Source organism: Leptosomus discolor, chromosome 1, assembly GCF_034619465.1.
Source record: "Leptosomus discolor isolate bLepDis1 chromosome 1, bLepDis1.hap2, whole genome shotgun sequence".
Classification (NCBI taxonomy): Eukaryota; Metazoa; Chordata; class Aves; order Leptosomiformes; family Leptosomidae; genus Leptosomus; species Leptosomus discolor.
The window spans coordinates 50,942,088-51,086,266 of record NC_141391.1 but is presented as its reverse complement, the minus strand read 5'-3'; the positions used below and the strand labels follow the sequence as shown (position 1 = coordinate 51,086,266).

General features: G+C 39.0%; 1 protein-coding gene and 1 pseudogene across 1 annotated transcript; one reads left to right on the top strand and one right to left on the bottom strand.

The window, feature by feature from the left end:
- Positions 1 to 82,178: 82,178 nt before the first annotated feature.
- On the bottom strand, positions 82,179 to 121,573 carry LOC147416218 (uncharacterized; annotated as a pseudogene).
- A 1,634-nt stretch (positions 121,574 to 123,207) lies between these two features.
- Positions 123,208 to 125,286, top strand: SLITRK1 (SLIT and NTRK like family member 1). Its single transcript, XM_009952143.2, has one exon. The coding sequence runs from the start codon at positions 123,208 to 123,210 to the stop codon at positions 125,284 to 125,286; it is 2,079 nt and encodes a 692-aa protein (XP_009950445.2).
- The last annotated feature ends 18,893 nt before the right edge of the window (positions 125,287 to 144,179 follow it).

Below are 144,179 nucleotides of genomic sequence, written 5' to 3'. Positions count from 1 at the left end.
TCTGGAAAAGAAAGAATCTGTTAAAATTGCAAGGCAGTATCAACTAAATGTGTAAGGAAGGAAAGGGCAAAGGAAATGAAAGAAGGAATGAAACTCAAATTAAGGACCAAGACAGAAGTCTATCAGATTTTAGGGAAGTTAATATTACATGACAAATGATCAGACCAGGATCAATACAAACTACATGGAAAAAGAAACCAAAACTTCAGAGTGAGTAGAGGTAGAATTTTAGACAGTTTACACTGAAAAAAATCCTACAGTTACAGAAATGAGAGAAAAAAATTGCAGCTACATTTCAAGATGCCTATACAGAATCTGTATGTATGTGGGAACATAAGGGAAAAAGTACACTGGAAAAAATCAGTGGTCCTACGTTGCTGTTAAGCTGAATTATGACTAAACTTCATCTGGTGCTATGCATCGAACATTGTTCCTCAACACTCATACAGCTCATTTTACAATTTAGATGAACTCAGATTTGCTGTTTCTCATAGTCATTTATCGGTTTATCTCATCTTCCAGTTGCCTAAAGAATAGGAAAACAGTTATAATATATGGCTTAAATATTCCTTCTGGTATGTGTCTGTTTTATATTGTAGACCCGAATCCAACCCGAATTTTGACTATGACCGTATCTATACTGTTCTTGTTTTTCATTTCACCTTAATATTGCAATACATAGAGGAGTGCATTTTTGTTATTTTTTTTTCAAGTATGAATCTAACTCTTCTCTTTTAAGTCATTACACTATCTATACCAGTTGTATTTTAATTAGATGATGTCTAGGATTCGTTTTATTACAGAAAAGCAACAGCTGAGAAAAATTAAAACTGAAAGGGGATTTTAATAGTTTACTGGTGGGAATTTGAGGATGAAGAAAACAATTCAGGGTGGTAATAGCTAAACTTCTAAATATTAATTTCTTTGGAAAATTCTATTAAATGGACTTCAGTTAGACAGGAACAGTATGTGAAGGTGGTGACCTTCTTTTCCTTTAGCTCAGATTGTTATCTTTGTTTTATTTTAGTTTTTCTTTTGGATAAAAAAAGCATTTAGCACCCAAACAGAACATTATGGTGCAAATGTTTAATTCTGAAATATTTAAAATTCCCCAAGAGTTTTAAGTTAAAATGAGATATGTTAATATTTTATGTTCATAATTTTAAAAGGAACAGAAATGAGAAGAAAGCAGATTTCTTTACCAATTAAACATGTCTGTATAGAAATGTTTCTTGGATTATTGCCTTAATCACAAACTTTTCCTCCTGTTTTCCAATAAACTTATTTCATCTTGATTCTGATCATATTATGTTTTAGTATTGGTGTAGATAGAGCTGGGTTTTCAAAAGTATTCTCTGAAAAATAAATATTCCATTTCCATCGAGTTTTAATTCTTGGCTTTTAGCAGTTTGCAGTTAAAAAGCATTGTTACTCATTGATTTCTATTTTGTAACAACTCACAAATTATTCCCTGAGGCATGTTTAGCCTGTTTTCAATGACCATGTTCTTGAAGTTCTTGCACTGACCTTTCACAAGTGAATTAATCTTATTTTCAGTTACATAGTCCTTTTTAAGATCAGACAGGCTTACAAATTCTTAATGTGCACATATAAATCATACATGTATTTCTGACTGTCCATTTCTTGGTAATATTTGTTGACCATTTTTTCCTTTGACATGAAACTTAAGCATTTTGTTAAGGATATTTCAGTGCCTCTTTTATAGGTTGCTCAGTGGAAAATAGAAAGCACAGCAAAAAAAAAAAACCAAGACAATTTAGCAAAAAGGGAGAAAGGAAGCAAAAGAAAAAGTAATAGAAGAATTATCTATTGCAATAGAGTTTGAAAGACTCAGGGTAGCCCTAACTGTGTATTGCAAATGAGAGCTCAATTTCAATACACACATTTCAAATATAGATAAAATACAGTCTAGGCTTGATTTGTTACTCAAGCTGGAACACAAATTTTCATAAAATACTGAACTTTAAACATTACTGTTTAGTATAAAACTGCATACTTGAAATTCAAAACATTAGATAGTCCCTAAACAGTGCAAGAAGAACAGGATGAAAAAGAAAGAAAAAAACAAAGAGGATAAGTAGGTGAAAGACAGAAAACAGGAAGAGGAAAATAAGGAAAAATAAATGCTCTGTTAAACAAAGCTTTAGAAAAATGTATGGAAACAGAGGGCAGGGTAGTTTCCTATACATAGTCAAAACACATTACTGTGCTGTCCTTCTGCCTTTAGGATGCCAGACTGGTTAAGGGATGAGGAATTTAGGCAGCTCTGGAAGCTGTCTTTGTATAATGAAAAACCTGGTGAAACCCTTTGAAAAGGGATTTCTGCCAGAGGGGATAAACAACACTGGGGGTGGGGCTAGAGCAGTGTGTGGGAATCCTTTTCAGAAATTTTATGTCACCTTGGAATACAAAGAATGAAATTTTATCTGTCCCTTTCTGAAAGATATTGTTTAAATAGAATATATTTCAGCAGTGAAAGAAAAATCAGACTTCCTGTGGATCTCCCAGTTTTCACTAGTTTGCTAGAATGATAGAGCTCTCTGCTCCAGCCAGTTATGGAGTGAAATGACAGCACTATCACATTACAAGGAGTGCTTTCTATACTAGTGGGACAGTAACGGAAGGACATAGTAATAAATCTGACTTATTTTACCAAATAATTTATTTGTGTAACTATATACTTGCATAATAATATGAAGGAGAAATGAAAATATGAGAGCAGAGCTCTGAAGTGTGAGAACAGTCCAAGACACTAACCAATTTATATCTGTATATTAAATTATCTAAATGGAAGTTGGCCAAAGCAGCTACTAGGACTTAATCATAGGGTGTTTTTTTTCATTTGGTTTGTTTTGATTTTTTAATCTTAAGTTTTAGTGGAAGTTGATGAAACCTGCTAGTGGATGTTTTTTAGTTCCTCAGCAGCACAACTTTGAGTTATTTTTCTATGAATTACTCTACCTTGAAATAAAACACCTGGTCTCATAGGAATTGCAACATGATTTAGTTTTTCAATCAGTACAAAACACATTCACCACTGTAGCACTGTTGGGCTTTTGTGCGTCAGCCTCTTAGAAGAATTCACTCTGTGTCTCCATGAGGCCTAAAATGCAGAGCTCATCTGGGAGGCAAATATGGTTTATTTCACCTTTATCTCCCACAGCTGTGAAAGCTGTCAGTTTCTAAAGCATTCAAATTGAGAATTCAGAATATCCTCAGAATAGTTCAGTTGTCTCACAGCAGTGTTTCTTTCACTTGTTCCTGCCTTTCTCCTGGATCTCCCCATTTCATTAATGATAGTAAGATCACCCTTCTCCCTGTGTATACTAATTGGATATATCCTCTGTATTTACTACACTGATTGTTTGTGTGGGCATAAAAATATATATAAATATATATATAATGTATATATAAAATATATATAAATATATATGTTTATATATAATATATATTATATATACACTAATTTATATATAATATATATAAATACTCAGTTTTATATAAGTGACTGAGTCCTGAAACATCTTAAGAAACGTTCTAGTAGCCGGTAATCATGAATAAGCCTTTAAAGACTGGAATAGTTTCAAATGCTACTTGCACTACTGCCAAAAATCACACATTAAAATGTCTACACTTAGCCTTTTTCTCACACACAGATATCACTGGAGCTGTGCAAGATGTTACTTATTTAACTGAAAACTGGCATTTCAAAATTTGTTCTTGTTCCAAATCAAATAAGACTTATTTTTCTCATCATGAAACAGATTTTTTAAAAACCCAGCAAATTATCAAATTGTAATTTTGTGCTAGAAAGACAATTTTTTTTCTTATTTTGATTGTATAATTTGACGGTATTTCATGGCATATTAGGTTCCTATTATGCATTATTAATGCTTGCTATCAACATATGTCACATAATTCATAGAATCTTAGAATATCCTGAATTGGAAGGGACCCATGAGGATCATTAAGTTCAATTCCTGACTTCACACAGGGCAACCTAAAAGTGAAACCATATATCTAAAAGCATTGTCCAAATGCTTCTTGAACACCAACAAGCTTACAGACATGACTACTTCCTTGGAGAGCTTGTTCCAGTGCTTGGCCACCTTCTCAGTGAAGAACTTTTTCCTAATATCCAATCTGAACTTTCCCTGACATAGCTCTAAGCTATTCCCTTGTGTGGTGATAGATAGACAGAAGAGATCAGCACCTCCCTCTCTGCTTCCCCTCCTGAGAAAGTTGTAGACAGCAATGTCTCAGAATCACAGAATGGTAGGGTTTGAAAGGGACCTCTGGAGATCATCTATTCCAATCCCCCCACTGCTAAAGCAGGATCACCAACAACAGGTTGCACAGGATTATGTCCAGGTGGGTTTTGAATATCTCCAGAGAAAGAGTCTCCACAACCTCTCTGGGCAGCCTGTTCCAGTGCTGTCACCCTCAACATAAAGAAATTTTTCCTCATGTTCTGATGAAAATTCCTGTGTTCCAGTTTGTGCCCATTGCCCCTTGTCCTGTCACTGGGCACCACTGAAACAGAAGAAGAAAGGTAATATTTGCACAGATTTTTGCATACATCATCATTCATGTATAAATGATGAAAATTGTACCAAATGGACCTGAAGAATTTGCATATGAATAGATTATTTCGATTTTTGTTTTGTAACCCATAGACACATCAATATGAAAAAGATTCACTTAATTGACAATATACAAATGCTATTGGCAATATTCTTTGCAAATTATGTCTTCCCATTCATGCTTGTTTAAGAAACAATTTGCTTCCAGACTTTTATATCTCACAAGAAATTATCTTATAATTCACAAATGTGATATAAAAATGTTAAAATGCAAGTAGAAATGAATTTGCATTTTTACTCAGAAACACGGAGCATTTAAAACTGCTTAGAAATATTGCTTCAAAAAAGCATTGTAGATTGTATCAATTACAAGGAACAAGGCCTTCAGAAAACTGTGACCATGACTCTTAAAATGTTTTACAGTAACACATCAAACATGGCTTGTCATATAAGTTCCAAAACTTTAATTAGCCTGTAACATATTGTTTTCTTTTAAAATGTCCCTCTTAATTATTCATGGCAGTGAAGCAGGCCTAATTATCCTTCTTGGATAAGAGCACATTGGCTTATTAATCTTTCTTTTCCAGTTATATATAAACATCATCTATAATGAACACAAAAGCATTTTTTTAAATTATTATTTTTTTGCCTATATTATACAGAAAAATTTTGGGAACTTGTAAGAGTCAGTCCGAAACCAGCATTGTCTCAACCTTGTCATCAGGGATATGGACAGTAAGGTACCCCGAAAGTTAGGCTAACATCTTGACATGAGTCTGCAGCGGCCTGCCTGAGGTGCAGTTGCTGATCCTGGGAATGGAATGCTAAGCTTGTAAGGTCGTTATGCCCTGGACAGAGCAAGGATGGGAGCAGAGCAACTTGTTCATCCGGCAGAAAACAGCAAAAGGATAAGAGTGCTGGTATCTGCTTCTGCCTTCTAGAAATCTTGAGAGGGGAGATATTAGACGAAAGAGGGAGCCTTGCGAAGGCAAGACAGCCCTGTTTTGGCTAAAGAGTGCCGTGCCATTCTCCAGTGCCAGGGACGAGCCTGAGAACTGTTATCAAAAAAGATTGTTCAGCACCAGTGGAGCCAAGAAGAGATGGAGATACAGAGGAGGAGCAAGATGTGTTACTTGGCATAAAAAAGGGCTCCCCAGCAGAACTTTGGAAGCTTTCTCCACCAAGGATTATGATGATCATTAGGACCGGCGGGACGCTGCCTGGACCTGGGACTATAGGGATGCCTTGGACCCACGGTGGTAGCTATCGAACTCTTTCCTCTTTTCACTTTACTTTTCACCTTCTTTTCACCCTTTTTACCTATTGCAAACCGCTTTATGGGCAAACAGTAAAGTTTCACTGTTTGATTGAAGCAAACCCCTTTGGCGTGGTCACATTAACTTTGCACTTCAAGATCACAGCAAATGAACCATCACAAGTCCACTGAGTGGACCATGACAGAACCTAAGGGAATGTAAATGTTATTTAAAGATTATAGTTGTGATTGTAACATTCATATGAAATAATGGAAAAAAAAAATGAAATTAACCATATGCAATCACTTACTGATTCTGAATTTCATACTCAGTTAATTCCTGCTATTAGCATTTTTCATGGTGCTATCTATTACCCTAAGACATATTTGTTTAGCTTTTCCCAAAACAGTGATAATAGATGCAACTATCCAATATTAATTAACAAACTTTTAAGACACATAAGAAAAAATTTACTTTCTTACCGTTTCTTCATTTTAAAAATGAATGAGAACAACTGAATTATTTATTCAGAAGAGTATATGTTTAAAAGTTTCCTCCTTCTCTCTCATTTAGTCTTGAAACCACAATAGCCACCACGTGTCACATTGCCATTGCATTCTGTCTTACAGTTCCTATTTCTGTAAATCCTTGTTGTGATATATTATTACACTGGTTAGCAAGTCTAGTCCATTGCTCTGCTCTTCATTATAAGGTTAAAGGGCACAGAAATGAATTATCTGGAAACCTGCTTTTAGCCAACTGGCAATGCCAAGACTGTACTGGAGCATGAGATTATTCCATCCCAAGCACAAAATTTTGCAAATTTTGTCAAACTTTAGGAGATTTGGCTGCAAAGATACTATGGCTGGCTATGAGAATATTGCTAAAATCAAAGTAATTTACATACATGGCTTTCCCCTCACCCACACAGCCAGACATCTCACCAGTGAAGACCATCAGGCTGCTAAAGCATCTTTGGTAAATACATGTTAGCTCTTCCCGACCTCCTTCTTTACCTAGATGTAAATGACTTACAGCAGGATTTGCTTCAGAATCTTCCAGGGTAATGAGGTGAAGCTGATCATAATTTCATTTCCCAGATCTTCCTTCCTTTTTTCTTGAAAATAGATGTGAAATTTCCATTTTTCCATTTTAAGTGTAGCTTCACAATGTTGTCAGCTGTTGTGGGTTAGCCCTGGTAGGCAGCTAAGCCTCACACAGTTGCTCATTCATCCCTCCCTGCTGGAATGGGAAAGAGAATCAGAAGGGCAAAAGTGAGGAAACTTGTAGGTTGAGATAAAGACAGTTTCACAGGTAAAGCAAAAGCAAAGAAAAACAAAGAATTCATTCACTGCTTCCCATCGACAGGCAGGTGTTCCATCATCTCCAGGAAAGCAGGGCTCTATCACACATGATGGATACTTGGGAAGACAAATGCCATCACTCCAAATGTCCCCTGCTTCCTTCTTCTTCCTCCAGCTTTATATGCTGAGCATGACATCATATGGTATGAGATATCCCTTTGGTCAGTTTGGGTCAGCTATCCCAGCTGTGTCCCCTCCCAGTTTCTTGTGCATCCCCAGCCTACTTGCTAGTGGTGTGGTGTGAGAAGCAGAAAAGGCTTTGACACTGTGTAAGCACTGTGCAGCAGTAACTAAAACATGTGTGTGTTATCAACACTGATCACAAATCCAAAACATAGGCTCATATAAGCTACTATGAAGAAAATGAAACCTATCCCAGCCAAAATCAGTACATCAGCACCCTATCTCATCTTGTGAAGTTCTGTATGTCCAAGTTTGCTTAGGTGCTCTCGAACTCTACCTTAATCTACCATGAGTAGCACTTCACTTCCCCATACTATCAGGTACAGGGCACTTGAGAAACCAGACAGCACTGCTAGACATTAAAGACTGGTAGGAAGGCCATTTCTTCCCTTTTGCATGTTCTCTTATTGGTGCTAGAGAAACCATCACAGGTCTTCATAGACTGTGGAAGTAAGTCAGACACATACTTAGAACAAAGGATTCATTGTCTATACTGTGAAGGTAGTCAAACACTGGAGCAGGTTGCCCATAGATGTTATGAAGTCTCCATCCTTGGAGTAGTTCAAGCGTCAACTGGATAATGCCCTGAGCAGCCTCACATGATTAGATCTGCTTTGAGCAGGGGATTGAACTAAAGATCTCTGGAGGCCCCTACCAATCTAAATTGTTCTGTGTTTTTTGCTTCTCCATGTTGATAAGATGCAGGGCTGTTCAATACATACTCCAGAACAGCCCAAATCCCATGATTTGCTTCCCTTTAAATTCACTTCACCCTTCCTCCATCCCAAATAGTTCTTGTCTTTCACCATACAACCTTCACTTCAATACATAGCTGGCTGTTTGCTCTTTCACAATGAGCCCTGATTTTGTTGCCTTCATACCCTTATCTATTATTTGTGAAATTGATAGTAAATTCTAAATCGCTATTTGCAACACCTTAGTTTCTTAAGTTATCTTGCTACTATAGCTGCAAGTCAGGATTGGGTATCAATGCTCAGACCCTAAAAGTGATGAAGAAGGCATCAAGTATCTTACAATTTCAGTATTCCTTGTCATTAAATTACCCACCCCAGCGAAGAGCAGAATCACACAATCACACAAACACAGAATGCTAGGCGTTGGAAAGGACCTCCGGAGATCATCTAGTCGAACCCCCTCCTGCTAAAGTAGGTTTGCCTAGAGCAGGTTGCACAGGACTGTGTCCAGACAGGCTTTTAATATCACCAGAGAAGGAGACTCCACAACCTCCCTGGGCACCCTGTTCCAATGCTCTGTCACTCTCAATGTAAAGAAGTTTTTCCTCATGATGACGCAGAACCTCCTGTGCTCCAGTTTGTGCCTGTTGTGTCTTGTCCTGTCACTGGGCACCACTGAAAAGAATCTGTCCGCATCTTCTTGACACCCACCCTTTAGATATTTATAAGCATTAATAAGATCCACTCTCAGTCTTCTCTTCTCCAGGCTAAACAGACCCAGGTCTCTCAGCCTTTCCTCGTAAGAGAGATGCTCCAGTCCCCTAATTATCTTCATAGCCCTCTGCTGGACTCTTTCTAGTAGTCCTTGTCCTTCTCGAACTGAGGGGCTGTCACGGGTTGAGGCTGGGCCGGCCACTAATAAATGACAGACGCTCTCTATTAACACCTCTCCCCTCCCAAAAGGGAAAAGGAGAGTGAACAAGAGAAAGAGACTTCATGGTTTGGAAAAGAAAACTAAAACAGCTTTAATGAAACAAGCACAATAAAAGAAAAGATACTAATAAGAGTAAGGCAATAATGAAATATATACAATATGTACAAATATATACAAATCCAATACTGAATCCAACTCCCCCCACCCTGATGATGATACGTCACCACCACACTGCAGGCCTGGCACCGAGGCAGTCCCAGGCTGGACTCAGCAGCAGACAGGAACGGGATGCAGGAGCTGGACTCAGGCACTGGATTCAGGGATGCACGGACCGGGATTGACAACAGAACAGACAGAGTCCTCCTCAGACGTCGGCCATCGAAGAAGAGAAAATGACCCTCGTGATCTCTCAGCTTTATACTGAATATGACGTCTATGGGATGGAATAATCTGTTGGTCAGTTTTGGGCCACCTGTCCAGTTCACTCCTCCCTGCAGGTGCGACCTTTTACGTGCTTGCGACCCTTTTCACTTACAGCACCCCAACATGGAGTACAAGATTTAGCAGTGACCTTGGTCGCTATAAGAACAAGTATAAGCAAGGGCCTCTCTGCATACCATTCCTCGGTACCGACTATAAACATCAGGACTTATCATTGCTAGAAGCAGTCACTGTCTGGAAAAACATGCTGCTGTTTCAGAAAGTGCATTTAGTTAGAGGAGACTTAACTGAAAAGTTAAAGCACTAACACAGAATTAGTTCTGGTTTAGCCCAAACCAGGACAGGGGCCTAGAACTGGACACAGTACTCCAGACGTGACCTCACCAGGGCAGAGTAGAGTAGGAGGATAACCTCCCTCAACCTGCTGGCCACACTCTTCTTCATGCACCCCAGGATACCATTGACCTTCTTGGCCACAAGGGCACATTGCTGGCTCATGGTCAACTTGCTATTCACCAGGACCCCCAGGTCCTTCTCCGCAGAGCTGCTCTCCAGCAGGTCAACCCAAACCTGTACTGGTGCATTGGGTTATTCCTCCCCAAGTGCAGGACCCTACACTTGCCCCCATTGAATCTCATTAGGTTCCTCTCTGCCCAGCTCTCCAGCCTGTCCAGGTTTCGCTGAATGGCAGCACAGCCTTCTGGCATGTCAGCCACTCCTTACAGTTTTGTATCATTGGCAAACTTGCTGAGGGTACACTCCATCCCTTCATCCAAGTCATTGATGAATATTTTGAATAATCATTCACTGTAGCCCCATGTTTTCCTTGGTTTTTCTTTTGCTATCGATATACCTCTGGGAGTCCTTGTTGCCCTTCTGATTCCTCAGTAATTTCAGCTCCAGATGAGTTTGGTGAGGAGGAACAAGGGGAGAAGGTATGGAAACAGTTAACAGGATTCAGGCAGTTCCTGCCTTGAGCCTCAAACAAGAGTAAAGGAAGATAATAGGGAAGTAAACAGGTGCCAACCCTTAGGTATGAGAGGAATGCAAGCCTGCAAAATAGCAGCCAATGGGGTTATTGGTAGTGGCGCGTGAACGATGCTTGTACAATGTTTGTACACCAATCATAGCTTACTTAGTGGCGCATGTGCTGATACAGAAAAGTACATAATGATGCTGTAACAAATAATAAAGGTCTTGGATCTTTGGTTCACCCTCAATCGGAGTCTGTGCATTCAGTCTCCACAGTTTGGTGTTTCCTAATTCCCTGCATGCCTTGGCAGTGTTTGCACAATCTTCCAGGATATCTAGATACCTTCCTGGATAGCCTCTATGTTTTTGCATTTTGGCTTAGTCAGGAGGTCCTTTTCAATCATTCTGGCCATGCTTGCTCAACATTCTCTAAATGAAAATGGACCATTTTTGAGCTTTGAGAAGATTAACAAGTCACTTAAGTTCAACAAACTTGCCTCAGCTCCTCTGTTTTCAGAGCAGCCTCTCTTACTAGTTCCCTGAACATGACAAAGTCTGCTCTCCTGAATCTAGAGCTGTTATTCTGCTACTTGTTTTTCTTGCTTCCTGCAGGATTGTAAATTCCGCCATGTCATGGTTGCTTCAGTGAAGTTTGGTGTCAGCTTTCCCATCTCTAACCAATTCTTCCTTTTAAGTGAGTAAAATCCAGTAACACTTGCTAGTAGCAGGCCACAGGCTTTCTATTGTCATTAATATATTCTTTTGACACATTTTGTCTTGGATAGACATTAGCTTGTTCTGGCCTAGGCTTTGGCTTGTTCTGGCTGTGAGTAACAACTGTCTTAACCATCAGGTGATTGTTGCTTATCTTACTGTTAGCTGAGCTTGCTGAATAGCATGTGTGGTACAAAAACTTCGGTAGTCACTGAATCATATCAGCCCTTTATGTTAAGAGTGGCTGGGGGGATGTTATTGGGTGACTACCTCATAGCTAACCCGAAAAATGTAACAAAATTTTATTTGTGGACTAATAAGGAAAGAGCAAATAAGCAAGCTATACAACTAACCAAGGCAGATCCAAGAAAAGGAACAAACTTCCACAGTTAAACTCACATCCCCCCAAAAAAAGGAACTGGAATACTAGTAACTTCTCATAACTTTCTTCCTGGGATACTGGTAATAATCACCATAGGTTATACAGGAGCTCTGAAAGGCATAGTACACTTATAGCAGAAAAGGTTTAAATGTTAAAAAGTTTATGTCAAACAATTTTTGTTGTTATTAATGAGGGTTTTTTCTGAATTAGTCAATTTGGACTATAAATGCTATCATTTCAACTGGATTGATAATAACTTTGTTGTATTTTTATTAGGCACGTAAAACATTAATTAGTTCAACAAGAAATAACTGATCTGTATGTACAGTGTGTTCTCTTTTTGCCAGTAAGCAAATTTTTAATACATTGGCCCAAAAGAGTATATCCCTAGTTGGCTACCCAGCACAGTCAAAAAATTGTCCCCAGTGCAATTCAGAAATCTCTTACATTGCTTATGTTATGCCAAATTGCCCTTCTAGAAGATAACAGGGTGGTTAAAGTAACCCATGAGAACCAGAGCTTATAAGAACAAGAACTTGTGACTGTGTATCTTCTCCCTATTATTTAAGAAAGATTTTGCCCACTTATTCTTCTCGATTTGGCTGTTCATAGCAGATACTCACCATATTTTCCTTGCTAGCCTCCTCTCTGGTCCTGCCTGATAAATTCTTCTAATGGGTTTGCGTAGCAAGGTTTTGGTAGTGAGAGCTTACAGGGGTGGCTTCTGTGAGAAGCCGCTAGAAGTTTCCCCTATGTTCGATACAGCCAATGACAGACGGCTCTAAGAAGGACCCACTGCTGGTCAAGGCCAAGCCAATCAGCGACAGTGATTGCACCTCTGTGATAACATGTTTAAGAAAGGGAAAAAAGTTATTGCAAAGCAGTAATTGCAGTGAGAGAGGAGTCAGAATATGTGAGAGAAACATTTCTGCAGACACCAAGGTCAGTGAAGAAGGAGGGAAAGGAGATGCTCCAGGCACTGGAGCAGCAATTCCCCTGCAGCCTGTGCTGAAGATCATGGTGAAGCAGGCTGTCCCTCTGCAGCCCACGGGCGGTGGAGCAGATGACTGCCTATACCACGTGGAGGATCCCATGTTGGAGTAGGTGGATGCCTGAAGGAGGATGTGTACCTGCGGGAAGCCTGCATCGGAGCAGGCTCCTGGCAGGACCTGTGGCCTGTAGAGAAAGAGAAGCCCACGCTGGAGCAAGTTTGCTGCTAGTGACCCCATTGGGGGGGGGGGGGGGGGGGGGGGGGGGCACGCTGGAGCAGTTGCTTCCTGAAGGACTGCATCCCATGAAGGAGACCCATGCTGGAGCAGTTCATGAAGAACTGTAGCCCATGGGAAGGACTCACACTGGAGAAGTCATGGAGGACTGTCTCCTGTGAGAGGAACCCACATTGGAGCAGGGGAAGTGTGTGAGGAGTCCTTCCCCTGAGGAGGAAGGAGCAGCAGAAATAACAATGTGATGAACTGACCACAACTCCCATTCCCTGTCTACTGTGCCATTCAGGGGAAGAGGAGAGAGAAATCGGGAATAAAGTTAAGCCCGGGAAAGAAGGGAGGGGTGGGGTGAAAGTGTTTTAAGATTTGTTTTTATTTCTCACTACTCTTCTCTCAGTTGATTGATAATAAATTACATTTTTCCCAAGTTGTGTCTGTTTTGCCCCTGCTGGTAAATGCTAAGTGATCTCCCTGTCCTTACCTCAACCCCACAAGCCTGCTGTTATATTTTCTCTCACCTGTCCAGCTGAGTAGGAGGAGAGTGACAGAGCAGCTTTGGTGGGCACCTGGCATCCAGCCAGGGTCAAACCACCACAAGTCTCAAACAGCCATCATCCATTCAATAGCAAAGCTTTGTGCATTTTTGCCGCTCCTTTGCATACAACACCATCTTCCCACCTTTGTTTTCCTTGACAGTTCTTCCCAAAAACTTACATCCATCCAGAACTCCTGTCATATTTCTCATGTTGTATGCACTCATGTACTGGCACTTGAGATGGACCCCAGGTGTGCCACTTCCTGAGGGGAAGTGTGCGAGCCTCCCGTACCATGTTCTTCATAGATGTTTCCACCCTGCCCCCTATACTTCCACTTTTCTGCAGTTTGGTCTCCATTCACCGGTGAGCCTACTATAAATTCCTGCTTTAAATACTTTTCTTAATGAAAAAGATTTTCCCTCAAAAAAAAAAAAAAAATTTTTATATCTGTATAAACTGGCACTAATGTATACAGAGCCATGACAATTTATACTATCCACATGCTGGCACCCAGGTGTATTTAAGCTTTTAAATATAATTTGAATCTAGACAAGAAAATACAGATCTCCTTCGATATAACAAGAGTTGGAGGTTCAATATTCTTAAAAATATGTTTTAAAATGGATTTAGGAGCCTTACTTTGCATAAAATTTAAAAATCTTGGTTATAAATAACTCTTCATCCTTGTCTTTTAGCATTTACAGATAAAACCATTCACAGATTTCAACCTGGAAATGTGTCTTCTGTAGGTTAAACCATTCAAACTATGTTGTAAATTACTAATTGCTCAGAGAAAAATCTTATACTATGTCTGGAAAATAACTACACAGACACTGCTTCTTCTTTGATTTTGGGAATAGCACTTTTACTGTCATCATTGGCTGCCAGATGAAACTTACAAATGACTCTTTCACCAGTCTTAAGCAATTAGTAACACTAGTTTTAAAAGAACTTTTGAACACATAAGAAAAACCTTCATTTTAAAAAAAAAATTACTGAGTAGACCATGCAGTCCTTGTTTTTCATAATCTTCAGGTTGTTTCCTTTTATATAACTTTCTTCACCATACAAATCTGTCTATACAGTGAAATCAAAATGGCAAGCTCAAAATTTGAAACTCTATACATTTCTTGTATTATGACAGATTGATTATAGATTAAAAGTAAGAACAATGAGGGTGTTCATCTCAGCCAGCTTTAGAATTCTGTGTTCCAGAAAAAAATCTACATTTGAACTATTTGTCTGGATGCTCTTTATCATTAACAAAATAATTCTCTTGAATAATTAATTTGACCTATATTAGGTAATTTTTTTTTTTTTAGAAAAACCCAAATAATTCCTTGAAGATACTATAGACTATAAAGGGAATTAAAGGATGAAAAAATGTAGACCAGTTGCAGATAGTGCAGATGACTAGTCTGACCAAGTCACTTTAGTTTTTCTTTCCGATTAAGGAAGAAAAAGAGGCAGTGGTATGCTAAAAGAAGTTTGAAGAGAGCGAAAACAGCCCTCTGGGTCAAACAGACATAGAGGACACTATCATCATTTCCACAACCACCGCAGAGAAAATGTCTGAAACAATCAGCTTGGTTCCTGGCCTCTGGGGTACTTTCTGAGAAATAAAGCCGTATCAGGTACTTGCTATGTATAGGCTTATATATGCTAGGATTAGAAAGGGTCTTCTTCTAGAATCCTTGCAAGGAAACTAAAGATCTTTGCCAATGTGTGCCTGTGTGTAAGTGTCTCTTGCCTTACCTGCCCTAGGCTGAGATATCTCCTTGGGGCATCTCCTATATCTCTAGTTCTTTGTGTTCAGGCAATTGAATTATGTTGTGGGGGTAAGATTCAATTAAAGAGAAAATACTGGAAATTTTGTGACTACACATAGTCTAGATGATGAAACATTTATTTTATTTTTTTTTGAATGAAGAGTGATTTAAAGAATATAGTCAATGAGCTTCTAGAGCTGTGCAATTTAGTAGCCTCAGGCATCAGGAGCCATTTAAGATGCACAAAACCATCCAGTCTGACTTCCAGATGCTTGTCTGAGAGGACATAGGTCTACCATGCATCTTCACCATAACTTCTAGCTTCATGCATATTTCTCATATACCAGAAGGCATCTCAAAAGACCTTAGAAGCCCATGTTTGGTGAAACAAGCCCCTAATCTCTATTGACGAATTAGTACGAATTCTCTGTAGTACAAGTTTAGATACTTAGCTCACAATTTTAGTTCTCTATTAAATGTGTCTTAACTGTAGACTGATTCTCATACTAAAACTACTATGGAATCTGCACACTTCTAAACTATGCCAGCGTTCACTTCTGTACTGACACAGTCACCATGTTCCTTTGCTTCATAGATTTGAAAGCTGTTGTGAAAAATTTGGCAGAATTCAACATTTTCAATCTTTATTTGAGATAGTATCTCTGAATGGACTACAGCCATAAGCTATAGCAGGCTGAGGCAAAAGAATACAAGTAACATTCCACAAGCCATGATCACAAATCATAGACAAAAAATTGCTATTAGATATTGCTCATCAGTACATTAACTAGCCTTTTTCCATAATCCTCGCCTAGATGCTTCTCATGATTCTTCTTACTAAATCCTGTGACAACTTAAAGTGATCTTTTTGGCCTGCTTAAGTATGCTAGGGGAGATGTCACAGAAACAGAAATGTACGTTTCCCAATTTCCTCTATTGCATCAAAGAAGAAATGGAACCTTTGTCTATGTCAGACCTGAAAAAGACAAGAACAATATTTCTATATCTGTTGCAGTTTTATGATGACAAATTCACAAATGAAGTGAAATAAAATAAACTACCAAAAACCTAGGTTATACATCTCATGTCACAGGAGAAGCACTTCCATTCTGTTTCTAGGGGGTCTACAGAATATATTATATACTTACAGTCGGACTGGCCATGACCGGGACTATGTTATTAGACTCTGTATGGCACAGAAAGTATTAACCAAGGTCACCAATCTTTTGCATTTCAGAAAGAAAATATTTCCTTTTATTGACAGATGATTTGCAATCAGAAGCAGAATGCAGACCAGAAAAAAGCTCTATGTCAAGCCATGTGCCTGTTCTCATAAGGCTTTTGTAATGAGTTTGCATGGCAAGGTTTTGGTAGCACAGGGGGTTACAGGGGTGGCTTCTCTGAGAAGCCGCTAGAAGTTTCCCCTATGTCTGATACAGTAAATGACAGCCGGCTTTAAGAAGGACCAGCCGCTGGCCAAGGCCGAGCCAATCAGCAACAGTGATTGTGCCTCTGTGATAACTTATTCAAGAGAGCAAAAAAAGAGTTATTGGGCAGCAGTAATTGCAGCAAGAAAGAGGAGTGAGAATATATGAGAGAAACACTCTACAGACACCAACGTCAGTGAAGAAGGAGGGAAAGGAGATGCTCCAGGCACTGGCGCAGCAATTCCCCTGCAGCCTGTGGTGAAGACCATGGTGAAGCAGGCTGTCCCTCTGCAGCCCATGAGCGGTGGAGCAGATGACTGCCTACACCACTTGGAGGATCCCATGTTGGAGTAGGTAGATGCTTGAAGGAAGCTGTGAACCTGTGGGAAGCCTGCACTGGAGCAGGCTCCTGGCAGGACCTGTGGCCTGTGGAGAGAGAGAAGCCCACGCTGGAGCAAGTTTGCTGCTAGAGACCCCATGAGGGGGGCTCACGCTGGAGCAGTTGGTTCCTGAAGGACTGCATCCCATGAAGGAGACCCATGCTGGAGCAGTTCATGAAGAACTGTAGCCCGTGGGAAGGACTCACACTGGGGAAGTCATGGAGGACTGTCTCCTGTGAGAGGAACCCCACATTGGAGCAGGGGAAGTGTGTGAGGAGTCCTTCCCCTGAGGAGGAAGGAGCAGCAGAATTAACAATGTGATGAACTGACCACAACCCCCATTCCCTGTACCCCTGTGCTGTTCAGGGGAAGGAGGGAGAGATATCAGGAAGAAAATTAAGCCCAGGAAAGAAGGGAGGGGTGGAGGGAAGGTGTTTTAAGATTTGTTTTTATTTCTCATTACTCCTCTCTCAGTTAATTGGTAATAAATTACATTTTTCCCAAGTTGAGTCTGTTTCGCCCATGCTGGTAAATGCTGAGTGATCTCCCTGTCTTTACCTCAACCTCACAAGCCTGTTGTTATATTTTTCTCTCCCCTGTCCAGTTGAGGAGGGGGAGATGACAGAGCGCCTTTGGTGGGCACCTGGCATCCACCCAGGGTCAAACCACCACAGCTCTTGATAACATATTTCAAAAGTGTGTCTCTACATGATCTGCAGCTTCACCTGGAAGTCTTTAAACAAAGAGCAAATTTTTTTTTTTCTTCTAGCATTCATCTAGTAAGAAATGTCTAGGTAACAGTGTAATAAGCTTAGTCTCGTAAGCTTTGTAAGGCGAATATTGGCAGACTGTTTGTTAGCATTTCCAATATATTAGTAAGTATATTGAACATATGGATATATACAGTAAATCAAAATATTTTAGGTTGAGATATTAATTTATTTTACACAAACTTGAATTCTAGGAATAATGTTCCAAGATGCAGAAGTCTTGATGGTTCTTCACTTCTTTTGAGGTTAACAGGTTTCTGTGCAGAAACACAGAGCCATGTCCCTCCAGGACCTCCAAAGTAAGTCTGTAATCAGTTTTTCCATATGCTTACTGCAACTAAATTTGTTTCTCTTGCCCCTCTACCCAAAAAAAAAAAAACCCAAACAAAATCCCTAAACTCAAAAAAACCCACCAAAGACATTCCTATCAATAGAATTTTCATTTATATTTCAAGGAAAGGTCAAGGAAAAAAAAAAAAATAAGAACATCAGAGTCCTAAAGCCAGAAAACAGAAGTGCCTAAAACAAAATCTGAAATGGAGCAGCTACTTCAATTATGTAATAATTATGCAGAATGTTCATGAAGAGGCTTGTTTCACATAAATAAAAAGTTAGACTCCTTCTAGACAAAGACTGATAAGAAGTTCCAGAGAGTGAGTTAATTTTTCTTAAACTGAGGATACAAAGTGTCTGGTAAAGCTAGACATGTAGGAAACCTCTTTTATTCAGGAAAGGGAAAGATTAGGTAATATGAGATTATTCTTTTTCCATTAATGGCCTATTTGAGTTAGAGAAAAATTGTCTTTTGGAAGAATCTCTCAATTAGTTATTCAGAAAGCCTAAATACTAAGGCCTTAGGACTCGGTGCTTTGCTCTTCAATGTACAGCTATTAGACAGCTATTGTATTGTCTGAAAAGGTAGCGCTTATCCTAGAGATCAACATAGAATCACAGAATCACAGAATGGTAGGGGTTGGAAGGGACCTCTGGATAGCATCTAGTCCAACCCCCCTGATCAAGCAGGTTCGTCTACAGCAGGTTGCACAGGACTGTGTCCAGGCAAGTTTTTAATATCTCCAGGGCAGGAGACTCCACAATCTCCCTGGGCAGCCTGTTCCAGTTCTCTGTCACCCTCAATGTAAAGAAGTATTTCCTCATGTTCAGGCAGATCTTCCTGTGCTTCAGTTTGTGGCCATTGCCTCTTGTCCTGTCACTGGGCACCACTGAAAAGAGCCTGGCCCCACCCTCGTGACACACACCTTCTACATAGATAAATGTTGATAAGATCCCCTCTCAGTCTTCTCTTCTCCAGGCTAAAGAACCCCAGGTCTCTCAGCCTTTCCTTGTAGGAGAGATGCTCCAGTCCCCTAACCATCTTCGTAGCCCTGACATGCTAGTTATCATAGAGAAAAGAAAATGAACGATTCAGGAATTACTTCAACACTAAGCCACACGTAAAGTAATAATTACCTACCATGCTTTTAAAAAATGTTAATGAGGAAAATGTGTTTGTAAGCAAATTCTTCTTTGTGTGCAGAAACCTCAGTTACTCTTAGTTTGTTTCTAATATCCTGTTTAGAAATATCTGGCTCTGGAGACTTTTAAGACACTCTGTAGAAAAGAAAAAACACAATGGAAACTGGTATCTATGCTTGTTAGAACAAAGCTTTAGTAAAACTTTCAACTATGCTTTGTGACTCAGTTTGGACTGTTGTGTTTCTAAGATGCCTATGAAATAAATTCATTAACAAGAGCTCTGTTGTACTTTGTTAATTTTATCTGCCTCTTCTCAAGAGTACTGAAAACTAGGACACAGAATAATAGATCATTCCTAATAGTGGTTATATATTCCAGGACTTGGATTGTCTCCAATACTGAAGAATATTTTATAACATGTTTTTATGTATTTTTTGAATAAGCAAAATTCTTAAGCCAACTCAGGATAAAAACTGTCAGCTACCGCTCTTGACTGTTAATGGTGGCACATATTAGCACTGGCTCTTTCGTTTGAGATGTTATTCAGCTATCAGGGTCAGCAAATTTTTGATTCAAATTAAAAATTTATTGAGCCAGATTTTACTTTCTTCTACCCCTATAATTCCCAAATGCACCTAGTTCCTCTAGGATAGCCTAAGGCAAAATTTATTCTTCTCATTTAAGCAACACTAGAATAAAGGGGAAAAAATATCCATATAAACGTGTCTGAAAAAACAGTGACAGTGCAAAATCCTAACAGTGCAGAGCAACTGTATCATTGAATGAATACATTCATATGTTATAAAAAAAATATATTTTTATATTGTGTTTATGAAAAAATCCCAACTGTTTTTTGCAATTAGGAAAATGATCATTTGAAATTTCTCTTAGGGGATCAATTATTCACCGTGTTTCATAACTAAGAAATACCTTGCAGGTGAGTTACTTGCACATGCAGCTGCATCAAAACTCATCATCTTCTTATGCAGAACCTCCTTTGTGGTAGAAGAAATGCATTTTTACAGACAGATATAAATAAGTAGCACTTTGAGTTGAAAACGATGAATTTAAAATTTGTGAACATCCTTGGAAAGCAAGACAAAATATAACTTCTTAGGATACAATTATATTATTTCTGTGAAAAAATGTTTTGTTATCTCATTGTCACGATCTGATCTAATGGTGGAACAATTTGGCAGAAGTTAAACTCCTTTGCTTTCTAACGAACTTCAGGTAATCCTGGGTGGCTAGGAGTGGCTGAGCTTAACTCCTGAGTGATGCTCAATTAGATGTTTTATCGTGACTCAGGTTCATGATTCTTGGAAGCAGAACAAAGAATCAAACTGAGTCAACTGCTCACTTGATTTATTGAACTACCAATGTTCACGTGAAGAAAAGAGAAAGAGAGAGAAAGAAAAAGAAAGGGAGAGAAGAGAGAGAGAAAGACAGTTACCAGATAGCTACCACGGATCTTTGCTGTCCCGTCGATCCAATGAGTCTTTAGGGTCTTCGTGCTTTGATGTCTACGATGAAAGAGTCTGTCCACAGCGACAGATGAGAGAGAGGGCCAGTCCCTGTTCTTCACAGATTCTGCCTTTTTATAGTGGTGTCTTGCTCCATATTTGGAGTTAGTTTACCTGTCCACACCTTGCATCTGCTGGTGGGGAGCATGCCCAATACTGTCCTGGAGTTTTCCAGAGGGTCTGAGCCTCTTATCCAGGGCCTGGGGCATGCTCAGTGGGTCGTGGACTATGTGCTTGGAGTCAGGCATGGTGTGCACCTGTTGTTGTCTGTTCTTCTTGGGGCAGGGAGGGGCCTGTTGCCATGGTAGCAAAGTCTTGCAGTTAGAAGGGGTTGTCACCAATGTTGAGGCATACACATGTATATATTGATTTTTCCTTTTGGTCTCTTACACTCATTTACAACTCAGTCTTACTTGCCTTATTCCTTATTAATATTTTAACACTTATTCATGGATTGACATAAACTTTATATATGTACTCATATGATGTAGTTGTCCTGTATATCGACCACTAGGACCACTGTACAGCCTACTGAGTTTCATGAAAGTGGCTAGCTCTCTCTACCAGCTATAGACAAGACTCTGGGTGTTACTACTTTAGAAATTTCTGTTAGTTGCCCTTAATTTGGTATTTAGTCCAAAACCAATACAAGACATAAAATTCTGTCCCTGCTTTTTCACTTCTGTAATTCTTAGACCAATGAGGACAAACCTGTAGCACATCTAACAATAAATGTATCCTACTTAATCTGAACAAAAATTGAAACAATTTAGCGCAAAAACTTTTACAAGACTGTTTTTACGGATGCGTAAGTTTTGGATATCTTTCTACCACAAAACGGACCATTGACTAGAGATGTCTTAAGAGCTCAAATTAGTTGGTAGGTTTGCATGACAGTACAGAACTATTTAAGAATACTAACCCATGGTGTATAAACAGTATAGTCAGGTCAACAGGGCACTGTTTAGCCCAGAGCTAATACAGTTTCAACTCATAACTAGCTCCTTCATAACTAGCTAAGACATTTCTGCACAAGACACCACACTGTGGACTGGACATACCTGCAGGCTGTTAAACCCATGGTAAATCACATTTACTGAGTAACTGGCCTGGTTTTCAGAGTGACTGAATCTCTTTAAATAACACTGTAGATTTCAAAGAAAATTCTAGGAATTTCAGGCATAAATGTAGTTAGTTATGAATGAAAAATTCCCTATATTATCCCTCAGACAATTCTGGAGTAAATTTGGGGTGGGGTGTGTGTGGGGGGGGTGGTGTTGTTTTTCTTAATTTCAAATGTAGCATAAAATAGTTAGCTCTATTCAGAAATTCAGTATCAGTATGCCACATATGTTAAAATACGGGTATATTAACTTTGGCGAAAAAAAGGCTGACACGTCAGACCCACAGAAGTATAAGGCTTTGGTAGACACAGGTGCACTGGTGCACAGTGTACACTGGTGCCATCAGGGTATAGTGGCAAAGAACCCATCTGGATCTCAGCAGTGACAGGAGGATGCCAAGAATAGTCTGTATTGGAGGCTGAGGTGAGCCTAACAGGGGACAAGTGAGAAAAGCACCCCATTGTGACTGGCCCCTTGTACCCTTGGCATAGACTGCCTCAGCACAGGGTATTTCAAGGAACCAAAGGGCTACTGATGCACTTTTGGTGTAGTCACCATGAAAACAGAGAAAATCAAACAGCCATCTACCCTGCCTGGCCTCTCAGAAGATCCCTTCCTTGTGGGACTGCTGTGAGTTGAAGAACAGCAGGTGCCAATTGCTACCAGGACTATCCATCAACAGCAATATCGCACCAACCGAGACTCCTTGGCTCCCATCCATGAGCTGATTCGTCAACTGGAAAGCCAAGAAGTCATCAGCAAGTCTCACTCACCTTTTAATAGTCCCATATGGCCAGTGCAAAACTCTGACAGAGAGTGAAGGTTAGCAGTAGACTATCATGGCCTGAAGGAAGTGATGCACCACTGAATGCTGCTGTAACAGATACGTTAGAGCTCCAATATGAATTGGAGTTGAAGGCAGCCAAGTCGTATGCTATGACTGACATTGCCAAAGCAATTTTCTCAATTCTTTTGGCAGCAGAGTGCAGGCCACAGTTTGCTTTCACATGGAAGGGCACCTAATATACAGGGAATTGACTGCCACAGCAGTGGAAGCACAGCCCTACCATTTCACAGAATCACAGAATTACAGAATGGTAGGGGTTGGAAGGGACCTTGGAAGATCATCTAGTCCAACCCCCCCCGCTAAAGCAGGTTCACCTAAAGCAGGTCACACAGGACTGAATCCAGGTGGGTTTTGAATATCTCCAGAGAAGGAGACTCCACAACCTCCCTGGGCATCATGTTCCAGTGCTCTGTCACCCTCAACGTAAAGAAATTTCTCCTCACGTTCAGGTGGAACCTCCTGTGCCCTAGCTTGTATCCATATTGCCTCTTGTCCTGTCGCTGGGCAGCACTGAAAAGTGTCTGGCCCCATCCTCTTGACTCCCACTCTTCAGATATTTATAAGCATTGGTAAGATCTCCTCTCAGTCTTCTCCAGGCTAAAAAGCCCCAGGTCTCTCAGCCTTTCCTTGTAGGAGAGATGCTCCAGACCCCTAATCATCTTCATAGCCCTCCACTGGACTCTCTCTTGTAGTTCCCTGTCCTTCTTGAACTGAGGGACGCAGAACTGGACACAGTACTCCAGACGTGACCTCACCAGGGCAAAGTAGAGGGGGAGGATAACTTCCCTCGACCTCCTGGCCACACTCTTCTTCATGCACCCCAGGATGCCATTGGCCTTCTTGGCCACAAGGGCACATTGCTGGCTCATGGTTAACTTGCTGTCTACTCCCAGGTCCTCTCCACAGAGCTGCCCTCCAGCAGGTCAACCCCCAGCCTGTACTGGTGCATGAGGTTATTCCTCCCCAAGTGCAGGACCCCACACTTGCCCTTATTGAACCTCATTAGGTTCCTCTCTGCCCAGCTCTCCAGCCTGTCCAGGTCTCACTGAATGACAGCACAGCCCTCTGGCATGTCAGCCACTCCTCCCAGTTCGTATCACTGGCAAACTTGCTGAGGGTGCACTCCATCCCTTCATCCATGTCATTGATGAATATATTGAGTAAGACCAGACCCAGTACTGACCCCTGGGGAACACTGCTAGTTACAGGCCTCTAGCTGGAGTCAGCACCACTGATCTTAATGCTCTGAGTTCTGTCTTTCAGCCAGTTCTCAATCCACCTCACTGTCCACTCATCTATCCCACACTTCCTAATCTTACCTATGAGGATGTGATGGGAGATGGCACCAAAAGCCTTGCTTAATTTGAGGTAGACAACATCCACTACTTTGCCCTCATCCACCCTGCCAGTCATGCCATCATAGAAGGCTATCAGGGTGGTCAGGCATGATTTCCCCTTGGTGAATCCATAATGGCTACGACTGATAATCTTCTTTTCCTCCACATGCTTAGAGTGAATGGGCTATTCCATCACCTTTCCAGGGATGGAGGTGAGGCTGAACGGTCTGTAGTTTCCTGGATCCTCTTTCTTGCCCTTTTTGAAGACTGGAGTGACATTGGCTTTCCTTCAGTCCTCAGACACCTCTCCTGTCCTCCATGACCTGTCAAAGATGATGAGGAGTGGCTTAGCAGTAACATCTGCCAGCTCCCTTAGTCTGGCTAAGAGATCCCTAACCCAATCCTCCTCAACCAAGGGACAGTCTTCCTTCCTCCAGACTTCCTCTCCTACTTTCAAGGTCTGGGATTCCTGAGGACCAGCCTCAGCAGTAAAGGCAAGAAGACATTCAGTAACTCTGCCTTCTCCATATCCTCCGTCACCAGGGCACTTGCCTCATTCAGCAGGAGGCCCACATTTTCCCTGGTCTTCCTTTTGCTACTGATGTATTTGAAGAATTCCTTCTTATTGTCTTTGGCATACCTAGCCAGACTTAATTCCAAGTGGGTCTTAGCCTTGCTAAAGTTAGCTCTCTTGAAGTCCAGGTTTGCAATCCTACTGATTACCCTGCTTCTTCCATGCGGGATCCTGAACTCCACCATCTCGTTGTCAGTACAGCTGCCCCCAACCTTCACCTCCCTGACCAGTCTTTTTTTGTTTGTTAGTAAAAGGTCCAGCAGCACACCTGTCCTTGTTGGTTCTTCCACCATCTGAGTCAATGCTCTGCAGGAACATCTTGGACTGTGCCTGCTTGGCTGTGTTATTTTTCCAGCAAATATCAGGGTAGTTGAAGTCTCCCATGAGAACCAGGGCCTGTGATTGTGAGGCTGCTTTCAGCTGTCTGTAGAAGGCTTCATCTCTACCTCCTCATCCTGATCAGGTGGCCTACAGTAAACACCCACAACAATATCTCCCATCTTAGCCTGTCCCCTAATTCTTACCCATAAGTTCTCAACTTGCTCGTTGTCCTCCCCTTTGCAGAGTTCAATACACTCCAGGTGCTCTCTTACAACCCCACCTCACCTAGTTGGCCTATCTTTCCTAAAGAGTACATAACCATCCATGACAGCATTCCAATCATGCAAGCCACCATATCTCTGTAATTGCAATGAGATCATGGCCCTGTGACTCACAGATCTCTAGCTCCTTCTGCTTGTTCCTCACGGTATGTGCATTGGTGTACAGGCATTTCAGAGGGGTAATTGAGCACACAGGTTTCCCTGGAGAGGTGCTCCAGGATCCACCATATATATAGCTATATATGCCTTTGGGGTGTGTATGTTTGTCATGGACTAATCCAAACTTCACTGGAAAAGGGTGATGCTCCTGAACATCATTGATGACATCATCATGCAGGGCAACAAGGCAGAAGAAGTGTTCAGGAAGGTAAAAAATTAATTCAGATTCTTCTGAAAGCTGGTTTCACCATGAAGAAATGTGCCTATGGACGTGATCAACAGAATAGCAACTATGTCTCCACCAAGTAACAAAAAGGAAACACAAACTTTTCTAGGCCTGATGGGGTTCTGGAGAATGGATATTTCAGGTTATAGTCAGCTTGTGAGTCCTCTCTATAGAGTGACATGAAAGAAGAACTGTTTTGAGTGGGGCTTTGAGCAACAACAAGCCTTTGAGCGTATCAAAGAGGAAATAGCTCTTGTAGTAGCTCTTGGGTGTGTCCAGACAGGACCAACTATGCAAAATGTACTCTACACTGCAACTGGGGAGTATGGTCTAATCTGAAGCCTCTGGCAGAAAACATCAGGAGAAACCCAATTTCGACCATTAGGGTTTTGGAGCCAGGTGTATTGAGGATCAGAAGCCCACTATACCCCCATTGAAAAGGAGATAGTAGCAGCATATGAGGGGGTTCAAGCCACTTCAGAAGTTGTTGGTACAGAAGCATCTCTCCTCCTGGCACCACAATTGCCCTTGCTACACTTGATGTTCAAAGGAAGCATGCCCTCTACACATCATGCAATCAGTGCTACATGGATTAACTGAGTAGCACTGATCACACAATGAGCTCAACTGGAAAAACCCAACTGCCCAGGAATCCTGGAAGAGATCATGGACTGGCCAGAAGGCAGAGATTTTGGAGCATTGCCTGAGGAGATGGTTCATGCCCAAGAGGCACCACCATATAATGAGTTACCAGAAGATAAAAGGCATTATGCTTTATTTATTAATGGATCATGTCGTGTGGTAGGAAACAGTCGGAAGTGGAAAGCTTCTGTGTGGAATCCCACATGACAAGTCATTGAGGCTGCTGAAGGAGAATGTGAGTCAAGTCAGTTTGCAGAGGTGAAAGCTATCCAACTAGCCCTAGAGACTGTGGAATTAGAAAAGTGGCCAGTACTCTATCTCTATACTGACTCCTGGATGGTAGCTAATGCCTTATGGGGGTGGCTACAGCAGTGAAAGAAGACCACTAGGCAGCACAGGCGTAAACCTGTCTGGGCTGCTGCATTGTGGTAGGACATTGCTGCCTGGAGAGAAAATAGGACTTTAAAGGTACGTCATGTAGATACTCATATGCCCAAAAGCCACACCACTGAAGAAAACATTGAAACAATGAACAGATAGACAAGGCTGACAAAATCAAAGTAGCTCAGGTGGACCTGGACTGGGAGCGTAAGGGTGAGCTATTTGTAGCTCAACGGGCCCATGAAACATTAGGACATCTAGGAAGAGATGCAACGTACAGACGGGCTCATGATCGAGGGGTGGACCTGACCATGGAGGCCATTACACAGGTCACTCATGAATGTGAAATGTGCTGCAATTGAGCAAGCCGCATGAGTAAAATCTCACTGGAATAGAGGGTGGTGGCTGGATTTTCAATATGGCGAGGCCTGGCAAATTGACTATGTTGGACAACTGCCATGAACATGCCAAGGCAAGCGCTACATACTCGCCATGGTGGAAGCAACTACTGGTTGCCTAGAAACATATCCTGTAAACCATGGCACTGCCCAAAACACCATCTTAGGCCTTGAAAGGCAAATTTTGTGGTGACCTGGCACCCCAGAAAGAATTGAATCAGACAATGGGACACATTTCTGAAATAAATTCATAAACTCCTGGGCAAAGAAACTTGTCATTGAGTGAGTGTATCATATTTCTTACCAGCCTCTGGAAAGACTGAAAAGATATAATGGACTGTTAAGAGACTATGTTGAGAGCATTGAGCAATGGGGCATGGAAGCACCGGGATACAAATTTAGCAGAAGCCACTTGGTTAGTTAACACCAAAGGATCTGCTAATCATCCTGGTCCTGCCCAAACAAAACCCCTACACAATGTGGGAAGAGATAAGATCCCCATAGTGCACACAGGGAAGTGGCTGGGGAAGGTGATGTGGGTTGCACCTCCTATGGGAAAAAGCAAAAAGCAAACCCATTCATGGGATTGTCCTTGTTTTAGGACCTGAGCATACTTGGTGGGTAATGCAGAAAGATGAGGAGACCTGATGTGTGCCTCAAGAAGATTTAACCTTCGCAGAAAAGTAATCTGTGATGTGAGTTGTATGTTGTAGGAAATAACGTAGCTGGAATGACCTGAACTGATGAAGAGTGAGTTTTGCAAGGAACCAGACAAGTGCAACAATGACCCAAACCAAGCTGATGCTGATGCCTGACAATCAAACATACCACTTCTCCTGTCCTGAAGACCCATCTTGACAGATGGAACCCAAGTTATAGACCTGGAGGAGCAGAAGAAGACTATCTGCTAAAGGACAAGGGATAGTAGTTAATGAGAATGTATAAATCTCTATGTTTGGAATAAAGATGGTTTAAGTATGTAGCTTAAATTTTAAGTGTCAGTAAGAAGGAATTTCAGTAATGAGAATTAAATAAAATGGGATGGTTAAAAGATGTGTATTAAATTATGTGGGATGTGAGCATGATGTAAATGGTATGGAATAAGGGATGGAGATTGTAATGGGTCTGTCTGAGATGGAGCCCTCAGTGTGGTGTGTTTGTAGTGGTAGCTAGCAAGTTGTTGATACCAGTGTTTTGACTACTGCTGAGCAGGGCTCACACAGCATCAAGGCTGTCTCCTCAACATTCCCCCAGCAGGCTGGGGGTGGGCAAGATTTTGGGAGGGGATATAGCCAGGACAGCTGACCCAAACCAACCAATGGGATATTCCATGTCATATGACACCTCAGCAATATAAGCTAGGGGAAAAGAGGAGAAAGTGGGCGGCATTCATTTTTACATTTGTTGTTCAGAGCAACCGCTACATGTACTGAAGACCGGGAAGCCCTGCTTCCTGGGAAGTGGCTGGACATCACCTGCTGATGGGAAGTAGAGAATACTTTTGTTTTCCTTTGCTTCCATGCGCAGCCTTTGATTTTGCTTCATTAAACTGTCCTTACCTTGAACCATGAGCCTGCTTTTGTATACACTCTCCTCTGTCCAGCTGAGGAGAGGAGTGATAGAGCAGTTTTGGTGGGCACCTGGCATCCAGCCAGGGTCAACCCACCACACTATATGATTTCAGCTACAAGGGAGAAATTAATTAGACAATTAACTTGTGCCTAAACTTCAGATGTTTAAATGGATGGTTAGGGGGTTATTTTGTGTTGGCTTTTTGTAAAGTACTGTTTTCTTCATATAAAAAGGAAGTGATGTGGCTGTCTTTGAGTCCTCTAGAGACACATCTGTGAAACTAAGTTTAAGTACTTAGACAGGCTGGCTCTGTTCCATCCTTTCTGGAGAGAAGTGATAGACTATTATTGTGATTTATATTCTAGCCATATGAGTAATGTGCTTTTATTACACAGAAATATATATTTTTAGCCAGTTAGAATTTTAGTTTCTTTTCATTTAATCTTTGAAACTATTGAGACTTAAAGAAGTACTTAATCGGTCACTTGTATGCTTTGTCAGATAGTTTACATCATCAGAACCAGAAAGACCATGTAGATGCAAAGAGAACTTTTTCCAGAGACTTCAGTCAAGGAGATGCAAGACTGATCTCAATAGAACAGGCCCTTATATAGTTATTCATCAAACAATGCTTTCGCTCTCCCATCAAGATGTAATATGTGAGTATTACCCTGAAAACGGAAATGAGAGAAAGAACAAATCAATTAATTGAAGTTGCTTTCATTCATTACTAAAAACATTCCTATCAAAAGCTATTAACCACAAAATCCTCCTAAAACATCATCCTCTGCTCTTCCAGGGTTTACTGAGACCTTGCTCCATTGCAGATCATTTTGTACAGGGAATAACGTTTATTGTTGCTTCTAATTTCCTTTCTATATCAGAACTTTCTAATTCTTTATTTCTACTATAATTTCAAACACATTGTACAGGGTTTTTGAACATAGGAGAACACTGATGGTTATCAAGAGATTAATTTCCCTAGAAAATCTCCCATTCCTCAGGGTCTCACAGAACTTTCCAGAGTCTCATACAACATGCAAAGGAGGTATTTACAGCATTCAGACATGATTTTCAAAAGTAAGTGGTAACTTTAAATATCCACATAAGAAATATGACCTAATGTTTTTGAGAAACTGTGTTTAGGAGTATCTGAAATGTTAAAATAAGCATCTTTTTTTTTTTTTTCTTCAGTAACTGGATTTATCCACCTGTTAAATGACTGATATTTTAGACTAATTTCATTTAAAAAGAGAAAACTAGAGGAATGGTACATCTTTAAATTCTCTTCCCTTGTCCTTTTCTAACCTAGCTCTTTAGCAGTCTGTTGAAATTAATTTTAATTTCCCATTTAAAAATTCTCAATCAATAACTGGCTCAATCATTTTGACCTACCACCTGCTGCTGAGAGGTCAGTCCCATCTACCACCCACCTCTGTCTGTGAGATATCCTCCTCTCATGTGGCCACAAATTAATTTCATAATTTACTTAACCCAAATGAAAAATAACTCTCTTTTTTTGCAAAATTTACTTTACTTGGATGAGAAAGGTAATATGACACCTTGCAGAAACACAAGAGCAAACACTGCAAGAGGAGTGTTCAGGCAGGATTTGGAGGAGAGAAGGGGAGGTTTAGCCTGCCTTTTCAGCTTGGTGAAATCACAGATCAGCCTGAAGTCAGATGAGGAGCTATATTACATATCTAACATAGACACCCTAGTAACTGATCTGACTATAAGCCCAGGTTCTTGATTTATAGTTCTGGCACAGTTGACAGGGTGTCCACTTCATTTAAGTACAATTTAGCAACATGTTGACATAATAAGATAGTACTATTTCTTAGTCTATGCTTTAGATATTTCTATTAACAACTTTAAATGGTTTTAATGATCAAAATATACAATAGGAGATTTGTTTTAATTTTTGTGTGAAATGTTGCATTTTTCAAAATTATTATGTTTAGGTGCTACTACCACAGAAAGATATCTAACTGTTCTGAAGGCATGCAGAAAGTACAAACATATTAAAAATAGTAGAAATGAGCATTTCAGTTTGAGACTACTTCTAACATTATTTTATAGTTTTGATTTGCATGCAAATCCAAACATAAGTTCTTATTTGCAATACAAAAAGATCCATTTTTCCCATGAGACAGTTATGTACTCTGTTTCCTAATCAAACATGAAAAATATTCCTTTACTAAAGTTATTTCATTTCTTCATGTAATTTTGCTCCTGCTCTTTAATATTTTTATTATACTGTCCACATGTATAAATACTTTGCCAAGGCTGAAAGGAATATTCAACTGAAATCCACATAGTTTCAATCGCAGGTTTAAGAGAAGGCAAGGGAAACACTAAAACAGTGATCTGAACTTGTTTCACTGCATCTGAACACATCTCCTTGTCATTCCCAGGATGGTTGCTTCAATGCCACATGACTGTCCTCCCACTCAACAGATGTCACTCCCCATACTGTCATCTCAGTTTCATCTTTATTCCAGCAGCCCATCACTGAGCAATAAGCACTGTCCTGCACTGACATGCTCAGATTGAAACCCATACACCTGGAAGAACTTTATTAGTTCAGACTTAGTATGCAACTATCCTCATGCTTTGGAGAGCTGGACCGTAGACACACAGACACAGAACTGTGTACACACATCCACTTGCACATGGACCATTGTTTTCAATTACACAGGTTATTTTAAAATCTATTATAGTCTTCTTGAAAAAAATCCTCTAAACAGAACCCTGGAACAAATTACAAGAAAATCCCAAATGCAAAAAGCATAGACACCTAGTCTAGTCCTACTGGTAATAATTAAAGTCAGACACTACTTATAGTTGTTAGATGGCATAAATAGCTTTTGTAAATTATTTCTGTCATGAAATCACAAATCCTATTTTTTCACAGTCAGGGAAGTCTTTTAATTGGATGAACTTGTGAGCATAAATCTGGTCATTACTTCGGACTGCCTACGGAGCTAGGCAAGCAATTAATTTTCATTTTTCCTGTTCAGATTTTGCACATCAAAATATAGTACTCCATATCAAATAATGGTTCTAATTCAATATAAGAGCCAGATACTCCCAATGTGTTTCTTAAAATCTTGTTTTCTCTCCAAGTTGGTTAATCATGATAGAGTCAAGTAACATTTTTTATATATGATATACAAGTATACTGTTACATGCTTTATATGCAATCATTATATCAGCCTTTCTCTTCCTTTATAGTTTTCTCTTAGATACTTTGAGATGATAAATCAGAAAAAACCTTTCTCGGGATACAACAGACATTCATTCAAGTAGTTTCCTTTCCTTATCATTCCTATTACAACGAAAAAAAGAATCTTAAGAAAGTAGCAAAAACTATCATCTTTTCAACATATATGGCAAGCACTTACAGGATGGAAAGACTGAAAGTATAACTTATTCTTTCTGGAACAGCTTCACAAAATGCATAATCTTCTGATCCCACAATAGGTGGTAGGTGATGAGATCAGGCCAATTACAGTTCTTATTTCTTTCATGCTGAGAAAAATCTAAGTTACTTGCAAGTTATCTGATTATCTTAATCTCAAAATAATTATTTGGAAAAAGTATGAGGGAGAAAGATCTGCCGTCACTATTACCTCCTCCTGTATGTATATCTTAAAAGAAAGCAGTGTCAACTGCAGCTTTTTTGTACAGAGCTCAATCACAAATTGTGCTCCAACAATAGCAACTGGAATGAACCCCTCAGGCAGAAGCTTATCTAGTTTCTGGATATACTGCCTGATTACCTGTGATATAGAATCATAGAATATCTCAAGTTGGAAAGGACCCATAAGGATCATCAAGCCCAACTCCCTGCTCCTCCCAGGATCACATAAAACTAGACCAGATAACTAAGACTGTCGTCAAAATGCTCCTTGAACTCTGACAGGCTTTATGCCATGACCACTCCCCTGGGGAGCCTGTTCCAGAAACTGACCATCCCCTCAGTGAAGAATGTTTTCCTAATGCCAACCTGAACTTCCCTTGATGCAGATTCATTCCATTTCCTTGTGTCCTACCGCTGGTCATTAGAGGAGATCAGCACCTCCCCATCTGCTGCCCTCCTTGAGGAAATTGTAGACTGTGACGAGGTCACATCTCAGCCTTCACTTGTCCAAACTGAACAAGCCAAATGACCTCAGTCTATCTTCCTAAGTCTTTCCCTCAAGACCTTTCGCCATCTTGGCTGCTCTCCTCTGAACACAGTCTAACAGTTTGATGTCCATCTTATATTGAGGCACCCAAAGCTGCACACAGTACTCAAGGTTGGGCCGCACCAGTGCAGCGTAGAGTGGGGCAATCACCTCCCTCAACCAGCTAGCTATGCTGTGCTTGGTGCACCCCAGAACATGGTTGGCCCTTTTGTCTGCCAGGGCACACTGTTGACTCATATTCAACTTGCCATCACACCAAACCCTCAGATGTCTTTCTGTGGGGTTGCTCTCCAGCCTCTCATCCCCCAATTTGTATGTATAACTAGGATTTCCCTGTCTCAGGTGGAGAATCTGGCACTTACCCTTAAATTTCATTTGGCTGGTGATTGCCCAGCTCTCTAGTCTATACAGATTTCTCTGAAAGGCCTCTGTACCCTCAAGGGAGTCCACAGCTCCTCCTAGTTCAGTATCATCAGCAAACTTACTTAATGTACATTCAATTCGTGAGTCCAGATCATTTATAAAAACTTTGATGAGAACTGGTGCTGAAATTGAACCTTGTGGAATCCCACTGGTGACTGCCTGCCAGCCTGATACAATCCCATTTGCTACAACTCTTTGAGCCTGACCCATCAGCCAATTGCTCACCCAACACATTATGCACTTGTCTAGCTGTGTGCTGGACGTTTTGTCCAGAAGGATACTGTGAGAGCCAGTATCAAAAGCTTTGCTACACATCTGCTGGCTTAAGGAAATTAAGTTGGTTAAGCAGGACTTTTCCCTCATGAATCCATGCTGGCTATGACCAATGACTGCATTGTCTCAAGTGTTTTTCAATAACTCCTAGAGTAACTGTCTCCATAGTTTTACCAGTCACTGAAGTGAGACCGACAGGCCTGTAATTACCAGGGTCTTCCTTCTTTCCCTTCTTGAAAACCGGGACAACTTTTGCCAGCTTCCAGTTGACTGGGATCTCTCATGGTTTCTAAAACTGTTGAAAGATAATGGAGAGATGTCCTGCGATGAATTCAGACAGCTTTTTCGGTACCCTGGGATGAATTCTATCCAGCCTCATAGCCTTATGCACATCTAGCTGGAGCAGAAAGTCTTGAACAAGTTCAGGGTCAACTGGGAGTTTATCATCTCCCCACCAGTCACAGTCTTCCAATACAGGGCTCCAGGGGTCCCAAGGCCCACCATCGGTGTTGAAATCAGAGGTGAAGAAGGCATTATAAGTCTCCAGTTTTTCTACATCCCTATTTGTGAGGTGGAACCTCATCAAGCAATGGACCAATGTTATCTCTGATTCTCCTTATATCTATAGGCACCTAACTGCTCATCTCTGTCAAGGCTGAACTGCTACTGAACTGAAACAAAAGCTAAATAGTAGGCTTCTGGGGAACTCTGGGAATGGAAATAGAGTTTGGAGAAATGGAGGTTGAATAGGACTCAGGATTTCAGTTTTGGTATTAGGTACTTAATTTCAGGGGGGACGGGCAGGGAGAAGGTACAAATATTTATTATTTATTGGAAGTTTACACCTTGTGGATAACTTTTGATGGTTCATAAGCAAATTTAGATTCTCTGCACAACGTTTTAACTGAGGTTGACAGAAATAGAAAAAAGACTGGATGAAGAATTGCTTCATTTTTGTCATATTTGAAAGCTGTGTCTTGCACTATTTATTTCTGAAGTTGTTTTATGGACTCTATCCATTTGCTATAGAAAGGGGGTTTTTTTCTTCCCCACAGTTCACAAAACAGTTGTTCAAAGTATGTTTAAGATTTGTACAAATGACAACTTGGAAACAATGGGAAAATAAAGCATTACTCAAACTCTTGTCTTGACATAACTTTCTCAAAGATATCAATCTTTCACGTTTTCTGAATGAAATGAACTTTAGCTGCAAGAGTTCTGGAACAACTTGTTTAGTTTTTGACACTTGGCGGACAGGAAGGAAACATTTTTAAGATTATGTTTCCACAAGGTAAGTGTGAACGGGAGAGTGATATTCTATGGATTTCTCAAGGTAGATTTCAAATCTAAAAAACGAGGCTTTCTAATGTGAGAGTTTCTATAGTCTATATTGAAATTTAATTTAATATGAATCACCTTTGTTAATGAACATAAGGAACAGTCACTCATTCAGTTTAAAGATACCTACTTTCTATTAGGGTTTTTTTTTAACTTTCAGATCAAGACAATTTGTTACATAAATTTAACGAAAAAGTCAAATATCCTGGCATGTAATCAATATTTCTGATGGATTCTTTTGTTCATCATATATTTGTGGCATGTACTGTAAGACATACAATTTTGCAAACAATGAAGGTAGTCTTTTGAGACCAAGTAAGAATATATCATAAACAAACTTAACTTCATTTCTTCTTACAGGATTGCATTTATTCATACCATCTTCTGTTCTTTCTGATACATTTACCACTGTCTAAATATTTCTCCTAGCAGTAAACAGTGCTCAACTTCAAGCATAGATACAGATGAAGTTTCTGTTATCCGTATAGCAGGTTCGCAAGACTATGTAGATGTTCTCTTTGTTATGAGCAGCAGAACTCCATGGTCCTTGGGTCAGATTGCATCTTCTGTCTCTTGTCATTATAATATGTGGTGTCCAGAAATAAGCACAGACTATTCTTGAGTGTGTTTTCAGTTTTTTACCCCCAAAAAATCTATTGATTCTCTCCTGAATGGAACAAGCTAACAAAATTAAGTTATGTGGAGTGTAGACCATCAGAGATACATAAACTAAATAGAGAACAGGAACTAATCTGAAGTAGTTTAAAATAACAGACGTGATCACTTTACATAGTTTGGTCTTTTCTTATGCCATTTATTTGGATTTACAAAAACAAAATATGCAAGTTACACTGCTTAGCTCTAAATTAAAATTCTTTGAAGTCTGATTAAAAACTCTAGCAGGCCCAAGAAAATATCTTTTACTTACACACAGTAACAAAAAAAGGACAGTGGAGTTAAAATGGACATTAAAATGGAGTCTTACCATTTCTTCTTTCTGGTACATTGGTGGATAGTATGGAGAGAAAAGGACTACAAACCTGAATGATTCAGTTATTGTCACAGGACACAGTAATACCATGTCAAGGACATCAGAGTAAGCTATGAACAACCTTGGTGTTTACAAAGTTCAATGCCACACTGCAATACCTATATGGCAGTGTGCTAGATCTTTTACCCTTCTGACAGTGCTTGTTCTCGGGTAGCTTAGCCAACTATATGAAGCCATATTTCAGTGTGGGGATACCAGTGTTTTTCTGAGTTCTCCGGTTTCTCTGGTAAGATCAAATTTCTCTTGTGAGTTCAGTAAAGCCAGCGACCTCTTAGTGGTCCCTCAGCTCCTAGGCATTAAGGTGTGTGGGAACAAACGCTGTTCAGACAAACTTAATTGTTCTGATCTCCAAAGAAAAGCGTGAATCAGATTATAAGTGTATATTCTAGATACTTTTCAGGCCTGTTTCTGAGGGCACAGTAGTGGATAATGAACTAAGTCTCTTTGAAGAATAGGTGTTCTATTGGCTTATACCTTTTTGTTGTTGTTTTCTTGTCATTTTTGGGAACTTTGGCAAGGCTAAAAGAGATAAATTCTCACAGGATTTAGTTTCTGGACTGATGAAATAGAAGAATGCAGGGCATTGCTACTAAATAATTGGACACCGTAAAAAAGCAGAGAGAGGGTAGGCATTACAAGTAACATTAGGAAATAAAGTCCTGAAGAGTCTATTTTAGATTGGACAGGAGTGTGCAGCTGTGCCTTGTTTGAATTAAAGTATTCTGATTTCAGAAGCAAGTGCCATCGTTGACATCATCTGTGAAGCACATTTAATATTTAAGCATATCACAAACTTTTTAAAAAATGTATAAAATTTATTTTACCATATCCTTTCAGAATATTTTGAAAGCCCAGTATCTGGGATGAAAAAGAATAATTGGTACAGTTCACTGTTGATATATAATTGTTCAGTATAATTTCTGTGATAGCTTATTTTTTGAAAGTTTTAAGCAGGGGGCCTTGTTTAGGTGTGATTTGGTTCTTTCACAAAGCTAAAAAAATTTTAATTACATTGTAATTGCACTCATGGTGTTAAATTTTCTTCAGTTTTGTTTAGTTGAGGTTTTATTTAACTAAAAAAAAATATCCAGGAAGTATTTCTGTAAAAGCTCATTCGCACCTGAACAACTATCAGTCAATTGGATTACAGTTTTGGCTAGATAGTAACTATGCTAAATAGATGGAGTAAAAATTTCAATGGACAGATAGTCAAAACATGCAATAAATTGCTAATCTAGAGTATGGGGGGGCCTAGATTTCCTAGATTTTGTATGTTTGAAAGAACAGGCATGAAAAGTTATTGTCCTTTTTTCAGTGACGGTGTGGAAACAATTACTACAACCCTCCTATCTGTAATGAAAAAATATTTTTTTCTTCTGTCGGCCTCTAAGGTTAAGAAAGAATTTTTGCTCTTAAATTCTTTGATATTCATACTCTAGAGTATTCTCAAAATTTAGATAGAAAGGTTCAAGTTCTTTTGGAGGTTGCTGTGTCCCACTCACTTCTGATCTTGTCAGGTTTTAAGCACTAACAGCTTTTGATTGTAAGTCATAAGTGGACTTAGCAAAGCAAAACATGTATGTAGCTGCTTCCATATTATGGAAGTAATACTATGGTTATTACTTCGTCAAAGTTCAATTAAATTTTAACTGTCTTACTTATATGAAAAAAGATAGTGCATCCGCTTTAGAGCTGGAACATTAATCTACAGAATGTGAAATAATTTTTTTCTGGATATTTACAAGTGCAACAAATCATACAGTTAATTTCAAATAGAATCCTCAAAATTATATAACTTTGTAAAACTTTTTTTTTAACTTTTGTGAATGAATAGTTTAAAAAATGGAAAAATATATACAATTCAAAATATAAGGCTGAAGTTCTTTGAAATGCTTAAGTCACATTCAACAAATATACTCTGCAATTCAGACATAAATGATAATTATATCTTTTGTTATATTCATACTCTGATGTAGTCTAAAGGAATAGTTAGGACAATAGTGCAATAGTCTGCAATTCACCACTTAGACTTGACGTGGTGAAACTTCAACTGTCATTTTTCTTCACTGCTAGACATCCTGCAAGTCTATGTTTTGAAATTTGTGAGTGGGTGAAAGCGTGTTTCCTAAGTCCTCATGATAGAGTACATGTCTTCTGAGTCTTCATTATATATTTCTTAGCATTAACTATCAGAGGATGGTTCCATCTGTCACACTTCCCATAGTACTATGGCTTAATGCTGAAGTATCTGGATTTTCAGAAGAATCTCCTCTAATGTTTCAGGTTAGATTTATTAGACCAAGATGCTAAGACAGGTAGACTTCAGTTAAGATACTGGAGAAAATTCATTCTGACTTATCCATATCTTGTTCTTGCATTTCTCATTCCCACAATTTTCAGTAATTCCTTGTTTAAGTAGCTCCCTGTTACTCTTCCTAAGCTCTCCAGTGTTTCCATGTCAGCAGAGCTGGTGAAAAACTCAAAAGATGATGAAAAAAAATTAGTAGAATATGACTTAACATTAGAAGAAGCAAGATTTGCAGAGTGGAGGGCAATAAGTTTGTGAGAGAACTGGTAGGTGAAGGCTAGAATGGCACTGAAGAAAGTGGAACCTAGTTCCTGACAAATGATGTGTTTGAGATCTTTTTTCCTCTTTTTATTCATGCAGGCTTGTTTTCTGCCACTTAAGACAGAACAGAAAGCCTTTAAACATGCGTATTTAAAAACAAATTATTTAATTACTTCAACTTGATGTTTTTTATGTAAGATAAAATAACAGATGGTAAGGTGTAGGACTAGAGACAAAGTACATTTCCAATTACTTAACAAGAAGTGAAAAATGAACAAATCTGCATATTTTTTTTTGATATCATAAAAAACTAGAAAGCAATTTCTAGACTGACTAGAATAAGAAGCAATTAAAATTACTTCTTAACGGAACACGTTAAGTGCTTGTTTTTCAGAATTAAGTAACTGTAATTCGTGGGCACAGATAACAGCTTTACTGGCCTCTGTATGTCAGTACGGTTATATTTTGATGTATTTCCATGTTTTCATATGTTATATGGGTTATGTAAGAATTTATGGTTACTCGAAGACATCAGAAATTCAATTTAACATTACTACTCATAAGACTGCCAAAGCATTAACAATAGTAGATTTATTTTTTCAAATTTTACCATTATGTATCATACCTCTTGTAATATCATGTCCCTGGACTGCAGTAAGTTCACTGTAAAGTAACTGAGAGGATAAAATCCATCTGTAGAATTTATTATAAACATAGCTATTATATATAAATACTTGTAAAAACATTTCTATACTTAGAATTTTATTCACAGAGAAAAGATAAAGAGTTCATTTACAAGATACTTTGGTCTCTTTAATCTATTTACATATTCTGACAAAAAAGCAAGGGATTCTTTTATGCATTAACATGGATGTTTTTAGATTTGGCACGTTTTTCCTATTATCAGTGTATCTAACAGGTTGGGTCTTTCACAGATCTTGCCACAATGTAAAACATTCTGGCACTGCACCTCAAATCATATTGTTATTCTGAACACTCACTATATACTATGTGATACAGCAAATTTAACAAACTAATAGAAAATATTTTTTTCCTTTCTTATAAAATGAAGTCTAGACACACCTTTTTGCGTATCACCTATGTTCAGTTCATTGAAATTGAAACTAACATGTCCTTGAAATATTTCAAACAACAGCCAGATTTAATATGCACATGGTTTTATGAATGATTGCCATAAATAATCAAAGTTGTGAGGCATAGTTGTCCTTGCAAATGCAATCTTCTCAAACTCTGCCATTTTTAATAGGCTATTGGTCTAGCATGCTACATTTAGTCTTAGTGTCTTCTATGTTGCAAGCATCAGTCTTTTCCGAGTAAACATTCTTTAACAGTCTTTTCTCTGAAGACCTTATAGCACAGTTTACTGCTGTCACTGAAGAAGTGTAAAGTATTGAGTGCAAAATATTAAGTAACCTAAAGTGTTTTTAACATTTATAACTACATAGAAAACCTTCCTTATAATGGTAGTGTATGACATTTGTAATAAAAATAAATCAGTCAGTGAAAACTATGTTCAAACATTTAAAAAAAAAATCAAAGATAACATCCTTAAGCCAATCTTTTTTTTGGAAAACATAGCCATAATAAATAACAAATATTAAAAGTAAACTTACCTTATCTCTCACCATGGCCTTCCTACCCAAAACATATAATCTTGTAAACAAGTAGGTTATTCTCATTCAGCCATCTATGATAGGGGTTGTTTACAAAACACACTATACAGAAATTATTTTAAAATGTCTTGCTTCCTGCTAAAGTTGAAGTTAAGTCTCCCTTTGTTACTAGTTTGTGTTAAGTTCATTGAAATTGAAACTACAGTTCCCTGGAACATCTTGTAAGGAGAGAAATATGATATTCTTCACCCTTGCTCAGTAACTCACAGTCTTTAGTTGCCTAATTTCTGCCAAGAAATAAGGGGAACATAATGTCTAATTTTAAAAAGATTCTGCTTCAGTAACTGCATGCATATTTCTAAAAATATCTTATTTTCCCTTATTTATACAATAACTGCTTAATTTAAAGCAATTTAACTACCTTGCTCTAATAAGGGTCTATGAAATAGTTACCACAGTACCGTTTGAAAGAATCATCTTGAAGTTTTCTAGGCTTCAAGGGAATATGCAGAATTTTTGTGCATCTTTATTTTAATGTGTCTTACTGGGAACTTTATAGGCAATATCTTAATGGAAAGTGACAGGGCAACTTTCAGGCATTTCAAACGTGGATAGAGAAGTACCTGGTACATATAGAATCTGCCTGTTCTGTGAAAGTTCTATATTGTCATTTATTTAGAGCCAATTGTGAAATTGGAAGCAGAAACCATTGCTTACTTTGTCTGAGCATCCTAAGTTTCATAACAATGCTAATAGTCTAGCTGTCAGTTTACAGCCATCTTGAACAAAATAATAAAGTTCAGGCTCTATCACAAATGAATTACAGCATAACAAAATAATTAATGCAAGTCAGCATTATTTTCTTAAGAGTGGGTCTTCTAAAAAGCTTGTCTTTGGGCAAGAAATGTAAAGGGAACATTTATAATTACATATTTAGATAGTTTTCAAAAGGCTGATTATATGCCATCTTGATTCAAATCAACAAAGAATATTAGTTTCCACTATAGGAATGACAAATATTTCATGTATCATTTACACCAAAAAGTGTCTGTCCTACTACAGGCACATGGATCTGAACAACCTAGTACACAAGACATAGGACAAACTTCAATACAAGAAAAACTGAAAAATATGAAAAGGGTTTCAAAGAAAGTGAAGGGGGTTTCCGATTACTTGATGACTTACTTATATATATGTATATCACACAGGGTATATGTGTTTGAATCTGTATCAGAAGAATGAAATACAAAGCATCCATCTGCCTGAACTTCAACAAAGCACTTGACATAGCACCATATGGGAAACGTACAAAATTATCAAGGTTCTTATTAAAGGGAAAAAGACAGAAGAAATTATTGACATTAAACGTGGTGAAAAAAAAAGTGAAATAATAGTGTTTCTGAAGGGCTGGGTTGGTAATAGTCTTATGTGAAATTAATGATCTTGCATATGAATCAGGAATATCTTGATGGATTTTGCAAATGTGAAGGCAGAAGTCACTGTAATCCTAGAGGTAATGAAGATTCATTCCACATGTGCTCTGCTCAACTAATTAAAAGTAATCAGAATAGAGTTGTTGAAGAAAATACAAGCAAAACAGGAAGCAACGTCCCTGACCATGTTTGTCCTTCTGTTCCATTAAACAGAATTGGTAACGTTGAACGTCAATGTCAATTTCAGCTAACGTTCTTAGTGTTGTAGAAAGTTACTTGTACAGATGTGTACATTTCACTAACTGGGACTAACTGCTGAGTCAATTCTAGCTGACAGACTGGTAACTTCAGCAATTTTGATCTGATTTATTAGAAATCCTCTGTTCATACTCACAGGAGAAAAATGGAGTGAATTATGGGACTAAAGAGATAGACATAAGAATACAATATTTGATAGTACAAAATTCTGTGTTGTGAATCTGGAAACTTGTAAGAAAAATCACTGACAAACCCTGAGGGCAGAAATTCAGGCTCATTGAAGGAGCTGTGTCATATGCAGTCCTATGAGGTACCAATATGTTACAGCTGTAAAAAATGCAAATTGTGTCCTAGGTTTTGTCAGCTGAGTTAGGACAATATTAGTTCCATTATACAAAATTCTGGTGAGATCACCTCTGAAATATGTGCTCTGATCATTCATATTGAAAGAAGATGAATTCAAACTGACAGATGGAGAGAAAAGCTTCTGTGATAATGAGGGAAATTGAAAGTCTATTATATGAGAGGAGACTAGAAGAACTAGGCTTAGTTAGCCTAGTGACGCAAAGGCATAAAAGGGATAAGGTTGCTATCTATAAATTCAGCAAAGGGCACAGACTATGTAAGGTAAAGGATAATATTGGTACAGGAACAAATGGATATAATGAGTACCTTTTGCCTGAAATTGAAGAGTAGCTAGTAATTCGGTCCAGTGACTGTGGGTGCCCAGCTTTTACAATGAGTAATGGAGGGGGAAAAAAAAGCATTAACAAAACAAAGATAACTTCAAAACAGATTTTCATAAATTTTTTAACGATTAATGGCTGTGATCCCTGCAATGAAAGAAGCTATTGTTATATCTATGTATTACATGGACATTAAACAGGTTGCATGTATTACATGATATAAATAGGCTGGAAATGTATATTGAATAAGGTCTGCATAATTTTAATTATCCAGTCAAATAGCTGCAATTATGAATCTAAATCAAGTCAACCAATGGATTTGCTACGGAGTCAGCTGAAGGCCTAGGAATAACAGGTCCTACTGTTTCTACTGGATGGAAAGAACTCCCTTTTTTAGGAATTCTTAAAAAAGAGATCTTCAGCTTGCCTCTAGATCAGCATGAACTTGCACACTAATGCTTTGGCTAAAAGAATTAATCTAGTGCTCAGCTGTGTTCATTTGATAAGATGAATCCCACACATAAACTGTAACAGGCCTGAGTGAGGAAAGATAGTTGTCACTGGCAGAATCTCTCATATTACCTAGAGAAGACTGTGACTTAATACAAGGAAATGGAATGGGAGAGAGACTAAGGCTGTCTAGAAATGACTTAACCTATCTCACTGGAAATAAACACAGATTTATTAGGGAGAAAAGCAAGGAGTGTGCTAACAAGATAATAAAATTTATATGATCTATGACAGGGGAATGGGGAAATCTGAGACTAAGTAGTGTGAGGGTCGTAATGATCCAGTGAATATAAAAAGGGGAGAAAAGTGACATGATGGGTGGAAGAAATATGAAGAAGAACAACAGCAAGACCACACAGAAGAGTGCTCCTAGGAATGGGAGACATCCCCCCGTTGGCTGTACCAACACTGGAACCTGGAGTGGTGACAAATCTCTTTTTTCCACTCTCTCTCTCCTTTTACTTTTGGACACTATCAAACTCTTTTTCCTGAAATTGTTGTTGTTTTGTTTGGGAAAGCCCTTTTGCTGTAATCATTGTTTTTGCTTGGGAGAGCTCTTTTGCCAAAGTTGTTGTTGTGTTTTTGTTTGGAAGAATCCTTTTGCATTGCAAGTAAATTTGTGATTTAAACGAGCCTCCAGAATAATTGTCATTATTCCAGATTACTGCAAGGAGTATTTTAAAAGATCACCTTCCCCTAGCCCACTGAGTGGGATGTGACAAGTGTGAACTTAAAATGTTGGAAACAGTAGGAAAGTTAAGGTAAAATAACTCCAGGGACACATTTTGGTGAAAAGAAACAACAAAAATCCCCTAAACCCACAGCTGATAATAATGAAATATCATGTAAAAGCACTTCAAAAAAGGAATGGTTGAACAACATGCAGTGTGGTAGATTGTTACATTATACAGAGAGTATATCCATGTCCAGATTCTGATTTTTTCTCCTAAAATGTGTAAGCTTCTACCAGTTCCTGGTATCTGTTCTCTGTGACCACTCTTCAGGATTCACACAAAATTCATATTGCCTCTTTCTTCTGTTCTTTCAGCTGATACCATTGCTATTGACGGCTCCATTCTAGAGGTCCTTGGGGTTATGCTGGGTGCTCACTTAATGCAGTTATGGTTCCGACATGAATAGAAGCCAGTGAAAACACAGATGGTAAAAGTAAAATCTGAAGATTTTAGACAAGAGGAGAGGCCTTGATAGTAAAATATAAATGCTGCTTGTGTAAACAGCTGTCTCGAGAAATGTGATTCAGATGCCTTAACATAGGCATCTACTTTCATTTTAGTGACACCCTTTGACTTCCAGTTCAGTGTGGATGTCTCAGATGTCTTGGATGTCTGTGGCAGATGCACTTGACCCCTTAACCAAACTAGCAGTAGTTTGGTTCATTGTGCAAAGGAGGTAAAGGCCTGAGCCATAGCCAGGCTAAGAACTCCCTCAGTTTCAATCTGTTCACTGAAAACCCCCAAGGGAGCAGAGTGACACAGTGAGCATCAATGCATGTGAGCTTGGAACACCGATCATGTGATTAACATGTGATTGACACATGAATAGTGGGTGGCTTTTCCAAGACTTCCAAGAAACAGAGTTGTGGGTACAGGGAGTCTCAGGCACACCTGTCCCATCACATGTAATTTGACTGTAAGTCAACCACTTTGTCCCATAAATATGACTAGCTTATCTTCATCTTTACAAACCTGGTAAATAGCACAAACGCTGAATACTGTTTCCAGAGTTTCTCCTGACTTGTGCTATTACATAGACATATACAGATACAAATTTAGATCTGCTCAAAATTAATTGATAACTATTTTTTCTAGCTAGTTAAAGCAAGTCTTAAAGTAAAAATATTATAAGCAAAACATTATATCTATGCTATATATGCATTATATCTATGCTATATCTAGTTGGCAGAGCGAAGCAGCTAGCTTTCTCACTGTAAGTGCTTTCGTCTGTAAGCATCAGCAGAGCACGTGGGAGAGACAGCAGAGCTCAGCCATGGTTTCTGCCCGGTGGAAAGCAGTGATCTCTACACTCACCAGAATGGCCGTGGGAACACAGACAGAACTCCCATGGAAACATGCAGCCGCCCAGGTCACAGGCTTCAGCGAGTGCCAGAGCCTTGCACCGACAACAAGTGGCAGTGATGAGAACTGCCACGTCCACTGTGAAAAACTGGACGATCTGCTTAGCCTGGTGGCAGACCTGCGTGAAGAGGCTGAAAGGTTGAGGAGAATTAGGGAGGTGGAACAGGAGATTCCACATTAACATGAGGAAAAACTTTTTCACTGTGAGGGTGACAGAGCACTGGAACAGGCTGCCCAAAGAGCTTGTGGAGTCTTCTTCTCTGGAGAAATTCAAAACGCACCTGGATGCATTCCTGTGTGACCTACTCTAGGTGGTCCTGCTCTGGCAGGGAGGGTGGACTAGATGATCTTTCAAGGTCCCTTCAAACCCCTAACATTCTGTGATTCTGTGAAACAGAAATGGCAGCACTCATCAGACAGCACCTAGGATCAAGGGGCCTCTGTATCCTGACTCTGTCAGGCCAAAGGCAGAAGCCTAAATGAAGAGAGTGAGTGGAAGCAAGTTCATGGCAGGGGCAGACGGTGAAATCCCCTCTTGCCCACCTTGCTTCCCCAGGTGCCTCTGAGCAACAGATATGTGGCTCTGGTTGAGGAAGAACAGCTAAATGAGGATGGGGACAACTGGCAAGCTACACCAGAGTTGTCTGCACAGTCATACAGGCCTTATGCCTGTTTCACCACCACATAAAAGGAAGAAAAGAAGGGTTATAGCTGTAGGTGACTGATCTGAGGGGAACAGAGGGTCCAATATGCCACACAGACCCTCCTCACAGGGAGGTCTGCTGTGTCCATGGAGCCTGGGTTAAGGACGTCATTAGGAAACTTCCTAGCCTAGTGAGGTCCGCAGATTGTTACTCACTACTGATTTTCCATGTGGGTGGAGAGGAAGCAGCAACTAGTAGTCCAAGAATGATCAAGAAAGACTTCAGGGCCTTGAGACGGTTAGTGAGAGAATCTGGGGCACAGGTTATTTTTAATTCTCTCCTTCCAATTGAAAGCAGTGACATTGGAAGGAACAGAAGGATCCACTCTATCAACACATGGCTCCATGGCTGGTGTCACCACCACAGTTATGTTTTTTTTGATAATGGGATGGCTTACACAGCACCAGGAATGCTGACATCAAACGTGAGACACCTTTCTCAAAGGGGGAAGAGGTTCTTTGCCCAAGACATTGCAGGGCTGATTGGCAGGGCTTTAAACTGGATGCAAAGTGGGAGGGGGATAATAATATCAAGATTATCTGTGATAAGTGGCAGGATGACAGACCAAAGTTGGAGAGATGAGGTGACAGTAAGGGCCTTCACCCTGCTGCCCTGAGGCATACTGTGGACACTGCAGCACTGGCAAAGTCTTACAGAGATGAGCCAGGGGCTCCTGAGGAAGCAGAAGCCAACAGGGTAGCATCTGTGAAACACCTTGGGGGAATAAAGGGGTGTCCCTCTAAGAAGGTGACACGTCCAGCAGCCCAGCTGGTGCCTCTACACCAATGCATGCAGCATGTGCAACAAACAGAAGGAACTGGAAGCTACTGTGCTACAGGAAGACTATAACATAGTGGCCATTACTGAAACTTGGTGGAATGAATCCTATGACTGGAGTGTGGCTATTGACGTCTACAAGCTGTTCAGAAGGGACAGGAACAGAAGGAGGGGTGGAGCTGTTGCCCTCTATGTTAAGACATGGATAGAGTGTGAAGAGTTGTCCCTAAAGAATAGCCATGAGAAAGTGGAAAGCTTATGGCTAAGAACTAGGGATCAAGACAACAAAGAAAGACTTGTGGTTGATGTCTACTACAGGCCATCCAATCAAGGAGAACCTATTGATGAACCCTTCTTACTCCAGCTCCAGGAGACATCATGCACACAGGCTCTCATCCTGTTGGGGGATTTCAACCACCCCAACATCTGTTGGAAAAATGGCACAACAAGCTGTAGGCAATCCAGGAGACTCCTGCAGTGCCTAGATGATAACTTGTTAAAGCAAGAAATAGACAGCCTTATACAAGGGGATGCAATATTGGACCTGATGGTCACAAATGCAAGTGAACTCATCAGGGATGTCAAGATTGGAGGCAGCCTGAGCTGCAGTGATCATGCACTAGTGCAGTTCACTGTCCTAAGAGGTATGAGGCAGATGAAAAGCATAATCAGGTCCTTAAATTTTAGGAAAGCAAAATTCCAGCTCTTCAAGGAGTTAGTCAACAGGACCCTCTGGGAAACAGCCCTCAGGGACAAGGGAGCAGAGCAGAGCTGACAGATCTTTAAGGATTATTTAAGGAAGCACAAGAGCTCTCAATCCCCAGATGTAGGTGTAAGAAATTGGGCAAGGAGGGCAAGAGACCAGCATAGCTGAGTCGAAACCTGCTGGTCAAACTAAAAGGCAAGATGGAACGGCACAGGCAGTGGAAGCAGGGACAGTACCTGGGAAGAGTACAGGGATGTTGCCCAGTTGTGCAGGGATGATGTCAGGAAGGCCAAGGCATGGCTGGAGCTGAACTTGGCAAGGGATGCAAAGAAAAACAAGAAGGGCTTCTACAGGTATGTAAACCAGAAAATGAAGGTCAAAGAAAGTGTACCCCCCTTGATAAGCAGCAATGGTGAACTAGTCACAACAAACAAGGAGAAGGCTGAGGTTCTCAACAACTTTTTTTGCCTCAATTTTCACTGGCAACTTCTCTCTTCACAGCTCTTAAGATAATGGCCCACAAGACAGGGACCAGGGAGGCAAAGTCCCTCCCACTGTAAGTGAAGACAAGGTTCATAACCATCTGAGGAACCTGAACATACACAAGTCCATGGGACCTGATGAGATGCATCTCAGAGTCCTGGGGGAATTGGCTGATGCAGTTGCCAAGCCACTCTCCAAGATATTTGAAAAGTCATGGCAGTCAGGTGAAGTCCCAGGTGACTGGAAAAAAGGAAATGTTACGCCCATTTTTAAAAAGGGTAGAAAGGAGGACACTGGGAACTACCTACCTGTCAAGCCTCCCCTCTGTGCCTGGGAAGAACATGGAACAGATCCTCCTAGAAGATAACCTAAGGCACATGGAGGACAGGGAGGTGATTCAAGACAGTCAGCATGGCTTTACTAGGGGCAAGTCCTGCCTGACCAACCTAGTGGCTTTCTACAATGGAGTGACTGCATCAGTGGGCAAGTCATCTGTCTGGACTTCTGCAAGGTCTTTGACACAGTTCTGCACAACATCCTTCTCTCTAAGTTGGAGTGATACGGGTTCAATGGGTGGACTGTTCAGTGGATAAGGAATTGTCTGGATGTTCACATCCAGAGAGTAGTGGTAAATAGCTCGATGTCCAGATGGAAAATGGTGACAAGTGGTGTCCCTCAGGGGTCCATACTGGGACCAGTGTTGTTTAATATTTTGATTAATGATATTGACAGCGGCACTGAGTGCACCCTCAGCAAGTTTGTCGATGACACCAAGCTGGGTGGTGCAGTCGATATGCCAGAGGGACAGGATGCCATCCAAAAGGACCTGGACAGGCTGGAGAGTTGGGCCCAGGTGAGCCTCATGAGGTTCAGCAAGGCAAAGTGCAGGGTCCTGCACCTGGGCCAGAACAACTGCTGGTATCAATACAGGCTGGGAGAAGACATGCTAGAGAGCAGCCCTGTGGAAAAAGACTTGGGGGTACTAGTGGCTGAAAAGCTGGACATGAGCCACCAATGTGCAATTGCAGCCCAGAAGGCCAATCGCACCCTGAGTTGCATCAAAAGTGTGGCCAGCAGATCAGGAGAGTGGAATCTGCCCCTCTACTCTGCCTTGGTAAGACCTCACCTGGAGTGCTCCATCCACCTCTGGAGCCCCAGTCACAAGAAAGACGTGGACCTGTTGGAGTGTGTCCACAGGAGGGCCATAAAAATGATCAGAGGGCTGGAGCACCTCTCCTGTGAAGACGGGCTGAGAGAGTTGGAGTTGTTCAACCTGGAGAAGACTCTGGAGGGACCTTATAGCGATTTTCCAATACCTGAAAGGGGCCTCTAATAAGACAGGGGAAGAACTGTTCACAAGAGTTTGTAGCGATAGGATGAGGGGTAACGGTTTTAAGCTAGAAAAGGGTAGATTTAGGTTAGACATTAGGAAAAAGTTCTTTAATATGAGTGTGGTGGATCACTGGAACAGGTTGCCCAGAGAGGCAGTGGAAGCCCCATCCCTGGAAACGTTCAAGATCAGGCTTGATGGGGCTGTGAGTAACATGACCTAGTTAGAGACGTCCCTGCTTATTGTAGGGGGGTTGGACTAGATGACCTTTAGAGATCCCTTCCAACCCAATACATCCTATGATTCTATGCTTCAACCCTTAAAGTCTGTACAGATCCATAAAAAACCCCAGCTAATCATTCTTCCCATTCCACGATAGCAAACAAATTTTCCCATCACAAAATAAGAATCAATGCGCTGTAATGAACTCCCCAAAATGATTCCTGAAAGCATTATGTGCTTTCTGATGTAAGTTCATTGACATTCATTGTGATTTCTAAGAAAGTGCAATCATGTCTGAAAAGAATGTATGATATAATGTATGCAAAAATTATAAAGAATTTTATTTAAACAAGAAATTAAGTAAAAAAGTTTCCAGTTTTTAAAGTATTTTAGAATAGTAGTAGGATTTTATAGAATAAAAGACTCTCTGCTCATATTTCTCTCGAGGGATCATCATCACTGTATAAATTTATTATTGATTTGCATACATCAGTATCTTCAAAGTCTTGCTACATGTTGGCTTGCTATAAAACAAGACCTAATTCAACAAACTGAATGTTTTGCTACAAAAGGCTAAACACAGACAACTGCATTAAACCATGTTCATCTAACACCAGTCGAGAGCCCGTGCTGTGTCCGAGACCCCCAAAGCAGTCGGAGATCACACAGGACCTACAGAAGACCTGCACTGGCTGCTGGCAGGCAGAATATTCTGCAGCATCTCAAGCAATATTAGATGCCTATGTGTAGGCAACAGATTCAAACCCCTGGTGTCTAACTTAGGGTAAGCTGAATTGTTCTCTATGCGACACTGACTATGCTGATTAGATTTCCATTTACTATAGTCTGAACTCAGACACCTGGCTGACATAAAGACACCTAGGCATAGACAGATAAATATTGTTACTGCTGAGCTGAATCCCACTCCTTAAGCTCATTTCATTTATGTTCAGGCAAGTGAAAAAAAAGCCCCTGTTTCTTTGGCTATCATTTTCATTAATAATCTTATACTGTATTTAGAAATACTGTGGAGAATTTAATCTCTTAAATACCTGGCATGGAACAGCAAGGAACTTTTGTTCCTGTACATAAACACTCACTATTATCTAAACAAATCTCTGAGGAAGAGATATTTAGGGATACAAATAAAGAGCATATGGATTTAAATCATCAGTTTTAATCATGATTTAAAAAATCAGTTGCAATCTTTTTTTTTTTCTTTTCCTGCACAAAAAAAAAAAAATTAGTTTCATTGATTAATAATCATTAAGGCAGCCAACTAAACAAAGCTTTTACAGGAAATTTGCTGCTTCTTTTTCTGTATTTGTAGGTACTTCTTGTACCTCTTGAGAACTAAGAAATATAATAAAAATATGCTCATTATTTTTGCTTTTTTAAAAATGTTTTATTAAAAAGCAAAGTAATTTATTTAATAGGCTGTTTATTTACTTGCGAAAGGCTTTTTGGAGTGTAAATTGAAATTCAAATCGAAATGTAGAAAAAGAGCTTTTGAAACTGTTAATTAAATGCTTTATTTTTTAATCAAATTTTAAAATCCACACTACACACTTTATTTTTATACTCTTTATTTGAAGACAGTAATCTACAAAGTATGGCCAGTGTCATGTATTTTAATACATAGAAATATTTTGCTTTTTATCTAGTGTGAATCTGTACCACTTCACAGCTTATTTCCCGTTACCATTTACAGGTGCCATTCCTGCCTTTGAAAATAATTTCTCAACCCTTTTCTGCAGGGAGAGAAATTGCAGTTAGCTTGGTTTCTAATAAAACTTGACAATTAAAAAAGGCTTTTCTTTTTCATGAAAGCTAAGTTTATAAACATTGTGCAGCCCAACTCCAGGGCATATCATAATTTGAAAATAGTGTACAGTTTCATTCTAGTTATCTATTATGGTTTTAAGAAGAAAGTATTAGGGATTTTGGCAGAAGTGGTAAATATATTGTCATAAACATCTCAGAAGATTACATCTCCTATCTGTGTGATCTGACAACTAAAATCAATCAGTTCAAATCAAGACAAGCCACATGTTCACATGATACTAAGAAAAACTTACAAGCATCAAACACATACACCCCCAGATGTTTCAGAGATGTAAATGGTTCAGGTGACTTAATTTTAATAGGTGAACTCTACAGGGATATGTCTTTCAAAGCATATGTTTTAGGCAATATACCTTCATTTTTCAGTAGCTTGTCACATGAATCAGAATAAGAATCTTTGACATGACAACAGCAACAAACCAAAACAAAACAGCAACAAAAGAAGCCACATTAAAATGGGCCAAAATTAGGACTGAGCTCTAAGTTTTGAAGATGTATAATACAGCAAGATTTAACACCAGAACTATTCAGGGAACACTTGGATAACTTTAGTTCATCTTTGTCCTATCATAAGGGGATGTTACAGGTATACAAACAGTTCATAGAATCACAGAATCTTGCTGTCGAGAAGCGACCTCCAAAGGTCATCTAGTTCCATCTCATCTGCAGAGCAGGTCCAATTAAAGCAGATTGCTCAGGGCTGTGTGCAGCCAGATTCTGAGTATTTCCACAGATGAACATCCCACATGCCCTCTGGGCAACATGTTCTAGCATTGACCACCGTCACATTAAGTACTGTTCACTCTTTTTTTTTTGGGAAAATTTCACAGTGTGTTCCTTTTTCAGGCCCAGTACAGAAATGATTCCTTTTTCCACAGCTGAGATGTATCCAAGAACTAAACAGTAAGTTCACTGAATGCTACTGATTTACTTGGCTCTCCAGAACTATTCATTCTCTTCATTCCATGCTATTAAAATCAGTATTACCTCAGGTGTATGAGGTATAATTCCTTAATGGAAAGAAAGTGGATTATTAGCATTACAAACTCCATGAGCAGTCTTCTCTTTGAAATTAATTTGATCCCCTAGAGCCTGAATCTGTTAGTTTTTTAACCATGGCTGACATTTTCTCCTGTCTTCTAGTGAAATGTTTTGGGTTTAGATGAATGCAAGATTGGGAGACTGGTTTCCAGAGAAGTGAAAGAAACAAATGTGTGAAAATGGTCAGCAGATGTACTCTGCTTATATGTCTTACACCTCCTAATGGTCCACTGCTTCATTATGCAAAAGAAAGTAAAGGGGAATAAGGGATTAAACTATTAGCCTAGGTTTTTTTCTATTTTTACCTCCAACTATTTTTTCTTTCTGTTGTTTCCATTTTCCTTTTCTGGTTTAAAAATATTTATTTATTTATTTATTACAAATTCATGTGTATTTATTTATATATATATCAAACCACAATAAAAATAAACCAATCTCCTATTAGAAATCTGCAATGCTCTTTTTTTTCCATGCTTTAATTAAACTCCAGAGCAGATGGGGCGAAATGCAAGGCAATGCTTAACAGGTCTATTGTAATATAGAATCATAGAATTATAGAATAGTTTGGGTTGGAAAGAATCTTTAGAGGTCATCTAGTCCAACTCCCTGCGGTTAGCAGCGACATCTTTAGCTAGCTCAGGTTGCTCAGACCTCATCCAACCTGACCTTGAATGTTTCCAGGGATGGGGCATCTACCACCTCTTTGGGCAGCCTGTTCCAGCGTTTCACCACCCTCATTGTCAAAAATGTCTTCCTTATATCTAGCCTAAATCTTTCCTCTTTTAGTTTAAAAACATTACTCCTTGTCCAATTGCAGCAGGCCCTGCTAAAAATATTGCCCCTATCTTTCTTGTAGGCCCCTTTTAAGTACTGAAATGCTGCAATAATATCTCTCCGGAGCCTTCTCCTCTCCAGGCTGAACAACCCCTGTTCCCTCAGCCTTTCCTCACAGGAGAGGTGGTCTAGCCCCCCTGATCAATTTTGTTGATCTCATTCCAACAGGTCCATGTCTGTCTTGCGCTGAGGACTCCAGAGGTGAACACAGCACTCCAGGTGGGGTCTCACGAGAGTGGAGTAGAGGGGCAGAATCACCTCCCTCAGCCTGCTGGCCACGCTTAATACAGTTAGAGTCACTTGAGACAAAGAAAGTGTAATGTTTAACACTCTTCATTTTTCTCATTTTCAGCTTACTGCAGTCTTTCCATTTGGCTTTTAAAAATAAGCATGTTCAAACTCTGAAAATTTCTAAATGTAATATATACTCCAAATACCAATAGATAGTCACAGCTTAAACTCGGTCAGCTACAGGTGTGAGGGAAATGTTTTGTTCTAGTCTTGCAAATCATGTTTCAGTTAACAAAACTTAAGTCTTTTCCAGATATTTTTCACACTCTGAAGGTACTTCTATGATGTGTTTAAATATTATCTCAGAACAGTGAAAGATCTGCAGCTTCCACAGAAAAACTACACTGGTCCTGGCAATCTAGGTGCCAAAGAAAGCTGCAATAAGTCATTCTCACTTTATGAAAATGTGAAGGTATTCCCGATAGTATTAGATAAATACATACGTGTTCTGCACAACTTCAATTGTCAAAATCCCGTTAAATAAATCCTGGAATGTTTTTCAGCCCTGAAAATCATCACATACAAATAGACGACTGTGGACAGGGGAAAGTAAATCTTATGGACAAGTAAAACCGGATACCTGTTAAAGATTGCAAAACAGGTTCCAAACACAGCTTGTCAGCAAGTTTTACTAGTAGAATAATTGAAATATGTCTTATCTACTTTTTTCTTTTAGCACAGAATTTCTATTTATAACAGAACTTCCTCTACCTTTGTAACGGGTTTGCGTGGCAAGGTTTTGGTAGCGGGGGGTGGTTATAGGGGTAGCTTCTGTACAAAGCTGCTAGAAGTTTCCCCTATGTCAGATATAGCCAATGACAGCCAGCTTTAAGGCAGATCAGCCGCTGGCCAAGGCCAAGCCAATCAGCAACAGTGGTTTCGCCTCTGTGATAACGTATTCAAGAAAGGGAAAATGTTATTGTGCAGCAGTAATTGCAGCGAGTGAGAGGAGTGAGAAAATGTGAGAGAAACATTCTGCAGACACCAAGGTCAGTGAAGAAAGAGGAGGAGGAGCAGCAATTCCTTTGCAGCCTGTGCTGAAGACCGTAGTGAAGACCATGGTGTAGCAGGCTGTCCCCCTGCAGCCCACGGGCGGTGGAGCAGATGACTGCCTACACCACGTGGAGGATCCCATGTTGGAGTAGGTGGATGCCTGAAGGAAGCTGTGAACCCGTGGGAAGCCTGCACCGGAGCAGGCTCCTAGCAGGACCTGTGGCCTGTGGAGAAAGGTAAGCCCACGTTGGAGCAGGTTTGCTGCTAATAACCCCATGGGGGAGGGTCCATGCTGGAGCAGTTCATGAAGAACTGTAGCTCATAGGAAGGACTCATGCTGGAGAAGTCATGGAGGACTGTCTCCCATAAGAGGGATCCCACATTGGAGCAGGGGAAGTGTGTGAGAAGTCCTCCCCCTGAAGAGGAAGGAGCGGCAGAAACAACAGTGTGATGAACTGACCACAACCCCCATTCCCTGTTCCCCCCTTGTGCTGCTCAGAGCAGGGGGAGAGAGAAATCGGGAATAAAGTTAAGCCCGGGAAAGAAGGGAGGGGTGGGGGGAAGGTGTTTTAAGATTTGGCTTTATTTCTCATTACTCCCCTCTCAGTTAATTGGTAATAATTTACATTTTTCCCAAGTTGTGTCTGTTTTGCCCGTGATGGTAGATGCTGAGTGATCTCCCTGTCCTTATCTTGACCCCACAAGCCTGTTGTTATACTTACTTCCTTTCCCCCATCCAGTTGAGGAGGGCGAGTGATAGAGTGGCTTTGGTAGGCACCCAGCATTTGGCCAGGGTCAAACTACCTCAACCTTTTATTACTTTTCAGGTACCATAGTTGTCTTACAATCTCTTGTATCATAGAATCATAGAATGGTTTGGGTTGGAAGGGACCTCAAAGATCATCTAGTTCCAACCCCCCTGCCATGGCAGGGACATCTCCCACTAGACCAGGTTGCTCAAGGCTCCATCCAACCTGGTCTTGAACATTTCCAGGGATGGAGCATCCACAACTTCCTTAGGCAACCTGTTCCAGTGTCTCACCACCCTCAGGGTGAAGAACATCTTTCTTATATCTAGTCTAAATCCGCCCTCTCCCAGCTTCCAACCATTACCCCCCATCCTATCACTACACCCCTTTGTAAAAAGTCCCTCTCCAGTCATCCTTATATACAGGAGTAACAATTTTTTTTTTTCTTTTTTCCTTCTTTTATTTTTTCTTTCTCTTCTTTCTAGTTTTTCCTTCCCCTGTATCATTTCCTTACTCAATAATGATGTAATTTTATATCATTGAGGACATGGAAAAGGTTGAGGTACTAAAGACCATCTTTGCCTCAGTGTTAGTAAAGTACATCTTAATAATCAAGACTGGCCTTCACGAATCTCAGGCCCTGGAGACCAGAGGGAAAAGTCTGGAGCAAGGAAGACTTAACCTTGGTGGCAGAGGATCAGGTTAGGGAACAACTTAGAATCATACAATCATAGAATGGTTTGGATTGGAAGAGACCTTTAAGGGTCATCTAGTCCTACCCACCTGCCATGGGCAGCAACACCTTCCACTAGATCAGGCCCCTCAAGGCCTTGTCTAGCCTGACCTTGTACACTTGCAAGGATGGGGCATCCATGACTTCTTTGGGCAACCTGTTCCTGTGTCTCACCAACCTCATAATAAAAAATTTCTTCCTTATATCTAATCTATATCTACCCTCTTTCAGTTTAAAACCATTGCCTCTTGTCCTGTCACTACAGGCCCTGGTAAAAAGTGTCTCTCCCTCTTTCTTATAAACCACCTTTAAGTATTGAAAGGTCACAATAAGGTCTCCCTGGAGCTTTCTCTTCTCCAGGCTGAACAGCCCCAACTCTCTCAGCCTTTCCTCATAGGAGAGGTGTTCCAGCCCTCTGATCATTTTCATGGCTATCCTCTGGATCTGCTTTAATGGATCCATGTCTTCATTGTGCTTGAGATCCCAGAGCTGGATGCAGTACCGCAGGTGGTGTCTCACAAGAGTGGAATAGAGGGGGGAAGATCACCTCCCTTGGCCTGCTGGCCACACTTCTTTTGATGCAGCTCAGGATGCAATTGGCTTTCTGGACTGCAAGAGCACTTTGATACGTGAAGTCTGATTCTTCATCCATCAGTATCTCAAAGTCGTTTTCTGCAGGGCTGCTCTCAGTCCATTCATCCTCACGATACTGGTGAATGCCCTGACCTAGGTGCAGGACCTTGCACTTGGCCTTGTGTTGTGCTTTGAGCCTACCCAGCTGGCAACAAAAGTACCACGAAGCCACTCGATCACCCCTACCCCATCCCCTCAGGGGATGGGGAGGAGAAAATGGAACCAAAAGGGCTTGAGGATCAAGAGAAAGGACAGGGAGGGCTCATTCACCAGTTATGGTCATGGGCAAAAGACAGACTCAACTTGGGGATGTGCGAAATATGAAACAATGTCTCCCATGAAAGACTCAGGTCAGACTCTGCAGCGAAGCACTTTATTCAGCGTTGTTGCAAGAGCAGGTGTCCTAGCTAGTAGGCACAACTGCTGAACACAAAATTTAGCTTTTTATTCCCTATTCCCGTCTGCGAGGTCCTTCCCTTTTGTCCCTACGGATTAGGTACTCCAAGGTTCACAGTCTTTCCAAATTGCCTAACCAGTTTAGGTGAATTTCTACCCCTGTTTACATCTCCCACTATTCTATTGCTACCTCCCAACCCCCTTTATTTGTTTGTTCCTTTCTACGGTAAAATTTCAACCCTACTCAGCACCTACTCAGCAGTTCATCCTAATCATTGACTACAATGCCATTTCTCACTAATTTTAGTGCTGAGGCTCTTTGTTTTAGTTCCTGCCACATCAGCTCTATACTGCAAAAACAACATTGATATTTTCCACAGGGATAACAACACAAATTTCATACAAACAACCACCACCATTAAGGATAATGAGAGATACAACCAGGTCTTAAATACAAACCATCTTCCCCCCGCCACTCCAGTCTTCCTGGGCTCAGCTCTGCTACCTCTTCCCCCTCCCAGCAGCGCAGCAACACAGTGAATGGTGGTTACAATCTGTCCAATACAAAAGGTCTCTGCTGCTCCTTCCTCACTGATTTGGGTGTTCAAATGGTTGCCCCTCTCCTATCCCCCTTCTCTCACCCCCTTACCCACACAAACAGACAGAACAAAAAGACCAATCAACCGCTTCTTTCACTCTTAAATAGTTATTCGCAGAGGTGCCACTGGTCTGGCGTTGCCCAGAGGTGGGTCTGAAATTGGAGCTGGAGGAGCCTCTCCAAGCCTCTTACAGGAGCCACCTCTGTAGCCTCCTTCCCCACTACCAAAACCGGGCCTAAACCCCGCCAGACACCAAACCACCACACCTTGTTAAACTTCATGATGTTTACATGGACCCATTCCTTCAGCCTGTTAAGGTCCTTCTAGTGAATCAGCTGCACCAATCAGTTTGGTAGTGTTTTGATCATATAATGATCACACAAAACTCAAAATTCCCATAACATACCTATTCTATTTTCATGTATAAAGTAGTTTCTCATAATGTGGGAACAAATACATTAGTATTTTTCTACATTTAACCTTCTCACTTTTTTTCTTATCCGCTGCATTGATTTAATCACAGATCTTACATGCTGAAGTAACTAGACACAGAGAAGGAAAAGCAAATTCTTTTATCTCTTTCTTCCACCAAACTCCTGGTTAGTCACAGTCAGAAGACAGCTCAGTAAGAAAATGTCATTCCTGCCCTTTGATGTATTTAGGCTGAGAGTCCCATATATATAGCGAGTATCTGGTTGTGTTACAAAAAAAATAATTATAAATACATTTTCAGTGATGCTTTAATCTAGGGACTAAAACCAGCACTGTGATTAAGACAGGACTCTTTTTGTGTGTGTCTTTGTGTGTGAACAGTCGAAGTCCATTCTGTCTCAAAGCATTATATGACTGCAGCATACCCCTTCACAGTAATGGCAAGACTGGCAAACGCACAAGTGGTTGCTGTTGGATACCTAAAATCTTCTTTTTGATAATGCTCCATAAAAAATGAGTTATTTATTTTCAGCTACTTGTACAATTTATCCAAATTCTTTAAGCATCAAAGTTAAACTTTTAAATTTGAATGAGTCATAATACTTTCACAGCCAGAGAAGTTAAATGGATACTTCTATTGTAGAGTCCCTGACAGCATTCTAAGACTGGCAGATAAGAAAGGTCGGATCTACTATCATTTATATGTGCGTATTTCTCAATTCCCATCCAGAGAATAAAAGTCATACAGTGTAGACCTCTGGAGCATACGCAGAATAAGTGAAGAATGCTTTCTTGAAAGCCGTAAAATGTGTTGTCTTGCTCTTCCAGTAACCTGTTACATTGCCGGAAAGTACCCAGTCTATCTTTCGATAAATTACAACTGTTCAGACAACATGCGTGCATGTATATATTTATCTGCTGGAAAAGTAACACAGCAAGCTGTAGGCAATCAAGGAGACTTCTAGAGTGCCTTGATGATAACTTGTTAAGGCAGGAAATAGACAGACCTACCCGAGGGGATGTGATACTGGACCTGATGGTCACTAATGCAAGTGAGCTCATCGGGGATGTCAAGACTGGAGGCACCCTGGGTTGTAGCAACCATGCTGTAGCAACTTTACAATTAAATGCAGCACGTCTATATGAATGTAACGTATCTGAACTTAGGGGAAAGCGTAATGAGTCTCACCCCAGTGCCACACTCTCAAGACTACCTGTGTTTTGAATCCTAGTCAGCATCACTACAGATCACTACACACACTAGATTGCTCACAGATCTCAGATATGAAACTACATTGCACTTTTCAGACATGTGCATTGCCTGTCTTACTGAGTCTGTTCTGGTCTGTTTATGTGTATCCCTTGTGCCAGACAGAAAGCATGGCTTTGTATGCCACTGAATCAGACAGTTCTCTGGACACACAAAGATGAGACACATCTCCTAAGTCATCATAATAGACATAGTTATATCTAAAATATAATCTCGCTTAGTCAACTCTGTAGTGTTTTGTGAAAGTAAAAATAGAAGAGTATTTACTTAAAAAAAAAAAAAAATCAACAGTCTCTATACTATGAATTCCTCAAGAAGAGCTGCTTTGTATGGTAATTTTTGAAAGTATTTCCTTTTCTTCTCAGTATCTGCATGGAAGCTTCTGGTTGATAAACAGTATAAAGACATGGTTCTTCATATCTGATGTCTAAATAAGAATTTATAAACACTTAAACTTGACAGTTTTAGTATCAACTACAGTTCTTTATTATCCTCAGATGCCTTTTTCTCATTACTCCTCTCACAGAGTTGTTCTTGAATATATCTGTCTGTATTTAAGCTTCAAAAGAGGTTATTTTATCACTTTTAAAACCTTGTGACAGATGTGTAAATGCTTTAACATTTTCAGGTAAATATTTATTCCTAAGGTATTTTCTATCAATTCTCTGGTATTTAACTATTTATCTGTGTTTTGTCCAGTGATGTTTAACTTCTAAGAAAATTCTTCTACTAATAAAAGCTAGTCTGAGCTATCAGCATTGAAAACAGTAGACCTGGATATGTGAAACCTTCAATAGGACCTAATGAATAGCTATGTTCAACACTCCTTTATTTTGTTCAAATTGTACAGGCTAATACATCTGAAATTCCAAATTTAATCACAAATAAGCGTTATTCATAAGCAGTTCAGTGTATAATTTGCCTTTTGGCCCAGTCTGGTAGTCTTTTTATTCAGGAAAGAGCTAACATTGAATTTAATGAAGTTAATCTAGTTTGATGCTATAGAAATGGAGAATTGGTATGTATAAAAAGTTTTTGAATTATGACTGCTTTTGTGTTAATTTAAATCATTAATATGATGGTAGTAAAAATCAATATTTGTCCACTTACAAATCAAACTGTTCCTTTTGGTGTGTGTACAGTGTGAACTAGTCATTCTCACAGTCCTAAAGGTTTCCCTGCAGTTTTTCCTATTTATTTTGTGAAAGAATGTTGAAGAGTGAATTCATAGCAAATCACTGCTCCTAGTCCTCCCTACAACAAAGTGAAACATAAGGATTTAGCAGAGTATTGGAATAAAAGGTCTTGAACAGGAAACATGGAGAGAGAGTTGGCTTCTAATGGTACTCCTTATCTCCAGATACAGAGGCACAAAAAACTTAACATCCTGAGAATTCCTCAGTCTCTCATGGCTTTCTCTTGCATGTCTCTCTTTTTGGAGTTCTGTTGGAAATTTGAGGACAGCTTGATGTAAGGTGGAGATACAGGTGTTTAGTATAGTTTTTTGTGACTTCACCAAAAAGACAACACTTTCCAAGAACGACCCGTTCTTTCTTCTATTTAGAGTCGAGAAAAGGAAAAAAAAAATCAAAGCCCATCTTACTGGTAAAGTTTAATCTTACTGGAAACCCAGTAATATAACAAAGGAAGTTGCACTTACTTTCTCTGAACTAGAAGAAATACCAGCAATAAATTCAGCTGCCTACGCAAAGACTATGATTATCACTCCAAACTCTGAGGTATTCAGAACTGGGTGATAGAACCCTAAATTCTTTATGACATTTTTAACCCCTGTGCAGATATCTTGGATGTCACTGAACATTTCAAATGGGACTTGCCACCTATGCTTAAGTGAATCCTTCCCTAAGTGTCAGTACATAGAGCTTTTATCCTGTTTTCAAATATAGCCACTATAAGAACTTCTGAGTTTTCCTTATTTGTACATAAATGGAAAGCCTATATATCATTACGTTGCAATATCTCTGTTGTTAGAACAGATCTTCTGAGGGCACGTGCATCATGATGCTATTTCGATGAATATTTAAATTGCAGATGAGAATGCCACCAATACATTCATATATAACACAAAAAATAAGCAACACAGTCCAGCAATGAGAGAAGGAAGCTACAATAGTATATATGTTTGTGAGTGTGTTTGTACCTATATCAAGGAGGCAGTGATGACTATCTTCAACCGCAAATGCAAAAATGATAGGTAGTTCTAATATGTAGTGAAAGGCATTGGTAAATCACTTGAGCAGTAGTGCATTCTTTGGCAATAAGCCAGTCATTGATAATAATACATTGCAAATATTTTGGATTCAGCTGTTTCCAGAACTGGGATTATATATCAAAGCCAGAATCAGTAAAAGTAAAACAATGTATTATTCTTAGGAATTCTGAGCCAAATACTTCCACCTTTTGGTTGAACACTGCTTATTTCAGTGGTATCTGATTCTGAAGAAGTTTAAGCTTGTCTAGTAAGATTATTTCACTAGGATATTTTTATTGTTTTGGTGGGTTAGTCTTGGCTAACAGCCAAACACCAACCCAGCCACTCACTCATTCCCCTCCCTTAGCAAGACAAGGGCAGAAAATAAGATGAAAAGGCTCATAGGCTGAGATGAATACAGAGAGATTGTTTAGCAAGTACTGAGGAAAATTAATTTAGTCTATAGTAATTTAAAATAGATTTGGGTAGGGAGAAAGAAAGACAAACATTAAAACAACACATTTCTTCCCCACTCTACCAAGCTTAGTTTCACACACCTTCACTCCAGACTCTTCTACTCCTCTCCTGAGCAGCAGGGTTGAGTACAGGGGGAAATAGGTATGAGTGGCTCCTCTCTGCCACTCCTTCCTTCTCACACTTCCGCCTTGCCTGGTGTGTGCTTTCGCATGGGCTGTAGTCAGCCCTTCTGGGAAAAAAAAAAAAAAAATCTGCTCTGGAGTGTGTTCTCCCCCAGGCTGTAGTTCCTTCAGGAAATATCCACCTGCTCCAGCCTGGGTTCAGTCCTGTTACTCCTCCTTCTCCTCCTCCTCCTCCTCTTCTTTTTCTGACCTTGGTGTTCCATCTGTTGTTTCTCATTCACCCTCTTTTCTGCCCATCCAGCATTTTCTGCCCTTTCCTAAACATGTTTTCACAGAGGTGCCACCAGCTTCGCTAGTGGGGTCAGCTGTGTTCTGCAGTGGGTCTGCTGTGGAGCCAGCTGGAACCAGCCATCCCTGGCAGAGGGAAGCCAAGACCTCTTCCCACATAGGCTACCTTTGCAGCCCCATGCTACCAAAACCTTGACACATATAGCCAACGAAGTTATAGAGCAGGAAAATTTATTTTACAACTTTTCACATTTCCAACTTAAGACCCTACTTCAACAGGCTTAAACACTTCTCCCAGACCTGACAAACCTTTTGACAAAAGTAATGGTTTAGGAGCAGTGATTTGTCTAGGGACCCTCCGACTCCAGATATGTGCCATGCTGTTAATTCAAGTGGTGCTTTTTAATTTTCTATTAGATTTTTCCTAGAAAAACTTTAGGAGGTCTTATTTTCCATTTTATGATTTTTTTTTCTTTTTTTGAAACTCTGATCTTTCTTTTATGAAGCAGAAATACTGATTTCTGGAGAGTTTGGGTTTTTTTTTCTTTTTTTAGATGAACCATACAGCTGAAATCTTTTTATATACATGGATATTTTTAATAATTGCTTTCTTTAGTTTCATAAAATATGGTGCACACTGGATTAGGTTTCAGTACTTTATATTAGTTAACTCAATGTTGAATTTCTAGAGCAATTATGGAATTCATTGAGGTAACATTTAATTTAATTTCTTATAACATACTGTATTTCTCTGAATATAATACTAATACTAATAAAATTCTGGTTAAATGATGACAGTACACACATAATTTACCTATATGAAATTTAATCTTTTAAAGTCATTTCCCTGTCCGCGTATTACACTGTTAAAGTACTTTGTGGCAGAGTGAAAGATATTTTGCTCTGTTTTTTGTTTGTTTCATTTTTATCTTTTTATTTTTCTAACAGAAAGACAATTTTATTGCTAAAATTTCTTGAGGCATCAACATTAGTTCATCAGTGTCACCAACTGGTGGGAGCTTTCTGGGTTTTAATTTGATCAATAATTGCATAGATGTTCCAGTGGTAGGTGAACTATCAATCCATTAGTTTAAAAACTATTTATGTGAAAATTTTATTCTCTGTTTCACCGAAATATTCTGTGCCAGTATAGAAACAGCAGTGCATTAGCCTTCACAGCTTTTAAGTGTTGTGAGGATTTTTGAGCTAAACACATCCACTTGGGCATTATGTTTGAGAGAACACTGTGGACTATACTTATGAGATCTGTGTAGGCACTAGGTTCTCTATGCTATAATAAGCAACAAAAACTGTTTTCAGATGTTAGTATATTGTTCAGACTATTAATGCATTTTATATCACAAAATAACTGCACTAGAAATAGAAATAAAAGAGGAAAAAAAAAAACCCACAAAAATAATCCTAGGATGTTGGGTGGAGAAGTCAAGGTCTTCACTCTTCCATTGCAGTGGAGTACCATAACCACTAGATTATGCTTTTTATCTATTCTTTATGAGTCTTCAGATTTTGTAGTATAGTAATTCAGTTTCAGTAGAAAGCATGTACGACTTCCGGTGAAGTCCCTTTTTCCCCAAAACTAATTATAGCATGGCTATTTTTAAAGACATTTTGTTTTGCCAGATGAGGAACAAACTGAACCACAGTATTCTATTTTTCATTCAAATATTTCTTTAGTAAATTATTGTTATCACAATGTCAGCAAATCTCTGCCCTGACTAACTTTTCTTGTAGTTGTGTTTTAAGAAGAGAGTACTGCTCCAAATGTCACTGTAAGCACCTGCAAAGGTTGTGTAAAGAGAAAGTTTTCAGATTCTGGATACCAAATGCAAGGGGTTGACACTTAATCTACTATCTTCTTTGAGCAAAAATGTTTAAAAATATCTTCAGAGATGAAAAATAAACAATTAATCAAAAATGTTTTGATTACTTTTTACTTATCTTAAATCAAAACATTTTTGTCTTTCACTTTGACAGAGCACAGAAGTATAAAAATTTATATGCTGAAATGGTCTATAACTCTTAAGAACTCTGTGTAGAATAAGTCCATTTAAAAATATTTATTTTTCTATACAAAGAAAATATTGTAATAATAATAATAATAAAGGCAAATAAGCAAGTACACTGAATAGTTTAATATTCACAAACAAAACTTACAAGAAACACTGGGCCAAAGTCTTCTTTCCTCTCAAAAATTTAGGAGCACTTTTGAATATTTAATGTTCTGTTGGTGGCTTTCTACCTGCACTAGAGCTATTAGTATTAATGCAAATTGCAGCTCTGTAGCCTCAGATGTTACATTCAAAGCTCATTTTCTGATGTCATTATAACACGGCTTTTTGGAAAACTGATTTACTTTATTTTCTAAAATACTGTTCAGGAGGATGTTCTGGCATAATTAAGTCAATAACATTACTTATAATCTCTACATAAAAGTAATTATTTCATTGTCAAGTACTATGCTGATGAATATAGACTAAAGATGTCATTTGCTACAATTACTGTTTTCTGAAAATTCTGTTTCAGTATGTAACCCTATAGGCCTGTGATTTCCTAAAGGAAATTTTCTAACGGAAAGTAACTCCACCATTTGGTCAGAAATTGACAGACTATGTACTCATCCCACCTTGAGAAACCCAGGATGAGTATTTCAAAAATTAACCCCTACCCTCCTTGTGGCTCCAAATGCTTTCCCTCCCTTTGCTCCAGAAAATTAAGCAGAAAGCAAGTCATAAGGCTTTGTACTGTTCCACACGTTGAAATAAACAGTATGCTTTAACTATAGGGATATAACCCACTGTGGTGGCCTCAATACCATGCCTAGACACTGTACATGAAGATGATGTTATACCTGAGATTTATTAACAGAAAAAGTTACAGGCTTTTGGCAGGTCTAAAGTGGGATTACAACACGCCATATGTAATGCTCTCCAAAATAACAGTATTACCATCTTTCTGCTAAAGGTGCTTAAATATCTTAAACTGACAAGTTCTAGAGCTGATCCCAACCTCAGCTGTTCATTCTGTGTGTAGCTCCTAATTAAGTCACTGTGGCATTAAATTTGCCTATATTGTTTCTTCTTCCTTGAAGCTACTGCATGAATATGCGTATGCATGTACTTAATTTATAATGCCTCCTGTCCCTGGTGGTCCCTGGCACTAGAACAGCCCTGGCAGGAGCAGGACAGGTCTCTCTTAAGGGGTTGGGGTGGTCTTGGCCAGTTGGAGCTGACTGGAGCCAGCCGGAGCTCATTCCCCTAACCCTCACGTGGCTGTTGCACATCCAGAAGGAGCTGCTGCTTGTTGGGAGCAACAGGGGTGGGGGGAACAACAGCCCTTTGTGTCACGGGGGGGGGGAACCTTCCTTCTCCCCCGCGGGGCCCCTGGGGCAGCCAGGGGGTGGTGGAATGAGTAGGGAAGAGAGGGACCCCTGAGGGAGGCCAGCACCAGACAGGGACCCATGCAGAGAAGAAGGGTTTATGCTAGCGATGACTTCTGTCTGGAAGGCGGAGGGGTAGAAGAATCAATGAGGATGAAGGAGCAGTAAAAACCTTGCATAACTTGTACAATAATGTTAAAAGGCACTGTTTCCTTTATACCCGTTAGAACATGATTTATAGTGTATTACATTTTCTGAGGTTGGTGGCTGAGGCCAAGGTATGAATACAAGCAAACTTGTTCCATCTGAGCAAACTGCAGAGCCAGAAACCATGAAGAAGCAGGCTGAGACTTTCCCAGTTACTACTCACAGACCATTTCAGGCAAGTGGTGGAGTACAACTACATCCAGCCCCCGTCACAAAAATAAGTGGATAGAAGGGTTCTTTCAACAATTGCATGGACTTACTATTTGCGTTCTGAAATGTAGTTGTCAGAGAAGAAATTAGAAAGACTGTGATGGTTCTGCTGCTTATCTATTATCTGATCTCTCCTGCTGAGAGATTAGATCATGTTTCAGATAAACTAATAAGAAAACCAAAATGCCAGACACTTTCCAGCAAAAGATTTGTACATTCTCAAACTTCTATTTCACATATTGCCATAATCCCTAGTTTGGAAGACCTTGCTGATAAAGCTTAAGATTTAAGAAAGTAGAATCTGAAGAATCATAAAACAGTTTTCAGATTTTAGTCCACATCACTTTTTGGATTGGCCTTAATTCCTTTTTTTTTTTCCCCTCTAGTGTTTTTGCTTTAAACCATCTGGTCAGCATGCCATATTTAATTTGAAATTATGATCTATCATTAAAGATTCCTTTTCTCAGATAAACAGAAGTTCTTTTTCTCTTTCTTTAAAAAAAAAAAAAAAATGTTGTGCAGCATCTTTCCATTCCCAGGGGCACTGAAATCTGCTAAATTCTTTCATACAAGCATTTCCTCAATGAGGGCATCATTCTTCAAGCTTTTCTTTTTTCTATTTATTTCAGTTCTCTCTTTGGTAACAAATCTGATCCTGTAAGTTAAGTCAAGGCATATGGATGACAGGGGTATGATTAGAAACATCCAACATGGCTTCACAAAGGGCAAATCATGCCTGACTATTTTGTCTTCTAAGACAAAGTGACTGTATCTGTGGACAAGGGAAGAGCAACTGATAGCATCTATGTGGGCTTCTATAAGGCTTTTGATACAGTCCCCCACAACATTGTTGTTGCTTAATCAGAGAGATATGAGTTTGACAGATGGACTATTTGATGGATAAGGAATTTACTAGATGGCCATGTCTAGAGTTACACTGACACTGAGTCAGTGGCTCAGTGTCCACATGGAGATCAGTAACAAGTGGTGTCCTCAGGGGTTTGTACTGGAACTGATACTGTACAATATCTTTATTAAAGACATAGACAATAGGACTGAGTGCACCCTCAGCAAGTTTGCAGATAACATCAAGCTGTACGGTGCAGCAGCTATGCTTGAGGGAAGGGATGTCATCCAGAGGAACCTTGATAAGCTTGAGGAACGGGCCCATGCAAACATCATGAAGTTCAACAAGGCCAAATGCAAAGTCCTGCACCTAGGTCAGGGCATTCACCAGTATCAATAGAGACTGGGCAATGAAAAGACTGAGAGAAGCCCTGCAAAAAAGGACTTTGGGATACTGATGGATAAAAAATTAGACTTCAGGTATCAAAGTGCTCTTGCAGTCCAGAAAGCCAATCGCATCCTGAGCTGCATCAAAAGAAGTGTGGCCAGCAGGCCAAGGGAGGTGATCTTCCCCCCTCTATTCCACTCTCGTGAGACACCACTTGCGGTACTGCATCCAGCTCTGGGGTCTCAAGCACAATGAAGACATGGATCCATTAAAGCAGATCCAGAGGATAGCCATGAAAATGATCAGAGGGCTGGAACACCTCTCCGATGAGGAAAGGCTGAGAGAGTCGGGGTTGTTCAGCCTGGAGAAGAGAAGGCTTCAGGGAGACCTTATTGTGGCCTTTCAATACTTAAAGGAGGCTTACAGAAACAACAGAGAAAGACTGTTTACCAAGGCCTGTAGTGATAGGACAAGAGGTTTTAAACTGAAAGAGGTCAGATTTAGATTGGTTATATGGAAGAAATTCTTTACTATGAGGGTTGTGAGACACTGGAACGTGTTGCCCAGAGAAGTTGTGGATGCCTCATCATTGCAATTGTTCAAGGCCAGGTTGGATAGGGTTTTGAGCAACCTGACCTAGCGAAAGATGTCCCTGACCATGGCAGGGAGGTTTGGACCAGATGATCCTTAAAAGCCCCTTCCAACCCAAACCATTCTACTGTTCTTTGATTCTATGATTTGATTAATCAAGCTCGTATGTTCATAACAGTGCTATCCTGTAAAATGGTAACAAGAAAGACTGAAAGAAATCCAATGCTGTTTTTTAAGAGAAGTTGAGGTAAAACTGTAAAGTCTGAACTGGAATTTCAGATCATATATAGAAAACCAAACAAAGCTGGGAAGAAGTGTATGCCTACGCTTTTCTGGTTTTTGTCTCGTTTGAGGTCTCAAAGATACTGTCAAACTGGAAAGAGTACAGTGAAGAGCCACTAAAGAGCACATGACATGTAAGGGGTGGCTGAACAGCTTGGAGAACAGATAGCTAAGGGGCGATTTAATAGCAGCTTTCTGCTGCATAAAAGAGGGGTACAGATGAAAGAGTGTCAGCCTCCTTTCATGGGTGCACAGTGAAAGAACAAGGGACAGTGATCGCAAGGAGCATAAAGGGAAATTCTGATAAGATATAAGGGGGGGCAGGGAACAAACCAAAAAAATGCAATGAGAATGGATAAACACTGGAACAGTTTGTGCAGAGATGTTGTAGAATCTCCATCTTTGGAGATACTGAAAATATGACCAGATAAGACTCTGAGTAATCTGATCTAACCTTTAGGGTAGCTGGCTTTTGAACAGGAAGTTCAAACAGATTACTACCTCCAGTAGTCCCTTTCAAACTTTTTTTCTGTGATTCCATAGTTCAATATTTTTCCAGTAGTTTAACTTAAATTATAGATAAGGACAGCAAAAAAAATATCAATGGAAAAAAATCTGTGGGCAGCAGAAATAAGGTCAATAATCATTAATTTTTTAATATATGTTCAGAGGAATTAAGGTAGTAATGTTGTTACAGATACCAGATAAAGAGTAAGGCATTAATAATTCAAATGCAAAAGATATATGCAAATAATGCATTTATTCTGTAGTAAAATCCATTTAACTGGATGAATGGTAAACATTTTGAAAGTAAAAATCCAGACCACTCACCACAAAGACCATTAAAAGAATGGATTGATGGAAAGGCTTTATAAATATGCCTGATAAAGATTTGGAGAACAGCCTGTCTAGTGAGAAGCAGATGTAATTCAGTCTATGTAATCTACCCAGAGAGTAAGAAGTGTCTTGGTCATAGTACAAAGTATGTTCATAAAGAATGGATTCCTTACTCTTTCTATAATACAGCAGCAACAGTTGTCATGAGGAAGGGATCTGATATTTTCTAATCACAATTCAACAAAGAATGAGGACATGGGGCTGCTACTGTCTAATTAGAAGGCAAATGTGGGGCTCAAAGTATGCTTTACTTTGCCCATATGTGTGATGTAACACACCATTTAAAGCTGCTGGTACAACGTAGTTTCTATTTTGTGATGGTGGTGCACATCTGAGTGAACAAATTCTGTCAGCTGCTGTTAGAGATGAAAATTTTACAGAGAAATGGGTATGTTGTACTCAATCTATAGAGTGAAAGTATAAACTAGGGGATCTTTGGAGACCCTTCTTAAAATTCCTCTCCTTGGCTTTGCTTTCTGAAATTTGCTTTGATCTCAACCTGTTACTTGAATAAAGAGAAAAGGTTCTAAAATTACGAAAAATAATTACCACAAAAGTTTGCAATAGACCCATAAAAGACTGAAGACTAAGCCTCATCCTGAAGTATACTAAGAATATAATCAAATCTAATATTTACAATGGGAAGTGACTATGTAGAATTATGTAGGGAGTGAGTACATTTTGTTATTTAATATGAAATGCATCTGCATCAGCCCTTCATAATAAGTTATATTATGTATCATAGAAGCGCTTCAGAAATTTAGAAAGTACTTTAGTATTCAACCAGAAGCTTGCAATTCTTATGCAGAAATTAGTAAAAAAAAGTCCAAACCAGTTATTTTATTTGCAGATATATTTAATTGCCTCTACAAAAGGCAGTAGAGGTCTTCAATAACATTCTTAAAGATCCTTGCAGGTGAACTATAAGTGAGTCATTGCGCAGAGGAATTAGTAAAGGTTCTGTAGATGTGTATACATTCTGTAACGATGTTGAAGTATCTAACACTTTCAAAAAAATAGTTTGAATAGAAGTGAAAATGACAAAACCAACAAACTTGAGGAATGATCTTTTTTATTTTAAATGTTTGATTCAAAATTCTAGGGAGCAGAAAGAAAAAAAAAAACAACATACACATGCAAGTTACTGCTGTTGCCAATTTATATAGTTACTGAAATCAACAAAAAGTTTTCAACATATTTCAGTGTTTTGCATCTTCATTCCAGGGAAAAATGTGGTAGTTTGTCTAAAGTGACATAAGCTGAAAGTAATGCTGTTTTAAACATAGTATCTTCAGTGTCTGTTCAAATGTAAACTTGGTTTCATAACTGATTACGTTCACTGAGCTTTAAGTCGGTAGGTAATTTAACCTGCTGTTTTGGTTGCACTAATGGTTTCATAGTGATGAAAGAGGCACAAAAAGCCTCCATTTGCCATACAAAAAGTAGTTAGAATACACCCAAGAAGGCTAACATTCTGCATATATTTAAAAATACTTATATAGAAAAACAATAATTTAGAAGACAGAAGTGGCAAAACGTGCCTTTTCTATCATCTGAATATAGTATCAAACATACAAGAAGATGGTGAACTGAAAGAATTTTTGACATTTCTTTGTTCTAAGTTAGAAGTAGCAGACAGCTATCTCAGAAAATTACTTTAAATAAAATAAATGTGTTGGTATGAAAAATGAATGGAAAAAATAAAAGTACAATTTATGAATGAAGAGAGATTTTTCTATATATTCTACATTTTGTATCTGGAAAAGATAGGAAGAATTCTTGTCTTCAACTACAGTCATGAGCTTTGCTTGGTTGATTGTTTGCTTGCAGGAAAGTTACAGCAAATGTCCTAAGTATAAAAAGTTGGGATCACATTAAAGTTATAAAAAACTAACATCACTACAAAAAGTCTGTTAATCTAGGTGAAAATACATGTAAATATTTTAATTGTTGTGCCATTTCAGTAGGATAAAAGTTTGGTCAGATATGTAGAGGAGTGGCTTTCCTAAAATAACTTTTGAGAAGAGGTTAATGAAAGGCATGCAGTGCTCAAACTACATACTGCTGCTCAGCCAGACCTGTAGGCAGTCGATGATTTATTTAAGCTAATAATTTATTAATTCATATTAATCTTTGCACTAAGTGGAAAACAAGAAACTAGTATTCTCAGGTGATTGGATATGGGTCTATATGCTGAGAGATGAAGGAAGTAGAGTCAGAATGGTTTGGGTTGGAAAAGCCCTTAAAGATCATCTAGTTCTAACCCCTGCACCATGGCCAGGGACACCTTCCACTACATGAGGTTGCTGAAAGCCCCACGCAACCTGGCCTTAAACAATTCCAGAGAGGGGGCAGCCACAACTTCTCTAGGCAACCTGTTCCAGTGTCTCAACCCCCTCACACCAGAGAATTTCTTCCTAATATCTAACCTAAATCTAAGCTCTTTCAGTTTAAAACTGTTTCCTCTCATCCTATCACTACACTCCCTGATAAAGAGTTCCCCCCCCATCTTTCCTGTAGGCCCCCTTTAGGTACTGGAAGGCCACTATAAGTTCTCACTGGAGCCTTCTCTTCTCCAGGCTGAACAACTCCAACTCTCTCAGCTTGTCCTCAAAAGGGAAGTACTCCAGCCCCTTGATCATCTTCATGGCCCTCCTCTTGACCTGCTATAACAGGTCCATGTCTTTTTTGTGCTGGAGAGCCCAGTGCTGAATGCAGTACTCCAGGTGGGGTCTCACCAGAGCAGAGTAGAGGGGGAGAATCACCTCCCTTGACCTGCTGGCAACACTTCTTTTGATGCAGCCCAGGATGCAATTGTTTTTTGGGCTGCACTGCAAGTGCAAATTGCTGGCTCATATTCTGTTATTCATCCACCAGCACCCCCAAGTCCTTCTCCACAGGGCTATTCTCAATCCACTCCTTATCCAGACAGTATTTGTTCTTGGTATTGCCCCAATCCACGTGCAGTACCTTGCACTTGGCCTTGTTGAACTTCACGAGGTTTGCATGGGCCCACTTCTCAAGCCTGTCAAGGTCCCCCTGGATGGCAACCCTTCCCTCCAGCCTGTCGACTGCACCACACAGCTAGCTGTCATCAGCAAACTTGCTGAGGGTGCACTCAATCCCACTGTCCATGTTACCAACAAAGATGTTAAACAGCTCTGGCCTCTGAGGAATTCCACTTGTCACTGGTCTCCACTCGGACATCAAACTGTTGACCGCAACTCTTTGAGTGAGACCATCCAGCCAAATCATTATCCACTGAGTGGTCCATCCGTCAAATCCATATCCGTCCAGTTTAGAGATAAGAATGTCATGCAGATCAGTATCAAATGCTTTGCACAAGTCAGGTAGATGGATGTCAATTGCTCTTCCCTTATCCACTAATGCTGTAACCACATCGTAGAAGGTCACCAAATTTGTCAGACACGATTTAGCCTTAGTGAAACCAACCTTAGTTGGCTGTTACCAACCACCTCCTTATTTTCCATATGCCCTAGCATACTTTCCAGGACGAACTGCTGCATGATCTTCCCAGACACAGCGGTGAGACTGACAAGTAGATCCGTCAGATTTCCCTGGCTCTGAGTAACTACTGGACACCAATAAATAACAAGTATGAAATAAAGAAGCAGCTTCATACTAGATGAAAACTGGAAATCTGGATAAAGATTATTTAAAAAGCAGTTCACCCCAAATCCAGAAGCATCAGCAAAAAAGAAAATCAGAAGTAGCAATTCTAGCCAAATGTGACAATTTAGACGTTTTAGAGGTTTTCAGTTAACTGAGAGAATCATCATCATGCTCTATGAAGCTCCTGTGACAGTGTTTGACAATATAAGGATAATTAACATACTTAAAATGGAACTTGGAAGAAAGAGACTTTCTGTAAGGGTCGGTCCGAAAACAGCATTGTCTCAACCTTGTCATCAGGAATATGGACTCTGAAAGTTAGGCTAGTATCTTGACAGGAGTCTGCAGTGGCCTGCCTGAAAAACAGTTGCTGATCCTGTGAATGGAATGCCAGGCTTGTGAGGTCATTATCCCCTGGACAGAGCAAGGACGAGAGTTGCATCTGGCAGGAAACAGGAAAAGGACAGAGATGCTGCTATCTGCTACTCCCTTCTAGAAAATTTGTGGGGGGACATAACAGCTGAAGGAGGGAGCCTTGCGCAGGTAGGATGGCTCTGTTTTGGTGAAAGAGTGCTGTGTCGTTCTCTAGTGCCAGGGACGAGCCTGAGAATTGTTATCAAGAAGATCAGCATCAATGGAGCCAAGAAGAGGTGAAGATACAGAGGAGGAGCAAGGGGTGCTACTTGGCATAAAAAGGGGCTCCTCAGTACCCTAACTTTGGAAGCTTTCCTCACCAAGGATCACGACAATTGTTAGGACCAGCGGGACGCTGCCTGGACCTGGGACCGTAGGGATACCTTGGATCCGCAGTGGTAGCTATTGATCTCTTTCCTCTTTTCACTTTACTTTTCACTTTCTTTTCACCCTCTTTCCCTATCACACACCGCTTTACGGGCAAACAATGGTTTCACTGTTAGATTGTAGCAAACCCCTTTGGTGTGGTCACCTTAATTTTGCACTTCGAGATCACAGCAAACAAACCACCACGAGTCCACTGAGTGGACCATGACACTTTCATACACACCTTTGATAGTATAAGGCTTTTTAGATGATGGCTTATGGCTACTCAGTTAGAAAAAGACCTGTAGATGGTTATGTACATGTGGCCTAAGAGACACTTTTGCTAGTCAACCTGTCCAAAATGTCATTATATTTCTTTAATGCATTTAAAAAAAAAAAAAAAAAAGTTGTTTGTTAATAATTTATTTATCGTAGGAAAGGTAGTTTGAGGGAAAGTATCTTTAAGATACTCTCCAGAGTGATTAAGATGTAGTTGTTACATCACTGCTTATTTTATCCCATGCTGATCAGCTAAAATGAAAAAACTAAAAATTACTTCTTTCAGATTCCTTGACACTGGTTACTAAAGATCATTGTGATCAAGTCTTAGAAAAGGAAGAAATTATGTCCTGGTATGTTTGGACCGTAATCCTGTCTTGTGCTTCAAAGGTACACACCTGTGCAAGACAGTTGTGGTCTATTGCACCTGTGTGACTACCCATCACGAAGATTTATACTCATCTTAGAAAGCACCCAGCGAGAGTAGACACATAAACAAATGTAGTGGATTGGTGTCTGGTGTGGTTTTCGTAGTGGAGGAGGGGGCTACAGAGGTGGCAACCATATGGACACTCAGGTCAATAAGGAAAGAGAGGGGGAGGTGTGCCAGTGCAAAGATTCTCCTGTGGCCCACGGTGGGGTGGCGGGCTGAGCTCCTGCAGCCCCTGGAGACCATCAGTGGCCCAGAGGTTGGCCTGCAGCCCGCGAAGGGCCCCGGGCCGGAGGAGCAGGGCCCGGGCCCGAAGCAGCCGCGACTCTGAGGCAGCCCGCGCTGGAGCCGCCCGTCGGTGGGAGGGCGGCAGCCCCGGGAGGGACCCGCGCTGGGGCGGTTCTGGGGAGCTGCGGCCCCGTGGGAAGGACTCCCGTTGGAGCAGTGGGTGGAGGGCTGTCTGCCGGGAGAGGGACCCCCCGGTGGGGCAGGGGAGGGCTGCGAGGGCCCTTCTCCCTGAGGAGGAAGGAGCAGCGGAGATACCTTGTGCCGAATGGACTGTAACCCCCATTCCCTGCCCCCTGTGCTGCTGGGGGGAAGAGGTAGCAGAGCTGAGCCCGGGGAGATGGGAGGGGTGGGGGAAGGTTTGTTTTTTAAGACCTGGTTGTATCTCTCGTTATCCTTGCTGGTGGTGGTTGTTCATTAAATGTATGTTGTTATCCCCAAGTTGAGTCTGTCTTTTGCCTGTGACCATAACTGGTGAGTGAGCCCTCCTTGTCCTTTGTCTTGACCCTGGAGCCTCTTGGTTGTATTCTCTCCTCCCCATCCCTTGAGGGACGCGGTAGGGGTGAGTGAGTGGATGCAAAGTCCTTTGTTGGTGGCTGGGTGGGCTCAAACCACGATGATATACCTAAGTTTAAAAACACTCAAACAGTATGTGGGCAATGTGTTAGAAGAAGCTTCTGTGCTCTCAAAGGATAGCAGAAAAAGGGAAATAGATGGGAAGATGATGTCTGTGATGACACCTTTCTACAGTAGCTCTTCTGATCTGTATTTGTGGCGTGCTTTGCGATTTCACAGTGTTACCAGTTTGGGAACTAAAAAATTATTTTTTCTTTTTTTGGTCTTCAGGTGGAAAAAAATTACTGTGGGAGAACTGAGGAATGCCTTAATGTATGATGGAATTATTCTGTACAGAAAGTAATTGTGTATGACTAGGAATAAACAGGTAGAAATTCTCAGTGTTATTAGAATTGCTAATATAATTGCAATACAATATCCATACATTCATATTTCATTCAGTTGGAAATCTTGATTTAAATTCTTTTTTACTATGACATAATGCCAAGAAATGACAAAGGAACAGAAGAAACAGCACCAAAAAAAAAATGCAACCTAGCACACAAGGGAAAGGTTTGATGAGAAAGAACATTACTACCATAGCAACAATCTGTCGTGTATACAGTTTCTTAACTTTAAATGCAGTTTTATCATTTTAGTGGGTGAGGGAGGTGTTCAGCTGTAGTATTTTTACGTCTAAATCTTAAAGTTGGGCTTCCAGCAGTGAAAATATTTTTTCTTGGTATTAAATCTGTTCCACTGAAAGGATGTTAAATTGGTTCACTGTATTCTAGTAAAACAGGTGGATTTAGGCAGTGAAAAATTATAATGTAACAGAGACCAATTACTGCTGAAAAGAGAAAAAATGGATGTGTTGCCATAATAGTAATTAAAAGAAGTGAATGTCTAGTGTATGAAGAATGAACTGAAGATATTAAACTTGAATCTAATCTCATAAGAGGTGAAATGAAGGACAGAAACAACCACAAACCATAAGGTGGGAAAGGATTATGGGTGATTGCACCTGAGTCACACGAATGAGTACATGAAGCTTTGATATTTCTGTTTAGAAACCTCAATGAAAAATGTGTGTCCACGTTATTCATGCATGTGCTGTACAACTCCCTGAACAGTGAGCCTGCAATACAGGATATACTATAATCATAAAACATTCTGGGGGACTGCAAGTCAGTTCTGCAGGTCATTCAATACATCAAAAGGGCATCAGTTACTATGCCTAAGCAAACCAAATTCACTGGGAATTTATAGTACACTAAATGCATCCCCAATGCATCAACACACTAAACTTACTGAATTTGTGCTATAGTATTAAACTGCATATACATAACAGCCACTTTTTTCAGGATTCCAGCTGTTACACAACCCAGTCAGAATAGCTATTATTTCTCTGTAGAATACTACAGAACAGACTTAGAAATCTCAGGCACAGGTTTTATAGGTAGGATCCCAAAGCCACACTGTCTCCCTTCCTCAAAATGACACCCAAGGAAAAAAAAAATCCCTTGAATAAGTACAAAGGAAGAAATCGCAGGAATGTGAAAACAAATTGAAAAATTAAATTAAGCCTGTTTAGACGAAGAGTACAGAAATAAAATATTACATGGAAGTTAAGCTAATTGCCTTAATTTTTACTGGCTTAGTATATGTTATCATGCATAAAAGGACTTCTGTAACAGTCTGGGAGCTTCAGTGCAAATGAGAATAGATTATTTTACTTTTGAAGCCTGGCCAGCCTACAATATGGAAGTAGGTACATCTGTTCCTGCTGATGTGTCTTCCAAAGGTATGTGACAGTGTCATCATACTTGAAGGCCTCATTCTATCTTCAGGATTTATCCTCCAAGTACATTGTCTCCTGCCACTACACCTTGAATCTATACAGAGACACTTTCAATGTTCAGCCTTCCTTTTACAGGTAATGCAGACATAACTAGGTATGGCAATATGGTATATTACACTCAAGGTACGCCCTCTAACATTAAAATAGAGGCATAGCCAGAAAAGATAGGTACAAATACAATACACAGGTAGGATATCTGAAAAAGATCCTGGGCAGCCAGGTTAAAATATACAGATACACAAGTTTTATATTTCCTAATATGCCTAAAATCTATTGCTTATCACAACCCAATCAGTTTTCATTGCGGTCTAGGAAGGCCAACACCTGTCCAAAAATAAAAGACATTCTCACTTGGAGTGAAGATTCATCTAGAACATTATTGCACCTCTGAAACTAGCCAATATAGAAGCCTAAACAAGAGTAAATGTGTAAATGTTTGCTTCCTTGCTATCCATTAACTGCTTCCAGAGACTAGTGACTTAAAAGTTCTTAGTAAAGAAGCAGTCTCTTACTACAGTACATACTGCCCAATTTTAGGTGTCTGCAATCTACACATGCAGCTCTACATCTGAGCTAGTGTCCTTATTCAACCTCAGTAGTCCACAGAGAGGAATAGAAACTCTGTGGGCAGGTTAAAGAAACCCCAGAGATATTGAGGTGACTATCTCAGATTCAGATTACTTCTTCAATTTTTACAGTTGCATTTTGAACCAGTGTAAATATTTGGTATCACACTACTTAGCTGTGTTCTGTGAAATCCATTGTTTGGTCTGTTTTTAACTTATCTTTTTTAATTTGGTATCTACCAGTTCTGTTTCAGCTTGTGTTACAAGACACTCTTGCATAATGATATCTTGTATTATAAGAGATAACAAGCTTTTATACATGAAAGACGTAACCTGCATTTTATGCTTTCCTTCAGCCCATAAAGGTTCCCTTCAGTGAAGGACACTGAATAATGGGGTGAACATTTCATTTTGTTATAGTGATACTGTGTCACCTTGCTGAAGTATTGCCTGGTCCTAAAAAGAGATTGTTAATCTGCTGTTAAAACTGCAGTAAACATGACAGCCAGGTCTTTCACATCCTGCATCATTGTTTTGCGAGAAATTCATTGTATAATGTTATTGGAATGCCACATACTTAGGCAGCAAAACTGTTTATGATTTGATTTACTTAACCACATGACAAGGATCATGTTCTGGATATATAATATGATGTTAATGCTCCTAAGTAAACTGTCTAATTTGATGCCTTAATCAAGGATATGAACTACATTCCCAGAGCACCAAAAAAGCAACAGGTTTCAGTACTCCAGCTCCCAAGCTATCTTTGGATATTCCTCTTCAATAGCTCCTAAGGCTACATTGGATTAATGTAAACCAGCAAAGGTAGGCAGACGCAATTACAGGACAGGCATGCATAGGAACCTGCTTCAAAAACACACGAGCAGGCTATACACAAAGCATCTCACCTTTTAAGTGCAGGAAAGGTAGACTACTTTTATTATCATGGCCTGTCAGTTCAACTAAGTGTCTGCCTGATTTGCAACCCAAGTTTAGCATGCCTAGAAATGTAATAAATCCACATAAATTTGGAATTTATTCTAAGAAGGGTGAAAAAGTTGTCATGCCATATATTGTGTCTCATTAATTCCCGTATCCTAGTGTTTCTGGTTCCTCCTGTTTCGGGTTCCTCCTGTTCCCATACTCAAACATGAACTTAAAAGATAGTGGATGAAAATTCCTTTTTATAGTAATGTGATTGAAAAACTGTGTATTGACTGAAGCAACATTAGGGTTTTGCCTCTTTTTCTAACAGATATTCTTGCGAATTCAGTCGGGGATCTGACACAAAAATATGTTTATGTATTTGTTTGGTTCACATTTTGTAAATCCAAGACAGTTTTAGAAGTTTCTCAAACCAAAGTATATCCTCCTATACACTCTTCCAACAGATTTGTCTCTAAATTTTGTTCAAAACTACATGTGCAAAGATAATAGCTGTAGACATAATTTAGTCAAAAAATAATTTTGGTTTCTTGTCGTAATGCATTGGATAAGAATTAATTTAACACTTCAAAGTCCAGGTGGAGTTCATCCTGATATTATGGAAAACACAGATTTTACTGGGCAAAAAATGGAAAATAAAAAATCCCCAACATAAAAATTAGTAGGACTCATCAATAACAAACTTTCAAAATTCAAATTTGCAACACCATGCTAACATCAAATGTTCAGTATTTGTGATTGTTCTGGAAAATAAGTTCTGGGAAAACTTTTACATGTTATATGCTTGAGAGATTTTGATTTTCTCTTCATTGAAAGTTTCAGTAAAAATAGTTAAGCTTCAAGACACAAGAGAAAAAAATCACCTTTCACAGCATTATCTGTCATCTTCTCCTAACCTAGTGATTGTTGAATGCTGAATGGAAAGTTACTGCCTTAGTCATGAAAGACACTACTCAAGAAGACACGTAAAATCACATACATGCCAACTTCTGGGCCTACACTTTAGGATAAATAACTGCCAAAACATTGCTTCCATCTTGTAGATGCAATGAAGCCTATACAATGTGTGCCTGTGTATGTGTACATGCATGTGTGTGCACAAATTAAGTGACACAGAGGACTGCTTTGTGTGACTATTTTGTGATAAAATTACAAAGCAACATTCTAAATTGAAGCGGTAACAGATTTTTTTAGAAGAGAGCAAATCAAGACCACAGATGGGACCTGTACCATTTTTTAAAGCATTACATTTGAGCTAACAGACAGCTTTGACTTGTTGTAAGATACACGCCAATTTGCCTTGCAAGGCCAAGTATTTTTAATCGTGAAATCTGCTAAGAGAAAGAAATAGCTTCCTCTGATTCCTCTCTCCCTCTGTATTATAAAAAAAAGTGAAGGAAGTAGACCTTGATTTTGATTCTCTATCTGTTATTGAAATAGTTTTTATAAAGTTCAAAATTTCAGTGGCAAAAATAAGCCTGATACTTTTAAAAAAGTTCATTTTTTTCAGAATAACCATTTAACCCATTATGCACATGGAACACTTACAAACCCATGAACTTTTTGGTTGTTCGTATATAGAAATAGGTATGTGTAGATTCATTGGTATACAGCACATTGATGATACTGTAAAATTATCTTGACTTGTTTTCTGTAGCAAGATGTAGCAATCTTTGGACAAAATTGATTTCTTGTACAAAAAAATATGGCTTTTCTTTATGACCATATGTGTAATTTTACTATATTCTGCACATAGCAAATTATAGTCTTATTCTAATACATTCTTAATTTGACGTCTTTTTTGTTTTATTATTATTATGAAATCACTACTGTCTTTTTTTTTTAATTACTGAATGGGGTTTTATTTTTACAGAAGTTTTCTTTTTTCCTCCTGCAGAACTGTGATTTTAATTCTCTGTCAATGAACAAATACATAGTCTATCTCCTGAATACCTTTAATAGAGGGTTTGTTTGTGTGTTTGTTTTCACTATTAGCTTTCCTGTGTATCCTAAAAAAATGGACAACTATGTTTGTCAATGTATGGGAGGCTCCTATACACCATGTAATTAATTACTGAATACAAATCCTATTATACTTGGCTATGTAAGAACTTAAGAATCCAGTGGCTTTGTATTTTCCCAGGCTGTGCTTTAAACAAATGTCTACCTTTTTTTTCTTATGATTATACTTTCACCATTAGGTTTTTACCATTTCAACATAACTCTGCTTGGATAGAGTTAAATTCATTAATGTCAGTTTCTGTAATCATTTTAGAGAAGTACATACTTCTCTGAGCAATCCAATAATTTCTGTAAGGTAATGGGATCTATATAGAGGAGCTGCTTTAAATTGACCTGAATTTTCCTAAGACAAGGTAAGGACACCACAAAATAAAACAAACAATAAAATAATAATAACAAAATTATGTCAAACAATACAAAATGAAGTAATACAAAAAGAAAATAATAAAATAATGTAGAAATGCTATATCAATTCTGCTTTTATCTCACTAGCTTTATTTTCTGACTCAATTGTCTTGGCTTACATGTGTCAAGTAAGAGGGCTACACCACATCTTGTGGAATACATTACAATTTTAAACTTACTGCGGCAGCTGAGTTCTTGTATCATAGCTGGTAGATTCACATTTCTGTATGTTCTTTCTTTGTCGTGGTTTAAGTCCACCCAGCCGGCAACAAAGCACCCTGCAGCCACTCACCCCTACTCCATCCCCCGAGGGATGGGGAGGAGAAAATACAACCAGAGGGCTCCAGGGTCGAGACAAAGGACAGGGAGGGCTCACTCACCAGTTATGGGCACGGGCAAAAGACAGACTCAACTTGGGGATAACAACATACATTTAATGAACAACCACCACCATCAAGGATAATGAGAAATACAACCAGGTCTTAAAAAACAAACCTTCCCCCACCCCTCTCATCTCCCCGGGCTCAGCTCTGCTACCTCTTCCCCCCCAGCAGCGCAGGGGCAGGGAATGGGGGTTACAGTCCGGCCGGCACAAGGTGTCTCCGCCGCTCCTTCCTCCTCAGGGAGAGGGGCCCTCGCAGCCCTCCCCTGCCCCACCGGGGGGTCCCTCTCCCGGCAGACAGCCCTCCACCCACTGCCCCAACGGGAGTCCTTCCCGCGGGGCCGCAGCTCCCCAAAACCGCCCCAGCGCGGGTCCCTCCCGGGGCTGCCGCCCTCCCACCGACGGGCGGCTCCAGCGCGGGCTGCCTCGGAGTCGCGGCTGCTTCGGGCCGGTCCCTGCTCCTCCGGCCCGGGGCCCTCCGCGGGCTGCAGGCCAACCTCTGGGCCACCGCTGGGCTCCAGGGGCTGCAGGGGCTCAGCCGCCACCCCAGCGTGGGCCGCAGGGGAACCTCTGCTCCGGCACAGCTCCCCCTCTCCTTCCTTACTGACCTGGGTGTCCGCAGGGCTGTTTCTCCTACATCTCCCTCCTCTCCTCCGCTCACCAACAAAGAAATACAAACAAATAACTTGCCCAGCAGCTTTTTCCCCTCTTAAATACAGCCATTCACAGAGGCGCCATTGGTCTGGCCTTCCCGAGAGGCGGGTCCGAAATTGAAGCTTCGGGAGCTTCTCGAAGGCTTTTACAGGAGCCACTTCTGTAGCCCCTTCCCCCACTACCAAAACCCTGGCAGACACCAAAGCAGCACATTGTTATACTATAGTCTGTTGGATTTTCTCTTGTGTGGCTATATATTATGCACACTCATGGGGTGGCCTGGTGTATTTGTTTGTGATCTGAGCAGATTATATATCTCAGTCAGGTACCATTTCTTTTCTGTGACATGTGGAAAGAGAGGACTGTGTAGGCTTATTGCATGTCAATTTAGAGGCAAAATGTGAATTAAGAGAAAGAAATGGGAATAATAGTGTAGATAGAGCTGTAGAATTTAGGCAGATTCTAAGAATCTGAGAACATCACTGCTACATTTCATAAATAGATTTTTTTGCCATTTCCACTGACTGTCAATTTCTTTTTTATGTTTGCTGTTCATTAGCACTTCATATGGCACTAGTCATCATCCTATCCAGCTATTCCAGAAGATATATATCCTGGTTCTGTTGAAAACCTATATAAAAAAAGTTGCTTCTGTGAAGTGGAATTTTGCTTTTCTCTGAAATGTATAATATGAAGAAAAGGTAGTGATGGTTAGAATTCTGAATCACTGGAATTTTTTAATTAAAAAAAAATAAAGAAAGAAATAGGAAAGCCAGTCAAGCTGTCAATAGAAAGTTAAGTAATTTCTAACAATTACTAAACAATTTCCATCTTTGGATTCTTGTTTTTAAAAAATATGAGATGGAGAAGGTAATTAAGGTCAGTAGGATGAATCCTTATGCAGCCTGTGACAGTGATGTATGTCAGAAGTAACCTCAGGTAGAAAGGCAATGGAAAAAAAAAAAAAAGATAATAGAAATGCAGAGTAAAGTGACAAAATACAACAAGCTGCAAAGCATCATAAATTACTCCTATGATGAAGGGGGAGGCAATGAGATATCTTTTCCTGCTTCTGTCAGAACACTAGCAAGATGGAGCATAACTTGTGGAAGCTCGTTTGAGACTGATAAAACATTTTCAATTTTATCAACCATGTATTATCTCTACCTACTGGAGCATGGACAACTACTTTCTATGGTATAACTATTTTCACTACCCCAAAATCCATTCTAAATAATTATGTATTTGTCCTACACACATCTCTGTTGTGAAAGAAAAAAAATGGAAACAGAATGGGGCAGTATATCAACATTTTCTCCATAATCTCAAGAGATTTCCTTTCTTTGCAGAAACTCCCAGATTGCTTTAGGAAATAAAAAAGTGGTAAGGAAAGAAATGGCTTCTCCATAATGTGTCTCTGTCTCTTGCCATAGATGTATTTCCTCAGTGAAGGAGGTGTTCCATAATGTATTCTGGATGCCCAGTGCCAAGCCATTTCCCACAGCACTGGATCTAGAGCAGCAGACGAAAAAATAAGTGAGTCATAGGGACTAAACTGGGGACTGATTTTCAGCTGCTGAGGCTAGAGGCATCCTGATCTCCTTTTAAGTGTGAGACCCAAGTGTGCATCATCTTACGCTCTCCTTGGATTCAACTAGAAGGGAAATCAAAAGTACAAGCAGGTGGGAAGTGTGGTGTGTACTATCAGCTCCCTTTATCCAGAGGATCAGGGACCAGGACTGCAGTAGAGTATGCGTGATCAACAGTTAAGATACAACCAAAGAATCGAAAACACTGAGTTAATTTCTCTGAGAATGACTAAGGGCCGTGAAATCCTCCACCTTATGAATGATACTGCTAAGGAATCTTACACCAGCAGAAATAACATATTGCAGAAAGCAAATATTCCTATGAGAAAGAAAAATCTACATTTATATTGTTTGGCTTCTACAAGTTTCTATATATGTGAAAGAGAATAATTTCCTGTTGGTGGGTAATTATCCTAATTAAAGTGTGTAGAAATACGAATGGTAGCAAACGCACCATAGTATCTTTTTTAAGAATACACACATGAAAACCATCCACTTGTTCTTAATGTGAACTACCAAGTGTTATGACTCACTTTATGATTCATGCAGTGATTATTATGTAAGGTTGTTTATATACTCTTCCAAACACTTGTTACTTTTTTACGGCATTTTATTTGGCCTCCACCCTTAAAAAAACTTACATATTTTATTTTGTAAAACATTCTAGTTGGGTGGGCTAATTAAAGGTAACACACTAAGTCTCCCTCTGTCTGTTTCTTTTTGTAGTGATTGAGTAATTCAAAATATATGGAGACATGTTGTATTGACCATACAGCTCTCTGCTCCCATGCAGATTGCCTAATCATTTGTCAATGATGCAATCCATTCATTCTATATGACTCCTACATTCCTGATTGTATAGTGACCCAGTTTCAAATAGAAGAAATGGTAACACCTTTTTCCAGAAAAATGGAACCCAGGTTTCACATTCCTGAGCACAGGACCTAGCAGCTTTCTGTTACATAACTGATGGATACCAATGCTGGCTGCTTTGATAAATGCACATGTTCAGTTCAGTGCCTACTGAAGGACACTCGTCAATATCAAACATTTCTTTTGGCTAGCTCCAGGCAGTGTTTCAGCACACAGACTTTTTGGCTTATTCTTTGCATTAGTCTAAGCTAATGGACTATCAGGGGAACACAGGTACATGCATCTTACAAGGTGTCATGAATCTCACATGCTCAAATACTAAGTCAAGGCTAGTTATCTTTTTAAGCAAAAGATAAAATCAGTGTTTCCAAAGAAAAGAGAATTCCATTCTAAAATCAGTATCCAAAATAAGTCAGAGAAATCAGTCTTTGTAAAAACTCTTTCCCGTTTTAGCTATCTAAAATTAACTGACGTGAATTGTTTGGTTTTGGTGGTTTGGGGCTTTTTTTAGGAATTACAGTGTCTAACTTACATGATCCGAATCTTGAATCAAAGTATAAAAACCATAACCAATCTCAAACGTTAAACCAAAACCAGTAAGAAGGCAATAATGATAAGCAAGACTCAGTGTCATTTCAATTATATAAGATACACTGATTTATTTCCTGCTTAAATGAAACAGAGTAACAAAGCAATATGGAAAAGATATGATTTAAGCAGATACTTGTTTATAACCTCAGGCCAATCTGGTGAGAGTCGTAAGACACAAACCTCCAGTCTTTAGAATTCCTGCAGTTTGCAGAGTGTTTGGTACACATTTGCCTATGCTCATATTTTTCATGTTGTTAGTTTTAGCTTCTAAATTACAATATCATTAGTGGCCCTATTGACTATATTTAAATACCTTTCTCATGGATTAATTCAGGTAAAACTGGCTTCTGTTTGCTTAGTTGCTACTTTCCTGGCTAAATTCTGAATCTGTGTTGACCTGTCTCTTTTTTATTTATGTATCAGTCATGTCCTCATTTTACATTGTTTCATAACTATTTGCAGTATTCATCAACAGTAATCAAGGGCCTGATCGAATCTGCATCTGTTTTGTTTCAAAATTATTGTGGTTGTTCATTAAAAGAGAGGTCTAAGAAAGAGAAAGTATCCAGTACGTGATTTTCTTATTTAAGCAAAATGGAGTCTGGGCAGACAAAATGCTTCTACTTTGGGTTTATTCTAACACAAAGAGATTGTAATTTTCTTACAAACAACAAATACATTTGTTTATGCATTACATAAATATTTTATTTAAACTTATAAGTCTAAAGGATTGTTTCATTGCAGATTTATACACATGAAATAGAATGCAGCTTTCATTTCAGCTGTTAAATTTGTTCATAATTACCTTTGACCAAAAATAAAACACCTTTTTCTTAAGTCTTGACTCTTTTAAGCTAATATATGGTGTTTGTCACTACTCACTGACAAATAAAGCACAATGGTACAGAAAACAGAAGACTGATCTTGTGTTGTATTGCATCAGTTTTACCTTTAGGCTGCTTACATTGGTTAGACAATACAGTTATCTAACTTTTGTTGTTGTTGTTGTTTAAAAAAGCCAACAAATTTTATGTGCAGATAAGCTTGGAAATAGGGCAAAAAAGAGGTTGTTTGGTTTTTATGCTTATAGTAAAAAGTGGTTATTTTATATATACTTATGTGTATATATAAAAAGTATATTTTGTTTTAGCCTTTTGATTTTTTTTTAGTGCTTTTGTTTCAAATGAATGCACTTCTTACAGATATTCCTGCAATCTCCTCATTATATCATTGTAATACCTTCAAGCACATGAAGTAGTAGTTTGCCCATGACAAATGTCCTGTCATTTTCATTTTCCTATCATTGTTACTTTGAAAGATATGTAATTTGTTGTGCTATAATGTGGAGCCCTCATTGGCACAAGGAATAATAACATTGAAACTCTTTTTGGTCTATTCTGTTTACCAGACAGAATTTTCCTCTCGTATTTAGATGGTTCTGTTCATTCTTTCCATCTGTCCTGAAGACCGACATTTTTGTTTTATTCCAAATGTTATCTGACAGCTTTTTCATTAAAAAGAAAAAAATCCTGTAAAGCAGTTTTCTGAGCCAATTACAGTTGTGCAAGTAAACCTCAACGGGAAAGCAGTTCTTTTACCAATACCTGTTGCTATTGCTTATATTTTAAAAGTTTCTGTCCATTGTGGATGGTGGGGAGAAAAAGGAAAAGAAAAATTTAGAAAACTGCTGGTTACTTATTTATCTTCTGGTCATGAGGGAGGGCCCAGGAAAATATATTTGTAACAGTGTCCTTAGATCATTTTTCACTGAGTTCTGAAGTAGTTAGTCTCCTTGCTCTTCATGGCTGGTCTGTGTATGGAGTGAGGTAAACTTTCAGAATTATCTCATAAGATTCTTTTTGTGTCCATCAGTCTCCTCTTTCATATCTTTTTGTGTATTTTTTTATTCCCTCATGTCCTACTGGAGGTGCTTCTTGTTTTACATAGATTTTTCTAAATTTGCTCCAGCATTAACTTATTTTCTTTGCACATGAGCAAGCAGCTGTCTTTTGCTAAAGTTAATTTTGGTTCATAGGATTTTAAAGGAGACTTCTGTGGCAATAGTTTTCTTCTGCTTGTAGCAGAAGAGTTTCTCTCTTTTTTATTATTACTGCAGCAATATTTCATAGAATCATAGAATGGTTTGGGTTGGAAGGGACCTTAAAGATGATCTAGTCCAATCCCCCTGCCATGGGCAGGGACAACTTCCACTAGACCAGGTTGCTCAAAGCCTCATCCAACCTGGCCTTGAACACTGCCAGGGAGGGGGCATCCACAGCTTCTCTGGACAACCAGTTCCAGTGCCTCACCACCCTCACAGTAAAGAATTTCTTCCTAAAATCTAATCTGATATTTCCAACATATTAGACAAACAGAAGAGATGAATAGATTACCACTGCAGTTATTCATGAAGATAAACAATGAAAGTTATAACAGAGGGTTTTTTTAATTGACTTTGTAGTTTTACTAATTTCTGGGTACAAGAGGTATGTACTTCCCACTTTATTAAAAACAAACAGAGTAGGACTGAATGTAAAATAAGTAAAAGGAAAAATCTGTAGTAATGCTTCACTATCAAGCCTGATATTTCAATATTATGAAGATTTTTGTGTGATCAAAGAAGCAATTGAAAGACAATCCAACTGTGGTATACTTATTTAAATCACAACTTTTTCATTTTTTGTAAGTTTTATGTCAGCTTGAATTTTTCTCTGCAGAAACAGTATGTGAAAGAAATCTTGCAAGTTCTGAATATTCTAAACCATACCTGAATATCTTTTACTCCTTTGGAGCTGTCAGGTTGTATTCACCAGTGAAGAGAGCTTAGGTGGCCTTAATAGTTCTGCATCCATGCAGTGGAAACTTTTCTCTAGGAAAAGAAGAAAGTAAGTAAAGAAAAATTTTAATCTGCCATAATTTAAAAGTATGAGATTGACTATTTAAGCCTAAGCTAGTTATCTTAAGCTCTCTGTAAAGTCAATAGAATAGACATCTTCAGAACACAGCTCATCTCATTCTAGCTATCTATGATAGATTAAAAGAGTCACTCCTAGGAGATGCCTGGTTGCTTCCTTGCCTATAAGGAGTCATTGCCTCCCTGGGGCCGAGGTTAGAGATGTTACTAGTCTGGTATGGTCCTCTGGTTATTATCCACTATTGGTTACGCAGGTTGATAGCGATGAGGTTGTGGAGAGGTGTCCAAAGGCGATCAAAAGGGACTTCAGGGAAGTGGGGCAATTGCTTGAAGGATCAGCACAGGTAGTGTTTTCCTCAATCCCTTCAGTGGCAGGGAAGAATACTGAAAGGAATAGGAAAACACACCTGGTTAACATGTGGCTCAAAGGCTGGTGTCATCGGTGGAATTTTGGTTTCTATGATCATGGGGAGGTTTACATGGCACCAGGCCTGATGGCAACAGATGAGTTCGGCTTTCTAGAAAGGGGAAAAGGATTCTTGTATATGAATTGGCTGGGCTCATCGAGAAGGCTTTAAACTAGGTTTGACGGAGGAAGGGGACAACAGAAGGCTCACCAGTGACGAACCTAGGTGTCATGCCAATGTTGGGGGTGAAATCAATAGCCCAGCTCAAGTGCATCTACACCAATGCCCGCAGCATGGGTAACAAACAGGAGGAGCTGGAAGCCATTGTGCAGCAGGATAGCTATGACTCGGTCGCCATCACAAAAACATGGTGGCATGAGTCTCATGACTGGAGTGCTGCAATAAGCTCTTCAGAAGGGACAGACAAGGAAGGAGAGGCGGTGGGGTGGCATTGTATCTTAGGGAGTGTTTCGATTGTGTAGAGCTTAACGGTTGTGAGGACAAGGCCAAGTGCTTATGGGTAAGAATGAGGGGGAAGGCCAATGAGGCAGATATCCTGCTGGGAGTCCATTATAGACCACCCAACCAGGATGAAGAGGCAGATGAGTCATTCTACAAGCGGCTGGCAGAAGTCTCTTAGTCGTTAGCCCTTGTCCTCATGGGAGCCTTCAACTTACCAGATGTCTGCTGAAAATACAACACAGCATAGAGGAAACAGTCCAGGAGGTTCCTGGAGTGTGTGGAAGAGAACTTCCTGACACAGCTGGTAAGGAAGCTTACCAGGGATGTGTGTTGCTTGAGGTACTGTGTGCACAAAGAGAAGTTTAAAGTTGCACTGTAACAGTAATATTGCACAGATCAGATAATAGTAATATTTCACAGATCACATGATAGTAATATTTCAGAGATCAGAGAAAGATATGGCTTTCCCTAATTTTATCTAATAATAGAAGAGAGGAAAAAAAGAGTGAGAGAGAGAGGAAGTGAGAGAGGGAGGGAGGGAGGGAAGGAAGGAAGGAAGGAAGGAAGGAAGGAAGGAAGGAAGGAAGGAAGGAAGGAAGGAAGGAAGGAAGGAAGGAAGGAAGGAAGGAAGGAAGGAAGGAAGGAAGGAAGGAAGGAAGGAAGGAAGGAAGGAAGGAAGGGAGGGAGGGAGGGAGGGAGGGAGGGAGGGAGGGAGGGAGGGAGGGAGGGAGGGAGGGAGGGAGGGAGGGAGGGAGGGAGGGAGGAAGGAAGGAAGGAAGGAAGGAAGGAAGGAAGGAAGGAAGGAAGGAAGGAAGGAAGGAAGGAAGGAAGGAAGGAAGGAAGGAAGGAAGGAAGGAAGGAAGGAAGGAAGGAAGGAAGGAAGGAAGGAAGGAAGGAAGGAAGGAAGGAAGGAAGGAAGGAAGGAAGGAAGGAAGGAAGGAAGGAAGGAAGGAAGGAAGGAAGGAAGGAAGGAAGGAAGGAAGGAAGGAAGGAAGGAAGGAAGGAAGGAAGGAAGGAAGGAAGGAAGGAAGGAAGGAAAGAAGAAAGAAGAAAGAAAGAAAGAAAGAAAGAAAGAAAGAAAGAAAGAAAGAAAGAAAGAAAGAAAGAAAGAAAGAAAGAAAGAAAGAAAGAAAGAAAGAAAGAAAGAAAGAAAGAAAGAAAGAAAGAAAGAAAGAAAGAAAGAAGAAAGAAAGAAAGAAAGAAAGAAAGAAAGAAAGAAAAGAAAGAAAGAAAGAAAGAAGAAAATAACTATCTATCTATCTAATCTATCACCATTCCTGCAATCCAGTGACGTCTCGGAGGTCCAGTCTGATCCTTGGTTCTTCAGTGGTGGGTGCACAGCTGTGTCTTGATTATTGATATTTTTATTGTCCCTGGCCTCCAAGGGAGTTTTGTTCACTATAGATAAGGGAGTGGACCTCCTCAAGTCCAGTGTGCCTCCCCAAGTCCAGAAACACCCCTCTTCTGCAGGGTTTGTCCGTTTTGATAGAGGAAGTTGGGTAGCCGCTCCAACTGAAGCCCACTTATCAATCACCCCAACAAAAGTTTCTGAAGGGGAAGCACCACTTCACCTTCTTATCTCTGAGGAGGTAGCACCACTCCACCTTCACAGGGCTTGGTCCCTCCTTGGAACAGGTTGTACTGCAAAGCAGGCTGGTTTTAGGGCTAATATATAAAGACTGTACTGTAAAACAGGTTTGTTCAAGACACATACATAAAATCTACAAAACAGATTGTTTAAGGCAAAAAAAAAAAATCGGACTATCCTTCACAACTGGTTGAGACAGCCCCTTGGAGAGGTCCAGGAAGGCTGGATGTTCTTCAAGGAGGAAGTCTTAAAGGCACAGGAGTAGGCTATTCCCATGTGCCATAAGACAAACTGTCAGGGAAGACGACCAGCATGATTAAACAGGGAGCTTTTGCTAGAACTCAGAGAAAAAAGGAGGGTTTATCACTTTTGGAAGAAAGGGCAGGAAACTCAAGAAGAGTATAGGCATCTCGTTATGTCATGCAGAGGGAAAATTAGAGAGGCAAAAGCCCAACTAGAACTCAGGCTGGCCAATGTCTTGAGAGACAACAAAAAAAGTTTCTACAAATACATTAACAACAAAAAGAGAGCCAAGGAGAATCTCCATCCTCTATTGGATGCAGACGGGAACATTACCACCAAGGATGAGGAAAAGGCTGAGGTACTTAATACCTTCTTTGCCTCAGTCTTTAGTATTCAGGCAAGCTATCCTCAAGGTAATCAGCCCCCTGAACTGGAAGATGGGGACGGAGAGCAGAATAAACCCCCTGTAATTCAGGAGGAAGCAGTTAATGCTTTGTCACTGGACATTCACAAGTCTATGGGGCTGGATGGGATCCACTCAAGAGTTCTAAGGGAGCTGGCGGAGGAGCTGGCCAAACCACTCTCCATAATCTATCAGAAGTGCTGGTCAACAGGGGAGGTCCCAGATGACTGAAGGCTGCAAGAAGAGCCGTAAGGAAGATCTGAGGATATACAGGCCTGTCAGCCTGACCTCGGTACCAGGGAAGATTATGGAGTGGTTCATCTTGAGTCCACTCACGTGACATGTGCAGGACAACTAGGGACTCAGGCCCAGCCAGCATCAGTTCATGAAAGGCAGGTCCAGCTTAACCAACCTGATCTCTTTCTGTGACCAGGTGACTCACCTAGTCGATGAGGGGAAGCCTGTGTATGTCATCTACCTGGACTGTAGAGTTAAAAAGACAGGAAGAAACGCTTTAAAAGATTGGCCATGTGAGTATATGTTGTTGTATATGTCTAGAAATATGGGAAAAAATGAAGTATATACAAATAAAAAAGAGAAAAAATAACACTTTACCTCAAACCTATATGAGGAATTATTCTTATACTTTTCCCCCCTTTTTTTTCTGCTACATTTGAATTAATTTAGTATATAATTTCTTTGGTGTAGTATCCATATTTCTGCAAAGTACTAATCATGGGTAATATAAAACTAATAAATAACAGTCCTCATGGGCTTGAGCAGAAAGCGGTCATATTGCTGAGTATGACATTCTCAAAGGAATGTGGATACAAGACAGCTGTCACTCTAGAAATACTAAAATCCTTTGTCACATTCAGGAAGGATATTAGGGCCTAAGCTTATGTAAAAGAGCAGGCCTGCAAATCTTTTTGGAGACTTGTAGACTGCTAATATGGTTTTGAAATGCTCACTGTGTCAAATGTATCAATCAAAACATCCTAAACAACTATTATATCCTTTGCAAATAACACAAAAGACCTTGGTAAAATGTACTGACTGACCTCTTTTACTTTGAAATCACAGACTATTTCCTCATGGTGCATGGGCTTTCTATTTATTTTTTCTTCTAAGAAATATTGGCAACAAATATTAATGTATCAGGAACAGGCCAGTGATACTGAAGCAGGAATGAAACGTAAATTTTTGCTTCCACCATCTGTGAAGTGTGTGTGTTCATGTGTATGCATATATCTGTCTGGAACTATGTATTCTCACTTTCAAAATGTATTTTAGCAATATTAACAATGTCAGATTATCTTTATTTGTGCTTCATGCTATGCTTTCTCCTCTCAGGTTCTGGCAGACACATCTGCCAGAGCTGAGACTCAGTCCATATCTGGGCTTCACCTGAGACCTTTGCAATGACAACAGCTCCTCCTGGTTTCTATAAAACTGATCTGCCTAAGCCGTAGGAACAGTCCTCTAGGTTCTCCTTATAGTCACTATAAGTAGGTAAAGACCTCTAAGAGAGCATTCCAACCAAATTATACTCCAGAGGTTGATCTCCATTCTGTCTCCTTCCAGTGCCTTTATTAAAACTTCCCTCTCAAAATTTACCAAGAAAAATGGCAGCAATATCTGTAACTTCTAACTGCTGTGATGGCATCACAAGGAGTATCTTAAAGACACTAGGCATTAAAATGCAGACCATGGTATCTGCCGTAGGAATCTAAGCACGATGGAGCCATGTCTAGCTTTAACCACTGCCGTTAATTTCTTGCAAAGTCAAGAACAAAATATGCTCATTTGACACTTTAAATTCCTGTCATTTTCAGCTAACAGGATATATTAAGCTTGATTTTGTTTTGCACATTTTGTCCCCTCACTGTTGTTTTTTGTTTGTTTGTTTAAGATGGTAATTTTGAGCCTGTGTAATTTTTTGCATCCGCAAGGAATTCCTCTCAAGGAATTCACAGGACTACTGTCTACTGACGGAAGAGTCAATTCATTTTATGCATTTAAATGACACCATGCCTTCCTAAATATTTGTAAATGTTTCTTTCTGATACATTTGGTATACCAATGTATGTCATTTTTCTTCCTGACATCATGGACCCATTTCTGAGAGAACTTACTGCAGATCAAAATGAATAGTGTATTTATTTATGAATAGCATACATCTCAGTGACAGCTTTTGTCTCTATTGGTCCAGGATCTGTGTTGGTTTCAAATATAATTTAGATGTATGGTTTGGAATTTTTGTTCATTGTGTGGAGAATATTTCTATATTAGCTTTTATTTATACATTGGCTGTGTATTTTCGGTCACTTTTCCAGAGAATATTTAAAATCCCCAATATGACCATCAACTGCTACAAGAGTGGTTACATTTTTTCTTCTGGGATACTCTCACAGCTTTGGCTGGCAGAAGTACTCAGAATATATCCTCCTATGCATTCTGAGTCACAGTAAATTTTCTCACATGTGGCTCAGTAGAGCCTTAATTTAAAAGTGGGTAAGGCGCCAGTAGAGTGTGCTCAGTAAGAAAACCTCAGATTTGAAACAGATTGAAAGAGTTATCTCTAGTGATCTTTAGAAGAAGTTGTTAGAGAACTTATTACTACAAGCTTCCATTCAGGTTGAGTTTTGATAAGAATTGACCTTTGGAAGAAGCACTAAATATTCTGTTGTTCTTTGTTAATTTAATATGCTGTTGTTCTAGGTTAACTTCCATTAAGTCCTTTTTTTGTTGATTTTACCTCATTAAAATAAATTTCTGTGAAACTTCAAGATATACGATCCAGATCCACACTGGATTTTAGGCATCTACTCCTTATTATTTTTAAAAGGATTCAGGTTTCTCAATCTGATTATATAAGTTTTGATGAAGTATTTGTTAAAAATCACTGATGTCTTACTTTTGAAGGATTGAGCTTTTCTTTTGATGGAGAAAAATGTGTACCAATATTATTTGTGATTTCAATACTTTAAGCGCAGGTTGTTATGATTGCAATTTAATAGACATCATTAGCTAAGATAAAAAAGATTTAATGTTAGTCATCAAGATGCTTTAAAAAGTTTTAAAGGGGTAAATAAGCTAAAATGTGAATAACTGTTGTTAGCCTTGGATTATACAACTTGATTAAGCTGTTGATAGCTGCTGATCATTTTGAGTTAAAAGCAGTATCATCACTTCAGGTGCATGAAAAGTCAAAAAGTGATCCTTAGTTCCTCTAATATACAAAAGATATAATAAAGACTCCTAATTGATGGCAATTGTGTTTAAATCTAAAAAACGTTCGTAATTTCCATATTGATTAAAAATATTGTGTTTCTCCCTTTACTTTTTAGCCTATTTCTCCTAACTAATTATAACATCTATCTATTCTATCTGTATAAACGACTGTAACCCCCATTCTGTGCCCCCTGCACAGATGGGGGGGAAGATGGGAAGGGTGGGGGGAAGGTGCATTGTTAAGACCTGATTGTGTTTCTCGTTATCCTTGCTGGTGGTGGTTGTTCATTAAATTGATGCTGTTTTCTCCAGTTCCAGTCTGTCTTTTGCCCGTGCCCATAACTGGTGAGTGAGCCCTCCCTGTCCTTTGTCTCAACCCTGGAGTCCTCTGGTTGTATTTTCTCCTCCCCATCCCTTGGGGGATGGAGTAGGGGTGAGTGAGTGGCTGCAGGGTGCTTTGTTGCCAGCTGGGTGGGCTCAAACCACGACACACTCCCAAAAGGTAGTTTACTTTCCAAGAAAATAGAAAGAAATATTTTCCTATAAAACTAATAAAATGTTGAATTGTTTGACCAGATTTGGTTTGGAGGCAGTACTTTATTATTAAAAAGAAGAAAGAAAGGAAAAGGTAAAACTTAAATCAATGCACAGAAAATATCTTAAATAAGAACATGGGTTTCAGAAACATCAAGGTGCTAAATCTAAAACTACAATCTGAAAAAAACATGTTCATGTGCCATATAATTTTATGTTTTCTCTGTATGCATTACAAAGCATATGGTGACCTTACTCATGGCTCTGGCTTCAACTTTGGTGGCCAGGTATCTAACCATTTGATGTTGCAGCAGCTAAATTTTGATACCTAAACCTATTTGTCTTTTTCTCTCCAATATATAAGAAATTGGCCCCATTCAGAGGCATAACTTGTCCTTGGAATGCTGGTAGAATTTCCAGATGTGCTCTCAGTCACATATCCAAGTGCCATAATAGTGTAATAAAAATCTATATAGTACAGTTAATACAACTTATTAATAGGCAAGATGGCTTTTAAACTCATCTAACAGATTATGGTCATATTTATTCCATTTAATGTTTTTTACTTTTTTAAAGTAAAAAATTACAAGGCAAAAAGAAACACAAATATGTGGAGAATGTACCAAATTCCTACTCCTACATGACGTTATGATAATTATATGGGGGAAAATTTTCCTGCGATGTGTATTTATCTTTTAATCTTATAGCCAAATAGACTTGCTATGCCTTTACATGCTCAGAAATTCCTTAATTATGTTGCTTAACAGGATCATGAGAGCTCAATAGTTTAGGGATGTTTATCAAAGGTAACTAAAAAATAACATATTTTTTCATGACTACATGATCAGTAAGAGAAAAGTCCATGTCAGTGATAATAAGCACATTTTTCTTCTGATGATTATGGATCACCTGATGTCTTTCTACCCAAACTGAAATGTCAGGTGTCAATTTTTGCTGCACAGCTTTCAAGTATACTAGACGTTAACACCGACTGTCACTCTTGTTTCACTGCCAGCAAGAAAGTTGTGGACCTCATAAGTATTTGAGTTAGTATTACTGTATTTCTAGTCACTTTTTAAAGTGGCTTCTGTAGGTTGAAGAAAAGACAGTAGGAGGAAGTTCATGCTGTTAAATGTTATGTTAATCCAGGCAGGCAGATAGAAGATACCAGTATACAGCATTCTGGTACAATTTGGAAGTGATATAGTGATATAATGTTGCAGATATTAAGGAACGGGGGAAAAAAACAAATAAACAAACAAACCAAACCAAACAAAAAGCTATTGAACCCAAGCTAAAATACCAAACGAGAAAAACAGTTTTATATAGTGTATTTGGCTAGAAAGTGCACTTGTCACTGTGTTCAACTTAAAACTCGGAAGAAAATAACTGAAGATAGGAAACAAAAAGCAGCTTAGACAGTGGATAGCAAAGCCAGAGGCAAGTGAAGAAAATCTGTACAAATGCCTGTGGAAGTCACCATGAGGCCCAGATGCTATTGCTAGAAGAATATCCTCCAGAGGCGCATATGCAAATCCTGTGATGGCTAAGTGAAAAGAAGCAGACAAGATGAAACAAACAAACAAATAAAACAAAAAACCAAACCAATCAAGATGAGTTTGTGCTTCTTTTTAAATACGTATGGCAGTAAAGTTCCCAGCCTGTAGCCCAGATTACACTTGGAGTCAGTCCTCTTAAACCAAAAAAAGGAAACATGTCTCATTTGAGCACATTCATTGAGAATTATAAAGTTTCCTTTGCAATCTTTAAGCAAAATAGTTTATTCTATCCAGCTGTTTAGAAATGAGATTGGGGCAGGGGGAGAGACTGCACTTCTCCAAATGTTCTTCAATAGCCCTGTTGGATTTCCAGAAGTACCCATGTTATAATGGCAGTTCTCCCTTATTGCAGCACTGCTGGCAAACTACATGGGCTGGGGGCAGGGGAAGGAAAACAAAAAAATGTAATTCTGGTTATTCTGGTATTTTTTTACGTATCAGACTGTGGAAACCACAGCTTAATTTGGGGAAAGGACTAGGAGAAGTTTGTTCTACTTCCCCACAGAATCACTGAAAGCAGACCAGGAGACAGAAAAAGGAAAATCAGAAGTCATCCCTCATATTTTTTGGCCTAGTCCTAATGCAAATTAGAAGGATGAAGAAAAAATAATTCTAACCTCTCCTTTCAGGTATTAAACAGCGTTTTTCATACATTAGCTGTTCCTCCTTCTTCTAGATGCCCCTCTGCATGAGGTAGAAAGATGAAAGTAAAGGAACCATTTATGCTAATTTAGAGCTCCTGTGTAATGACTTTTACTGCCCTTATGCTGTTCAGGCAGCATGTCCAAAGTTACTGTATGCAACCCTTGTGACTTTTTAAAAGTCAGAACTAGACACAGAGGTTGACAGAACCTGGGGCCCTCCATTCTGGAGTCTCTTTGTAGCACTTTTGAAGACAATGACTCCTTTTGTTGGAAACTGATTTCTTAGATGATGAAATATTAGTGTAGCATGAAGTCTGGAAGGAGCAATACCAAAGTTAGCATTTCAGCTATATAAGCTTCTTGGAGATAGACTTGGATAGAAAAGATGTTCTATCTTTAAACAATTAGCTGTTCAGAGATATCTGAGGATTTAATCTTTTTTTTTTTTTTTTTTTTTTTTTTTTTGGCATACTATGAAGTTACAGGAAAATAATAATAGTCTTATACTTTTTCTTCTAGTTTTAGTAATACCATAGAGACTAAATATGATAAAAAAGTTTGGAGGCTGATCCATCTGATGTTAGAACATTTATTTTAGATTCTGTCTACTGTGGGGCAAATATGATCCCTGGTGTACCTTGAAGGCTTGTTCCCAATTTCTCAGACTAGGGAATTTATTAGATAAACTGTCAATTCTCATGCAAGGGTTTTATGTCAGTGGAAAAAAAGGTCAGGAGAGAGAATGTTTATCGTTCACTGTTGAACTTCATGTTATCCATTAATGATCACTGATCTGCCTAAAGAAATGTATTTGCTTTTATCTCTTTTGGATTTTAAACTGAGGTTAAAAAATTTATTCCTAAAACAGTGTCTTTTTAAGATTACTGCCTTACGACCTTTGTAAATAACGGAAGATTTGTTGCAGAATGAATCTGGATATTAGTGAAGATTTTATTTTTTTAAATAAGTCTTTGACTAATAATTTCTGTTTACCTTTAATGGTAAAATTCTTATTATGTTAAAAATTAGGTAATTCAGTGATCAAGGAGTACTACACGGATTCACCAGCCATCTTAAAGTAGGAGTAATGAGTTCCAAATCACTGAAATTTGTAAAATGTGTGAACTTGAAGAAAAGTCTACAAGTTAACAATCAACCACAAAGTGTATTTTATGTACCAATGTCTATTTAGCTCATTGCCACAGGGAAATGTTATAGTACTATAGTTTTAGATTCTCTAAAATATTGTCTTAATGGCAATGAACTTTTTCCTCTAGTTTGATTAGAGATATGCTTCTGCCACCAGCTGAACATTTTTTTACTAACAAGCTGATGTTTTTTTCTTCTATTTAGAGAATGATCAGAGATATAAACATTGAGGATAAAAGAGTCAGTTTTGCATCCCGGCTCTTCTGCAGAAAGAAGTACCTGCAGAAGGAAAGCTTGCTAATATATTTATTGGTTTAGTCAATGAATGAATGATCACTTTTTTCTGATTCTGCTTCAACAGAGATTTTAAAATATCTGCCTTAGATATTTTCAGGAGATTTGTCTTTATTCCATATTTTTGTAGATCTTTCATTACTTGGACCTCTCCTAATTTCTGTTAAAACAATTTGAGCTGGTAGCAGTGGTACATATATCATGTGACAGAAATCACTGATCTGTTCACTACAGCTGATTTATTGCAAGGAATATGACTGTCAGTCCGTTTAACTAGGAGTTTGCCAAGTAAAATGCAAAATTATATGGTGTCCTGGTGAGGGCAGCAAAACATTCAACATACGTGCTTTTAATAAACCAGTTACTGTTCTATGCAAACTAATTCTGAAATTGCAAATGATAGGAAAGTATGCTTTTTGATTTAGAAATAGATGCTAGGAAGCTGCATTTTTCAATCACTGACAAAGTTTTCAAATATTAATAATAATCCCTGTTCTTAGAAATTATTCTTCAAACTTACATCCCAAATTAGAATGGGTCTGCAGATGAAAACAGATGTTTAAATGGAAGCCATTTACAGTATTAATCTCAAAGGACAGTGGAAAAAATGTTTTTTTTTTTTCTTTCATATGACTTGATATATGCTATAAAAATAAAATAAAATACTGGAACTGGAATTGGTGCTCTCATACAAAAAACACATTGTATTTTGATGATTTAGACTAACTGCTAAAATAATTCTTTGAAAAACAATTCTGGTTGCCTGAGATTGCTGGAAAATATGAAATGGGGAAGAGTATAAAAAAAAAAATCTCAACAGATAAGTAGCTGGAAATCTCATCTTCCCTGCAGGATCAAGGTTTTCCCTTTTAGTGATTCTTTCAAGAACGTCAACTCATGCTTTTTTATTTGTGGTAGCAACAACTATCCAAAATGGAAGGCAGTTACCAAATTGACAAATATTTAGTCTTATGCAAGACTATAATGATTCATTTATCCTTTTTTTCCTTGAAATTAAAAAAAAAAAAAAAAAAAGAAAAGCACTTATGAGCTATATATCCAGACTTTGTAAATATCTATTCATTTTGCCCATATGCTGCTGACTTTGGCTTGCCTTTTGCCTGATTTATGTCAGAATCTGAAATACATATGATAGAAAAATGGTTTACGTGATATGTTTTTGTCAAATGGAAAAATAATGTTATGTTTCATGCTGAGCAAAAAAGCAGAGAACATTTTAAGAGGAATCATGTACTGCAATTATTGCTAAGCATATTTGTTAGGTTTATGTTTGGAATTATTTCCAACATTCAGCCTCAAACTAACCTTGAATATGAATTGCACTTTATATTTCAAATCTGTCTGTTGCTCTGTATGATGTAAATGTTTTAATTTGGTATGATGCATGTTTTGTTTAGAAGGAAAGGAAAGCAGTTCAGATTTTAAAAGGCTTGTTTTTAAAGACACTATTGCAAAGCTTGACTTTCACAAATTACACAAACTACTAAGTCATTTAAAATGATACATGATTATTTAGTTCTTAAAATTTCACTGTTTAGGGGATTATTTGAATATCTGTTGCAAGGTTACTTCTCTCTCCTCTTTTATTTTTGTTTACCTAACACTGTAGAATTTAAGTGTAATTACGTAACTCTCCTGAGACTATTTTATGTGGGTGTGGAGATGAATAACCAAAATATATTTTTAAAGGTGTACAGGTATGAAATAAATCTTTATACATCCTACATTCTTTCAAATTTACTTTTGAAGTACTACACAACATACTTCTTAAAGAAGGGCATGTATATTATTTGAAGAATTAAGACATTAACATTATAAATATATAAATTAATATATAAATAAACATATAAAAAATCAAGTTTTGACTTTGTTATTCATATGGGCTAATCTGTTGGCTTTCAAAATAAGTGTCAGGTAAACTGCTGCACATTAGTTGCTCCTCATTGTATATATAAAAAAATATGTTTCTGACTGCTTTTCTGATCATTTAATGATTTATCTGAAATATCTAACTGTAGGGTTCTCAGGAAAAGTTTTGTTTGTTTGTTTGTTTTTAAATACATTAACAAAAAGATTAAGACATGTCATGAGCACAGTTGCATAACCACACCTAAGGGTGAAGTGCTTTCAGGGAATCTCATTATCCTCCTTTTCAGACTATGACCACTGTTGGATATCTTTTAACTCTCATGAAGTGAAGAGCAAATGCATAGATGGACTTCAGGACAACTTATGCAATAGAATTTTTCTGTGGAAAATAAGATGAATACTTAGCAGAGGATTTTTTTGAGGTGGTGCTATGATGTGATCTTCAGTGGAGGGTTTCAGAAAGGTGAGGGTACAGAAGGGATTAAGGTGTGTTAAGAGGGGACAGGATCTATTTCTTCGATTTTTGCAGTTGTAGTCTTCAGGACAAGGAGAATGGTGTGAGGAAATAGGGAAAGAAAATGACAAATGGAAAGAAAGGGATATTCTGCTAATGAAAGCAATGCTTCTATTCGTGAAAAGTAATAAATCTTCTTTCACCTTTCAGTGTTTTTTCTTCTTTTTTTTCCCCATGAAGGTCAGTGGTCAAGACTGCAAGCTAGATTTCTGGAGTTTTTTTGAGAGAGATTAAACAAAGAGGAGAAAGATGAAAGAAAATTAATCATCATGGAACCTAAGAGAAAAAAGAATTTGATTTTTCCTATCCAAACTAATGGAGGGAGTGAAAAGTATAAATAGCCAAAAAATGGTCTCTAAAATCCTGAAAGGAAGCAAAATTCATTCTTTCCTTCCTTCCTTGCCTACATCAGCTATCTCTTCTCATTAATAATTCCAGAGGGAGCTTAGGCTGTCCAAGCTGGTATCATATTGATACATATATTGATAAATATAAGGAATATATTTACTGCCATAAGAATTACATGTATTTCTTCTTCTGGAATGCAAACTTTTTTTTCAAGGTTTCTGCTACTGCCTCAGGCTGGGATTCGTGGGTGATGTGTACAGTGATAGTAGTCAAAAGTCCAAACTCGATAATTCATGTTGGGATTTTACTTTTTCTCTATTTCCCTATTGCCAAGGTTAAGGTGAGTATGCTCTGCTAGGCAGAACTGGAGCTAAAACCTAGAGAGTAGCAATTACTGTTCTGTGGCCTGTATTATGCTAACTAGCCTGGCTTATGGCAATGGGACATGCTCTTCTTAAAATCTACCCGGTTGGTAAAGTCATCACTACAGGAAAATGAAAACATAGGGATGCACTAGATAGAATCCTTTTATTAAAATAATTTGCACATTTCTTTATTTCAGCTTCACCAGACAGTATGATAACTATATTTAGGTTTTCATTAGCATCCTTGGGGAAGTAAATATTCCTCCAACTCATTGGATTAATCTCTGCTTGTTTTCTACCTACCTTCTCACTCTACTTTTTAGTAAAATATCCACAGATTAATTTTTATAGGATTGCATACTTTCCACTTCAGTAACTTGCTAATAAGGAATGTCTTTCTTTCTCCCAACCCTCTTATGCTTGAGTTGATGATTTATAGGTCTGCTTCTTAGCATTTGCACAGAAAGATAAGGATTTTTATCTTTAAATCTGAATTTGTGAATTAGAATATATTTGCTTTTTCTTAACTTTTTGCTTTATTTATTTCACTGTACAACTGTGAATTGTTATGCATATGAGATAGAGCAAATGCATCCACATACTAGTGTGTAAAAAAGTATACAGAATAAAGTGTAATTAAACAAGTTCTATAAAGAAGACCTTTGTATTTAATAAAATAAATATCCATCTGAAAATCACCTGCAAATTATATTGGGTAAATATTTTTAAAAAATCATAAGGGAGAAGAGGCCTAGATCATAATCCTACAGGAAACAGATAGATGCATAGATGTTATGTTACCTAGCAACACGGGGCCCGATCTGTTATTTACTCCATTTCTCCAATCTTACTATAGTACATGGGGGAAAAATGACACACATTAGGTATATTGAGTCCTTAATCTCTGATTCAGCAAGTCCAAAAAGAAATGGAAATTGTATAGTTGTATATGTGGTTCTGGATAAATATTATGAAAGGCTTATCTGGCTGCACATTGCAAGCAAGTCCCTATTACTAGCTAGTATTTCACGGGAGTCAGAAATGTGTTAAAGTCTTTACAGATTACAAGAAGAAGAAAATAAAAGCCAAAACAAAAATAATTTTAAACCTTACAATCCCAACTGTTGTAATTAAATTAATTAATTAATACAAAATCTACTGATGTGGCAGCATGGGATAATATTGTCCTTTATTCAGCCTTACCTACAATGAGTGTCTTACAGAATGCATTTGTAAGAAAAGCTGTTAATGTGCCTAAATATTTACCAGGTCAGAGGGTTTTTTACATAAAAAGGTTAGGAAACTTGCAGGAGAATTATAACAGTTACAGTTAGGCAAAAATGGCAAATGGACCTACATATTTTCCTTCATCTATTTTTTTTGTCTGTAGCTATGATACTATACAGTTTTCTTTCTGGCTGAAGAGCAATCACTAACCAGTAAGGAAGAGAGTACAAAAAGGTTATGTTCCAAAAAATTTTAAATAAAACCTTTTGTATTAGTTGACCAGGGTAAACTTGGTGTGCAGTTTCAGGAAATTCCTGGTTAATACGTCTGTGCCTGTGGGTACCTTCTGGATATCAACTTCTTTTTCATGCTGAAAAAGAAGAGCAATGCCTCTTATATTGGGGTCCCAAGGATACTAATGTGATGTTGTAGACTTTCAGAGAATCTTGGAAACTCTCTAATCTTTCACAAACTGGAAAACTCTCCACAGTCAAACTCCTGACTTAACTGTAGAATCTTCCATTAATGGAGAAATCCCAATGACTTTGTGTGCATATAGGTGTGTATGTATGTTTAGGACCTGATCTGCCATGCACATCAGTCTTCTATTTAGGACTCTTGCTTTTATTTCTACTACTGAATAGAATAGTCTAGAAGGTCACCTGGCTGTTCCTTAGATATCATGTAGCACAGAATACCAATTTATGTCTCTTTTTTGGGTCCTGACTCAGCCGTCTTTAATCAGTACAAGGGTTAAAAGTTAATGGCTGCACTGAGCTATTAGAGGATCTTTTAATCCTCGAAAGGGCCTACAGTAATCACTGGTTTATTGTGTGGCCTTGTGTACCAGGTTTATTGTGTGGCCTTGTGTACCAGAAGTGCAACAAACCTAATTTGAAGATCAAGATACATGATTAGGTCCATGTGCTCCAGAAAACACTGGGCTCACTGAACAAGAGGACTACTTGAGGAATAATTCGCTACTCAGCCCTGTGAAAGGACAATACAACTCAGCATCAGAAAGTTTGCAGACATTTAAATAGGAGATCAGAGAAGCTTTGACACATTGGTAGATAATGCTGAACACCAACAGAAAAGGAGATATTCCTGGGACCAGCAAAAGCATTGAACCAGCCCAAGTAATAGCCAAAACTCATGAAAACAAAGTATGTATTTCTTAAAATAATCACAATTCAGGTTAAAAAGCCAAAATTTTGAATATTTGTTTCCAAAACAAGTCAGAATGCTCTTCTGCATTTGGAATCTTTCATATCTTTTTAATCCATGTGTGTGTTGCTATCTACAATTTAAAGTAAAAAAAATTTGGAATGGAAATCTAAACTTTTCATTGTGAAATGTTCAACTAGGATTTTAAGGTTCAGAAGTCTCCTCCTTTTTTTTTCCTCTAATTAAATACTGCCTGAATCAAATTGATTAGTTAATGTTTTTTTGTTGTTAAATTGGCGTATTCTCATGGAAGCCTCTTAGACATTTTGTTTCCGAAATGTATCTAGTCACGAGACACTAAGCATCTGGCTGTAGCGTACCATTTCCAGGGAACACCTGGAAGCAATGTTATTTGACTTCCATCACTGCTGCTTTCTTGTGAGTGCAAACCCTAAGTACTCAGCACTAAGCAAAACCAAATGAAACTACTAAAAATGCCTATTACATGAATCATAGGCCATCACTGCCTTACCTTTTAACAGTAATGCCTTCCCTACTCCTTTTCTTCCTTTCTTGTTATAATATCTTACGTCCTTCATCAGTGCAAAAAACAAGGGAGCCAATCCTGCCAGGTACTGAATGCCTTTAACTTGTATTAAATCTAGGAGTGTGAGATCACACAGGAAGTTTCATGAACAGCTGCTGAAGTGACACCAAGGTCCTGTGTACTTCGGAGAGTCAGGGATTGATGTAGCTGCAGTTGAACAGCTCGTTTTCTGACAGGCAAGTTTTCGGTCAGGAGGGCTTGAGAAACAGTGGCAATAAGAAATTGCTTCACTACATCTCTTCAGCTCCACCAATGCTTGCAATTAGGGAAATTTATGAGTGAAAAAATAAGGCAAAACACCAATTCTTTGGTTCTTCTTTCCTGCAGTGGAGTTCAGCAGCCCTGAGGATTGACCCCCTGGCACTGTTTTGTATTAATAAAAAAAAAAAGAAAGAGCTCTGCAGTATGTAAGATATAACATGTTATTTTCTAGTATTACCAAATTTTTATTTGCTACCTTTGATTTTTTTTTTTTTTTAATTAATAACAGTGTTTTATGAATTCTATTTCCTTTTTCTGAAGCGATCTGGATTACAGCTGTAAAAATGCCTTCTGTAGAGTGCTACTACTTAGAAGCCCACAAGGAACTGTAGGAAGCAGCTTAGCAAAAGCAATCAAAATTCCTATAATCCAGGAAGTAGAAGGGAAAAGAACCCAAACCAAATACGCTTAAGAATCCACAGAGGCAATTAAAGAAGATGGCAATAAAAGGCAACAATGATGAGTATCTTTATCACTGTAGTAGACCTAAATTTTCACCAGCTGTTCTATAATATTTTTAATTTTTTTCAGCTAAATGCTTTTGTAAGTTCTTACTACATTAGAAAGATAGGACCTTTTGGAAGGTCACTTTCTTCTCTATTATTTTGCAAGAGACTATTACGTGGAGTAAACTGTTAATTAAAAATAATTGAAAATTGTATTTAATTCTGAGAAAATATGAAATTAAAAAACAAAACAGGCTCTAGTTATTTTGGAGAAACTGAGGAGCCAAGCATTACTCTCGGTTACAACAATGTGGTCAATTCTTACCACATAGTGATGAGTTATTGTTCCAATGTTTCAGATAAAGATCAACTGGCAATTTTTTTTTTTAAATGTACAGTTTTACTGAGAAACATTTGCCACAGTCCTGCAAAAAAATTCAATACTCTCTATATGGGTAGTTGGTAGAAGTTGGGAGTAGATGAGCCCATGTTCAGCCCTAGCCAGTGAAGAAAATCTTTTGTGGATATTACATTCTTACAACTGCTGTTACCAATATTGATCTCAGCTAACCACTGCTCTACACTAAAATCAATCCAGCTACATTCCTTGGAGTCATCTAAAACTAGGGCACTCCATTGTTGAATCAGGTCCATTGACCTGAAATGGCTTTATTTGCACTGGAATGTTAACACAGAGATAGAGCTTGAATGTTTACACAATGCGGAGATAAATAGGGACATTCCCCCCTCTCATGACCCAGAAGCCTGCACAAAACAGTCTGGTGGGGTTTGTGCTGAAAATAATACGATCTGAAGGGAAAGAAATCCTTTCCTCATATGTAGTCTCCTTCATATCCTAGAGGGAAGAGGGCGTGGGAATGTATAATCTACATATGAACTGATCTAACTGCAGAATTATCATCATTAACCTGAACCAGCCCTGTTTCTGGGTTTGGTGTAACTTGCTTGCCAGAGATGTGCTATTTTAGTTAAGATGGTTTGTACCCAAACAGAGAGTATTTTGTAGATGAAGATCTAAAACATCCAGTGTGTGAGCATCCAATGATTATGTGTTGCCATGAAGACAGATTATCAAGCATGACCACCATATGTCCTATCTGTCTGCCTGCTCATTAGTGCAGATTAAATGTTGCTGTTGTTTGTTGGACTTACCAGTAGTAAAGTTAGTGACTGTTAAGGAATCATTGAAAAATAAGTTTACTTTGGACTGGTTTAGCTATTAGACAACCATGCATATGATTGTCTATACTGTCTTTCATATTTCTGCAACTGAATCAAACTGCCAGATAAAAAAGTGAGATAGCCCTAAGCTCCTACTCGTATGCCAGGAATTAATCTCATGTATTTACTTCTAGTAAAGCAACAGAGACCTGCCTCCACTAAAATTTGGTGGTGGTAGAGCTGATGTCCATTTTTATCTCCCTATAGAAAATACAGTCTTTTGGATGATTAGGGTTTAGCTTAAGGTAGAGTTGGGGGGCTATTTTTTACGCTATTTTATTTTACTAGCCTACACGTATTTGCATCACATTTTTAATTCTTATGAATTTGCATGTATAAGCTGCTTGAATATATATATGTCTATAAATACATACATACAAACATATGCATAGATGTATATAGCCATATGTATGCATTTATACAAAAGGCAATCTGGTGAGTTACTCTGTGGCCTGCTAACAAATATTTTTGGTTGCTCTTTTCCTTGAATAGCAGAGTTTCATTTGTTCTGCTGTGCCAAGATCCTTCCCTCATTCACTAATCGACCTTTATTTATGTCTTGAATCCAACAGGCTGTACAGGATATGGCACTGGAAATAATGCAGACTAGAGGTTTAGACTACCAAAAAAAGAGACCCCAGCCCTCCTGGATAAAACCGACCTTCACAGATGAAAGCCTTTTTTTTTTTTAATTGTCCCACTTGAGCGGCTCCTAAACATCTTTAGTGCACGTCCTATATTTGGTATATCAAAAGTAATTAATACTTTTGCAATGGGATCTTTAATCTTTCAAAGCCTAAAAACACAACTGCATTCTTCTTCTACAGTGTCCATTAAAGATGCCAAAGCACCTCATATTTCTTAAGATGGATTTCATTACAGTTGAAAGCAAGGTCCCTTTCTAAACAGAATATTATTAAACAGTTCTGCTGGTTCAGACCAGTCTAATGAAAAAAAAAAAATTGAAAAAAGGAAACCAAATCTTTGCTTTATCACTATGTTTCTTCAAGCTGGATACATTCCTCCACTCAGTAATTTTATCTTTTTAGGGTTTTTAGTTAGATCATGGCTATCAAGGCACATCCATCCCCTGAGTGTTAAAGCTATTTGCTGTCTTTCTGATCTGGACCACTTTATGCCTCTTATTTGTACAGGGACATCCGCAACCATTAAAGAAAAGGGGATCTTCTGATACTAAAGTTGTCCTCAGCATAAGGATCAAGTCTCCAGGATGTCACTGGGCTGAAAAATGTTAAACAAAATTCAAAATAATTTTAAATTCTAGCCTGATAGTATTGAGATGTGGTATACTGCTTGTTTCTTGCAAGTGATAAACCTTTGTTAACTTCTTTATTGATAATTATCAAGTTGTTTTGATTACATCTGATGGGATAGTGTTGTTTAGCTTTGTTATTTGTGTATTTATTTTTACCACAGGCACCAACATTATTCCACATCTGTTATCAAACTGAGAGGAAGACAGACCTTCTTCCATGCAGATAAACAGACAGGATTCTTATACTGCTAGCAAATATGTGTTGTTATTACTTACATATGTATTATTTCCAGGCAACACTGGTACTAAGAAGTCATTTGGAAATACATTCCTTTCACACATTTTAGTCTCAAAAAAAAAAATTACACTAATTGTCTAAGGCAGTGAATACAGTGGATTTATATCTGTGGAAAAAATAAATAAATAAATAAATAGCATTAGTATAGGCAAAAAATTAGTTATTTCTAGTATTATTCCACTAGTCAATCTAATTCTTCACCTAAAGACACTACTGCCTAAGCTATACATCAGTTGCTTTACATAAGGGTGAGCAGCACAATGACTGATTTATTTAAAATCTCATTAGATTAATATTCCTGTCCCAAACATATTTGTTATATTTTATATTGCTGTTGTTTTACTTTTCCTCCCTTCCTTCCTTCCTTCCTTCCCTGCCTCCCTCCTTCCTTCTCTCTGTCTTCTGTTCTCTCTCACTTTCTCTCACACCTTCTCACTTTCTCCCCATAACAGACAGAAGGTCACAGCAAGGGGAAGAGTGCCAAACAAAATAACTCCTGCCCACCCAGCCAAAATCTCTCCCCCTGTGATTTAATTTTTAGCTCATTTTTCATACTATCGGTATTGTTTTAGCATTCAATTATGGTAAATGCATAAGAAGAAAGTGAAGGGGTTGTTTTACAATATTTTGTATCTTTGATTCAACTTGTTTATCTTTGGATTATAGAGGAAGACACATGTCTAAACAATATTACTATGCATTATCTTTACATCTGAAATCCAAAAAGAAAACAGAGTACACCAGCAGGAGGTTCTTAAATACAGTACCAGATGTTCAGAAAACAAATACTAAATTAACAACTTATGAAACAAACACATAAAGGTCAAAACCGATTGTGAATTTCTGTCAGAAAAGTGCTGGTTTAGCAAATACTCTGGTTTAAATTTTCAAACTCCTGACTGACATGAAGATAGTATCACCAAGCCAAAAATGTCCTACAGGCATTTCTTCATATTGTGCAGAAATTCTTAAAAAAAACCTAAACAACCACATATAGTTCTGTATTGGTTTGACCTTGCAAAGTACTGAGCATCTTCATTTTACCAAGAATTCACTGACAATTGTGGACACTCCATGTCTTCTGAGATCAGCTTCCATATTAACAATGCTACAAAAAAACCTCAGCCAAAAAAAAAAAAAATTACCCACCTCCCCCCCCAAAAAACCCACAAAAATCCAAAATAAAAACACTTTTGAAGATATGTAAACAGTTACAAGAAACCATAATGTTGTTTCAGTGTTGTTTTTGCCACTTACAGAACCTGCGTTTGTAAAAGGATATATGTCATATAAAATCCGCGGTTGTGTATGTTTATAGAAGCACAGCGGATGGGTGAGATTACCAGGTTTAAACTTTTAGCTGCAGTGCATGTATACTGTTTTTTTATATCAAGACGGTTTGTTTGGGGAGTCCTAAGGCTACCTAAGTTCTTTACAAATAAGATATATATTATTGCCCTAAACTATATACAAAGATCACAAAACACTTTAAAAATGTCAGTAAAATAAACATTGCATATCTTGTCCTGATTTAATGACTAGGGCTGTGAATATATATGAGTAAATGACAAAAATTCCCTATTCTTCCTCAAGTGATCTGTAACTTGCGGGAGCAGTCAAGCTTGTTTATTCTTTGTTTTTCATTCTAACACATGAAAGTTGCAAAGCTTGGAGCAAGGGCACTTGTAAATAACAATTTTTGGTTTTTAACAATTTTTAATTTTTATGGGCTATTTTTAGGATTGTCCAAGTTCTAGAACATTCACATTAGTGCTGAAGGTGACTGTGGCTGTGATGATCTAACATGGTTTTATAATAGATCCTCGTTTTCAGTTTTTTACACCTTTACCAAACTGAAACTGCTAGGCTGATATTTCTTATCACTAAGTTGGACTGGTTGTTTGTAAAATAAAAGTCTAAGTTAAAATAGTTTATCTATTTAGCATACTGTGATATCTTGTTAAATTGTATTTAAGAACACACACACAAAAAAAAGCTTGAGAATTTCTAGTCTGTTGCAGCAAACTTGAAACTTACCAAGGAGGTCTTCTTGAGCAATGTTTTGCCTTTTAGCTTCTTTGTGAAACTTTGACAGCTTCTAAGCTATAACAAAATCCCATTATATCTGCTGAGCTAGGTGGTGATAGCTAAATTAATTATAGTTTTGAATTACAGACAGGCTGAACAGAAGAACATAATAAACCTTGTACTATATTAGACAAATTGTCCATCTAACCCTGTATCCCATTTCTCACAGTGACCAATATTAATTAAGGTGGCTGTTTGCAGCACCAGGAAGGTGTAGCTTGACAGGTTAAAGGAACAATTGAAAATGTGGTCTGCTTTTTGTCCACTGTCCTTTGTGTGATCAATTTATTTTCAAGATTTTTTGTTGTTGCTGCTGCTTAACCAGATTACACATTGGAAGCTTCTACACAAATTTACTGAAAGGTTGGCATTTTAGTTGTTTATCTACTCATTAATCAATTTTTACATTAAAAAAAAAAAGGATTTTTTTTTTCCTCTCGTTCATCTCATAAACAGTGCCTGGAATTTCCTAGCAACAACAATGCCATTAAGATGTAATTTCTTCTTTTCCTTTTTTTTTTTAATCATTATTATTTTAAATATCCTTGACTCTTCAGAGTGTCTGAATTTAAAAGCTACTTTGTCATAAGACTGAGATCTTAGAAGAGGTTGATTTCCTTGATGTCAAGAAGATAATGCTAATTTGTAAAATGGATAATATTCAAGAAGCTTGTAATAAAAAATGTATGGAAGAAAAAATTCCTAAGTATTCATAGAAAATCATAAATTCAAGGAGGTTTTGTAATAATTAGGAAAATTGCTTCTCAAACATAATTTTTTATGAGTCAAGATTCAGAACAATAAAGCTACTGATACACATAATATAATCAATAAAATCCAGCTTTTATGACAGCCATCAACATAGCACTCTTTCGTTTCACCCCTCATTTCTCTCTGATGTGTTGGCAGAGATGTAAAAGAGAAAGTGAACAGCCCTCTGTGATACTGAAAGGTAAGAAATAACATAACATTCCTCTTGTATATTTATCCTTTCAAAGGAAATTTTGAAGACACAACTTGATTACTTTTCTTCTGCTCATTCTGCTTTATAAAATAATTTCTTATTTTTATATTGAATATCTGACTATATCTAGATAATGATTTTCTGTTCAACTATTCTTGAAATACACTAACAAACTAAAACATTTCAACAGTTCATTCTGTTCAAAAATAAGTGAAAAAACAGACTTTAAAAAATAATTTTAAAAATTCCGTCAATATGTATTTATCTGTATGTATGTATATATGCATATATCCGGGTGTTGGAACTAGATGATCTTCGAGGTCCTTTCCAACCCAAACCATTCTATGATTCTATGTTTTTTCAATTAAATATTATTTCTTATAAACAAGCCCTTGATGTCAGAGTTAATCCTTTGAATGGGATTAGCCACACATAGAACTAGTCATCTAAAAGTTATTTAGTTTAGTGTAAATTAATGTAAACAGTAAGGGCCTTTGTAATAGAGTGTCACAAATAATGCTTTCTCAGCACAATATATCCTAATTGTTTTGTAAGTATTTTAGTACAAGCTGAAAGGCTAATTTCTCTCCAGTGACTGTTAAGGATGCCTAGGTTGGTGTCTCGGATACTAAAAGCTAAAGCTATCACCAGACTGCTGAAGTGTTCCATCATAGATTTGCTTCAGTTTCACTTTTAAAAGCAAAGTTTAAAAACAGCAAAATATTTTATTTAAATTATTTAAATATTTAAATAAAACAAAAACATTTTGTAATCTCTTCCCACTTTCCTCTCTCAAAAAAAAAAAAAAAAAGAAAAAAAAAAAGAAAAGCCAGAAGCCAAGTTAATCGAGGGAAAAAAAAAGAAATTTTTTTAATCTAAAAAATCTATTTTTTTATATTCCAGCACTGGCCTAAAAAAAAAATAATAAATCAATTGTTCAGCAAAATATACCTCTACCCTTTAATCTCTTTAGATTTTGAGAAGTCCGCCAAAAAAGGGAGCTGGTATTTTTTGCTTTGTTTTGTTTTTCTTTACCTTTGATTGACCTTCCACAGTTAGAGTGAAAGTACACAAGTTATTGAGTCACTTCTCAATGACTTGAACTTTCATGAGGAGTGTTATGGGAAAGGAAAATGAAGAAGAGTGTCAGAGAGAAGTGGGTACTTCAGCACTGACCCACGTGACCTCCTACTGGTACTTCCCACTTGTGGCTCAGAGTCCTTTAGCAATCTGTTACACTCCCATAGAAAGGGCGGCACTACTACATTTTAGTGTTGCTACTCATAACCAGATACAATAAAAATAGAAATAAAAAACTGTAGTGTTTCTCTTGTTGGAGGGCAATGGTATGTCTGTGCTGCCTTCACGGGAGGCTTAGGCCACTTAATTTCTCTTGATCTGAGAATGGAAGGAATATACCTTTGTACAGTTTCAACAGATCTCTGATAGCATGAACTGCTCCATATGCGTGCAGCATAGCAGGTTTATGATGTCTGTCAATTCGTGCAAAGCTCACTTGCATGGTTCTGCAGTGCAAATGCTGCGCCCTGTGCACCAAACAAATCATCTCTTGGAGAGCCAAGCACGTACATCCCAGATCACATGCATCTTACAGTATCATATAATGCAGTCCTGGTCTACAGCTTATGATTTTTTTTTCCCTAGTTATAAATGGTGAAACTCTAGAATGTAAATACATGTTCATGTCAAAAAAGGTAAAACAGTGAAAGTGAGCATTATTTGAATCGTCTGATAAACTATCCTGATTTTGCTCAGTATCGCCAACTGAGAAGCCCCTATGCATGAGAGTAAGAAAGAAACTTCCATCCAAATGAGAGAGTATGAGCCTACTTTGTAAAAAATGGTCCATTTCTTATGCCAAATATTAAAAGTGAATCTGAAGTAAACTATTTTCAAGTAACTTCTGCAGAAGTTATGACGTTAATGAATTTTAAATATCTGCGTAGCTTATAGAGTAGCTTATAGAGTAAATATTTATGTTGCTTATATAGAAGTCTTGCTGACAAAGCAGAGGCCTGTTGCACCTATAAGTCAAAACAGATTGAGGAGGGCATATTTGGTATTTGTTTGCCTGCAATCTAAATATAAGCACACTAAAATGACTAAACAGCAACACTATAATTATTTGTGAGATTGTACATTTTGTGATGCTACTAATTGCATAACCAGCAACAATGTCTGAGCTTGGACACAGCTAACAGTACATGTAAAGGTAATATGTAACTACAAGAGGCAAAAGGAGAATTTTGTGCTGTAATTGCACAAAAAGTGTACAATGAAAATCATGTACAAGGCATAAACTCTGCAAGATATGAACAGCAGATGTAGAAAAAGCAGGAAACATGCCTGGAAAAATGAAAAAGTCCTGCTCCTGGAAATAAGATAATCTGTCTTGGGAGCAGATGAGATTCACCCTTTCTTTTGGGGAGGCTGTGAGGATCATAAAAATACTATGAATGCATGAGAAAAAAAGAGGAAGAAAGATGACTTTGGCCCTAGCTTACCCCATCAAAGAGATCTCAAAACTGATCCTCAAACCTGACTAAAACCATTCTTGCTGACTACATGGCATCAGCTGTGGTATTGAAAACACAGAGTTAATGCAGGAGATGGTTATTAAGGACCATTTGAATATGCAGTAATTATAACTAATAAGGTGTAAGAACTTACTGTTGGAAAATGTGTGTTATTAATGAACGCTAGTCTAGTAAAACACTACTTTGATGCTGGCCTGATTTCTGTCTTTTAAATACTCCTGTCAGAGTCACATCCAGCTCCCCGATATATAGCACATCTGTGTCTCTACACACACACATATAGTCAGTTGCAAGAGTCTCGTGTGAAATTGCATTTTAGATTGTGTATATTTTACATAATAATATAAGAATAACAAGATCCAGATACACCCAAGCTAGGGTTTTGTGGGGGCTGAATCCTGAACTTCAGTATGTATCCATCCCCTCTAGGTATAGGGATCATTCCTTAGCCATCTCAGCGCAATGCTGATTTGACCCTCTCATCAACTCAGGAAGGACAGAATTGTTTGTGGACCACAATATGAACTGGATCAATAAAATGATCTTGGTTAAATAAAAAGCCTCAAGAAGTTAAAATTAGTGTCTGGAGGCTAGTGAAGGCAGTAAGGGATTTCTCAGATCAGCTTTGCCAATGGAGAAAAAATAACAAACTACATCCTGAGTCATGACTGCAATACTCTAGCTTTACATCAGAATAATACATTTGAAATCATTTGGGATGCTGTGATGTAAAATCGAGTAGTACAATGATTAATCAGGTCACCAACCTCTTCTCCCTTATGTCTTTAAAATGTTATTTAATTAAAACTAAAATGCCGTGTGGGATTGGTCCCAGAGTATAGTGTCTAAGCACTGCATAAATAGGAAGAAGGTATTATTTTATTGTTAAAATTTTTCATCTATTCAGCCTTCCCACAGTTTGCTGATGCCCAGCAATTCTCCTTTTAATGTGGAGGTGCTACTGGGTGCTCTTCTGATGGATAGTTTCAGAAAGCTTTTCAGAAACTTTGTTAGAAAATTCCTATTTAAGTTAATCAAAGGAAAGGAAAAATAATTTTGACAAATTTTTTCAAATGGTATATTATTTGTCTCTGAAATCCCTGTGGTTTTTTTGGAGTCTGAAGGTTGAGTCAGGAAAAGACTGAGGAAATAAAATGTTCTTTTTCCCAAGTTAAAATAATTCAATTACAGTGAATTAAGATGTGAATTAATAGGAAAACCAAGGCTTGGTATTACTGTCACACCACATAACTACATTAGGCCTCCAGAAAGAAAATGACTGGCATATGAAACCTTTGATGCATAAAATCAAGTCTGAGAGAGGAGGAGAAGGAGGCAGGAAGCCTTTAGCTTTTCTTTTGGAACAATCTTATTTCTACAAATCAGTAGTTCTGCATCTCTAAAATACTGGGGTAGAAGGCAGGGCTGGGACTTCTGAGACTTCAGTCTATTTCTAGCACTATCAATGGCTTGACATGTGACCTTCCCAAGGTCAGTGCTTCTGTTTTCCAATCTGTTGCGCAAATAAAATTATACTGTAATCCATTGTAAAAGCCTCTGAGACGGGTTGATAAAAAGAGGAAGAACTAGGTATCACTCTTACATTAGATTTTAGTTTTCATGTTGTACCCCTGAGCAATGTTGATAATTACCTCAGTCACCATGTTTGTTCATCACAAATTTCAAAGCACCTTTGGGCTGTATAGTTCGTTCCACTTCCTCACACTGGGAAACTGAGGCACAGGAAAGAGAAATGACTTGCCCAGAGTCATGTCAGCAAACTTTAGTGGAGGCAGGAATAGGTCTTTGCCTCAGTGGTGTGTTCTGCACTTCAAGAAGCATTTCCTTCTCCATTGTTAAGCAATGGAAATATGTTATAGTTAGAGAAAGCAGAGACATAATCTCTTACCTGCTTTTTTTCCATTTAAATGATCCATATGTTACTCTGAGACTGTGCCACAACAATGGATAAGACAAAAATTAATTATTGAAAACATATTATAGATCTATTATTCAAGTTGGTGTGATTCAGTGGGATTACTTGTGTAAGCAATAGAAAGTTTGGACGCTTTTTTTTCTTTTTTTTTCTTTTTTTGGTTGAGAACGATACTTTTTAATGCCTTGTGTGGATCTAAATGATGCTGTGATTTGTGTTGTATGAGTTAACTCATGCTCTTCCTGTCTCAACATATGAGTTTTAATAAAAGGATGAAAGTAATTTTTACCTAACTATAAATTGTATGAATGCACTTTACTAAACTACCTCAGTCAGTTAAATAGGTTGCAGTGACCAGCTATTTCAACCTTTTTCTTGTTTGAAGTCTCTAATAATTCAGGAAAGAATGAAATAAGCAAGAATTCAAACTACAAAAAGGTCACATTAGTAAAAATGCAGTACTATATTGTGTATTGATCACACTACATAGGAATGAAGTCTTGCAGGATGTTGAGAATTGGTGTAACAAGTATTTAAAACGATAATGCTGGAACCTGTTCCAAAAATAAAAAGTCGTGCTGAGATTAGAATATGGTGCAAATGTCATCACTTCTTATTAAGGGCTATAACATTATAGTAGTACTTTCTCCTGCTATAGCTGAACAAAAGAACAATATTTCTCACAGCACCAGTTAATTTCGCTGTAATATTTTTCCCCAGCCTAAATGTATGTCTTTTATGACAAAGAAAAGAAAAAAAGTCTGTATACTTCAGTGCTGCAGTGCTGAACACTGCAATGCCAAACTTAAGAAGCAAAAGCCTGGAGTGAAATCCCAGTTTCCAAGTCAGGTAACCAACTGTCTCACGTCTTGCACTGGGAAAGGCAGAAATCAGGCCTTCCATCAGGATCAAGAGCATCGAAGATACAGCTTGGAAGACATTTTAGTGAAATGCTGCAGTGGAATCTCAGTTCACGTTCTGGGGTCAGGGCTGCAGCAAAACCATCTCACTCCATCTGGGCTCCACAACTTGAAATTCTCCTCTGAAAACAGATAGTCCATTTCTGTAGTATCAAACTTTTAAAGTAAGAATGTGTGTGTGTGTGTATGTGTGTGTGTGTGTCTATGTGTGTGTATGTGAGGTTTGGGATGAGAGGAATAAAAAGATGTGGGTGACTCAGCTCCCTCTCTCTCTCCTTCTAACAGCATAGTGGGCAGAATATACATTCCCTGTGGAGACATGGGGTCAATTCAGTGCTAAGTTGGAAGGGGCATAAGTCTGTCCCAAGAGTACCCTTTCCATTTGAAAACAGGCCACTCCAGAAGACTATGCTGGAAAATAGGGGCTGCAGGGGAAAAAAAAAAAAAAGTAAAGGAACAGAGAAAGGAAGATAAAATATAAATGTCTTTATGAATTCACTCCTTCACCAAACAGCTATTCTGGATAGTCTTACCAGCAAGGACAGTAGTTCTGGGGCTCAGTCCCGTCCTAAGGACTGCTCAGGTATTTTAATTATTTTAATGCAAGCAATCACAGTGGAATCTGGGTCGGAAACTCAGATCAATATATATAGTTTAAATAAGAAATTCTGGTCAGGACCTCAGCCTAGCCTACTCATTAAATACACCTCTTGCTTCCACATCATCAGAATTTCAAAGTGAAATGACTACATGGTTTTTATGGCAGGCTACACTGAGGCTGGATGCAAAATCTGTCTGCCTTTGTGACTCCTATTCACTTTTCTGACACCTAGTGTTTGAAGCTTTTAAAACTAACCCTGTGACCTAATCCAGCCAATGTTTCCAACACAAAATTATCACAAAGTCTGACGAATATGCATACAGGAGAAGAATGTCTATAGGATTTGCTACCAGCTCCATAGTCTAAACATCTGATATGTGAAGTCTGTTAGGTCAAGCTCAGTCTCATGTGAAAGCACAATGCAAGCAAGTCCTCCCAGGCTTCTACGCACCCCTGTGGGTGCTGTAACTCATGCTCCCCCACTGCATTTCTCTGGTTCAAGGGATTTCAAAAGTATTTTTCTTGTAAAGTAGAACAGCTGCAGCAAGAGGGCTGGTAGCCTGGTGCTTGAGGGTATGAGCCAAGAAAGAGGAACATGTGGGAAGGCTCTTACACTGCAAAAGATATAGAGAATTTTTATTTTCTCATCCTGAGCCAGTCTCCTACTCACTAGATAGAAGGAGGCAAACCACTTCTCTAACTTTCTTTTCTTTCTTTTTCTTTTTTTTTTTTTTTTTTAAATCATCATCATCTGCCACTGCGTCATTTTGCAAAGCTCCATCTGGTGAACATATCACAGGGAGACTTGGAACACGCTCACACGTCACTGCCCTCATGAAAATGAAGAAGAAAAATATCTAGTTTTGGAAACCTTGTTAGGTCTAAATGCATTTTAGGTAGAAGTCCAGTAGTTCTGTGAAGTCTGACCTGTAAAACATACTGAGGTGGAAAATTCTGGGAGGAGGTCCTTGTATTAGTTTAACCCCTCCTACCCTTAGTTAAAATCGGATCATATGAACTGGTTTAAGGCCATTGTATATGTCAGGAGCCATAGTTTCTGCAGGAGTTGCATCAACTCATAGAGGCACCTATGTTAACTTTCACTCCCAGCACAGCCAAAGCCTGAATAAAGCCATAATTTCAAATGAAATAATGATCCTATAACTTTTCTATTTTCTGAGTCCATCATAATTGCATCTTAAATACTGTGTTCAGTTTTGGGCCCCTTATTACAAGAAAGACATTGAGGGGCTGGAGCATGTCCAGAGAAGGGCAACGAAGCTGGTGAAGGGCCTGGAGAACAGGTCTTATGAGGACCAGCTAAGGGATCTGGGGTCATTTAGTCTGGAGAAGAGAAGGCTGAAAAGACACCTTACCACTCTCTACAACTACCTCAAAGGAGATTGTAGTGAGGTGGGTGTTGGTCTCTTCTCCCAAGTAACTAGCAATAGGACAAGAGGAAATGGCCTCAGGTTGTGCCAGGGGAGGTTTGGATTGGACATTAGGAAGAATTTCTTCAACGAGAATGTTGTCAAACATTAGAACAGGCTGCCCAGGGAAGTGGTGGAGTCACTGTCCCTGGAGGTGTTCAAGAAATGTGTAGATGTAGCGCTTCAGGACATGGTTTAGTGGGCACGGAGGTGTTGGGTTGACAGTTGGACTTGATAATCTTGGAGGTCTTTTCCAAACTAATGGTTCTATGATTCTATAATTTGTAGTGCATGCACACACACAGAGCTGTTTGTATACCTATGTGTATATACATGTGTGTGTGTGGTATGTATATCCACACACAGCATCATGTCTATAGTGCAGGATGTCTTCATTGTGATTATACCTCCCACAGAAATAATTAAGCCAATTTTACAGTACCTAGCACAAGTATTGAAAGCAGGGTATCCACAGTAAAAAAAAAAAAAAATTCAATAGAAACTTTGCAGGTGCTCTGAGTTCTGATCTGCAAGATCTACAATGTTAGATGGGGTAACTAGCTTTTTAACATGCTCCAATATAGGACAAATACACTCTTAACCGGTGTTACTTACATAGTTAGAGCAACAGGGAGATGGAAGATTACCACTTGTGAAAATGAAAAATATCCCCATACCTTTTCCTATTTCATAGCATTTTCCATATTAGGAGTAAAAACATTCATATTCAAAAGGCAACTACAATGCCCAAGCCATTTTGCTTGTGTTTGGTTAAATATGGGACTTTACACCCAGAAGAAAGGTATAAGTGAGAAGCTCATTTTCTTGGGCTTCTAGAAGTTGCAGAGGCAAACACGAGGTAAAAGACATTAGATAAGGAAAGGAGTCAAGAAAAATAGACTTGGGTGCTCTTTGCTCTATCTGATCTACTGGATAATTTGGAGAGGATAATGAAGCTCAGTTTGTTCAACTTGTGTATGGATTGTAAACTGGGATGTATATGCTGAATGTTAAAGACCCAGATTCGTTGTCACTTCAGTGTTGCATGATCTCTAACTTTACCACTCTTCCTAAGTAAAAGGGTAAAAACATTTCAGTCAGAGAGATCCTGATCAAGCTTAGATATTTCCTTAAAAAACTTAGAGACAGGCCTCTTCTTCTAAGATACATTTTTCCAAACTTAGTTCGAGAAGATGTGGAAATCTAGAAATTTAGGATTATGGCACTGGGTAACGATAGATTAATTTCCTGGCCCTGACACAGCTTTCCTGTGTAACTGGACTTACAGAACCGAAAATTCAGATGCCAAATCTAAAATAGATTATGTTGCTTTTCTTCTTCTCTAACTTGTTTTCTACATGCATGCAACCTTTGCATGGCAGATGCTCTCTCGTACATATACGAGACATAAATCTCTCTATATAGTTCCAAAGTATACAGTACAGCTAAGAAGACAGTGGGTTCCTTACCTACTCCTTTGGAAGTTAGACAGCACCCATAAACACTCTCATAACTTCTGGCGGATTTTATACTTTTTTTTTCCCCACTTTGAAATTCTAGACCCCAGATGGCTTCTCCTGGTTCCCACCTCTCAGCAGATCACTTGGAAGAAGCAGGCAGTTTGTCCTTCATGTTTTGAAAACAGGTCATCGTCTCGTTTCTCTTATTCGATTCGTATTTATTTATTTAATATCTTGTTAATGTTCAGGTCCTTTGGTGGCATTTTGATTGTTTTTACGGTGTCTGAGCAATTTTAATAGCATGAAGGTAAAAATGCTCAGAAACTTTATTCTAAGGTGGGAGAGGAACAAGCCCTTTAGTCCTCCTGCCCTACATCCCAATGAGCATTCACCAGGCTCCAGATTTTCAGCCTTTCCTCTCCGGAGACTTTACTCATGGTCATCTTGTAGCTCCCACAGACACCTGGTGAGTGGGTCCCCTGCCTCGACTCCCATCCCTACCCTTGCCCCTTCCCCTGACTCTGATGCCTCACTCCATAGTTTCCTGGGAGGTTGCCTGCCTCTGGCTCCTCTTGCACTTCGAGGCTGCAGTTTTTGATCCACGGAAGGTTTCCAGGCAGCCTAGCACACGCACCCCCCCCCACCCCCGCCACCCCCACCCCCCCCACCCCCCCCCCCCCCGACATCACGGAGAGACAGTCAAAGAAACCTTCAGGAGAAATGAATTAATGCGCCTCAACGTGGCGCCAAGTTTCCTTCCTTCTTTTTTTTTCCTAATGAAACCACTAATATATTTCTTGTAGTGCTTTCTGTCTCAGTGGCATTTTATCTCTTCTGGCCCGTTTGTAATTTATTGGGCAGACTTTTTCAGGGCCAGGATTTCTCTCTTTTTGTCTGTTTTGTTTCCTCCTCCTGTCCCATTTCCTCTCCCCGTTCCCCCCTACCTCTGTAGTCCCTGCCCACCGTAACGAACCGAAAGGCCAGATCTTCATCCTGGGGACCCAACATGCCTACGGTAACGGTTGTAACTTGCCTGTGGTCTAATTACATTAATTTGATAAGATCATCATCGGCAGGATGTCTAATTTACTTGCAAGCGGCAACCAGGGAAAAGCTTTGACCAAATTAGCATGCCGCCGGGACCAGGGGGTGCAGGCTCCATATGGCTCCTTGTCTTTCCCTATAAATAACCCTCCTCCAGCCCACTCCCGCGGTTACATCCCCCCCCCCCCCCCCCCTACCAGTATGCCGCAAAGTTCACCAGCGGCGCCGGACGGGAGAGGTACAGCCCCGGGCTGCAGAAGGCACCCGGCGGCCGGGCTGCCTCTCCCGCCCCCGCCTCGTCCTCGTCCTCCTCCTCGTCCTCCTCCTCGTCCTCCTCCTCCTCGTCCTCCTCCTCCTTCTCCTCCTCCTCAGTGCGATTTGACAAGGCAGGGGGAAACGCGGGTTTCCACTTGCACCACCAGAGGTGCAACTGGTTCTTCGCTTGTAGGCATCTGAACCCCGTCCAAATGATGCAGAAACTTTTGTATGCTTGGCTCCTTCCTTTAAGGCCAGGCACCGATTTTTCCGCTGTGTAATCTCTTTTGTCAGGAGGGTGGGAGCTGGAAAGGGCGGCGGGGGGGGGGGGGGGGGGGGGGGGCGGGGGGGGGGGGGGGAAGGGGAGGGAAGGGTCGAGGGAAACAGCCAACAGCCGCTGTATTTCCACAGAGAGGACATTAGGAGCATCCCTAGAGAAATATCTATGCATGTACATAGGTGCATCTTTAGATTTTTATATAAGAGATAAGAATGTCAAGATGCACAACTGTCAGTTTCAACCCTCTCCACCCCTCCTTAAGGGAGACACTACACTCTGTGTGAACAGGTAGCGTGAATTGCTAACAGTGCAGCAATCCCCTCCTCCCTACCCCCTACTTCTCTGTGACCATCTAAATTATATATATGTGTGTATATATATATAAAATGCAATAATCCACGGTTCAACATTGCATAGGGAACGCCAGCAAGAGACGAAATCCAGCATGAAACACTATAGACTGCAGGGGAGGAAGAAGTGCATTTAAAGGAATGATAAATATGGCGTGCAGAATAATTACCTCAAAGTGCTGTTCGCTTGACACCCTGACACTAATTCTGTCCAAGCCATTGGGAAATACAATAAGGCAAACGCACCTTCCTCACCGGCTCGTGCAGGTGTGAATGTGTGTGAATGGGGGCAACAAGGAACTCGGAATGCTAAACTTTCCATCTTAAAAGAAAAGAAATAAATTAAATAATCTATCTAGGAGAAAGCATCTAAATAGATCGACAGCTTTTGATGCCAACGTTTTTAACGCTTGCCCTGTACGTGGATTGATTTTTTTTTTTTCTCCAGCATTCCCTCAGCAGATGGATTTTTGCCACTGCAGCTCAGCAGAGGGTGTCAGATCTTTCAGAGTGCACCAGGTTGAAACGAGCAGAGCCTCTTAGCAACTCTCCCTCTGCGTGCATGTGAGTGTGTGCGAGCGTGCGGCTCGGCAGCAGCGGAAGAAAAACGAAAGAAGAGCGAGCGAGCGAGGAGGGGAGGCAGCGCGGCCGGCAGGGCGAGGCGAGGCGAGGCGAGGCGAGGCGAGGCGAGGCGCGGCGCGGCGCGGGCGGGCGGGCGGGCGGGCGGCTCCGGCCCCGCGGCAGCTCCGGCCGCCGGCAGCCCCGGCATGGGCAGCCGCGCAGTGCAGCGGGGACAGGAGCCGCGCAGCGCCGGCGGCTCGGCGGCCCGCGCCTGAGGCTGGGGGGCAGCTTTCAGCACCGGGGCGCTGGACAGCGCCCGGCGGGGCGGCGGGCGAGGAGCGCGGGCTCCGCGGCCGCGCGGCAAGGTCAGTCCGGCGCGGAGCCGCGCGCGCGCAGCGGCAGCCCCCGCGGCCACCGCCGCGCTCCCGCCTGCGCCCCTCTGGCATGCAGCGGCGGCCGGTGGCTAGCAGCACCGCGGCCGTGCCGCTGAGCCAGCCCGGCCGGCAGACCTCCGCTTAGCTCCCCGGGAAGCGTCAGGGAGGGGGGATCGAGGAGGGGATTTTTATTTTTTTTTTTCCCCTTCTACTTCTTTTTTTTTTTTTTTTTTTTTTTTTTTGCGTGCCTTGCAGTACGTGCCTGGAGAGTTTCTGGATATAATTATTGACTGGAATCTGGGCTGTTGCAGTTGTACGTGGGGGGGGAGAGAGGGAGAGAGGAGAAAAGAAAGAGTCCCCCCCTCTGCCGACCCTCCCTGCTCCCCCTCCCCACATTTTTTTTTTTTTTTTATCCCCCCTTTGGTGGTGGTTCGGACATTTCACGTATTGAATGAACTGGAATTGCTTTCCGCGTGAGGAGGATGGTTGCTGTTACTTTGTGATGAGATCGGGAATGAATTGCTCGGTTTAAAAATGCTGCTTTGGATTCTGTTGCTGGAGACGTCTCTTTGTTTTGCTGCTGGAAACGTTACAGGGGACGTTTGCAAAGAGAAGATCTGTGCCTGCAACGAGATAGAAGGGGATTTGCACGTAGACTGTGAGAAAAAGGGATTTACCAGCCTGCAACATTTCACCGCCCCAACTTCCCAGTTTTACCATTTATTCCTGCATGGCAATTCCCTGACTCGACTTTTCCCTAATGAGTTTGCTAACTTTTACAATGCAGTCAGTTTGCACATGGAAAACAACGGTTTGCATGAGATTGTTCCTGGGGCTTTTCTCGGGCTGCAGCTGGTGAAACGCTTGCACATAAACAACAACAAGATCAAATCGTTCAGGAAGCAGACTTTCCTGGGGCTGGACGATCTGGAATATCTCCAGGCAGATTTTAATCTATTGCGGGATATTGACCCGGGAGCATTTAGGGACTTAAACAAGCTAGAGGTGCTGATTTTAAATGACAATCTCATCAGCACCTTGCCCCCCAACGTGTTTCAGTATGTGCCGATCACCCACCTCGACCTCCGGGGAAACCGTCTTAAAACCTTGCCTTACGAAGAGGTCCTGGAGCAGATCCCAGGCATTGCTGAAATCCTGCTAGAGGATAACCCCTGGGACTGCACTTGTGATCTGCTGTCGTTGAAGGAATGGTTGGAAAATATACCCAAAAACGCTTTGATCGGCAGAGTGATTTGTGAGGCTCCCACTAGGTTGCAGGGCAAAGATTTAAATGAGACCACAGAGCAAGAGCTGTGCAAAAAGAGCAGAGTGGATTCTAGCCTAGCTGCTCCCCCTGCCGAAGAAGAAACCTGTGATCCTGGTCCCATTCCAACCCCCTTTAAAATACATGGCAAAGAAGACCCTGCCACGCCAGGATCTGGTCCAAACGGAGGTACAAAGATTCCTGTCAACTGGCAAATCAAGACCAGACCCACTGCTGCTGTGTCGACAGTTAACGGGAAGAGCAAGCTACCAACGACCGTGTCCTGCCCGCAGATCTGCAGCTGTGATCAGATCCCTGGCTCGGGTTTAAAGGTTAATTGCAATGACAGGAATGTGAGCAGCTTGGTGGATTTGAAGCCCAAGCCGTCCAATGTGCAGGAGCTGTTTCTGAGAGACAACAAAATACACACCATCAGGAAATCTCACTTTCTGGATTACCGGAAACTTAATTTACTTGATCTGGGCAACAACAACATCGCCACCGTCGAGAACAACACCTTCAAGAACCTCTTCGATCTCCGATGGCTCTACATGGATAGCAACTACTTAGACACCCTGTCTCGGGAGAAGTTCGCTGGGCTGCAAAACTTGGAGTATCTGAACGTGGAGTTTAATGGGATCCAGCTGATCATGCCCGGCACCTTTAACGCGATGCCCAAACTGAGAGTCCTCATCCTCAACAACAACCTGCTGAGGTCTCTCCCAGTAGACGTGTTCGCTGGGGTCTCGCTTTCCAAGTTGAGCATACACAACAATTATTTCATGTACCTCCCAGTGGTGGGGGTGCTGGACCAGCTCACCTCCATCACCCAGATCGACCTGCACGGCAACCCGTGGGACTGTACTTGCCCTATCGTGCCTTTCAAACAGTGGGCAGAGATGCTGCGTCCCAAGGTGATTATGAGCGACCTGAGGTGTGAGTCACCTGAAGATTTCTTCAAGGAGGATTTTGAATCTCTCTCCAACGATGTGATTTGCCCTCAGTTAAAAATTTCACCCACATTAACTTCTACTAACAAAAACAGCACTGGGTTGACGGAGACAGGTACTCACTCCAACTCGTACTTGGAGACCAGCCGGGTCTCTATTTCGGTGCTGGTGCCGGGGCTCCTGCTGGTTTTTGTGACCTCTGCCTTCACGGTGGTTGGCATGCTGGTGTTCATCCTGAGGAACAGAAAGCGGTCCAAGAGGAGGGATGCCAACTCCTCTGCATCCGAAATCAACTCTTTGCAGACGGTCTGCGACTCGTCCTACTGGCACAACGGGCCCTACAGCGCCGACGGGGCCCACAGGGTTTACGACTGCGGCTCCCACTCCCTGTCGGATTGAGGCGGCGGGCGGGGCGGGGGCGGTCGCCGCCCGGGACCGGCCGCCACCCGGGTCCGGCCCTTCGCGCTCCGGCCGGTGGAGCGGCAGGCGCCGGCCGGGGACGGCTCTGCACCTCGGCTACCTTTTGTGAGAAACGAAACACACACACACGCCCCTCTTCACGCCCCCCATCAGAGAGCACCGAGGCCCAGTGCGCAGTTGGGGGCGCAACCCCGCAGCTCCGCGCAGCCCGGCTCGGTGGGCACATCCCCCGCCCGTGCGCCTCCGGGGCAGCAACGGACAAGGGAGGACCCGCTTCCTTCAGCTCCGGCAGGGCGAAACACGGCTCCTGGTTTTGTTGGGCTTTTGTTCTATTGTGTTGGGGTTTGGTTTGCTTTTTTGCCCTCTTCCCTTGTGGACCGACCCCTCTCCGAGAGGCCGGGAAGAGGAGAGGGGCGGAGGAAAGGCTGGTGTCGGCCTCCTCCTGGCAGCAAAGCAGGAGTGGAAAGTTGCACGAAGGCATGAATGTAATGTAAATAAATGACTCCGACTCCGAAACAAACAGACAAATGGACAAAAAAAAAAAAAAGAAAAAAAAAAAAAAAAAGTGCTGCATGGCTCGCATGGATACAACGCACCCCAGGGACGCTCCAGCCCCCGACTGGAAGCAGCGTCTAGTTCACGCCATCATCCCTCTTACCTGATAAGTCCCTTCGTATCAAACCTTCTATATACGAAATACAGTATAATAATAAAAAGTGCCATTTCGCCATTTTTGTGTGATCAATAGGCAGTAGAGATCGTACTTTTACCGTGGAAAAAATTGTAAAGGTTTAATTTAAGACATAGTTGCATGAATATTCTCATTGGATTTTTTTTTTTTTTTTTTTTTTTTTTTTTTTTTTTTTTTTTGGCGGGAATTACTTTGCTGGGAGAGATTTGCTTTGTTGATGGTGGGTTGTTTCGATTTTTTGGGGGGGGGGGGGCAGGCCTTGGTTTTATTTTCTCTCTCTTCTTTTTCAATATACATATTCAGTATTGCCTTTCCATCTGAATGTAAAAATTAGTACCCTTGATTTCTATTATGGTAACAGTGTAAACATAAGAAAAAAAAAATCCAAGGCAGTTAAGCATGACCAATTAATGTCACTCTAGAGCTTAGGCTGCAAAGTTTAATGGTAGAAAATTCTGTGCTGTTGTAAATCTTACTATAACTTGAGGAAACCAGAACTGAGGAAGCAAGTGAAACTTACTAATTCTATTCGAGGATTTTATAATGGCATATTTTTTCAGTATTAAAGTGAAAATGTTTTCAACTCCGGGTCCTTACCATTTTTCCAGCATCAGTTCTTGCAAGTGGGTTATTTGGGTTTAGGGGACAGAGCCTCCTTTCAGTGCTCTGTGTTTCTCTCCCTCTCTCTCTTTCCCTCCTTCCCTCCCTTCCTCTCTCTCATTCATTCACACGCAGAGGCACAAACACCCTTGCCTCACCCCTTCACCGATGTAAATAACACACAGAAGTTTCCTGCCTCATCCACTCTCCCTTGCCTCCTTTTTTTTTTTTTTTTTTTTTTTTTTTTTTTTTTTTTTTTTTTCCAATGCGGCAGTGAATCCCTTTATTAATACTGTGAATCTCTCGCTGCTGCCGCTGCCGCCGCCTCTGCTGCACACACTGCAGATATATTAGGGCTGTTAGTGGGAATTTGATTTAATTGACTCTGCCTAGCTCGCTCTCATTAAGCCGGAGCCGGATTTCACCGGTCAGCACTCGAGGCCCGCAGGCAGCTCGCCGGACTGCCGGCAAGGCGGGGCTCCTGCCGGCGGCTGGGCTCCAGCAGCTGCTGCAAGGGGGGAAACTAATTAGCAAAGGGACTTTCCCATTCCTGCTCTGGGTAGCTGCACCCTTTGATATTAAATACTGAAAAAAAAAAAAAAAAAAACCCAACCAACCCCAAAACCACGGCGCAGTGCTGCAGTTGGACTTCAGGCAGCTCGCATTTGATCCCGTTCCTGTAAGGGAAAGTGCCCCTAAACTCAGCAAAACCTGTAAAGGCGAAAGCCCCTGCAAATCACTTGTAACTCACATCTCAAGTCCCAGTGGAGATATGGAGAATTTCAGTCACGTTGCTTCTGGCTTTCTCCAGGCAGAGAATCCTTTTAAAGAGTAAAACACCATAAGGGACTTGCTAAACTTCAAATACTGGTTCGGTTTGCTTTATAGAAAATGCCCACCTTTGGGATATGCGATGGGAAAACAGACGTATGTACATACCCGTTGCAATAGATACACTCTTGAAAATGAGGGAGAAGCCTGATCTTGGGTGTTCATGAACTATTAAACGTGGGGAATAGATAATTCTTCCTGAATCCTTTATCACTGTGGAAAGATCTGCAGTCTCCTAGAAAACACCTCGAGTTTGGTTGTGTAGCTCTGAAAACAGGATGTCCCTTCTTAACTACACAAACGGTTCCTATTTCGAGGGCTCTTTATTCCCCCTTGCTTCTTTGTTAAGCTGATTGCTCTGCCAGGACATTCTGTGTAAGACAAAGTGATGGCAGTAGAGGCACTAGTTTGCCATTATGCATTGTGCAATCTAGCACATTGAAAAGAAAAAGAAAATTCATTTACATGTGAGCCAGTATTTCCGTCCTCGGGGAGGCCATCAACTTTAGTTTAGGCATAGTCAAAAAACCCACTTAAGAATAAGCCAGTGCCCCCCTAAATGACCATAAGACTTGCTGCCTTCTCCACGATATTGTGGTGATAAAACTGAAGAACTGAGAGCATTAAGGATACATCCAATGCTAAAAAAATCATAGTTATGTTCCAAGCTCTGTTACAGAAGATAAAAGATACAGTAAATTAAAGATGTCAGATCACTGACTGAGATCAGACATGCGTGCATTCCAGAGAATATGATGCTGAATATATGTCATTTTATTTGTCATCCTTGAGAAGTAGCATAAACTTGTAACTTTGCTCATTTACTTTCCTTAAAGTGCTCGTTTACTGGCACCCTTAAATAGAAATGCCAGCTCAATTGAAGTGTTGAAGATATGCATTTATCATCCTGTTTCTAGGTTGGGGTTGGGGGGAAATAACAGAATGACCCTTTCTTTTTCTATGCCATTTACTGATTTTAATATTCACATGATTAGTTCTTCTGTCTTGCGGACGCTCGCCTTTAAGTCACATAGATCACCTAACTCTCTGAGATCATGTAATAATTACCAGGCTTTGAATTATGATGTTTATCTTATTTGCATGTTATAAGGTAAAATAACCTTCCAAGGTTATTTTTATCAAAAGAAAACACTCAACCAAAGAGAAAAATAAAAGAAAGAAAAGGGATGATTGAGAATGTATTAAAGGAGAGTGAAGGGCAAATGCATTAAATATGTTTAGCTATATGGTGTCAAAGATAACAAAAAAAATAATTAAATGTTTCCTTAATTTTTATAAAGCCTAACTGTCGTGACAATACTTCTAACAATGGAAGTCTATATAATATGCGTGTTGTGTCAAAATATGTGCGATTTTTTCTGCTACCTTAAAAAGAGTCTCATAACTTCAGATACAACATATAGCACATTAAGTTACTTTTATCACTTCTTAATAATCACAGTAATCTGCTGTTTCAGGAAGGACGGACAGGAAAGGAACAGGTATCTTGTTTAGTTTTTTTTAAGAATTTTTATTACTTTCTCCAAACACTTCAACTAAGAATAGCCTAGAATTTAAACTGTTGCCAAAGAAATATATGCCCGTATGCATGGTAGCCTCTTGTATGCCATTGCAGAAGACCAAATGGAACTCTAGAAGCAACCTGATAAAATTTTAGATTAATACACATAAGTGATATGTATCATTTTGAGCAGAGATGTACTATTGGAGCTGTACAAGAATGCATTATTATTTTGATTTACTAAATTTGTTAGTTGTGCCAGCTTATTTTATAACTTCAGTGCCATTGCATTGAAAATACACTGTTTCAGATCTGCTTGCAAACTAAGGTGATGTAAACTTTTTGTTGTTGCTGTTTAGCAAGAGCAGGGTCAGTTTTTATCTGATGGAGAAGAAAAGCCTTTGTGTACTAGTCTTGGGTAGAACAGCCATTAACGACAAAAGGTGAACATTTCACACTTTCTTAAACTGGTGGCAAAAATCATTAGCATGAAAGATAGGGCAGCAAGAAGCTGCAAAATGCTCTTCCTTCTCAACACAGTAATCTCTAGCTTCCATTACCCGTGAGAAGTTTTGTGGGTCTCCCAAATGTTAAAGTCTCTCAAAAACAGGTAGCTCTTAGCAAAGGGACAACCGCTTTCTCTGTGTTTTTGTCAGTGGCTTGTTCAGTTGAAAAACAAAGAGGTGTTTTGTTTGAGTTTAGTCTAGTTGTTTATGGTATTTGGGTCAGTCAGAGGGATTTGGCTACATTTTTATTCATGTGTGATCGAAAGTGAACATTCTTAGATGATTGTGGACTTCAGCAGGTAGATCCTTTTGTATTTAGAAAAATTTCCATAGGTACATACATGCAGTAGGACGATTTCTGTGGCTGGATCTTAACTCCATGTGTTTGTGTAGATCAAATTTGTGGGAGTTCTTTGTGATTTATGGTACAGAAATTTCCATAAAATGGGCAGGACTTCTGATCTGACTGCTGCATAATACCTGGTATTTGGGAACAAGTCAGAACGTGAAGATTAATGGTTTGTGTTGGTAAACTATGGTTGCCCTAAAATCACCCAGATGCTTGTATAATCTGTTTAAACTGTATTAGGAGTATGGACATGGCCAATCAAAATCACAAGATTTTTTTTTATTGTCCTCATCTTTTCCCAGACAGAGGAGTATTAGCAGTGGAAAGCATGTGGACTGAAAGATGTTGCAACTATTGTGTTACATTACATTCATTATTATTATGTTTAGCAATGGTACCTTAGTGGGTTGACTTGTACAGAAGATGATACTCAACATAATTGTCTGAGAGTTTCAGAAACTTTTATGATAATATCTTATAGATGGAGAAATAGAAAAGAGATTCATCAATACTACTTCTCTAAGATTAATTACCAGGTCAATTGACATACTGTCCTGCTGAACAGTTTCATTTATCAGCTAAAGTTTCTGAATCGGTTTCTGTGTATACTTGTAAAATACATTCTTCAGTTATGTGAGAGAGGGACAACGTCAGCATAAATTCACCTGAAGGAAATAGCAGTCTCCTGCATCAAGCACTTGAAGGCTAAGACTGAAAATTCATTGCAGAGGGAAGAATGGACAGAAACAACCCATTGTAGAAGATGATGAGTTGACTCTTATGCGAATGACTGCTTTAAGTGCTACTGTTTTAGTGGTATCAGTGGCGCAAAATGCTCTAGCATTTTCCCCATGGAAATATCGCTGCCATCAGAACTCCTTTTCATTCCTTCTCCCTTTCCGTTAGGTAGCAAGATTGGTCCCCCTCAGATATTTCCAAATAAGCCAGTGGAACAAATTCTCTTGGCTGGTAATCACTTTTATTGATATCATGACTGTTCAGACAGACTCTTCAAGCTTTGGTCTCAAAGCATGTCTAAGCATAGGTTTTCATACTTGGTTTGTGTTACTTTATCATCCCTGAATCAAATGCAACCCTCGTGCAAGTGGGAAGTTTAGCAAACAAGGTGCGTTAAAATGTGACTTGATGAAAACAAAAGAATGGGAAGACAATGGTTCTGTTTTCTTTAAATGAGAATTCAAATAGTAAAGATGGGTTGGGAAGCCACAATGAAATCTTTGGAGACCAGTGGAAAATGTAATGCAAAACAGCTATGAAGAATTTAAGAAGCAGTATAGCCTAGTGGAAAAAAAAATGGGAAATGTGGCTCATTTTCTGGATCACTATGTAACCTAGACTGTAGGTGGTATTTGTCTCACCTAGCTTGATGGGCTTGAATGAGCTGCCTTAGCACAAGCCAATAGTGCCCTACGAGGTGTCCTGGAGTATCTGAGATGCGTGCATGAGATACCAGCATGGGCTGGTAGATACAAAATAAGGACTAAGACACACTCATATGTTTCTGGAGTGGCAGCTGGAGCCCAGTGGGATACATAAAGGTATATGAAATAGGAGTAGACATCCATGTGGGAGCAACTGAATTGAACTCTAGATCTACACTGAGAGGCTGGTGGCTTGGTTCACTTGGTCCATGTAAGCAATTTGAATTAACTTGATATCTGAGCTGTCTGCACGGTGCTGACAGAAAAGGCTCAAGGCACATAGGACATATGGTCAGCTGATGCCCAGCAAGGTACTTTAAGATACCACAAATGGCACTGTATGTCTGTGAATGGGCAGAGGAGTTGAATCCTAAATGTAGCTCAGTTACATACACCTGCACTGCAGATAATTCAATGCACATAAGAACTAAACCAAACTCTTGAAATTATACAAAATAAATTATAGCAGAGATTGTTAGCCGAGACATGGCAACTAATTTTTAAAGGACAACTGTTAATTTTTAGAGTGTATTGATTAGGTCATATATATCCCACACTTTTTCCATCTGTTTTCCTAACTTGGATTTTATTTTTGTCTTTTCAAATTGGACGGAACTCCTATTTCAGCTGATGCCTTTGGAAATTGCTGTAGTAAACAATAACTATAATAGAAACATCATAAAGTAATAGAAGGCTCAGGAAACAAAAATGCAACAACAACAAAAAATCCTGACAGTTGTTGCTGCTACCATAATAGTAAATAACTGGTTCTTGGGTCGAGCTTGAAATATAAATGAGGAATACAAAACTCCAGGGTTGTAGTCATTATTGAAGCTATTAAGATGATCATAATGAGGGATAAATGATAGCAATAGATGAGAAAATACAGTGGAAAGGGTTTCAGAATAAATCTGGTTTATGAAGAGAAAGTGCCAAACTGTAAGTGTTTTTTCACAGGAGGATTGAAAAGGGAAAAATATAATTTAATTATGGACACACAATAACAACTATTCACATGAGATATCTTAAAGGGAAGACAGATGGTAAGAAAGATTTAAGTGCAGGACGTAGCATACGTGGCTAGACCCCAGAGACTATTAGTCATATTGTGAACGGATGTATCAAATTGCCCAGGATAAATATGGCACAACAAAGTTGGCAGTATTGTGTACTGGGCACTCCACAAGCAATATGGACTTTTCGAGAGAAGTGTCAGAACTTATTAGATATAAAATGAGAGAATGAAAGCATAAAAACAATATTTGTTTTTTTTCACTGTTACAGTTCAGGAAGGAAATGTTTCAAAATTAGTTACTGTGGTTATAAAGGTTATTTTATCAGGTGTCTTTATTGTGGAATTTTCTCTGGTTTAGTTAACTTGGTAAGAAAATATCGATAAACAGAATCTACTAAAAGTATAGTACATACTCTCTGGTATGTGGTGAAGATCATGGTAGCTGAAAAATAAGTGTGTGAATGAAAAGGTGATCCTTTCCTGGAAACATTCTTCACAAAGCTAAGTCGATGGATACCTCTAAACCACGGAAAAAGAAACATTTCTCTAAATTATTTGGTGCATTTTCACCATTGCAATAATCTTAGTTCACTATGAGAAATTGTATTCTTCCCTATGACATTATGTGCGATAGAGAATAATAATATTAATAGCAGTAAAAATAATAATGATACCTTTCATGTTTAAGGGTTTTCTGTTTTCTTACTTCCTGTAGTAGATGAGGATGCATATATCCTATAGGGAGAAAACCACTCAAACCTATTTTCCTTCTCTCTCTGTCTTTTTTTTCCCCTTTGTGTTTTTGTGCTTTAATGTAGATACACAGTATAAGAATGAACACAAGGAATGCACTAAATACAGGTGCTAACACCTGCAGATTTGCTGAAATTATTCAGGAAGAATTGCAGGTCTGAAGGGCAGAGTGGAAGACGTTACTGGCGTTGGCTAAAGGTGCCCATAGGAACAGGAGGCGCTTATGGTTTTGAAAGGTCTTTCTATGACTATGCTGCTATTAATGGAAAATGATCTTAACTAACTAAAATTTTACTATAAGTCAATAGTCCTCTGGAATTAAATAAATGAGACAGTGTATTTAGGATAATGATTAGGGTGTTGATTTGGGCCTTGTAATAAGGCAGTATAGAAATTAAGCTGGGAAGAAAGTGTTTCTTACTACAGATACATAAATTGCTCTCTGCCAAAACTTACTACCTCAGTTGCAGACATGTATATTAAATTAGGCCCATTTGTGCTTTGAACAAATTTGTAGTATTTGTAAGTTCCAATCCAAACAATAAAACGTAAGGATCCTTAGCTTCACTTTGTATTGTACCTGAGCATGTTTATTATGTTATATAGATGAAATTAAGAATGAAATGAGAGTGAAGAAAAAAATTCTGCTAATAAGGTTTAAAAATAGGTTACACATTTTAAAGTTCTGGCTACTAATACATCATTAACAGAGTACTGGTCAGATAATGTTGCAATATGTTTTATTTACATGAATTTTATCAGTGCAGTTGGTTATTTGAAAGCAATACATTTATGCTTATGAAGCGACAAGCTTATGATAAAGATATTTAGTAAAGAATGCTAAATTTAAGGTAACCACTCTAGAAGGGTTGATAGTACTGGTATTAATGGAGCCTTAATCATATCTAGCATGATACAGAACACAAATCGAAATTATCAACATATATGCTTCATATATTTTTTTAGACTAAATCACATCCACAGATACGTTTCTATAGTTTTCACTGAATTAACACTTTTTCCAAGTGTCGGGGTTTGCTAAATTAAAAACCCAATTATTTCTATACAGAGAAGAAAGTCAGTTGCAAATCCCTGCTCTGTCTGGATTGATGAGGAATCCATCTTAATCTCTCATGCAGTGCCAAATTTTCAAACATTGGCGGAAGAAAGAGAAAATTTAGTAAATATAATTGTGTGACATAGGTCCTTTTGCATTGGACTAAGTGGCCCATACCTCTTTGGCTGGAATGGGACCCTGTATCCTGCTAAATTAACGAAACCAGGACCTGAGTGAACTCAAGCACTGGAGCTATACTTCATAATAAATAATCCATAATGGAGAATCCCTGCTGAATAGCTGTTATATCATAACCTAGCTCTTTTTCGGAGTTCTCCACTAGCTCTGTCCAAGACAAAATTGCTACAGAAGGGACTAGCCCTTGGCAATGTGAACATGAGCCAATTTGTACTTGGACTCTGAGTCTAGTATTTAATTCTCTTTCTTGCTCATTTAGAAGTGTGAATATGCACAGTGTATATCCTGTGGGCTCAGCATTTGACTCAAAGATTCATTAATAGGCTTAAAAGTTGTGGGATTTTGTTGTTGCGATTTCCCCCCTTCCTTTCTGCTATCTAGGGTTTGATTATACAATTCCTTCTCAGAAATCCTGTTTGACATCTGTAATCCCCTTTGATGGCCCTGCCTTTGGTTTTGACTGACATTGTCTGGATAAGCAGACAAGAATATATCCATGAGAGTTTTTGTTTAATTAAAACAATAAAAAATAAGATTTTTTTTTTGTCACGTGGGCTAGTATTTTATATTAAAACTACTAGAATGGGTTAATATGTTTAATTTAAATTGCTGTAGCCGTGACCAATGGCAGTCGGATATAATCCAGTCCTCTTTGAACTCAGGGTAGACATTTGGGACTGTATTTTAAAAAGAGTTTAAATATTATTTGGGTTGTGCATGCTTAGACAGTCTTTAAGGCATCCTAGGGTACCTACATAGGCTGAACACCTTTTCTTTTCTGGACTGGCAGCTGGAGTCCAGGCAAGATACTTCAGCATACCTTAAGTGTTATGAATGATTATGTTAAGGCATCTTAAGCGTTCCCTGGCTGAATTGTAACAGCTGTATTGTGAGCACATGAATTTAGACATCTAAGTCTGTAACTGAATTGCAGATTCTATCGTTGGGTGAGCTAAATCACAGTTAAGCTTTTTAACTTTTATATTACTAAAGTGAAGTGTGATGAATCTCACACTTATGATTAACATCCTCAGGATGGAACTTTCAATTAAAAATAAGAATACACACATGTAAGAAGGCAGCCAAAGAGTATTCTTCAAATATTTGTTTTCCCTGTCAAATCACAATTTATTAAAAGAAAAACAAAATATTACAGATGACACACACAATTGATTATTTTTGGTGATGTTTGTTGTAATATTAGGACACAGACAGATATATATTTGCTTGTAAAGTTTTTACAGCATATTAATATTTAATGTTACATTAATTCATATTGGGAAGTAGGATAATATTCCAGTAAAATAACAACAACCACAACAATAAAAATCTGATTTTTTAATTTTTTTTTTTTTCTGCAAGAGCATCCCTCCATTGGCTTCAGGAGAACATCCTCAATTTAGTACAATACAAATGGGATCAGAATAAGACAAATATCAGCTAACTTGCTTTCATAATATCAGAGTATGCTTAATTATGAAATAAATAAATAATAATTTATATAATATTGCCCCAAATAAACAGAGTAAAATAGTGCTCATTTTACTAACATCAGTCCAATTAAAAAAAATAAGCAGTAAATAAAGGAGAAAGAAGAAAATAACTAAGCCTGACTCCTCCTTAGAAAAGTAGCCTTAATATTTAATTCAGTAGTGACTGAAACTTAGAAGCCATGAACTTTGTGTAGTATCTGAGTTTGCAGAATGAGTTTAATTCTAGGTAGAATCCGTAAAGCACACAAGTCGATACAACCGCAATTGACAAGCTAAATTGACAATATTAGGGCAGAGGCCAAGAAACCAGATACTGAATCTTTTTTATTTTTTTCCTTCTCTCTCTATGATGCACTGATTCTGAAAAAAGATCTGAAGTTCCTGAAAACACAGGTTATAGACTATGTGCATCATATTAACAGATGAGATTTTTTCATCATTAAGTTCTGAAGCTGAGTTTCAGTATACTCATTCTGCTGAATTTCTCACATTTGCAGCGTAGAAGCCTTCCGCTAAGCAAATCACCTTTGGCTTTCTGCACAGTCAATGGAGAAAAATGGGAACTTTGAAGGTTCATGTGATATTTTGGATGAACTATTCAACTGAAGACTAAGACACTAAATCTAGGTGACTAACTACTCTCATATGGGTGTGAATTGAGTGTCTAAACTCTTATTACAGTCATCAAAGGTCTAGTCAGTACAGTCAATAAAGAACAGAAAGTGTCTCATCTTAGTTTAAACAGACACCTAACATGGAACTCAACTTTTAAATGTAGTATTAGTTTGGGTTTCCTGGGGTATCCCACCTGGCCTCTAGCTGCCACTCTAGAAGGCTGTAGTTTTTTTCACAGGTCCTGTGTAATACCTGTCAGCTCCATGAGTGTCCTGGATGTCTGAGATACCCTAAGGCATCTCAAATGGTACCGGTCATTTATGCTTTGGCCAAGACCAAGTTTTTTATTGAATGTATCTGGAATTTAAATACTTAGTTTGTATTTTGACACCTATTTTTGGAAGTCTTAATCTCTAAATAAGCCTTATCCAGATTTAGAAAGAGATAAAGCATGCTTTAAAAGTTTTATTTCTTTCCATTGACCGCAACAGGAATCTAGGGCATCTAGTCTAAATATATATATCTATATATTAACCATAAAGAGTTACATTTCCTCTAATTAATTCCACACTTTGAGTCTTTCATTTGGACCATATATTCCTGTGCTATAAAATGACATAATTTCATTGATCTTCCTGAAAAGAATGGAGAGAATTCAAGTGTCTGGCCTCTCCCTCTTCCCTCTTCCCCCTTGCCCCAGCAGTCAGCACATCTGGAAAGCACCAGCTCAACAATACATCTGAGCTCTCAGACCCCAAAGGGACCTTTCCTCACTTTGCAGAGTCTGACTCCATGAGAAAAGGGCCCTGTTGAGCACAGACATCTTTGCTCTGGATTGTATCTTGCAAGTGTGTGTGGTGGTGAATACTGACTATCCCAGGGATATTAAAAACACAAATGAAAACCCGAAAAGCCATGTAAGCAGTTTTCTGTCTCAGGAAGAGCTCATATATGCAGAAATGTCATGTCAGTTTCAAAGAAATCATACTGATGGCTGATAATGAAAGTATTCTTCTTCTCCTTTCATGCATCCATGTGATATTAATTGCATAAAATTGCATACTATTACACAAAAGTCCATGGTGAAGAAAAGTTTAAACATTCCTCCTGAAAACAATATTGAAGTTATAAGAAGGATAGTGGAGATCTTGACAGACTTAAGCACTAATTGTTAAGAAGAGTCAAAACTTACAAAAAAGTTCCCCTGCATGGTTCAGAAGAAAATTGAAAAATCCGTTTCTAAGTTAAAGTCACTAGAAATATCTTTGGATTTATAGCAATTATCTATATGGCCTGTTATCTTCAGATTAAAAGATTACAAGAAGCAGAGTTAAAATGAGAATGAATTGGCCTAAGTTACTCAGTTTCAGAAATATCAGTGATGGCTTTAAATAAAGTAAATGTCATCTGCCTTCTGTCTCTCATGAACAAGTCTGTACAACATAACCACCATACACAATTTATAGACAATGATTTGGAAAAAAAAAAACCCAACCCACAATTCCCCAAAAGTCTGTGTTGAAATAGAATTTTCATTTGAAGAGAAGTCTGAGGAGGGTGAAGCAGAATGAAGAATTTCATGCTGGATTTTTCACTACATTACGCAGCCTGTGTGTGACAAACAAAAACAGCTGAAGTTTTTATTCCTAATTGACTCTGATTCCTTGCAAATTATGCATATGAACATTGTTCTGTAAGCAAGTTTTAATTATTTTTCATGTTAATGTAATACTTCAAACCAGATATTGTACATAACTATTATGTTCATCATCACACTATCTTGCTCATCAGGTTCAGTGTGTTATTAAAATTTTCATTGAATTGCCCAATAGAATAGTAGAACAGTTTCAGTTCATTAGCTTTTCTCTCATTTCTCCGTCTATCTAAGTAAAGTTTCAAGCTTGAATTCTATTGTATAATTTGTGTAACAAGCTATTTGTAAATGGCTGGGTAGATCCTGGTGCAGCTTTTTAAATCAAGTGTTATATTTTTAGCAGTTTCCCAATATTTTGAAACAGTCATGTGGAAAATCAGTTGCACCATGCAGATAAGTCTTCAAAAGTATGAAGAAAGACTTTTGCCTTGTCAGTTCACCAGACATTAGAATAATAATGCATTAGTGTAAAACCTGAGAGTTGCTTTACAAAATGGGAATCTTTGTTTTGTACTCAAATTTTGAGCTATTTCTGAACTTTTGGACCATATGCTTAAGCAAGGCTAATTCAAAAGCAGTCTTACTTCTGCACATCTGTACTTTGATACCATATAATAGAAAATCAACTTAAATAAATACTGAATTTCAATTAAAAAGCAGTAATAAGGTTAATAATAGAATGGAGAAAGGTAAATATATGGCGTTGTATTTAAGTTTAAAAAAAATAAAATGAATACTTTATAAATTGCCAGAGGCATGGAAAAGGATTTAATTTCTTCCATAACCACTTTCTTCCTACTCATCTTTACGTAAGAGTGTTGTTAATATGCCTTTAGTGTATCACATACCTGCCCACATATAAAATAGGATAATCTGATTTTACTTTGATGTATAGTTCTGTAAACTGGCATTCAAATCGAAGAGTGTATGACTCTCTAGTAGTAGAATTGGCTTATGCCTATTTATGGTATTTAATGGAAAAATCAGCATAAATGAGGCCTAATCAAAGTTAATGTTCTGTTTGCTTGGCCACGTTAATAGCATAGTCCTGTATTCATTGCATGTTCAAAACTTCCATGTATTCAGTGCAAGTAATGTAGTAGTGGTGGGCAAATCTTGGACCAATAGATTCTGCTCTTAGTTAAGTTCCAGTGTTGAATTATATTAATATAGTAGCTAGAGCATATGTTTTGAATTGGAGCTGATACAGTTATGAATACTCTAGTTAGTGGAGACAAGGGGTGTGTTCATCAGAAACCCAGTTACTTCTTCCTATTTTGGGAACTAAATAACTATATGGAGGGAAGAAATCTTGTCCATGTTGATGTCAGAAGTGTGGAATAAATCAAACAAATTAGAACTGTAATATATGTGCCTAGCAGCATTTAAGATACCTTAGGGTAGCTAAGAAATCTGTATAGTGATGGTGGATGTGACACAGGACTTATAAGAATCTCATATCCTTCTGGAGAGAAAGCTGGAGACCAGACACCGTGTCCTAGGACATCTAAAATGTCACCGACACCTATGTTAGAGCACTTAAATGAGTAGGACACACTGACACTCATATCAGTTGGTTCAAGATTCTTGTCTCAAGTCCCTGAACTTCAAGGCAGGGATTAGGGGGAAAAAAGTACCTCCCATCATAGCAGAAGCTCCAGTTCGAGACCATCTGAGGAATATGAATATACAGAAGTCTATGGGATCTGATGAGATGCATTCTAGGGTCCTGAGGGAACTGACTGATTTAGTTACCAGTTCACTCCATCGTATTTCAACAGTCATGGCAGTCGGGCAAAGTCCCCAGTGACTGGAAAAACGGAAACATTACACCCAGTTTTAAGAACGATAAAAATGAGGACCCTGGGAACTAACGACCAGTCAGGCTCATCTCTGTGCCTGCTAAGATCATGAAGCACATCCTCCTGGAAACTCTGTTGACACATATGGAAGACAGGGAGATGATTAGAGACAGCCAACATGACTTTATCAAGGGCAAATCGTGCCTGACCAACATAGTGGCCTTCTATGATGGAGTGACTGCGTCAGTGAACAAGGGAAGAGCTACTGTTGTCATTTGCCTGGACTTCTGTAAAGCCTTTTAAATGATCCCCCATAATATCCTTGCCACTAAATTGGAGAGGTGTGAGTTTGACAGATGGGCTGTTAGATGGATAAGAAACTGACTGGATGGCCATGTCCAAAGAGTTACAGTCAATGGCTGAATGTCCAAGTGGAAACCAGTAACAAGCGGTGTCCCTCAGGCTTCCATATTGGGCCCAATACTATTTACTATCTTCAGCAATGACATAGACAATGGGATTGAGTGCACTCTCAGCAAATTTGAAGATGACATCAAGCTGAGTGGTGCAGTTCATACTCTTCAGGGAAGGAATGCCATCCAAAGAGACCTTGAGGTATGGGCTGTTGTGAACCTTATGAAGGACATCTGTGACCAGTTGGAGTGATGATCTTTAAAGGTCCCTTCCAACCCAAAACATTCTGTTCTATGACTTTATGATTCTAAGATTCCTACCAAATACTTTTCTTAAACCTTTCAAAAGTTACATGGCTTCTTATTTTTCCACTCTTTCTCATGAATTAAGCTTTTATTTGCAGGTAAACTGTACTTGAGAATTTTCTTATTGCCAATTGTATATGAATTTTAGGTAGCTTCTTCTGTGTCTTATAACTGACCATAGAACAGGAGCTTTACTTTGAAAGCTTTGAAAAAGCTAACAGTATCAGTCTCTCTATTAACCTATCAAGGCATGTCTTTTTACACAAATGTAAAACCAAATGGCATTAATTAAAGCAAAATACTTATGGTTCTACAACCAAAATAAAGGAGTGAGATCTCAAAAATATTCAAATTGTTCCTTTATGAAACATACAGATTAACTAGAGAAAATACTTATGTTAGAAGTACTATATATATATTTAAAGTTTATCATGAAGGGTTAGTATAATTGAAACACAGTTTAAACCCTAGCTAATCTTTTTTAAACCTTGATCTGGCTTCATATCAAATAAATTATGGCACCTATCAAAGGTGCCTAAACTAAGAATCAAACCATTTATAGTTATTTCTGTGGTCAATAAAGAGCAAGAGAGCCAAAAGCTGATTTTACTAGAGGTGAGAACTTAAGCAGAAGTCCCTGACATTAGCCTGGATGAATCTATGACCTGCTGTTTAAAAACTTAGAATTTTATGTTTAATTGCATACTTATAAATATTTTTTTCTTCGTCTTTTGGAAATGCCAGCTTGTTTTACCCTCACTGAAACATATATGTGTAGGGATGTAATTCTTTTGCTTATCAGCATTCACTCACAAATATACATCTAAAAGTGAAACATTAAGCACTCAGGTTTGAAAGACCTGGCTTTTGACTTTCATTGTTACCCATATAGGATTTGTAAAGTATTATATTTTTCTTTGACTCCAGGGATTCTTTTGCCTTTTATTAAAATCTTACCTAATAGTCTTAGTGAGTTATTGGTTATACTAAGTAATTTTTCAAGATCATGTATTTTCTCTATTCAGTTGAAGTACTTCTACACTTTTCTTTCCAGACCCTTTTTGTTCATTAGCTGGATTTGACATATTTCAGTGCAGTACAACTTGTATCTTATATATTTTTCTTCATGTTTGTAATGTATGTAACAGTTCTTAATATTTTTATACTCTGGTTTATCTGTTTTGGGATAGATTTGAAGGTATATATAAGAAAGGTAGAGAGATAAAATCTCACAATATTTCTTTCAAAGTGCAGAAACTTTCTCAAACAGGAAAAAAAAGTCTATCTAAGTATCAGTAAAGATCTTAAAACAGTTCATGCACAAATCTTGAAAGCTAGGTTCTGTGTTTATTCTGAATCCTTTCATTCTGAGACTTTCAGGTTGTACAGTGTAGGCTTTCCCTAAAGAGGTGAATGATAATTCTTCTTTTAAGAAACTATTGAAATATGAGCTGGCATAAATCTCCCTCATTCATTCATTCATTCATTTGTCCGTTCATTTATTCATTCCTGATCATCATGAAATATGACAGATCCACCAGAGTGAGGGGCAATATGGGCAAAATACAGAATACACTGCTGTCTGTGGGCTCATGAAACAATCCCCAAGAAGTTACCTTTTCCATCTAAGAGTTGAGAGAAGAGAGAAAAGACAGGCTTAACTACCTATGCATCCTACTTCCAAGGTGTTTGAACAAAGTAAACTCACATGTGAATGTTGCTCCTGAGACTTGAACATCTACTTCTCTTTCTGCTTTTGAAAGTAGGAAAAAAAGTCTTACTTAGTTCAACGTACCCAGGATCAGTTCCTAAATTCCATCAGATGAAGAAATTACTATCTTGCATGATGGAAAAGAAAGATTATAACAACATTTTTGTTGTATCATGAATATTCCAATGAGAAAAACTATGTATTTTTATTAGAAATTACAAAATATTTTAATACCAATTTATATATTAATCAACTAGCAAAAATTAATGAGAGATTACGATAAAATACTAAAAATAAAAATATTGAAAAGTAGAAATATTATGTGTGCATCCTGTCTATATCATGCCTTATTAAATCACAGAAACCGGAGATCAGAAAACAGGCAGCTACATATGCCTGTACACATAATCAGTATATTTCTACAGATAAAAAAGAAATTATTTAAAAAAAAAAATATTAAAAAGGAATGTTTAACTTTCACAAATAAAAATTCCATTTTATCTAGTGAATTCTTGCTTGATTAGAGCTTGGCTCTGAGAATGAAAACAAGGTAATAGATTATTGGAAGAGCTTTTGTGAAAATAAGATCTGTAGCACAAGAAACAGAGGGTATTTTTATAGAAGGAAGAGTTCTCACTAATTCACCAGGGATATACATGAGTAAGGTTTCTACAGAGTGTGGTAAACTTATTCCAGAGAACTGAGAGTTTACAGAAACGGTGTCTGTCTGTCTACCTATCTTTATCTGTTGGACATTACTAGGGGCAGTGCACTAGTCTACTGCCTTATAGCTGTTCACTAGACTTTACCCAAGACAATGCGCTAGTATATTCTAATATGCCATGTCAGCTCTTGAAATAGACACTAGTGTTCCCTCATGGACACAAAAGGGGTGGAATGGCAGTATATCAGGAAAAACATCTACACTGATACTTCTAAATATTTAAACTAGTTCTCTCAGAGTACCAGTCTAGTGATGAATAAATGAAAGAAGAAAGTTAGAGCAAAAGCAGGATTTCAGGATTTCACCTTTATAGGACACATTTAATTTACCTCATAGTTTGCATATTTGAAACAGTGAGATAGTTTTAAAAAAGATAGAGCTTGGATAAGTTACATATAGATATTTAACATTTAACATTATTTTTAAAATTTACACAAAATAATTTTATTGTCTCAACTAAACAGCCAGATTTTCCATTTTAATTCAAAATGCTTGTCCCAGAAAACATTTTTCCAGGTTAAAGCATGGGATATGTCTCACTGCTAAGCAAAATTTCTAACCCAGAAAAGCATTAATTTTTATTTTACAGACCTGCAAACATAAGGGAAGATTACATTTTCAGATGGCTTTCTGAATTCAGCTAACCGAAGAGCTTCATTTTATAATACGGATTATAAATTGTGCTGGCAATTAATCTGTAATGTGACTAATCCTTTTTATTATCTTAATAAAAAGTAAAATATGTTTCATATGCTCAGTGAAAAAGCATTTCAGGAGTTTTTAGCACAGGGACTCAGCATGCTCATGTGCATCTCCTACGCTTACCTACAAGTTAATACCTTGATCTTGCAATAAATGTCATGCAGGCAGAACATGGCTTTTAATCCCTCAGTACAACTGAAAACTTATATCTATGAGGGCTTATTTTAAAGGCAAGTGCTTTATTTGACTGCCTTCACCACTGAGGAAAAAAGCAGCAAAAACCACCACCCCAAAACTCTAAAACCCACAGCCATGATACAGGCAATCAGCATTTTTTGCTAGGCAGAAAAACCTGTCAAGAAAAAGAAGTGAGTTTTCTCAGTATTTTAATGAGGACTTAGGTCATAAAAGTAGGCAAAAAGTAGTCCTGTCCTTTTGGCACTTTCTTCATGTCCGTGGTAACCAAAAACTTAGCAAAATGAATAAAT

What these genes read in the sequence shown, in the direction of transcription:
- SLITRK1 (XM_009952143.2), top strand. Translation starts at nt 123,208, where the DNA reads ATGCTGCTTTGGATTCTGTTGCTGGAGACGTCTCTTTGTTTTGCTGCT.